This window comes from Cinclus cinclus, chromosome 1, assembly GCF_963662255.1.
Source record: "Cinclus cinclus chromosome 1, bCinCin1.1, whole genome shotgun sequence".
NCBI classification, from domain to species: domain Eukaryota; kingdom Metazoa; phylum Chordata; class Aves; order Passeriformes; family Cinclidae; genus Cinclus; species Cinclus cinclus.
In genome coordinates, this window is record NC_085046.1 from 105,123,303 (window position 1) to 105,267,481 (window position 144,179).

At 43.5% G+C, this 144,179-nt stretch overlaps 1 protein-coding gene across 1 annotated transcript; it reads left to right on the top strand.

Moving 5' to 3' along the window:
* Positions 1-23,334: 23,334 nt before the first annotated feature.
* Positions 23,335-41,720, top strand: GATA6 (GATA binding protein 6). Its single transcript, XM_062501166.1, has 6 exons — positions 23,335-24,235; positions 27,554-27,720; positions 31,078-31,203; positions 32,524-32,611; positions 32,735-32,841; positions 41,173-41,720. The coding sequence occupies exons 1-6, from the start codon at positions 23,335-23,337 to the stop codon at positions 41,338-41,340; spliced, it is 1,557 nt and encodes a 518-aa protein (XP_062357150.1). The 3' UTR covers positions 41,341-41,720.
* The last annotated feature ends 102,459 nt before the right edge of the window (positions 41,721-144,179 follow it).

Consider the following 144,179-nt stretch of genomic DNA (forward strand, 5'->3'; position numbering starts at 1 on the left):
CTAAGTAGGCCATCCTTTATTTGAAATCCGTCATTATGAGGTATAATTCAAGTTCAGGGAGGCCAGCACTTTGCTGAAAGAAGTCTCCTAGGTATTTTCCTAGAATCCCAGGGCCATGCTTAGACAGGAGCCATATCTGCCCTCTCTGCCTGCTGCAGCACATAGTGACAAAATAGTGACTCCATTCTTCAAAGGAAGATCTGCACAAGGTCCTCACCACCCAAAGCAGAGATTTGCTGGTGTCTCTGTCTTACAGATGAGGAGTGGACAACCCATCAGATCCTCTTGGTTGTTCTTCTTTCCTCTGCAAACTGCCTGTGACTCTTCACCACCCTGCTCGAGGCAGTTCCTGTGCACCACATCCCAAGATCAGCCTCTCTTGTGCCTGTGTCATGAGGCATCTTGCTCCATCGTTCTAAACCGACTCCAAAATAATTCTTGGTGTGAAAGCAAGACATTGTATGATGCTCTGCTGACTTCAGCAAGGCCATCCATTCCTGCTGTCTTATCACAGTACAGGGGCAGAAGTGCAGTGTTCTGGGATCCTGGGATCTGGCACAGCAAGTGAGAGCGTTGGGCACTTCTCCAGCAGAGGAGCATGCAGGAGGAAGGCAAGGCTCCTGCTTGTGAAATCTATACAGCTTGGAGGAGAGCTTATGAAGTGTCCATGGGCGAAGCAGGGGCTCAGGGCAAGACTTCATCCTTAAAAGGGCTCTGATTCACAGTATAATAGGCATGCTTTGGGCACCATTAAATCAGGACAGCTCCTGTAAGCTGAGGCTGAGGTGGCTCACTTGGTCTTAGATGAAGGAAGGAGCTCCCTCCCTGAGGAGCCTGGTGTCTCACAAGGTAGTGTACTGACAATGCTAAGGAAAGAAAGCTGCAGTGTATTTCCCTCTTACAGATGGGAAACTGAGGCAGGTTATGATCCTGCTCTCCAAGAGTGTGACTTGGATTTATATGAGGTCTCTGGAGCACAGCTGGGCATTAAAATCAGAAATTATGTCTTATGTCTGTGCTCAGGAGGAGGAGGAGGGTTGAGTTGACTGGCAAACATTTCCAGACAGACGGTGGAGGGGATTAGTACAAAAGAGGATGCAGATCTCGGCCGTTCAGCTGCCAGGAGAAAGGAGGGGGAGTATGGTTAGGCAGCTGGTGGAGAAACAGGTGCAGAGAAGGTTTCCTGATAGCTGTGCTGTCATCCTGCTTTGAACCCTCAGCTCCTCAGTAAATCTTCCCTCTTGGAACTCTCTCATCAAAGTTTCATTTCCTCACGTTCTTAAAATAGTTATTGATAAGCAACTTGTCATGCTGGTAAAGCCCTTTTGGTTACTTTCCTAGAAATCTATTTTCATGTTTTCTCACTGGGCTTCAGCTGCTTGCATTCCCATTCGGAAAAAAAAATATTGGAGAAAAAAAGTCCAGCCAAGGCTTAACACAACAAGAAGGTGAAGTGTTTATGTTTAGTAGCACAACAGGACCTTGTCTGTCAACTGAATTCCAAGCAGTGACATAAAATTATAGTGGTACAACTCACACCTAACCAGTGGGACAGGGGGAGGAAAATATGAAAATATAATTTTTCTAGTATGTAAAATATCTGCAGGAAATACATACTATTCACTTTCAGTGGCTTTCAGTGGGCATTTTGTCTTCATACTCCAGTCAGCAATGGAATAAAGCAGAGGTGGTCAAGCTGCAGTTTTCAAGGCCCAAGGGGAGCCCTTGAGCAAGGCAAATGCTCTTTCTGGGATAGACTGGGGCTGCACTGGCACGGGGCTCCTGGGCAGTCCCAGGTACCGGGGGAAGAAAACTGGAAGAGTGGATTTAGTCTAACATGGCTAAATGACACTGTAACCACTCCACATCCAAATCACCCCCATCTCAAAGGAAAGTCTTGGGGAATGCCTGTTATCCTCAAACAATGAACTTTTGCCAGCACTACTCCCGCAGTATTCTGATGCCCACGGCATTTTGTTGTCCCATGGCTCTCATCTGGAAAATTTTTGACACATATGAAAGCTTGCCTAGGGGAAAGTTGGCCATCCTGCTTTGTAGGGCAGGAGTTTTCAGAGACTCATAACAGTGTGGGAACTATTACAGGAATGGGGGAGCTGAAGGGAATAAAAAGATTCTGGGTGGGGAAGCACTAGGTTGTTTATGGTCTTTTCAGGTCAACTTGCTACCATTCCTTGGGGCAAGTGAAGAAGTCTCTGCATAAAAAAACTACAGTAAGAGTATGAGAGGTGATTTTATTGGCATGCCACCAAGAAAAAGGATAAAGAGTTTGATCTGGAACAACTGGGATGCATCATGGTAGAAGAGTGCATTGTCTGATGAGAGCATCCAGGGAGTCTGCTTCCTTCATTAGAGCTCAGGCAAAAGTTTTGCAGCTTTGGAGAATTAGGAAACAGGTATCAAAATTGTTGGTTTTTCTTGTGGGTGATTCTTAGCTGATTTTGGGTGTCTAACAACAAATGCAATATCTAGTGCCAAATTTGTGTCTGTCATTAGAGAATTTGTTTCCACATTATGTGCCAGGACTGTTTCAGAGGGTGAGAAAAGCAGAATGAAAATTGTGCTTAGACTGACCTGCTCACAACAGCCCTGTTTTTACATCCTCAGCAATGTGGAAAAAAGAACTGGACACCAGATGCAGGTAAGGGCTGTCTGGAGCCCTCAGAACAGTTTATCCTGCCTGTCAACTGGTCCTGGCAGCTTTTTTTTGTTTCCCCCTATGAACCTATTGGTACCCCAGATGAGTAATTCTGGCGTTGCAACCTGTCCGTGTTTGCCATTTTTTATCAGGACTCCTTTTCCTTAGACACAGAGATGTTAGGAAGAAGCTGCCACTTCCCCAAAGGATTAACATTTCCAATGATGATTCCCTAATTATTCCAGAGTCCTGCACCTTTTCTTGGAGGTGCAAGGCAAGGGTCTTTTGTGTGCACACAGGCAGCAGGTCTGGAGCAACTCAGTGTCTCCGGGAAACATAGGAGGGACTGTGCCTGGCTGTGTGGGTCTTACAGCTCACTGAGACCTCTGCTCCTACTGCAGGAAAATTCAGGACTTTTCTGAACGGAGATGTGGAAAGAAACTCACAAGTTTTAACAATATTCCTAAATAGATAGGTCGTCACAGTGTATCTACCCCACCAGCAAACAGCATATTTCTGTTTGATTTTCATGTATTTCTTCCCACTCAAGTCTGACACAAACAGAAAACACTGCCCCCAGCTTTGCCCAGAGGTGACCTCTGGGCAATACAGCCTCAGAAGTACCCAAACTGCACACACCCTAAACACAGACACACATTTTTCTAGAGTCAAGGAGTCTTTTGTGTGGGTTTGCAGCAACTTACAGGCATTTGGGAGGGAATCAACCAGGAACCAGCACAATAATTCCTCTCCTGTACATCAGATGTTAACAAAATAGGCCAGTACCTTGCTTTACCCTCTATACTCAGACAATTGCTCTGTAAGTAAAAACCTTGCTTCCCTGGGATCCAAGAGATCTACCACAGATTTTACTAGAAAATCACATTCATTTGGCCTGACTACAAACTCTGGATCAAATCACTGTCTCATGTGGGTTAATGGTAGCTTCTCATTGTTTCTCAGAGTTTCTCTTTGCGTCTCAAAGCAGCACCAGAAGGCTGCATTACAAAATGCACGTAGGAGTGATATTTATATTTTCTTAGAATTTAAACATTTCAATATGGAGTATTTTAGCATCAATCCTGTATAATTTTCCAATTTACTGAAGATGGGTTCCCTAGTGATGTGAGGGGCTCCTTTCTGGTGCTTGAATACCATTAAGAATGTTTGTTCCCACTAGTATTAACCTTAATAATTGCAGCAAATTGATTTTAAATAGTGGATCAGGAAGGCCTGTAGAAAAGAATTACTTTTTTGTGTATATTCCACATATTAAACATGCAAAATTAAGAAAATTGAGAGTCATCAAAGCACAATTTCCAAACAGACTTCATCATTAAAAAGACATTTGGCTTCGTAGTTCAAGGTTAAGTTTGTTCCCAGAAGATGAGGTAATTTAGTAAAATAATAAAGCTCCCATTAAACAAACCCTGTAATAGAACTGAGCCTTAGCGGCTGCAAAGGAAGGAAACTGTAACTTCTGTCAAAGCACAAAGATGAGATTAGCATTAATACTAGATACTAGATGGGGGAAGGCACATCCAAATAGCTCTCATTTCCACAGCTTTTCCCTCCAGATATGGGCTTTTTAATTAGCCATCGGAAAGAAAACTGAAAGTGTACTTTCTCCTTCTTGGTTTCTCCCTGACCATTAATCTCCGTGCTGAAAACAGTGCCACCGGTCCATCTTATTGTTATTAGCTAGTGGAGACGTAAAAGAGCTACATTCATAGTCCTTATCGCAGCCCAGAGGTATTTCCTTTGTGTTATGAGGAGTATTTTTGATTAGTTTTGACTCTGTCTGCAGGGAAGACACAGTTTATGTTTTCCACTGCTAAAATAATTTCTAGAAATATAAAGACTTATTCTAGCAATTGCCAATATTTACTGGTAGGGTTTAATGAATAAGATTCGTTGTTGTGCCACAGTCGTTCCTTTTTTAACTCCTCTTGTCTTCATGATTAAGTTTGAGGCAAAACATTGGTAGCTGATTGCTCCTGCAGTAGGTTGCTGATTTTTAATGAATCATTTGTTTGAGGAATGCAACTTTACTCCTCTGTGACTGTCCTGTCCACTGGCAGAGGCAGACAACAGCACATTTGAAGAGCCACAGAAGTAATCTCTTGGGAAGGATCTCAGAGGGACACCAAATCCTTTTTTTGCTATGCCTTGACTTCTCTTCAAATGTTTGACCTCCTTTTAAAAGCATAGGTGATGGCAATTCTCCAGTTTTCTCTGGTGGATCCCATACCTTCCATCTGTCAATGGAGACAAAATACTCCTTTTCTCTTTGCAGAAGACCAGTTTGTATAAAGTCCATTACCTGAAAACTCGCTTACTTTTCCCTTCATTTCATTAAATACTCAGTATTTCATTCCAGACAATGCAACAAGTGGGACCTGGGGCCACACAGCAGTTTGAGGTGGTTGCTCTCAGTCTTGCTTGGCTCTGTGCACCCCCAGAGCCAAGTCTGTTTGGAAATCATGCTTTGATGACTCTCAATTTTCTTCATTCTGCGTGTTTAATATGTGGAATATACACACACACAAAAATTATCTTCTGCAGGGGGAACCATGCACAGCACTGTGCTGAGCAGGAGCTGTTCTGCCCACCCTATTCACCACACAAAGCAGACAAGCAGTCACAGCACTTTTGCTTTCCAGGAAGAAAAGCTCCCTGACAAATCTGGTCATAGCGATCCAGGATGACACAGTTCTGTGGCTCCCTGTGGCTCCTTACCACATGGAGGGGAAAGGAAAGAGTAATGTTCTCCTTCCCCTCTGTAGAAAGGTGAGGTGGCTGGGCTGACAGCCCCCAGGCAAGAGCCATGACAGCACTCAAAAGAAAATTTGCAGCAAACACAGCCGGTCACTTGTTTCTAAAGTCTCATCAGTGGGAGACAAAAATAAAAATTACAGTGCTTCCCAGGTGTGCAGGTTTTGCTTGAGGGAACTGATGGGATGTGTAACCCACTTTTGGATATAACAGAAGTAACACACGCTTACACTTTCCCTCTTGAGGCTTCTAATTTTGCATGACTACTTCAGATGAGGAAACCAGATTTTTAAAAATCAAGTGCTGGCAAAGTTCCTGTTGACTCAAGGAAACTCAGAACTACATTCTTCTTTGGTTTATCTTTTGTTTCACTCACAAACCTGAAGCAAGCTGAAGGTATAGTAGTGCTAGTTTGGGATCATTAAAAGTCCCTAAATAATTTAATGATGATGTCTATTGTTTTGTATGTGGAAAATTTAAAAAAAGAAACCAAAAACCCACCAAACAAACAAACAAACAAACAAAACCCCTAAAAAGCCACATGGGGGTAACAATGGAAAATGGCCCCCTGATTCATGGATTCCTGTCACTTCAGACATTTCCTACTCAGACAGACTAGGAGTATAGCTCCAGATGAAGGATCAGGGTGCAGTTCACTGTGAATTTGTTTTCTGCCCCTGCTGTTAAGCCGTCCAAGTGCTTTTACTCTCCGCAGTTGATATTACCCTAAACCAGGCAGGTCAGAGTTTTTTCCTACTTTGGCTAGTGCACAGCAGACCCAGATTTACTCTCTCAGCTGAGCCATTGCAACATCTCACAAGGGGTAGTAGCTACACAGGAGCATCAGAGAAGAAACTTTCTGCACCTCAGGGCTGTGTAGGCAAATGTCAGCACCCAGAAACTCAGACACTGGGTGCCTGAAGCACCCTGCTTCTCTTTGCCTCCCTATATCTCCAGTCTCAACAGGGCAAAAACAATGTTCCTCCTGTTGGAGCACTTGGATACGGTGAGCTAACTCTGTATTTATGGAAGGTCTGGAGCAGATTACTTCCACTGTTACAGCATGTGCCTCAGAAGAGTCTTTGTCTACTGCAGAAATCTCCTTGCACCCTACAACCAAGGAAGCAATGAAAAAGGTATCTAAAAAATCTGGCAACAATACACAGTTGCAGTTCTTGACATCACAACAAGGTCTTCAGGGAGTAAATCAAGCTTCCCGCTCTGGAAATATTCCTGATCCCCAGTTTCCCAAGATGCCATGGCAAAACATAATTGTCATGGCTCTTCCTATCTCTAGCATGTATCACTGAAATGTCCTGAATTAAGTTGTTATTTGTAGTGTGTAGCTCATCCAAAGCCTCTCTCAATGAAATCACTCAATTGCCTTCTTTGGGATATTATACAATTGGCTTTTCTGTTGTAGTTTTCCTTGTCAAGGCGGTAATCTTGTGACTCACTGTCATGAGGGAGGCTTCTCTTTCCTGCCAGCCATAACCATAATCCACTCACTCCTGAGTCTGTGTTTGCTCCTCCAGATGAGAAGACACCTCCTGACTTTGTTGTTACCTTCAGGAACACATCAGAAATTATTGTGTTCAAATGAGGATAGTGAGGTAAGGCCCATAAGAGAAGGGATGGAGGTAATGGTAGATAATTTTTTTATGCAGTTCATTAATATTGAATAATATATTGGATAACTATTTGGGACGTATTTCTACCGCTTAATTTCAAGCAGAGATTTGCCTGTGGAATCATTCATAAATTCAGGTCTTCCCAGAGGCTGCCCCAGGCTTGAGCCATTCTGCCACAAAATCTAATTGAGGAGCCCTGTTCACAAGTGTGGGGTTCCATCCATCTCTCTGATTTAGTGCAAAGCAGGTGCTTCAAGATCTGTGAATGTCAAAAAGGGTGTTCCTGAATGAGGGCTGGCATGAACAAGCTCCCTTGAAATCCTGAAAATTAGTTGTTAAGCTGATTCCATTATTTAGATTCTCTGTGCAACAAAGCACTGCAAAAATGCAGGAGCTTGCTTCAAGTAGTGCTGGAGGTGTTTAGATTCCAAGTTTTTTAACATGTTGGGGATAATAACCAGTCCTTTTGCAGGAGGTTTCTGTAAGTGCCTGCTGCTGACAGCTCTCAGGGATGGGATGTGAGGTGAGGGAGGTCTTCGAGAGTGCAGTGCAACATTTCTCTTCCTATTGCAGATTTTTCAGGTCTCCCTTTCTCCATGCTCTACTCTCTTTCTCTTTTCACCTTCTTTCCTTCTGGCTCCTCTCCTCCTCACCAGGCACTGAGGCTGTGTAGCACCTCCCCCAGTCCATAAGGAGCACAGAATATCAGGTTAGAAGTATCTAGAAGAAGGTGTTCAGGCAGGCTGTCAAGCTGAAACACAGCTTTTGAAGGACATGTGCTGCTTTGGTTTGTACTGAATTTTCTGACAGATCATGAAGCCTGATCTGCCATGGGGGTGCTTCCCCATGGCCAGGCAGCTTCAGCAAGCCAAAGGGAGTGGTAGTTTTACTTGTGAAGCTACGAAAGAGCCTTCATCTCTTGCTCTATCAAAGTTTGCTGCCTTTGCCGGCTTCCAGAGCTTATTCTGCTGCATACCTACTAAAAATAAGTCCAGGGTTTTTGGTTTTTTTTATGGGGTTGACCCAAGCTGTCGGTCCAAGAACCAACTTGACAAGAAGTGCTTGATGCACACACACCTCAGTGGTGATGGAACAGAGCCCAGCAAAGCTCCGCAGGGTGCAGATGAAACATTCCCTGGCTCAGGGTGAGACAAAAAGGTGATAAACAGCAGCACCTGGAGAATATTCCCCTTCCCACCTACCGCCACCACTTTCTCTCTCTCTCAAAAACACAAATAAGCCGACTCAATTTGCATTTTCATAGCTGGGAGTGATTGCTAAATTAATGAGCACTGCTATTTATATCAAAATAATCACAGTCCTAAACAACTGCTTGGAGGCATCAGTATGGAAGGTAAGATTCTGGGCTATGATTTTGTGAGTTTCAAGCAGCACTTGTCGTGTCAACTGAAGAGGGAAAATACATCCCGACTACAAAAAAAAAAAATTGTTTACAATATTTCAGACAATCTGAGGGAAACTGTAACAAGAAAGTTATGTGAGCTGTGTATACAGACTTGGCTTGCTTGCTAGGCTATGCTGGCCTTAACATTATTCAGAGGAAATACTTTTGCTAAGCAGCTTCCTCTAACCATCTTAGTTGCCACAACCCTGCTAGGGACTTCAGCATGAAGCTGTCCTGCCCAGATGCACAGGGGCACTGGGCAGATGCACTGAACTCAGACCTGTTCCCAGAGTGTGTGAAGAGTGCAAGCCAGCTCTGTCCTCACTGCCTTTGGCTTTGTTTCTGCAAAGTGAATCTCTTGGCTTAGTGCAAAGCTTGTGAGGCCACTTAAATCTCTCTGACCCCTTAATGAAGTTTTTAAAAGGGCTTCATAAATCTTCATCACTAAGAATTGCTTAAAGCCCTGCAGGGTTTCTCTAGTGGCATTAACCACTAAAACAACTAGTCAGGCTCAGGTCTATTTATTGCATTCATCTTCATTATTCCATGGGTTTTTATAGTCTTTTACTCCTTTATAGTCTTTTACATAAGCTGCCTCTGAGAAAGGGAGCTCAGGAGTGGGAGCTCTGAGTCAACACTGCCTGTCTGGCAGCTTGTAGCCATCCACTGTAACTACATCTGATCAGTCCTCTTCTTGAGAATGTTTTCTGTGCAGGCAGCAACTGTATGTTGGTAATTTATCCTTCCTTATTTAAATCACTGTGTTGTTCCTCATTAGGGAAAGAACCACTTTTTTGCCTTTCCTGTGAAAACATACTTCAGATCACAACCTGACAGCTACAAAATGGATTAGTTACCTGCCTGCCCTTCAATTTTTTTTCTTGGAATTTTGGCTGACTTTGATAATGACTTTTTATTAGTACCATAAGTATTCTCTGCAATAACTTCCAGCTTGATGGATGTGTGACGATTGCTAGGAAGGTATGATTTTTTTTTAAAAAAAAATGCTTTTTGCATACCATATATTGTGCTCTCCACAGTGAGTGTGTGGATTCTACATGCTCTGTACAGGTTGTTTAATTCTTCACCTCTGCGAAGTGGGGACAGAAGAGTCATGATTGAGGTTCACAGACAAACATAAGAATACTCCAGTGCAGGTAGCCATTGAAAGCAGTAAGAGACTTTGAGGAAATGGTTTCAAGGCTAATTCTGGAGACAATGAAGGACTGAGGTTCTGCTGAGTTTTTGAATGCTTTGAGATCCTTGTGGTCCAACATAGTCCAGCCAAACTCAAGCTGCCCCATTCCATCACAAAATCATACTTTTGTGAGCTAGATGATTTTCAAGGTTGACTTTTCAGTTGGCATTTTTTTTATGCCATCAAGATATGGCAGAGTGCCATGGAAGGGCTACTTTTAGAGCCATTGTGATGATATTTTATTTTGTTTTAAATTTATTTGAATTACAAGAAGGTCTCAGGGACTCTGCCTCAAGGAGGACTGAAACAGTGTGCATGTAGCAGAAGACAAGCATTATGCTTGTGAACGCCAACAAGGTCTTGACATTGAAGTATTAAACCTGCCAGAAGTGCCAATTCTGTTCAGGAAAATCATCTAGGTTCCTAGTCTGGTCCAAGACTGAAAGAAAAAGTAATGTCTGATAAACATGAGGGTGGTTCAAAACTCAGATTGTGATGTGTGAAATGTGTTACTTGAGGCAATAAAGGAGAGCTCCAGACTCAGCTGAATTGGTGTTTCTTCCACTGAGGTTAGTGTGCTCTAGATGTTGTCATGATGTGATGCTTTCACATATGAGCCAGTCAGATAATTGTTTTTAGTATATAATGTGGAACAGGTTGTGTGGTGCAGTATTGTCTGCTCTAGAATGCATTGGTCAATGCTGTAGTAGGAACACTCTTTTACCATATCAGGGTTAAGATTAGATATTATCTGACTTCCTGGCTGCTTAAAGGCTATGCAAGTTCACCCAAGTGATTACTTACATAGCTGTTAACAAAAATTCAAATTAGGTCATAGCTTTCAAGTCCTCAAATGACCAAAATCGAAGGCAGGGGACAAAAGTCAAACTGGCCACCATACCCTGAGCTCTGTAAAATGTCAGGAAATTGGAGAGATAAGAAAGAAGGTTTCAGCAAGTGACTCACAGCCTGTGTTTCAAGCAAAGATGGAAGAACCCTAAATCATGGCCCAAATGACCTACCAGAAGTTCTTACTCAGTACTGAGTTCTATACATAGCTTGATCCTTTGTATGTAAGGCAAACATAAAAGGCTGTGAGCAGAGACCTGAGAGGATGGATGGGTAGGTGACCACTGTCCTACGGCCAAGTCATTGTCACTGACCATGTGCATGTTCCTAACCCTGTCCATTTAAGCCTTCCACAACCTGAAAGTTATCTATTTAAATGTGTTTAAGGATGTCAGCCTCAGGATTCAGCTGAGGCTTCACATAGACTGTATTTCTCAGCAATACATCTCACAGGACTGTAAATCTCTGATGTAAATGAGATTTACCCTACTAGGCTGGGGTAGGAAAGTGACACTGGACCAGCTCTCCTGTACTAGAGATGCTTTGTGGCTATGAAAACACTCAGGAAAGGCAAAGTTTAAGTTCATACAGTGAACTATCGCACAACAGTCCCATGATACACTGGCTTTGCCAGCTAAGCTGCTGCGGCCAGCTCCTGCCCCAGATGCTTGTTCCCACCTCTGGCCTGCAGTTTGTCACCTCCTCAGCTATGCCAAAACAACTGCCTGGAGAGCAGTCCTTAAATCAGCGCACTGAAGTGATGGAAGTTAAAAATAAACTCTTTGTGGGAGGAGCAGAGGAAGAGCTATTTTTAATTGTAATCACTTCAATGGTCTTTCTTCCAGTGTGGTCCCACAAGGAATTTCATTAATACAACTGAGAGAAGGCAGTGGATTGCTGTGCTGGCACTGGAGTGACTCCTCCAGGCAGAAGAGCCCCTCCTGGCAGGGCAAAAGGATTTCTGGAGCCAGGATTGCAGCAGGGCCAGTGCACTACAGAATTGTACCTTCCAGTATGCAGAATTATGACTTCCCTACCCGAGTCAAAATTTGACTCAGGTGTCCCAGGCTCTCCATTAGCTATTTTGCCTCCTAGATTCTCATACCATTCATTAAAAAAATACTGCATGCAAGTCAGCATTACCATTAATAAAAACAAATAAAGAAACACTGAGGTTTTTTCCCTGTTTTATAAACAAATACTCCTTGTAATCATTCTGAATACTAGCCTCCTCCACAATTTACTATGGTATGGTTCAATGTCACCCATTAAAATATATTCAAATGCAAAATGCACATTAAATTGAGAATAAAAAGAGAGATGCAAAAGCAGGTTTTATTTAATAAAGTTTCTTGTATTATCAAAAAAGGAAATATTCATACATTCCTTAAAAAGCATTAGAAGTTTAAAGAAAAGCATCGGAAAAGAGTCTGAACACTTGCTGTGCAGCTACAACTTGAAAATTCACACAATATTTCAGCAACTTACTTTTGTTTTTGGCTTAGGTAATTTCTGTGCTTAGATGAGCTTCTCTGTGAGTGAGTGACTTCTGCAAAGCCTTCACGATGTCTTGTGTTCCGGCACCTCAGAGATTCATTTCTATTTGAGCACAAAACACCTTCACGTGCATTCAAATGCTCCTGATGCATTTCTGCAGAAGCTTTGTACCAGTGAAACATGTGAAACATGAGCAGATTTCAAACTGCTGTTGCCTTTTGAAATAAATAATCATTTACACTTCCTTTTGTGTGTCATTAACATTATTAAAATTTTTTTGTAATACCGACTGAGTTCCAAAGCACTTCTCAGGAAAATGGGGCAGTAGTTTAATTTCCATCACACAGGAAAATGAAGTAGTATCCTGAGTCCCACATCAAGGTATCCTTCTTTTGGGACTCATGATCTATGTTCTGGATCATACCGGTTCCTGAATGCTTGGGTGTACAGGCAGGATTTAAATTTAAATTCCTAGACTCTGAGTATGTTTAGTATGTCCTTCAATTCTCTTCTAATAAATAGAATCAAGGACATAGTGAGTCAGTTTTGTAATTAGGTTATATAATTGTCTCATGAACTCTGTACAAATTACCTCTTCTCTGTATTGTTTTTGCAGTGTATTGTTTTTCTTGAATAATATGGCACATATCCAGTATATATTGCAGTCAATAAAGTACCCCAGTTTATAGTTCAGTGGCCCACAAATGAATAACAGACATCAACAAAAAAAATTAAGTCATTGCCCTTTTTAGTACCGTCAGTACTCTTAATTTAGACCACCAAATTTATTTTTAATTATTAACATGTTTCCTTAAAAGCATCTTTTTACATTTTTTTATTACCAAGAGGTAACCACAGATGAACCATATTGCTCATGTTTCAACAAATTTGTGATTCTAAGGTTGACATTAGCCTGCAATGATGTAAAGGAAATTGCATTTTATTGCATTTTAATTAAACAAGTCAATTTGAGCAGGCCTTTCTCCAGCAAAATTCCCATCAGAATTTAGTCCTTCATCACTAGATTTTATTTACTTCTTGAGCTTTTCAAGGTTTTTGCCTTCCAAATAGAGAACTGATAAAATAATTTAAGCCATTAAACAGTGTATTTTTGAATACACACGGAAGAAGTGCTGTTTTTGGTTCATACTTACATTTAGGATTCAGCCAAGGTCTTTCAGGTTTGTTCCTGTTCATTTGGTCCAACACCATTAAATTCAGGGGGTCTTCTTTTCCAGTGAAAAGTTTGCTTTCCAATTCTCTCCACAGGCTCAACCGAGACAGCTTCATGCTCCACAAGTCCAAATGCTTAGCAACAGTTAACTTATTTCGGTACAGAATATTTTTAATCTTCTGGTAGCTACAGCTCACAACAATTAGTTTCTCCTCTCTATGCTTATTAGAGAAACCACTTATGAAAGATATGTCACCTTCTGGATCTCAGAGGTACATGTAGTTCCAAGCAGGCACAAGCAAAACACATTTTTTCCCACTTCTTGCAAGCAGAAATGAAGGAAAATTGTTTGGAAAACTCCTGTTAAAGGAAATGTTATTCAACAATTCTGTTGAAGCTATCAAAACCAAAACTAAATTAATCCGAAAACGTAACAGATCGCAGACACAGTTTGTGATTTGAGTAGTAACTATTCTCCTAAGGAGTAGGAACAAAAATAAGAGTGTGGCATACGTTCTGGTTTCAGGCTGAATTACACTCCTCTCAGATTCCATGAGTGAAATTTCTTGGAGCATATTCACCTGAGCCCCTACCTTTAAAATAATAATAATAAAAAGTTTAAAACCTTCAACCCAGAGCACAGAGAGCAGTTTCAACCAGTTCAGGGGTTGTTGCTTTCTCTGTGCCCTCCTGATCAAGGAGAAAACAAGAGGCTTTGCTGTAGTTTCTGGTGGCCAAGGAAGGATGAGGTGCTGAGGTTTTGGCTTCTGGTCCAAGCATGACAGACTTCCTACCGCTCCAGATGTGAGCCTGTTACCAAACTGAAAGAGAAAAAAAAAATACAAAGCACATTTTCTGTCCTCTCGAGATGAACCTAGCTCATATTTGATTCCAAGTTGATTTTCTTTAAAGGATTAAATGCTTCAAAAACAGCACAAAAATCTTAATTTTGGATAAAAGGAAATGTTTTGATTGATACAAAAAATTTTGGAGGGAAAGAGTCTGGCTTAGTGTAGAAGCTGAAACACTTTGATTTAAGTATGGTATGTAAAGCTGTGTCCCTACAGCCCAGCTGGTGGTCTGTGGGGAGTGGCACTGCATAGGGTGTCACCTATGAGGCTTTTGGGGGAAAGCTGAAAATAGCGAGGGAAAAGCCCTCCAGCCAGCTAAGCACTGCTGAATTGTCATCTCCCAACACTCCTAGGCTCTGACAGCCCCACCTCTGTTGGATTTATCTGTGACGCCATGAGATGTCACTGATGTCAGTGCTCGTGGTTGTCCTTTCTGTTGGGGACACTGGCCCCCAGAATTAAGGGCACTGTAAGTTTATCAGGGTGTGTTGGCCATGGACCTGGATCTACCATCTTCAGTGTCCAATGGCATGGCATGGTATCTGTGTCATAAAGAGGTGCTGTTAAACCTGACAGAGCCTGACATAAATAACAGAGAGCACCTACATTACCTTTGTTGCTAAGTTTATTGCAGGATCTATGAGAGCTGCTGAGTTAGTGCTGATTAGGTTTGTTTGGGACCAGCAGCTTCCAAGCTGTGAAAGAGAAGACTCTGCATCAGCAGACTAAATATTCATCTGAAGTTTGTATAAGAATCTGCTTAAAGCCAGTTTAGTGAAGTTGAAACCATGATTTGAAGGTCCAAGTAGCAGTTCTTGCTGGTAACCTCAGAAGTGATTCACTGGCAAGATTAATTCTGCAAGAGGCATTTCCATGGAGATCTGTGGCACTGGCTTTTCATGTTTAAGTCATTGTGAACAAAGACAAATTTCAGCCTTAGACCTTTTTAGGATCTGGATAAATGAGCAGAGACACAGAAGCAGGGTTTCTTCGTAAGCCCTGTTTCACACACCTTATCAGAAAAAACCAGCATACAGTCACGTTACAATGAAAATGTGCTGCTGCAAAGCAAATAACCTATGTAAATTTAGACTAAAGCTGTGTTATTGGGGTTTTTTAGATTATTATTTCAGAGGTGAATATTAAAGTTTTGTGCTGTTAGACTTACATTTTATTGTCATTGGCAAATGCTAAATGCATCTTCCAGGTATCATCCTGGTTACTGATGGATGTTACCAGCAACTCTCTGAAGTTATCTTGTAACACTGTCTCCTGGTCTTTTCTTCAGAGTTTATTGAAAGTACATAGGTACCTTTTTTTTTAACCCTTAGAAATATATAATCACTCTATACTTCACTTTGATTTACTGTGAGGATTTCTTATTTCAGCTAACTCTATCCATATTAAGAATACAAAAAAAGATCTCGAACTTCAGTAACATTAGGATTCTTCTATCCCTTTGTTACTGTGTTCCATCTTCTGTCCATCAAGAAAGACAAATCACGAAGTTATTACAATGTGTGTATGTAAAAACTGTAAGAAATTACAGCAAGAAAAAACCTTATGTATACTGGACTACGCTGATTCTTGTTCATCTAATTGGAATTTTAAAAAAGTCGTTTGACTCTTTAAAGTTCAGTCATTTGTGACCTCTTAAAATCAATCAATACCAGCAGGGGAACAATGTATTATAGCCACCTAGTTTTCGGACGATCGTTTTTTTAATTGTTCTTTTTGCTGTTTGCAGATACTGGAGTCCTTTACTATTGAATTATAAATTCAACGCGAGCAGCAATAACGGATGCATAAACCCAACCTTTTCCTAAAGTAATCGAAAAGTGCAGATTATTTGCACTCCCGCTTTGGTCGTGGAGGCTTAGGCGAAATGGATAAACACTGGCAGTGATTACATGAACGAAATGGAAATTGCGGTATTCTCACGGCGAACATATATATTTATACTTCTAACTGCAAATAGAGGGCTGCGTCCGCGAAGCCATTAACACCGAGGGTAAGAAAAGAAAAAGGGAATGAAGGCGTCGCCTCCCCGGAGGTGAATTAGCAGCATCGCTTATCTTCGGGCCGCTGGGGATGGGACCCGCCCCGTCGGGACCTGCCTCCGCACCTCCGTCTGTCAAAAGGAGGGAGAAGCCCGCGTGTGCGGGGGTGACAGGCAACGCCAGGGGGGTACGCGCATTTTGCCTGTCCATGGAGCCCCACTCGTCTCGTTGGAAACCCCTCCCCATCTCTTCGGTCTCCATCCTACCCTCCCGTGGCATGCTAGCTCATACCTTCCCGAGGCAGGAGCCATCCACTTACTTTTGATAGCAGCGAGGAACAAGGCTATTAATAGGCTATCTAATTACACGGCGCTGCTAACTCTGAAATCTCTCATTCTGTGATGTGGTTGTTTTGATTTGATTTTCCAATCTAGTAGCGCTCGCGTGTACAGAACTGGTCAGACTCGCTCTGAAAGATATTATTTTAACGTTTAAAAATCTACTTTCATTCCAAGCAGGAACAAAGTCCCCAAACTTTGACATTACACACGAAAGCAGCAAGTTTAAACATTATTACTTGGGGTGGAGGGAAGCGGTTTGCTTAGCTAAGATTACGAATGTCATTGTTCAGGGGTTTATTGTGATCATTATTCGCACGTGTTCTCAGACATTTCTGTCAGGCAGGTAAATGGCGAGGAAAATTGTTTCAAAAGGGAAGGCGAGAGGTTGCCACGATGCCAAGAGAAATTGAGCGGCCCCGCTGGAGCCCAGCGTGGACACGCATGAAACGGAGCTACTCCCGAAAAACGCTTCCAAGAGAACTTATTTATTTTGATCTGCGGAAAAGATTTCACTGGAAGACTGTGACATGTTCTGGTGATTTATTTTATTTTCTGGACAGAGAAGTAAGAAGACAACTTATGTGGGAGCTTTCCGGCAGGTTTCGATGCACGCATATACCGCTATTTCCTTCACGGTATGCGGCAATGGCGACAACTGGGAATAGTTGTCCAGAATAGCCCCAGGGAATAGTCGATGATGTTTTTTGCTTGGTTGTTTTTTGTTGGTGTTTTGTTTAGTTTAGTTTTTGTTGGAGTTCTTTTGGGAGGGGTGGGTTTAAGTGAGAAAGAACTAACTCTGTGCTGCGGGCATAGGGGCGGAGGCAGGATAGCTAATTGCAGATCGGATTTGATATTGCCTAACATCCGTGATAGGGAACGGGGGAGAAGATGAGGAGAAGCCCGGCTCTAAAGCGCTGGGGGGGGGGGGGGGGGGGGGGGGGGGGGGGAAGTGCGGCTCCGCCGTGCCCGGCTCTCTCCCACAACGACCTCTCGCAGCAAGAAAATTTTTCCCCGGTTTTCCTGCCAGATCCAGCAGAAGAGAGCCTTGAAATCCTTCCCCAGCACCCAGACAGGAACGGGCAGTGATCCCCACGGCTCCGGCCAGGGAGACGCGGAGGCGGGAAGGGCTCTGGGCTCCCACACCCCCGCCTCCCTGTTCTCCTCGACGGGGCGGCGGGGAACCAGGGTGGGGGCCTTTCCTTCTGGCCTTGTTGTCTCGAAACGGGTTTTTTCATTAGGTGTGAAAGCCGAGTCGAGGTACTTGATTTATTTACAGTTGTGGGCAGAAAGGGGTACGGCAGTTAAAAATTATACAATAATATTCGTCACCCCAAGCAGTAAGTGGAACACAGCCCCACCGCTTTGGATTAAGGCCATTGGGGTCCCCATTGAAAAAAGGGTCATAATCAGGCCATTTTAGTCAACGATTCTCAAAACCTTTAGAACGGCCAAGGAGTAATGAAACTAATCCTTAACTAATTTTCAAAGTCTCTATGTGTATGTGCTGGAGAAAGAGAAAAGGTGTATGCGCCCGTCGGACGGAAGCAGCTAAATGGTGTTTTTCAGGGCGCTGCCTGGGTTCCGGCTGCCTCCAGGTCACCTCGAGAGCTGGAGGGCATCGCCTTCGCCCTGTGCGCCCCACCGGGGCTCTGCGTGGACATCGCGGAGCGCCGGCTCCGGGAGTCAGGTTACAAGACAACAGGAGCCTCCGCGCGTTTCGTTGATTTTTTTTTTTTTTTTTTTTTTTTAAGGCTGAAATCATTAACCAGCCGGACCTCAGAGACTAGAGGGAGGGCAAATAAAAATAAGCTGCAGATCATTATTAAAAAAAAAAAAAGCACAACAAAAACCCCCCAGCCAAACAGAAACCACACGCCTGGGCACATATTGCACAAATGTCCGTGTGGGCTCTCTGCTGCCTGATGCTTATTTGAGCGTCAAGTGTTGAAAGACACTGTGGAAATCACCCAAAAGCACGCGGCAGCAGGTTATCAGTGACCGGGAGGCCGGTGACTGCACTGGGGAATATCCTTCTGCCCCGCTCCCCGACCCCGGGCACGGCTTCAGCATGGGGGTGCCGAGCGGTCGGGAGGGAGCGAGCAAGGTTCCGCGAGCTGGGTCAGGGTGTCCCGCTCCACGGGGCCCTGAGCCTGCTGTCTGCAACCAGCGAGGACGGCTGGAGCCGAAGCCCGGCCTCTGAGCACCCGGCAGCCCCTTCGTTAGGAATTTCGGGGAAAGAAAAATCCCTCCTCATCCTTGATAGTTTGGAGGTCCGTCCTCAGCATGGGACACATCTGATCTATCGCTAAGGACACATTCACCGTGCCTGCCCCTGCCCGTGCTGTGGTGTGTAGAGGACCTTGCTGTTTTGTGGGTTCAGTTTGTCTGATCACTACCCTTAGCTCCCCGGGCGGTCCCACCCGGCCCGAGACGGGGGTGAGGGGTGGTGTCAAAGGCTCCTATCCCTCTGAAATGCATCCCTTCCCCGGCGGACGCGGGTTGCTCCGCCGGCTTCGGCCGCTGTTCCTGTGGCGGGGACTTGAGCGGTGCGCGGCCGGCAGCGGGAAGCTCGGAGCCAGCCGGCAGCTCGCCGCTGGGCTGAGCGCTCCCCAGAGCCGCCGGTGCCCGATCGATATGCCCGCTCCAATGTCACAGCCGCTAGGCAATGGAAACATTCCATATCGTGGGGTGGCCTTGATAAAAGTGTATTTTAAGTAGCGTGGATAAGCGAAGGGGAGAAGAGAGGGGGAGAGGTGCCGGCGAGTCGCCCGTAATAACTGCTGCGCTTATCAGCCCGGCCTAAACTCCCCAGCAGTTTCTAAAGTACATTACGTTACATAAACACGTCTCGGAAAAGAATACACTCCAGCCTGCGATAGTCACCAAAGTGACCCCTCGTACCACCTCGCACCCGAACCCGCCGGGCCCCCACGGCCGCAGCGCCACGGGAGCGTTGGGACCCGACCCGGCGGGCGATGCCCGCTGCTCCCGGGACTGTCCGGGCCGAGGCGCAGCGAGAGGGCGACCGGACCAAGCCTTCCCCTCCTCCCTAGAGCACCCCTGGTAAGGGATCACGTTTGCGGAGACCCGAAAGTGGGGGAAGGAGCAACAGCTTCGCGCTTGCACACGTCTTACCCCCAACCCTTTTTTGGGAGGTTGAAGTGCCCGCGAGGGAATTTGCCTTAATTGGATACGAAACTTTTTTTTCCCCCCAATCTGCCTTCTTCCCTCTTTGGCCACAAAGACCATGGACACCTCGCTGGCACCTCCTCCCCGGCGGTGTCTTCCCGCAACCGAGCACCCTCCTGCCCTCAAAAGTGTCCCTGCACATACACCCCCGGGTACCTAACCCAGCCATGGTGCAGGAGTAGATACCTGAGAGCCTCCCGGAGCCTCGGGGTGAAAGCTACGTCAGCAGAGCGGAATTTGGGAAAGGAGTGACGTAATGAAGAGTTAGGAGCCTACGATTTGAGCGGTGCGACAGCAAACCCGAAACGAAAAGGAGCGGAGAGGAAAGGGGTGACAAGGAATGGTTTCCCACGCTGGTTTCAATCTAAGCCGGGTTTTCTTATCGTGTTTATCGGAGGAAATAAAATGAAGCTTGTAGCCCGGCTATAACGTAAACAGGCTAATCGGCCGGGAAAAAACCCAAGGCGCCTGAGTGTAAAACACGGGTCGCTTTGGAGCCAGGGGGAGAGGCGCCTGCCAGGCCAACGCGGCCGTTCTTCCCAGCCATCCTCACCTTTCGGGCAGGCACCCTCCGGGTCCGGGCGGGTCCCCACCTCCCACCATGGGCTTACATGAGCACCGGCAAACCCCTCCCATAAAGCAAAGCCCGTCGCTTTGGGAAAAAAAAAAAATCACGTTATTTCCCGCTTTATATCCATCTTTACAGGTGTTTGAAATACCATGGTGTTTAACTGCAGAAGGGGCATACAAAAGACTGGAAGAAAACGGGGGGTTTAAAGTTCGGCGCTTTTCAGCACAGAAATTTGTAGTGGCAGCACCCAAGCTGTGCAGAAGCAGCTTGGGCGTCGACTGCCGCGGCTTCCACCGCTCTTGTCTCACACTTGCAGGCAAAAACCACGGCTAAAAATGTTTTGCGTTTCAAGTTAGAATCGGGAGGCGAGCCTGGCAGAAAAAAAAATCACTGCCCTCGCTTGCAAAAGCTTATTTTCTATTTAACATTGCACTCACTAAAATACAACTAAAAATAAAAAGGAAAAAAAAGTCACTTCAGCCTGGCAGGGTTATCGATATTATTTAACGATATTATTTAGAGACAACTGACAAGAAAGAAATATCACCTTTGATCATACAATTTAATAAAGAAACTGTTTCTCGGGAAAGTGATTGTATTCCGATCCTGCCGCACTGTAACACAAAAATCAACGCGCATAATAAACTTCCAAGTCACAATCAGTTCACTCACGCCGGCAGAGCGGATCGCTACATCCAGGGTTTTTACCATACCCCCAACACTGCAAATTCTTCACCTCCCGTTCACCTCGCCTGGAAAGACCGAAAGAAAAGTCGTGCCTACCCCAGGAGCGACAGCACCGCGCATCAGCAGGTTTGGGCTCGGTTTCTGTCGGGAGGGCTCATGCCTGCCGGCTGTCGAGAGCCCGGTTCTGCTCTAGTCCAGCCCTTTGCCGCAGATGACTTTCTGTACAAACTGATGATGACAGATATCCAGCTGATAACCTCTGGTGAACGAAGTTATTTTAATTTCCAGTCACTTTCCTGCTAAGTACCATATCAGTTTGTACACAGCTGAGATAAGAGGGTTGAGGAGCGGGGGGGGGGGGGGGGGGGGGGAAATAAGAAAGAAACGGAGGAAAAATGCCTACCGCCAGCTGTTGGGATGGACACATCCCACAGCTTGCTTTGGCTTCACCTGACGGTTGGGGCAACTCAAGGAGGAGCCGCATTTTTCATCTTGGATAGCTCGGATTTTGAAGAGGAAAAACTAAGGAGATTTGAGGGAGGGGTACGTTCGTCTGGTTGCTTAGGGCGAAAGCCAGGCAGGCACACATCCCTCCCGGGCCGCTCCCAGGGGACATTCGCTGACATGCCAGTAGGCGCGGAGGGAAAAAAAAAAAAAACAACAACAACAACAAAAAACAACAACAAAAAAAACAAACAAAGCCATACAGAAGTTGAATAATCACCATTAAAAAAATATCCGAGAAGGAGGGAAGAGTGTGTATTATTTCTGGGTTAAAATAATTTTTTTAGAAAGAGATGAAAAAAGACTGGAGTGTCTGGCAGAGACCTCTCCGCTCGCTCCTGCTCCCCGAGCAGGGGTCTGTCGCCTCTTCGCTGCGGGCGCCCCGAGGTGCCCCTCCTCCCCCGCCCCCGGGGCTGCGGCGGCCCGGCTGGCCCCGGGACTGGCACCCCTGCGGAGCCCCGTGTTTGTTTAGGGCCGGCAGAGCCCAATCAGGGCCGGCTGCCTGCAGTTTTCCGGCAGGGCTGCGAGAGGCGCCTCCTCTCTCCTTTTTATACATGAGCCGCCGGCCGCCGCCGCCGGAGTCGCCGCCGCCACTCGCCCCCGCCGCACTGGATTTACCGCCCGCCGCGGCCCCGCGCTCCGGCCCCATGCGGGACACCGGCATCAGGTTTGGCCCCTCTCTTTCCTTGCCTCGCCGCGCTTTCGCTTGTTCTTTCTCGGTCTTGTAACGCTGCCTCTCTGCCCTCGGGCTCTCCGAGGGGAGCGCGGCGCGGCGGCGGCTGCCCCTGGCTGGGGGAGCCCGAGGGAGTCTGTGTGGGCAAACATCCGATGCCGGTGCCTGGAGCTCTTATCTGCCGGAGCCTTATCTCCCAGTTATCTCGCAGGAGGGAGAGACGTATTTGGTGCCTATCTGCGAGGGGGCTCTGTGCGTGTGTGTGTGTGTGTGTCTTGTATTCTTGTGCCTGTGGTTATCTGGAGAGCCCCGAGGTGGGCTGAGAACGGAGAGCCTGTCCTTCTCTTGCTGTCACTTCTCTGTGTCCCCTTTCGCTTTCTGCCCCTTCTCTCAGGGGCTGGGCACCGGGCTCTCTGTGTCTGTCTGTCCAGCCTTCCTCGTGCTGCCAGCTCCGAATTGACACCGCTCGGCTCGGGACGGGTGTCACCCCTGCAAGGTGTGCTGGGGCTCGGGGCAGGCCCCCAGCCAGGGCTGTCCGCTGGATCCAGCTCCTACGACAGGCACATCCCGCCCGGCCTGGGGCCGTGTCCCGCCGCCGCGCACGCTTCGGGCTCGGCCCGCGCGCATCTCCCGTCTCCCGGCTGCCTTTCCCTCCTCCTTCTCCTCCTCTTTTCCGTGACCTTGGGCTGGAAATAGGCAAACAAGAGAGGCGATGCGCGGAAGAGCTAACACCGCTCTCCGGCGAAGTAACCTTAAAGGGATAGCCTTACTAATTGTTTTCTCGGTGGAACGGAGTCAAATGACTCATTCATTGAAATAATCATAACAACGACCGCAGCCAAGGAAGGGCAGAGACAGGGAAAAATGCCCTCTCGCTCCCCTCTGTCCCCACGCCCTTACGCCCACCTTTGCCCCGGCGTGCTTCTTGTTCAAATCTTCAGCCCGGGATGTGAAGGGAGAGGGGAGCAGCACGCCCGCGGTGCAGAAAGTGGGGCCAGAGCCGCAGCCCCCGGCCCCGCTGGATTGGCGTCTCCCGGCTCGTTTTGACCTGGGCTGCCTGATCCCACTCCGCCGGGACGAGGGACAGCAGCGCCGAGGCGACATGACTGATTAAGCGCTTAGAGGGGCCAGATAAGCCCTGATGAATCTCATTACGGGTGGGAGACGGGCTGTCCTGTTTGCAAACTTTGTTTTTATTATTTCTCTCTCCCCCACTTCCCTGGTCTTTTGTGTCCTCCTTCCCCGCCCTGCCGATTCCCCCCTCCACTCCTCCTCCTCCTCCTCCCCTCCTCGCCCTTCCCCATCCACACCCAGCGGCTAGAAGGGGACCTGGATGGCCGTGGCTGAAGGCGGCTGGTGCGCGGTGAAGCGGTGCGCTGCGGACGCCGGTGCTTCCTCCTGTCCCTTCGCGACCAGGGAGCCGCGCCCGTCTCCTCCTTCGCCCTCCTCCTCCTCCGGCTCCCAGGGTGAACGCTGCTCCTCCAAGACTCCTCGGCCGGAGACCGACGACAGCCACCGGCCGGCCCCTCCGCCGCCCCCCGCCGCCGAGGGCAGGTCGCTGCTCGCCCCCTACGTGCACTTCGGGACCCCGCACCCCTCCGGCCGTCCCAGCTGGGAGGACATCCTGCTCTTCGCGGACTTAGACCAAACCAACAAGCTGATCTGGTCCAGCCGCGGCCCCAAGCTGAGCGCCCTCGGCGCCGAGCAGCCTGAGGAGATGTACCAGACCCTCGCCATCTCGGCCGCCCAGGGCCCCACGCCTTACGACGGATCTCCGGGCGGCTTCATGCACTCCACGGCCAGCTCGCCCGTCTACGTGCCCACGACCCGCGTGGGCTCCATGCTGCCCACGCTGCCGTACCTGCAGGGCAGCGGGGCGGCCCAGCCCAGCCACCCGGGCGGCGGCCACGCCGTCTGGTCCCAGCCGGCCGCGGAAAGCCCTTCGTACAGCAGCGGCGGCGGCTCCCACCCCTCGGGCCGCTTTCCCTATTCCCCAAGCCCGCCGGTGGCCAACGGGGCCTCCCGGGAGCCCGGCGCCTACAGCAACAGCCTGGGCGCCAGGGACCAGTACAGCCCCCTGGCCCGGCCGCTCAATGGCTCCTACCCGGGGCCTTACACGTCCTACGTGGGGCCGCAGCTCGCCCCTGCCTGGCCCACGGCGCCCTTCGAGAACTCCATGCTGCACTGCCTCCAGGGCCGGGCCGCCCCCATCCCCGTCCGGGCACCCAGCGCAGGTAGGAGCGGGCAGGGCAGGGAAGGGCAGGGCAGGGCAGGGAGGGTGGCCGCATGCCGGGGCTGCGCGCTGGAGGGGCTGGGGGGTGCCGGGCGAGCGGCGGTAGGACAGCCCCGGCCAGGGGTGCGATGGCGAGTGGTGGCCCTGGTGTCCGTGTCAGGACGGCGGACCCGGGGCCGTGGCCGTTCTGGAGTGGAGGTAACTCCCGTCGTTTGGGTTGGATTAGGGGGAAAATACACCTCCAAAAAGCGGCGTTGTTTGCAGTATGGCAGTCAGGATTACCGGCCCAAAGATCCCAAAACGAATTGCCCGATGTAAACTTATTTTTTAATTTATCCAAATCAGTACATCCCTGCTTTCCCTAGTTGCGGTCATCCGGACGGTGACAAATTCACTGCAAATAAATCGTTCTTGTATCTTAGAGGAAAACTACAGGGGCTCACTTAACCCATTTTGGATTATTTCAACTACAAAACACTTCACTGCTTCGTTAAAAAAGAAAAACAGTGAAGCAAAACTTCGTATATGAATGAGTAAAGCTAATTTTTAAACTGCTGCTAAAATACAGCACCTCCTGATGAGGTTTTGCTTTCATTTCCGAGGTGTCCCAACCTTTTTGTTTTAATTAAGGAGATTCTTGGTGTCAGTAATTCAATTGTAGAAGTGGAGTTTGAGCTGTGATGATTTAGTCAGAGGTAGAAAGATTAACGATTATTGCAACCTCTTCAGCTTTAAAACAAATCTATGTATAAATAAATAGAGAAGTATAGAGAGGTGTGTGTGGCTGTGTATATGTATTTATATATATGTTATGTATACATGTATTATGTATATATACATATTTACATAAATGTGTAAGCACACAGATTTGATAATCATCCACTTTAAGCATAAACTACCCACCAGGTGCACATATTTTATAGATATCATGATTGTCTCTTTCTGTGCAGTGTTGCAGAAAATTACCCTATGCATTTTCGTCTTTCTGTAGGGCTGTACACATTGCTTCCCCTGTATCTCGATGATAACCTGTAGATTTAAGTATTTTAAACTCCCCACTTGGTGTTTAATGTCATGACAGAGGGAAGAAAATCTGTTGTAACGGTGATAGTAGATACATCTCAGGGTAACAAGAAAGTTGAACTTTAAACTCAACTTTCATAAGTTACAGTGTGAAACTAGGTGATGGAGGGGGAAAAAATAAGTTTTGGGGTTTTTTTTGTTGTTGCTTTTTAATTTTTTTTATTTTTTTAATTTTGTCGGGAGAGACGTGAGGTTGGAAAAATCTCACGGCAGGGAGAGGAGAGGAGAGGGGTGAGTAAGAAGGAGGAGTGAAGGAGCCGGGCGCTGGAGGAGATTGGGCAGGAGTGTCAAGGCAGCCGAGGAGCGCAGCAGCTTCCCCTGCTCCAGCGGGTCTCTCCCTCCCTTCTGCCTCCCTCCCACCATTCCTGGGAGACGGAGGGGTAGGGATGAGCTTCTCCATGAGGGAAAGGACGGGTGACAGGGCAGCCGCATCGCGGTGTAACGCGGGGCGAAGCAGCCCGGAGCTCCTGGGCCAGGCGAATTTTCTGCTCCTGCGAGGCAAAACGCGGCAGCAAAGCCGAACCTACGCGTTGTCCCGTGTTAAAACTGTAGGAAAATTGTAGTCGAAATGTACTTTTTACGGCTAAATATTAGACAGTTTGATAAAGCTTTCTTAACGGTACTCATAGAGATACAAAAACAGGATCTAAAATTAAAACTTTATTTTGTTTTATTTGGAAGTAAGTGTATTACTCACTCTCTTAGGGGAAAAAATATTTGAAAATGCCCGAGAAATATTGTCACGGCAGAATTTCTTGCTGGAGGCACGAAAGTAATGCTATAAAATGAATAGCCGAGACAAATTACTGTTTAAGCTCCAGTGTCCTTGACGTCCTAAGCATTTTTTTTTGTTGCAGTCTTCAATGGTGCTTTTAGTGCAAAGATTAATAAATCTTAGCGATGTGCTAAGAGCTAGGAGCTGACAGCGTAAGTTGAACTGTGCTCCCTGGACTCTGCCGTGTGCCTGTTCCTCTTTAGCGCCTAATAATTCGCAAACGAAGGGAGGAGAGAAATGTATTTGTGTGGGTGCGGGCCAAAAGGCCGTTTCTTTGTCAGCTCAATGCCCGCCGTGTCACCGCAGCCCAGCCTCCAAAGCTGCACGACCTTTACGAGCTCTTTTTCGCTGTCCAAGGAAACCTAAGAGAATAACCCAATGATGAATTTAGGCAGGTAGCGGAGGGAGGAAATAAAAAGTCAATGACGAAGCACTGAGTCTGAAGCATACATTCCCAGACTCGACTCGAAAGCTGCTGCAAAAATCCAAATAACTTCTTTTATTATTTCTGCACAACGTGGCATAGTCTATGTATAATCAGTATTTATTCCCTCCTGCCTGAAATATGGAGAGGTGAATCAGAACGAGGATTCGAACGGGTGAAAGTATTAGCTTTTATAGGTGGGTTGTCTCTCCATTTTTTTTCTCCTTTCCGTGCATTTAGACCTCTTTTTTCCCCTTCAGTGTTCAGTAACTATGAAAGCAGGAGGCACAATACCGCTTATTTTTCCATTTCCTCTGTTTCCTTCAAACCAGCTCTAATTTGAGCAAATAGCCGAGGCAAAGCGGCCGCTGCCCGTCGTTGCCTTGGCCCACCAGGGCCCCGAAAACTGCCTCTAAACTTGAAGCTTTACTAGTTGAGAGGGATTTACAAGAAGAGTTAGGGTAGCAAAATTCTTGCCAATCTTCGACCCTGGGGAATATTGGGCAAAACGACAGCTCCTTATATCTAGCTCCCAGGGTGGCTCTGGAAGTGGCTATCCTGATAGCCACCTCACTCGGCAAGTGCACCCCCCTTTCCGTCCTGTGGGCACCATAGAGGGGGTTTCACCCCTCGAGCGGACCCCAGCCGAATTTCCCAAGGGTCAAATCCCGCCGGGATAGCACGGCGGGCCGGGGCTGAGCTCTCCAGCGGGCCGGTGTCCGGGGAGCACCGGCTTCGCTCCGGCTTGGAGAGCAGGAGCTCCGCCGGGCCGGTAGCGGGTCTGGCACATCTAAATAAATAGGAAAAAAAACCCCAAACAAACAAATAAGGACAAGAAAAAAAAAAAAAAAGGGATTTTGTAAAAAAAAAAAAAAAAAAAAAAAAATCACCGCATGGCCGCCGTCACTGCCGGGGAATTGCTTTTCCGAGGGCCGGTTTCTCGCTCACCGGGGCCGCGCTGCACGGGGCTCCACCGGGCTCCGCTGCTGCCTGTTCCCTCTGCTCCTACCGCCTGTCCCCTCTGCTCCTGCCCCCAGAGTTGCTGGAGGACCTGTCCGAGAGCCGGGAGTGCGTCAACTGCGGCTCCATCCAGACCCCGCTGTGGAGGAGGGACGGCACCGGCAACTACCTGTGCAACGCCTGCGGGCTCTACACCAAAATGAACGGCCTCAGCCGGCCCCTCATCAAGCCCCAAAAGAGAGTGGTGAGTCGGGAGGGGAGGAGGGGGGGCGAGAGGAGCTGCGCCCTAAGGGACCCCAGTCAGCGCTAGCCACGGAGAAATTTGGGGCAAGGATGGGCGAGAGTAATCAGTGTGTTAGCCTGGTGAACCTCTTGGCTGCAAAACTGTTGGGGCTCCTGCCCAGGTTTGCAGGCCAAACTGGTCACAATGAGGGGTGACAGGGCTGACTGCCTTTTGGGAACTGTTTTGGACCCACTTCCAGCCTCTGAGCTGGAAAAATCTCTCTCTGCCCCCTTGTGAATTGCATACCAGGCATAGACTAGCGTGGCTTTTTGAGCTATGAACCCCATCTGTGAGAGGGATTCAGTGGCTTGGAAGAAAATTATGCTGGTGATGTTGAACCTTTCCAACAGAAAAAAAAAAAAAAAAAAAATCAAGGTTGGAATATGTTTGTTCAGAGGGCTAGGAATTTCTCCAGACCTGCTTTGTTTGCTGAGAGCTCGATCCTTGGGAATGTAAGCAAGTTTTGTATATAATTCAAAGAAACCAATTGTTTAAACAATGATAATAGCCTTTGTTTTGTTTTACTCCTAAGAAATGAGCAGCAATTTTTCTAAAAATATACTCCTAAAACTAGGGGGGGAAATAAATAGTACAAACCAGAACCCCTGTTTATAACTCAGGCTGGCACTGAATAGCCAAGGAGAAAATTTAACGAGAGGGAACTGCACATTATGTTTAGCAAATCTGGGTGGAGGTCAGCAGACAGAAAGAATATGCTCTTTGGTAATGACTGTTACTGAGCGAGCCACAATAAATCACATTACTATAATCCAAGCTGATGTTTGGACCCTTGTGTATGGAGACAGTGTATCAAACCCATCAGCCTTTCAAGCCCCTTTCAATCATGCCAGCTGCTTTGCTCCATGCCTGTTTTCCTTGGACTAAAATACCTACTGTTCTTTATTTCATAGCCTTTTGAATTTAGTGCCCTTATGGGAGTGAGGGGAAACAAGACCCAAACACACGATGATCGGAGCATACAATAAGCAACTGGGAAAAACCCACCTCTGCTTAAAGACCTTTCTTTAAGCCTAAGAGTTAATTTAACTTTAAGCCAGATGTTTGTTGCTGCTATGTGCCTGTTCTTTCTAGCTGGTTGTCCAGTAAATTTCATGGCACAAGGTGTTACCTCATTAGTGGGGACAGATGCAGTGGAGGGCCCAGATCTGCCAATCCATTGTCTCAAGCATCAGAGCCCGACTTGCTGTGGCACCCTGTCCCAAAGCAGATTTCAAGTAGCTGACACCCAGTTCCAGCATTTCTGTGTCTTTTTTTTTTTTTTTTTTGAGGGAGGAGTGGGGGTGAGAAGACTAAACTTGTAGTTTGAGAGTCAAACTACAGCCCGAATTCAGTCTGACACCTCAGCGAAATAACTCCAAAATAGCTCTGTGTAACAATCCCTACTGAGTACCCTGGCCATAACTGTAAATCAGCCGTGACTATGTGTTCATGCAGTTGGAAATATGTAGGTGAGAAGGGAAAATGTTTTGAAAACGCTAAACATGTTTAGATTGCCCTGAAGTTTCTGATAAAATTCCTGAATCAGAAAAGTTGTTTTAGCTTCAAAGCACGCCAAAACTCAGTGTCTGTTTAGATACGGGAATGAGCAAAAGCTATTGAAATAAAATGTATGAAGGTTTAGAACGAGGAAAGAGGAAGATTTAACAGAGTGAAACAGCTGACAGCGTTTCACTTGCAGAGAAAGAAAATGAAGCATATGTATTACCACCAGCTTTCTTTTACTCAATGTGATCACGTAAAACACGTATTGAGTTGAGGGTGCAATTTGAGTGCTGTGTGGATATGTATTTAATAGCTAGGTCAAAACTTCTGTTTTCATGATACTTGGATTTTTAAGAATAAAAATGGTGTTTTTGTACTTCAGCCTATATAGCACTTGGCTGGGTGGTTTGCTTTGCTTTGCTTTTTTTTTTTTCTTTTTCCCCTCCTGTGCTGTTAATAGTGGATTTCTGATTCAAGATTACAAAATTTGTATTTAATCTGGATCTCTCTCTGAGCTCTGGTGTAAAATGATGGTTTACTGCTGAAGACACTCAAACAGACAATATTCAAGAAACTCAGTTATTTCTCTAGTATATTCTTCATCCTCAAAACATTTTTATCGGTTTCCCCAGTGGCAGGCAGCCCTGTGGTATCAAAGGTGACCCAGTTTCATCTAACAACCCAGCAGTAAATGACTCAAGAGGAAGGGCATTGTACCCTTAAGTTAGTAATTTCAGTTATGGGCACTTTATAGTCAGAATAAGATTAATGCAATCCTCTAAAACTGACTTCTCCATGTAAACTTGTTCAGCTGCCAGACAGAGCTAGGCACAGATTTTTTTTATATTTTTTTGACAATGCGATACTTTGAAAAAGACTAGATTTATGATGTAGCTGGAATTCTTTGCTTGTGAAGAACGTAAAAGAGATCACTTGTTACAGGGACTTTTATAACCCATTCACCTTCATTTCACATGTTTATGAGGACTGCCTTCACTTATGATATACAGCCTGTAGCCATAAAGCTTTGGGTTATATGGTTATTTCTGATACAGAGTTGCTTCATCTTGGCTCCAAACTCCACGGAAGAGTGTCATAAATGGCTTGTTTGCAGTGGGAACCTTGTTGTCACCCACCAGCTTTTCTGCTGGCCAAGGGAGGCTCTGCTCTGTAAAACACACTCCCAAGGCCTATTGTTTTTTGTATGAAGATAAAATGGGTGTTGATAAAGAGATCTGTTTATGAAAGTAATGTTGTTGTATGTGTTACCCCTGGGATGACCAGGAAAGTTTTTCCCAGATGTGGTGCCACCGAGGGTGGGTGATTAAAGTGTCTGATTTTTCCAATGAATCGGGAGTATCAGTGGCAGGATCAGAGCTACCTCTTCACCCACCATACAGGGGAGAGGGCATTGAACTCTCTGGAGAGGTGTCACAGGATTGATGTGCCTTCTCTTCAGCTCGATGGAGCTGTAGTGGAGATATTTCCTGGCTGTCCTGCTGGAAAAAGAACCAATGCCTGGTGGTCTGAACAGACTTCTCCTGGTCACCAGCTCCAAGATGAGAATTTTGCCTCTGTTGTGACTGCCCAGGGTGGAAAGACATTCAGTACCTCTTCACACCATTTTTCCACTCTCTGATACGAGGATAATTCTCTTCTAATTCTGGGCTGTTGCTGACAGATACTATAAAAAAACCCAAAACAACTCCTACCATCCCTGCCATGAGTTAAAGGACTTTTTGCAAACCATAAAGACATAAATCATTCTCTCCTGCCCTCCTGTTTATACCCGTGTTTGCCTGTGCTTGCCTCCAGCCTTCATCGCGGCGGATGGGCTTGTCCTGTGCCAACTGCCACACCACGACCACCACCCTGTGGCGCAGGAACGCTGAGGGCGAGCCCGTCTGCAATGCCTGTGGCCTCTACATGAAGCTCCATGGGGTAAGTGGCTGCTTCACCAATGGGGATGCCTTGCCAGCTCTGATGCTGCTTTGGAGAAGGGGTGGTTCTCAAAAAAATGATGAGTGAAATTCATAGAACAGCAGAAAAAATGTGTGACTTGAGAAAGTGGTTGTGCCACTTTAGCTTGTTATTCTGTTGACTAGTTATGTGTTTGCCACTGTAGCTCTCTCAACAGATTTGTGTAAAGAAACCACCTCTGGATGAGCAGCAATGTTGTTTTTGCCACTGGGATTTAAACCAGCTCTTTAGTGGAAAAAAAAATCCCTAGTCCTTTAATGAGACAGTTTCTCATGAACGCACGCAGATATGCCAGCAAAACTTTTGAGTTTAATTCAAGACATAGCTATGCCAGAAAAACCTTAAATGCAATTTCAGCCTTTGTTGGGCAGTAATAGAGTAAAAAAAAAAAAAATCTCTGTCTTGAATGTGATGGAGCGTGTTTTTGGTGAGGACCCTGTGGACTGTGTTACAGTCAAGCATAGTGTTTGAAGAGCAAGGGCATTAGGAATGATTGAGATGTGGTCTAGCCTTCAATAAAATGTAAATTATGTCACAGGTTTAAATATTGTAATGATAGAAAACACATGATTGTCTTTCCTGAAACTGGTGTTAAAATATATTTTAAGCCAGTGTTTTTGTAGCATGATTATCATTGTGATGAACACAAAGATAATTTTTGAGGACATTTAAATATAAATTTATCCCTATAAATATAAATTTAGATACCATAAAGCTGTATTATGGGCAGAACTGCTTATAGGAACAGATGCTGAATCAATTCTTCTAGTCTAAAGCTTCTGTCCTAAGAGGTTTCCTCTTGATGATCTGGTTTGCATAACTTGTCTACAGGATGAGAATGACTTTTTTCTCATATACATTTTTTTTCTTTCCAGAATCAGGTACTGGAGATAATTCCTAACTGACTGGAATAATAAATCAAGGATCAGATATACCACATCCAATTTAATTCCTTATGGCTTTTTGCCAAGTGATGCTGGTTTTCCTTAATTCTGTGCTGTTATCCTGTGGATTGATTGAGGGGTTGAAAAAACTATCGAGTTTGCATAGACAAAAAACATTTCTCTACTTTTTAAATTCAGCTACAACTCCCCTTGAATCAAGCAATAATTTTGTCCCAATAAAATGCAAACATTTTTTAGAATCAGTACTGTGTGACACAGAAAAAAACTAACTTGCTATACAGACATTTGCAATGTCACATCTGGTCTTGCAGTGTATTTTGATTTTTGATATTAGAGCACATGTGCAACTCTGTGATTGGAAATTTAATTTTTTCAGGTTCCTCGTCCTCTTGCTATGAAAAAAGAAGGAATTCAGACAAGGAAGCGAAAACCTAAGAATATAAATAAATCAAAGGCATGCTCTGGTAAATATAAAAGACAAGATAATGTAGCTGCAATAGTTTGTAGTTGCTTTGTTTTTTTGTTGGGTTTTTTTTTTCCTCTGTCTGGAAAATATTTATTTTTAATACCAGTTCCCAATTTTTCAGGTAACAGTACTACTGCAGTTCCTATGACTCCGACATCCACATCTTCTACTAACTCAGATGACTGTAGCAAAACTGCTTCTCCCGGTGCACAGACTGCAGCCTCCGGGGTAAGTGTCCATATCTGCAAGCAGGCTGATCACTGGGCAGTGTTATCACAGCTTTTATCTTATCTAGCAGAACAATAATCTAAACAAACTTTCCAGTTTTGTTAGCTGATACTAGAACAAGACAGAGCGACAAGAACGACGTACTTTGCAAATCTTCTCGATTAAGATCTATATAATTTTTATGATTGCTAGCCACAACTTAGCCGCAGATACTGTGTTTTTAAATATTCAGGTTCTTTCATTTCAAAGATTTTTTTTTGGACAGAGGACAATAAAATATGCCCAACTGCTTCTTTCAAGAAACAATACTATGTATTTATAAATGTACACATATATTTGTATACATTATCCCAACGGGTAAAATCCAGAAAAACATTGTCCTACTCTACAAAATAAATCATAAAGGCTTTTGTTTTAAACTAAAATGTGCAATTAAACCAGCTAAAGCCAGGCTGGAGCACCCTGATGATTGCAGTGTGTGGGGGTTCAGCCCTCTGCCTGCAGAGCGTTCTTCAGGGACCAGATGCTCAGCATCTGGCAGCATCAAGATCCAGAGGAACACCCGAGGAGTGCTGATCATCCCGTGCTTTAGTTTTGATCCTTACTTTACATCATGTACTCCAACCATCTCAAACTTCCTTTCTTCACTCAGCATGTGTGATAAATACTAGTGCTAAAGTTGTGAAGCTTAATGTAGATTAATTCCTAACCCCTTGGCCTGTACCTATCCACATCTATGCTCACTTCGCCGCCTTCTGTATCCCTTAATCTGCTACATCATTTCTTTGAGAAAATTTCCTAATGTGGCTTTCTTTATTCCTTTATTAATGAAAAGAAGACATTGTTTATAACAGCTATTTTTCAGTATGTCTTGGTGTTCACAACATCCAAGTTCCTTTCAATAGTTTAATTTCTGATGTACAAAGTTTCATTGTACAAGTGGAAGAAAAGCCCATTTTTTAGCAAATGCGATTGTTTGTGGACTGACAGGGCCACCCATTTTCAGAGGCAGTGGGTTTTGGGTTTGGATCCTGTGAGACAAGGATGGTACTAAAAAGGCTTGTCTTTGACATGAGAAAACCCTGTCAATCCAGTAAAATAAACAGATCACATAAAAAAAAAAGAGAAATGTTAACTGAAAAGTGAACTGTTGCTGTTTCAGAATTCAGTTTCAGACTCCCCATTTTAGGCTCACCCATGATATTTGCAAAGGAAAAAACGTAGCCAAATTCTCCTTAAATTTCCCTTGCATTACCTGAAGCAGTACTAGTGATCCTGAGCAATGTGGTGAGATTTATGTAACAGATAGAAACGGAAGCACAATCCCAGCTGAGACTGAGGCAGCCCAGCCGTGTGCTGCTCAGGGAAGGAGAGGCCATATAGATGAGATCTCATTTCCACTATGCTGCTGCCTTCTTGCCTGGCTGAAACCTGGCTTCCTTTCTGTGGTATTTCTCCCTAGAAGGGCACATCAAACATGTTATTAATAAACTCTATGTTTTAATTTTAGTAGTATCATTTTTAATACGGTTGTGCCAGATGGAGTTGTGTGGGTACCAGAGGAAAGGAGTGCAGGGACATGGATTGAGGGCTAGAAGACTCCTTGAGAGCTATTAGCAACTAGGAGCAACTCCCAGGAGGGACCTTGAGGCTGCTTTTAGTTACATGATGGAATTCCTAATGACAGGACTTCAGTTCTCCCTGATTTTTCCATAGTAGATCAGACTGGGAGAACACACCTGCACAACAGCTGGGAAAATCTGTCCCCTAATATCCAGCAAGCAGCAGGGTAACATCTGCACAGCCTTTTCCCCACCATGATTTGATCAGATGTGCCTTGCATATGCAAAGCACTTGCAAATATCCCCTTGTGAAAAATTTCAATGAAAGGAAGTGATGGAGAGGGGCTGTGACATGTGCTGAAGAGAGGAATTTGCAGCGACAATCAGACGTATGGGCATCCCTCTGACTCCATCCCAAATTATATGAAGGGCTACTGATCTCCCACCCCCTGTGCCCCAGTCCCAGATGTGTGTAAATAAAAAGAGGATTTGCAGGGGAGCAGTTGTCAGGATATGTCACTGGCATGGTCGCATCCTTCACTCAGGCTCCTGGCTTTGCCCAAGATCTGTAATTCAAAGGGGTGAGGACTTGGGAGATTATAAATTTAAAGTAGAAAATGGTAGCTGTTAAGACTGGGTCCCGTTGTCCCAGACATAATTTGGGAATGTGATCACTAGCTGCAAAGGATGCAAAATAATTTCTGAAGAATGCAAATCCTACGGAAGGGTCTGAGCACTCATAAAGCCCATTTAAGCTGTTGTGAGTGAAGGGGTGTTAGTGTTTTAGGGCAAGGCAGCCTGTAACCTGATCACATGCTGAAGCAAATATGTTCTGCTAGACTTCTGTTTTCCTTGATTATTTTTGCTTTTTCCTTTTGAGTTGATCCATTGATAGATCAAAGGTTTGTAATTATTTCTAGGATAGGCAATGGCTTTGCACAAGGAGAATAAGCTTCCCCAGCTCATGTCAGCAGGGAAAAAAAATAAACCCTCAGATGGATGAATTCAAGCTCCATAATCTTTGGTCACTTTAACAAGACTGATGTTGATTCTTGACGGTGCTGGTGATGTTGCCGAAAAACAGGCACCTGCTTGAATAAAAAACCTGGCTAGTTCCCCATGTGTTACACAACGGGCATGGCAGCTTGTTTTTGTTTTACTCTGTTTTTGCTTCTCTAGCCTTTATTCTGTGAAGAAAGGGGAAAATGCCAAATTGACATTAGGCAGAGAAATCTGATGACGTTTTAGAAACTGTTGTGTGAAATTCACAGCAATGTTGTTGCTAAATGAGACAGAGAAAACTAATTCCTCTACTGGTACAAAAGCAATTTATTATGCATTTTGTGGGAGGCTGCCAAAAAAGCTTCCAATTATGTAGAAATCTAATGGAAATGAAATTCAGCAGAATTCAGTTGTGTCAGTAACATTCACATTTTTCCCTACCTTTCTTTATCTCTTCTGAAGTAAAATAAAAAGGGAGGGCAGAAAAAGAGGAGGGCAGCAATTATTCTTGGCAATGTATTTAAGACTATCCATTTCATGAAGGGAATCTTATATGATGCCAATTCTGAGACAAATTAACAAGAACCTTAAATGTTGATTTTACATTCTTGCTGAAGTTTAAACATTTGAGAGATACGATTAATGAATTGCTGTGGGGGCAAAGTTGATTTCAAACATCCCAAAATGTAGAAGTGTTTGGATCAGAGATATTTTGTTGTCCCATTGTAAAGGGGCTATTTGCCAAATTCACATCTGGATCTAGGATTTAGGCCTATTTCTGTTTTCCTAAGCAGTGTAAGTACTGGGTGTCCTGTGTTACTAATATGGAAAGGGTCCAGCTGCATGATATATGAAGTTGCCTTACGTCCCCATAAAAAGAAGATGTGAAGGTTTCAGACAGCCTGCATCTGCATCTATACCTGCTCTCTCTTTGATGCTGCTGAAACTGTACAGGAAAATGTTCCACCAAATAAATTGCCAAACGAAGTGCATGGTCTGCAGTGCAAACCCATCCGTTACCATGCAGGGGCTCCAACAACTGTGATAACCAGAAGGACTTTATTCCCTTATTAGGATAAAGGCAGTATGAAACCTGCTGTAAAATCTGCTTTTTATGGCAGGACATGGAGGCTCCTTGAGCCACAACTTATGTCAGAAAAAGCTCAGCAGCATCAGGGGAACTTTTCTTTCAGAAGACTCTCCCGTGTCCTTTACCTCCAGTTTGGAGTTTTCTCAGAAGGACCATAATCTCACACCACAGAAAAACTTAGGAGGTAAAACTAGTGCTTACTTCCCTTGGAGGTTTACCTTGAGAAGTGGTTCAGGACTGGCTCTTCAGTTCTGTAGGGTGGGAAATGAGCGAGCTGACTGAGATGGCCTTGGCATGTGGTGAGCTCGCAGGATAATGCAGTTTTAACCATCTCCAAAATGCTGGACAAATGGGGCTGGATTAGATAAATGGTTTCTCCTGCATTTGCTTTCTCTTTTTTTCTGCCAGAAGATTCGTAAGCTGTTTGGGGGTGGTGTTGTTTGCTCCTGCTTAGGCAGTAAATTGGTAGGATTTTCATGCTGGCAACGGAGAAATCAACCTCCATAGAGTATGTCCCAAAGTCTGGATGAACCAGAGACTGAACTTAAAACAATATGCTAACCACCTGGATATTGGGAAGTTAAATGTCCACGGGTCCTTTGGATTATCTGATGGTAATATGCCAGTTGTGTGGAATAATTTTGTAGGTGTTGGGACAGAGTTTCCATGAGAAAGGCTCACCAGCATGGTTGGTAGAACTTTCACCTGGAAAATGGGAACACGGTGCCTCAGTCCTGGTATGAGTAAATATTTATCTAAACCAGGTGGAATAAAATCAACAGGAGGCACGAGGTACGTGGCAACTTAAAATACCAAATTGTGCGGCAGACAAGGCAGTATGCTGGGAGATCTGATACTCTATAGACTCTAGTTTAAATCTCTCTTGGTCTCCTACTTCTTCTGCATCAGTCCTCACTTGTGGACAAAATGGGATGCTACTTTCTTCTCCCCACTCAGTTTCAAAAATTGTTTTTTTGTTTGGGTTTTTTTTTTTGTTTGTTTGTTTTTTTACACTGAGTAATTTTCTTTGCTCTGTGTATATGTATCCAAAAGAGAGCAGTTCTTTTTTATATCAAACAGAAGGAAGCAATCCAATTTTTTTGTTTCAGTGGGGAAAAGCAAGGAAAAAGTATTTTTGCTTCTATCCCAAAATTCTATGTGCATATGGACACATACCTTTTGCTTGGTTTTGTTTTATTGCCAAAGTAATAAAGCCAGTTATTCATACAGCCCTTGACAGCAGTGGGTCATCAGTTTTCCAAGCCATTCTGGAAGTTGCCTCCCTTAGGAAATTAATGAAGTATTAACCACAGATTTATGTTTCTATAATACAAAGGAGAGATCAGAAGACATGTAAACTTACACATCTGCAGTATAAACAAAAGGATCAATTGGACTAGCAAGAAATGACAACTTTGTGTACTAAGAGGGTCATTACACCAGTAAAAAAAGCTGTCATTTTGCAGTGCCAAGACTTGATCTTTGGATTCCAGGGAGTGACAGTGTTGGGAAAACATGCTCTTTTTGGGGATGGAAGGTATTGCAGAGAGGCTGAGGCTAAAAAATTAAGGACTCCACCAATTTGCCACAACACTTCATATGTGAAAGATTTTTTTGCAAGTGTATTTTAATTGACTGTAGATATCATTAAAGTGTTGCAAAAGTAAACTAGGCTAACTGAGGAGGAAGAGATTCTCAGCTGAGACTCAGCTTATTGCTGACTTAGTGTAATGTCCAAAATTCATGGAGCATTTTGAACGTGTTAAGTGGATAGGGCAAAGATCTCTCTGATTGACCAAAGGTCTAGATCAAGGACCTTCGCCACCCTCTCCAGCTGTTCTTGCCCAGCACATTTCTCTCTTGGCTGGGGTGTGTGGGGGAAGGCCAGAGGGGAAAGTGTCCATCCGCTGTCCCTGCCTTTTGTGGTGGGCAGATGGGCCAGGAAGGAGTGGGTGGAAAAAAAGCAGGAGTCTTTCAGTCGGAGCTACTGCTGCCGTTCCCTGAGTACGGTCAAACGCAGCCTGAGCAGCCTGGTTTTAGTCTGGATCAGCTTTAGTGGGGTGCAGATGGCAGATTTGGGTACCATCTACTTGTCTCTGTGGCTCTGGCACAGGTCTTCCTCTGTACATGGCAGGCAGATCCTGTACAGAAAGACCACCTCTGATGCAGACAACCTGCCTGGGGGCTGACTCATGACCAGCTCCTCTTGGTTTGGGTAAAAAGAAGAACCTTTGCAGATACAAACACAGCCTACCTATTTGTTTGGGAGGCAGGCTCTTCCCAGTGGGCTTCATTCTTTTTTTCCTCTGGAAGCTGACCTTCAGTTGATTATCTATGCTATTATCAGATTTCACCAACAAAAATAAAGGCATTGCCTTTTCATAGATAGAGCTGTGCATTAGACCTCATTGACTTCATCAGAATTGTTCAGATTATTTATTTCGGCTGAAAAAAAGTCCTCTAATAACTAAATGCACCTTCTGTCATATTTAATCTCTTAAAGCTGGAAAAGTAAGAGCAAAGGCAGTGAGGCTCAGTAACAGAACTGTGATTCCATCATGTCCTTTTCATGAATTAAAGTTTGTTTTCCATGTCTCACTTTGGGAGCTGCCCAAGCTGCCTGGATTTGTCATGACATTACCGGGGTGGGGTTTCCAGGCCCAGCAGTCCTGCCCGAGTCCTGCCTGTCCTGGCTCAACAGAGCCAGAATCTGGCCTTGGACAGGCAGGGATGGGCAGTCTTCAAACAGGACGTGCCTCCATGTCCCCCTGTCTAGGGTGCCTGAGGGAGGGGTACTTGATAACCCCGTATGGAAACTGCGGGTCCCTGCACCCCACCTTTGTAGGGCTGAATCAGGAAAATGTGAATTGCACTTTCCAAGCCTGGAAAAAACAGGTACTGATAAGATATTTGCCTACCAGAACAGCAGTGGCAAATGTGGGCAAATGGGAGCCTTTCAAAGCAGCTCCTAGTATTTTTAGCTCAGGTTGAGCAAACACTGCTCAACACTAGTTTAAACCCTTCTTCCACTGCAGGGAGACTGAAGCTGTTAAAAATTATGTATTTTGCACTAACAGAAATCTGTTTGAGGTATTAGAAAAAAAAGGAAGGCTTTGAAAAGGTTAAGCTGATGCAAGATCAGGACTGTACACAAAGGTTAGCATGGACCCTGCCTCACTGAATTCTCCACGCACAGTCACAGGGAAAGAAGATACAGAGATTTGTTGTCACTGATTGGCAACTGTATGTTCAAGGGAGTGGTGAAAGTTATTTCTTAGGTTTAGAGCTGTTTCAGCTGGTTTTGGAGGACAGATAGGTTTTTTTTCCCTTCCTTCTCTGCATTTCTGGGTAGTGACTAATGGAGTGGGATCAGGGTTGATGACTGGGTGGAAGAGTAGTGGCGGTCAATATTTTCAATAAAAGGTTAAGAAAATATTGGAGCCTAGGTTATTTCAGATAAAAATGACTGCTGGCAGTGAGTATCTCTTTCAGAAGGTGAGGTTTTCCCTGGGTTGAGCACAGCAACAAGAGCTCTGCACCAGACCATTTGGAAATTACCTTTGAATAAATGAAGCCTAGCTTTTCCTATGTCAGGACTGCTAGCTTGGCACAGCGCCAGGAGAGCCAAGAGCTCTACTCTTGTAAAATGATTAAATATGTATACTTTGTACTTAAACAGCAGGCAGGAAGCTTCTGCAGTCACAGTTTAGGATAGCATTTTTCTTTTCCTTTTTTTTTTAAGGAATTTCATCCAAAGACTATCCATTAACAAGTAAATTAAGGTTTTAAAGTTGACATATCCAAGAGTTAATTTTGCATGAAGTCAGCTCTTAAACATTTCCTTTATCAGGTGAAAATGTTGCCCCTTCTCTGTCTGGCACTGCAAATTTTTCCTCTTTAGTGGATCTGCTCAGCCTCATGGAAAAAATGATTGTTCCTTTGTCTTTTTAACTCTCCATTTCTCTGTTAAAATAAATGGACTGGTTCCAGTGTGGTTCAGAGGTTCATCTCTGTGCCTACCAGGGCTCCCCTGCATGTTGTCATGTGCAGGCAGGAAAGCAAAAAAGCTCCTGCTTTGAAGGCATAGTGTTTCTCCACTGGAGATTAAAAGAGCATCTCCTTTAGTGGCCAGTCCTACAGGAATAAAGTGGTTTTGGCTGGCGTTTTGAAGGGTCAGGAATGATTTCAAGCATTTCAAGGGCTGAAGAGCCCAAAGAAATCTGCTTTCCAGGAGGTGCCCTGTGTCTGCTCTTGGAGAGTTGCGATGTATTGGGCTTCTCCTGTGGGGAGGAAAACCTAGAGCTGCCACTACTCCCAGATCACATTTTTGATGTTGTCACCTGTGTCTCTTCAGTAGGGGGCAGTGGGATACATGCGCATTTCCTTCTTCATCATGAGTTGATTTCCAAGTTTTCTGCACATCACACGGTTTCATTTCTACCTCTCCAAACACAGACATCACTCCCATCAGCAAGGCTGGGCAACTGAGCTCATGCCGGGATGGTTTTTTGTTTCAGGATTTCAAGGCACAGGGGCAAGCAGAGGACAAACCCTTCTTTTGAACATAATCCTGCGATGATGGCTGTGCTTCAGGCCCTCTGTGCTCTCACTCACACCCCAGTGTGTGCAAAGCTCACCTGCTCATTGAATCTCTCTTTGCTCTCCCCCTCCCTACAGGCGAGCTCATCGGTGATGTCTGGCCCGGGAGAGAGCACCAGTCCTGAAAGCAGCAACCTTAAGTATTCAGCTCAAGATGGGCTGTATACAGGAGTCAGCCTGTCCTCCACGGCCGAAGTGACAGCATCTGTGAGACAGGACCCCTGGTGTGCCCTGGCTCTGGCGTGACCTGGTGTGAGGGAAGCTGGATCCCGGCAGCCCCCAGACATCCGCGCACAGTTTCCTCTGTGGAACGGTCGCAGCGGCAGCGAGAGTGCTGGCAAAGACCATTCCTCTGAAACAGTTTTTGAGCCTTGGTGGCAGAGGTGTTTTTCTACTTCCAAAAGAGGCTTTGCTGAAGCATCCAGTTCCTCATCTATGCAAGAAAAATGTAGGGAAAGCAAATGACCACCGGGGATAGCTAATGCAGCCTTGCACTCTCAAAAAAAACCCTTCAAAAACCCCAACCCCACCCCCCCCAAAAAAAAAAAGAAAAAAAAAGGAAAAAACAACAACAAAAAAAGATATAAACCCACGCCTATTGATAGATTCCAGAAATACATCCTCGACTTACCCAACAGCGCTGCCTTTCTGATTGTATAGTTGTTTTCACTCTCTCATCGTCCTTTCCCCTAAGAATTTGGTGGAAGTTGTCAGTGTCGAGGAGGGAGTAGCAAAGACTTTAATTACCAGACATAGTGAGATACTTTTAAATGAATGTCAAAAGTGCTTACAGCTTGAGTTGACGCAGACTTCTCGCACCGAACATTTGATGTCTTCACCTCATCAGACCTCTCCTTCTGTGCTCTCCGTCTTCAGCGTGCCTTGCTCTGCTCTTCAGAGCCCAGCTATGCCCCTGGAAGAAATCACAACGTTTGGTACAAGTGTCATAAGGTCCAGCTGGTTAAGGAGATTTTGGGATTGGTGTTTTTTGGTTTAAAATATTTACTCACTTCTCAAGACTGCGATATAACTTTTAAAGTACACTGTGACTGAGATTTATGAAAGTCCGTATTTCCTGGCTGAACTTTATAGAGTCAGGCAAAATTTGTAAACAGGGTAGCAATCAGATATTTTTCTTCCATGTATACAATAATTTTTTTAAAGAAGTGCAATTTGCGTTGCAGCAATCAGTGTTAAATCATTTGCAAAAGATTTAACAACGGTTTTTATACGAATGAATGAATGTAAACATTTTAACTTAATGGTACGTAAATAATTTAAAAGAAAAACTTAACTAGGCATCTTTAGGCTTTTTAGCGCAACAAAAATGCATCCACTTTCTGTATTTCCAGTTGTTAAAGCAAGAGTTTCAAAGAACAAGCCTTCTCTCAGGAAAATTGCCCTAGCCATTTGCTCCAGAGTGTTGTACAAAAATGCAAATGCATCCCCAAGGGGTTTTTTTGCTATTGAATAAGTGTGTGGTGGAAAGAAACAAATTGCAATGAAGCTGTACTACCTAACTGATACGTATGTAAATACTACAGAAGATATCTAGGCATCTTGAAAATGTAGGATGCAATCTGTATAGTGTGACTGATGCATAGTTAGGTTGGTTTTCATTGGTTTTTAAGTGGGACGTCATTTGGAAAGTTGTTTCATCAGAGCTTTACAAATAAAAGGGTATCATTTTAGGATTTTTTTCTTTTCTGTACAGCGTGCCTTTTCCTTTGTCTCCAACACAATTGTAAAGCTACATTAAAAGCTATGGAAATGTACCTGGTACAGGTAGCATGTCTGATGGCTGCAAGGAAGGTCTCCAGCTGAAGTGCCTGCTAAGTCTGCACTGTGTGCTTTTTCTGCAACTCCTTTCACTACACCTTCTTGTGATCTGTAAAACCAGGGCTTCCACCTACCAACACAGGCTCCTCATGGGCACACATGAAGTTTTTGTGATGAAAGTCTGGGGGACTGAGCCCATGCCCTGTGCGGACTATCATTGTTTTGTTTGCCCTTCACACCATAGCTAAAGGGTGTCACCCAGGTTCCCTGAGTAGGCAAATATCAGAATATTGCCCACTACAGATGCAAGTGCTGAGTGGCAGATGCTTTGAGTGCCTGCTGGCATCCTCCTGTGGCCAAAGGTAAAGGGCAGCAAAAACTGAAGGCACTGTTGCTGAAAAGTCAAGACAGTGAATTTTAGCTGCTAAGGGTAGTGGAAAACCTTTTGCTGGCTCTGAGGACTGGTTCTCTTCATTGCTCAGCTCATTGGAGCCAGACTTATTGCCAGGTGTGATTTCCAGCTATGTCAGCAGTGCTGTTGGACTGGGAAGCCAGGATGCCCAACCTCTATACCCATGGAGAGGCTGCAGTGTGCCTCTTTGTCTCTCTGTGCCAGACCTTCTTTTGGGGTCAATTGGGGTAGCTCCTAGGTCTTCAGTGAAGCTATGCTAACTTGCACCAGCCATGAATCTGCATCTTGGTTTCCCAAACCCAACAGTTGAGGCTGCTTCCTTACGCTGGAGGTGTTGTGAGAACCGTGAGATGAACGCTGCAGCACAGACCCAGGAGGAAAATTTATCCTAGCAAAAAGGGATCAGGCTGAGCCTTGCTGGGGTTTGGGTTGCTGTGGCCAGCCAGGAATGGGTATCACTTGCCCTTCTTGGTGGGGTTGTCATGCCATGCTTAGTTCTGGGCCACCTCATGTCCTGTCTGCCTGTGGGTTAATGTAGCCAGGTACCCCAGCCCTGCTAGCCCTGGGACCATGTGGGCTTGGATCTTGTGATTTGCAAAAATGAATACTTATCTAAGTGCAAACTGAGAAACACTGGGCTTAAAATAAAAGGTGAGGACAAGAGGGTGGATACCTTTCCTCTTAAAGCATCTACTGGCTAAAATGCCCTTGTTTGGGATTTCACAAGTGTTGGCACTTAAATGGATGAAAGAGCTGTTGCTGACTTGTGTTGCAGAGTGTTCAGTCTTAGTTTAGGTCAGCATCCTTTCTTGCTTCCCTTTTTCTTTTCAATTTTTCTTGCCAGGGTGATGTTTGGTGTGCCACTTCTGAAAACTTAGCACGTAACCCTTGCCTGCTGGGTGTGTCAGAGCTGCATTGCTCAGTCACCAATAAAACAGTTACCAATAGACCAGCATGTTCCAGTTTCAAGCTGCTGACCCAGCAGAAAATGTCATCTGGTTGCTGATGCTCTTGCTGGTGGCCTAGTGGAAGGCCACATTGCTTTGAAACCCTGTGGTACCTGTTTTAGAGGGCTCCTAGGAGGCCCAGCTCCCTTCTCAGCACCACCTTAGCCCAGAGTCTCTCTCAGGGTGGTTCCTGCAGATAGTGTATCTTTCAGAGGGCATATAAAGATGCCCTGTGTGAAAACCTTCCTCTTGGATCTGAGGATGAAAATGCTCTTTTAGGTGATACCAGGAGGAAAAAACCCCTAGAACCCCCAAATATTTCATAGGGAGGGTGTTTCCATTTTTTTCTTAACAGCAAAAAAATCAAGAATGGAATGTTTTGCCTCCTTGTACCAGAATCAGGGCTGTCAGGTTTTCAACTCTCTGTAAGAGTCAAAGGGGATGCAGCACTATGTTGTCTTACTGAAAAGGCACTGAGGACCTCAAAGCCAGGTTATATGTTATGATATTACATAGAAAAAGACTGTGAGAACATACCTCCATACTTACCTAAACTGCTTTTCAAATTACTGATTGCTGATCCAATTACTGATTACTGATTCCAAAATAAATGTTTCTTTTTTTTTTTTTTAAATAATTATTTTGCATTTTAGCCCTGCTGAGCCACCACAGCTCTGAGTGTGTGAGCCAGACTTTGCTCTGGCTCTTATATTGTTGATATCACTGCTCCTGATGGAAGGCCTGGCCAAAAGCTTTCCTCACTTATCACCATTTCTCTGCAGTGACTGCCCTAGGCTGGGCTGGGCTGGGCTGGGCTGTGAAAAATCAAAGAAAGAGTTTGATCACAAGCTTTGGTTACTAGTGAGGCTTAACAAGCCAGGTTGACCCCAGAGCATCTTTCTAGTGCAAAGATGAAGCTTCAGAGTTGACATTTAGAGGTGGGGGCAAAAGTATATGGCCACTTGTCACGTTAGCACCTTTTCTCTGGAAAGAGTAAAAATTAAATACCAAATGTCCCAGGACCTATCTGCTTCAGGGTCCCCCATCAAGCAATATTAGAAGGCTCAAATTTGCTTGAGTGGCCCCTCAAGATCAGACTGCTCCCATCCATGTGTGTTACCCTGGCCTCCAATCTTCCCTAGGTCCTAGATCCCCTTTTAGTAGTATTTCTGACACCCTCACCCATAATCATATTTTCTTCTGCTCAAACAGATTGAAATAAGATGAGGTTCCCACTGTGGCTCAGAGTAGTATTTTTCAGCATGGCAGTGAGGGTGGGTGCTGGTGTGGTACGAGTGGGTGTAATAGCTGCCAACCTGTAACACCAACATGTAACCCCAACAGGCTTGGGTTGGTGATCCAGAGAACCAACCCAGGCAAAGAGAACCAGCCTTGGACAGGCTGGTCAAAGGGAATAAGGGGTGCCTGACTGTTTCCAGAACTGCAGGTGGGTTTTGTTTCCTGTGAATGATCAGAGGGCAAAAACCTGGATGTGAAGTGAGGAGCCAAAGTAGCTGATTTTTGCTTTCCTGCTAAAGAGCTAGAGAAAGCCGTGTATCAGCTCTGCAACATTTGCCATATAAAACTCGGGTAATTTAGTGTCTGTTCCTGCATAAAAGTTATATAACTTCTGCTCCTTTCTAAGAGCATAAGGGATTTTGGAGCAACATCCTGTCCTTGCTATTGTGAGCCTTAGCTGAGCTGCAGAAATCCAAAATGGACTTCAACTCTTCCTGTGTGATCACAGTTCCAGATCTTCCTTTATCCAGCTGTCATGAACTTCATTCCTCACAGATCCTCCAGTTCCTAAATCTGTATACACTGGACATTCCAGGGTTTTGTCAAACACAGTGAATTCAGTATTAAAATATAGGGCAAGGGTTGTTGCAGTGGGCCAGCGAGAAGAAAAAGGAAAGCTTGAGGAGCATTTTCATGTGCCTTCTGCTCCATATGTTGCAAAAGGCTTGAGGCCTTCACTACATATTTGTATCGTGTTTTGGAAACACTTCTTAATATTTCCTCAAAGTTATCTGATGGAAGTTGGTAACATATCTAGGAGACGGGAATAGAATTTCACAGAATCACAGAATCATTTAGGTTGGAGAAGACCTTCGGGATCATCAAGTCCATCCTTTGATCCGTAAATTTAGGTGCCTGGGTGGACACCAATCAAACAGGAGTTGCCAATGTTGTAGCCCAAAGTGCTAATGTACTCATTGAACAAATAATCAGGAAAACAGTGAGTAGGAGTAAGGAGGCAATTGTACATTGGAATGATGCATCCAGATGTGGTATCCACATTTGAAAAGGGTGTTTAAAAATTGGCAAAAGTAGGGAAAGGTATCACTAAAATGATTTATGAACGGAGGAAAATATCTGGTCTTGATAAATTCAAAGGCCACAGTCTGCTTAGGGTATCTGAAGGAAGACTAAAATGGTGTAGTAAGTCTCTTCATGGAGAGAAAATGATAGATGCTAATAGGCATTTGACCTTGCAGAGAAAGACATTACAAGATGTAGTGGCTAAAAGGTGAAGCAGGATTAATTAAAAAGATAATTTAACTTCATCTTAAACAATGAGCATAATTAGTGATAGGAGCAATAGCAAGGGAAGACTAGTGCTCAATCTCTTGTTGCCTTCGCAACAAATCTGTCTGGAAGATCAGCTTTAGCTGACCAAAAGTGACTGGGTTTCAGAACTGAGCATGTTGCGTTTGCTGCATCATGATTTATAGGCTGGATTAGTTTTCATTTGGTCTGAAACCATATTTCTTTTTGGGATGAGACCCAATGCTGAGGTCTCAAATTTTTGTTGTTATTAAAAAACCCATGGCACTCTTCCTGAGAGCCGTGGTAAACACTGTGGTGTTTTGACCCAGTTTCAGCATAAGCAATTATTTTTTTACATATCTAAACCGCCCTATTTCCTCTCCAAAACTGTACTGCATCTTTACTGTTTCCTGCTAAATACATCCTGAGTCTCATAGAAGAAAAGTTTCAAAGTTGAACAAACAAGACTTGACAATCTGTCCTCTCCTACAGCACAGCACAGAGACATGGGCTGCTGAGCAGCCCCTGCTCCTGGAGAAGCAGGAAAAAAACCTTCTCTAAAAATGGCAATCTGCAGGTCTTTAGTCTGCGACCTTTTGATACTGTGAAGATCACAGCCTGAAAAAGGAACAAAGGTGTGTTGGTTGCCTCACAAATATGGCAAATAAAAAAACCCCAAATGAGAGATTTAGTTAGTGCATTGAACCCCAACTGGAACCCAAATTCTACTTGTTCTTCTCATGGGAATAAATAACACTTAAAATAGCACTGCCTTTTGTGCCTTGCTTACAGAGGACCCAGTCCTGTGGCACAGGGGGGAGGGGATGAGCTTTATGTGTTTGACTGGTCATGTATCTGATCCCTTTGTAGTAGAGAGGAGCCCAAACAATCCAGACAGGTCCTGCTGAGTATTCCCACTCAGAAGGGGTTTTGCACAAGCTTGGCAGATGTACCTCCCAGGAGTGCCTTTGCTGACAGGAGAGGATGTGTGTGTTTGGTCAAGGATCTAGGGTGGGGAGAGTGGAGGAGACCTGGTAGAGGGGAGATCCTGCCCTGCCTCAACTGCAGCATCGTGAGGAGCTGCTTGTGAGCAGCCTCTGCTCACAGTGACTCAAGGTGCGTGAGGACCAAGAACCTGAGACTGGCCTTCTCTGAGCCTGCAAGGACCTCTGGCAAGCTGTGGATCCCCATCTCCTCTCTGTGTGTGTGTGTGTGTGTGTGTGCAGTGTCTTCATTTTCTTAAAATTAGATCTTTTACTCTGTCTCTCTTTTCTGTCATAATCCACACTTGCCTGCAGTTGTTCCATTTTACCTTAATAGAAGTTTATTAAAAATGGAACAGTGGGGATGATGAGCCCCATCTAGATCAATGACAGCGGTGAAAAGTGGTGCCTGTGATGTGTGGGGAGATCCACCTGTCCCAAAATTGTACACGTTATGCCTGGGTCTTTCCATGACTCAGACAAGATATAAAGGCATACCCTCTGTTCTTCACAGAGTTAATCAAGTATGTCATGAGATTAATTTGATTCAATTTCATTTTAAACTATTAGAAACCTTTCAGTCTGAAACAGGGTCCTAAAGAAGCAGTACTCCCTTCCTTATGATTAGGAAAAAAGTTGCTCAAAATTTGACTAATGAAATGTTTATTCCTATTGCAAGCACCAAGTGATACCTTCAAGGTTTTTTAAAAAATGTGGCAACACTCAGAATAGGCTTGGAATAAGTTCATTCTGTACACTTCAAGGACTCTCAGAAAATTAAAAGGCAACTTCTCAAAAAAGAATTTATAGAATTAAATGTGCTTTAGGCAGAAGGAGGCCATCTATGTCTTTAAAGTTAGAGCTCTCACTTTTTTACCCAATCTTATGCTTTGCTCTGGGTAGTGATAAAGTTTCTGAGACTAAATTAAAGCTTTGTATAAGCAGAAAATTCAGGGAAAAGAGCTTGTCTTTCTAAGTCTCTATGATCAGTTTTTAGCAAAAGTAAGAAACTTCAAACACAGATTCCAGCAGATTTGGGCTTTGTAAAAAAGATGCTGATGTCTTAAAATTTCTGTGTGTCAGAGCTCATCAGGGAAGGTGTTGTTAGGCACTGACAGCTGTGTGCTGTCCCCCTTCTCCAGTATAAACCAGTGCTGATCCCACTGAATGCAGTTTTCCCTTCTGCAGGTAGCTAGGGATATAAACTGGAGCACTTGCTTCAGCATTGAGCAACAGGATCAAGTCTGTCACACTACAAAATACTTTCTTACATAAAGCAAAGGATTAGCACTTCTGAAGTGAGCCACATATCAAAAACTCAGGAAAACCTGAAAGAAACTCATATTTCACACCAGTTATGTACAGAGGCACTGTGATATTAGTGTACAATCTATTTTTCCTGTTTCTGTTAGGCAACCTAAAAGGTGGCCAGGATGCTCTTCTTGTGTTTCAATGTGCTCCACTGATGGGGAAACCTGCAGGAATGACATGTTAACCCTGAGACTTCAGCCATACACAATTCTGAGAAATCTTACTCTTTCCTCTCTGTTCCCACAGATTTACACTGAGATCACCCATATCCCTCCCAGCCCTAGGTCTGCTTCTGAGATAGATTGCACTTCGGGCCCAGAAATTCAGTTCTGAGCAAAATTGTCCCCTTGAAAGGAGACCAGATACTCCCTGTGGTTAAAATAAAAAAAATGTGTGTGTTACCTAACCAGCATGGGTGGGTGGGAGGGAAGTGAGGTAGCAAGGGTCAGGTGGAGCTCTACTGATAAAAGGCATGGCAGTGGAAGGCAGTGCGAATACACCTTTTCAGGGAGAAGGCTCAGCATTAGGGACAGCTGTAGCACTGTCTCTAATGTCCCTAAGAGAAAAGAACCAGAAGCTGTAGTGTGATCAGAAGATCAAGTCTTTTCAACAGAAGCATTGGAAGATATTTAAATTACTGTTCTAAATTAATGAGTTGAAATATCTGGTTTTCAAAAAAAAAATTAATTTGCATTGCAGCCAGGCTTCTTTGACAGGAGTGCAAACATTTTGCAGAGCATCTCTGGTTGAGAAAATGAGTCTTTGATTTTATCTTCTACTGTAGATTTTTCTTATTGGAGCTAAGGGAAATTTACAGTTTGTCAAACTGTTTTGCTGCAGTAATTTTGGTATAGTCTGCTGTTGCCATGCTTGCATCAGAGAATGCTTATAGACACCCATAGGCATCGTGGCTACATGCTGTCCTGAAGACAACTGCCCCCAAAAGAGAGTCCTCCAGAAGGGCATATCCTGGCCCATAAAATCTACATGAGTTTGGGCTTGTGCAGGGGGAATGTATCCCAGATCAAATGGATCATTTAGGTAAAACCCCTCTAAACAGAGAGGGGTCTTAGCTCTGGAAGCAGACAAGGTAGAAGCACTGATGAGATACAACAGTGAGCTGAGCTCACTTAATCTGAGCTCTTAATCACCTAAACTCATTAGCCACGCTGTCTTCAGCCTCATCAGCAGGTGAATGGGGGAAAGGGGAAGCCACCAACAGTTGTCCTGGGGTACAGGCTGCACCCACAGCTGCAGGGTGGCCCCTGACAAGTGAGCAGAGAGGCTGTGTCTCAGCCAGCAGGCTTGGACAGTGTGCATCCGGAGAGGGTTTCCCCAGCCCTAGGGAGAAGGGAGGTTCATTTTCCAGCCATAGATAAGATTAGATTCACTCCTCTGTTCTGCTTCTGTGAATTAAACATGCAGCAGGACAGCATCCTTCTATCAATAAATACAGAGCAGGTAATTGAAAGAATGAATGTGAGAATTTCCTCATTTGAAAAGTTAAGCAGCGGGTTTGAGGCATGCAGTATGCTTTTAATTAGCATTATTTACAGTGAGCGATACTGGACAGGCTCCTTGAGTTCTCTGATAGCATATTCATTAGCTAATCAACAGAGCTATTATTTTCCTTGAATTATGCCCTACTTTGTGGTACTAAAGTGCACACACTGATTTACTGGTAAGGGTAATTAAAGGGTATATCATAAACACCACTGACGTCATGGAATGCTGCTCTTTAACCGTCTCTCCAGCTGACCCTTCCACATGGAAAAAACAGATATTTCGCAGCTGACCCTCACCTGGTGTCAAGCGTTCATTCTTCCTCAAATAACATCTCTGCAGTTTTGTGAACCTGTGGCAGCAGAGCACATAGTTTTGCATTTATGATTTCCCACACCCATGGAGTATATGAGTTTGAAAGTCTTTCATACACCTGCTTTTGCAAAAGTCTCAAAATGCTACTCAGAAGCTTTGTCACAGAACAGCCTTGTGCACAAGTTTCAAAGGAGAGCCTACACATATCTAATCTGTGTTACTCAGAGGTAAAGCCTTGATGGGACTGGGGAACTCCTCAGAAAATAAGAGCTTTCCACCACACATCCTTTGACTTAGATCTTCCCCAAAGGTGGAAATACAGCCCCTGGTGGTATATTCCTTTCAGTTTCTAAATTGAAATTCAATGTATAAGGGGAAGGCCAGGCAGGTTGGAAGAACAGTAGCTAAACTATACATTCCAAACATACGTCTCTAAGTAGCTCTACACATGTGCTGCAAAATTTGGAGTATCTTCAGCACTGAAGTCTGAAAATCAGGGGTGCTTTGCATCCAGCTGAGCTGCTGGCTTCTAAATGCTGTAGAGGAAGGCGGGTGCATGAGTGAGCAAGGGAACGTCAGCCCAGGTGGTTCCTTCTTCTCACCTGCTTTCCCTCCTTCATTCTTCCTCTCCCTCCCTCCCTCTTTTTCTCCCTCTATGCTTCTGCTTTGTCCCATGCATTTTGGTTTGTTTCTTCCCTGCCACAGGTCTGTCACCCATGTATTTCTGGACAATTGAGAGATCAGGAAATCTTTAGATCCACAGCACTGAATAAAACAATTTCCTGAGTTGCTCCACCTCATTTATTAGATCCTTCAATATAAGAAATCTGTGTCTGTCTTTACTGAAGTTCATTTAGTGATATCATTCCTGATAGCAGTAATAAGTAGGTCATAAAAATAGAACGGATAATCATATTTCACTCTCACAAATGAAAGAAGCAAGAAAGATATATGCCAGTAAGAAGCAAAATGCAAAACACTTAATTTCAGAATATGGCAAAATATTTTTATATTTCAAAGGTATATATTCCTGTTTATCTTAAAAATGCCTGTTTCCAGTTCAGACAACTGGCTTCATTTGTAATTTAAAGCAAAGGCCAAAGTTCTGTTCTGATTATGAATTACTCACTTAAATGAGTGCTCTCTGTTCAAATGAAAATTACCAAACACAATGGGATAACCCCACTTGTCCAGCCAGGGTGCTGTAATGCTTTGCTATTACTTTTGAGCTGGAAAATGTTCTGTCCTCCCTCCACAGCTCGGACATATAGTGGGGTATATTATCCCCATTTTATGGATCAACAGGTGTTTAGAAAGCCTCTGTAGTTTTCCTAAAATCTCACAGGAATCATTCACAGACAAGACATTTACTGAGTGTCTTCCAGATCCTGGGTTATGTCCCAGCTGAGGACTCTCACCTGTGCCTCCCCAGTGCCAGGACACTGGCAGTGGTGTGTGACAGCTCCTATTAGTGACTACACAGCATGGCATGGATTTGCTTGGGATCACCTAGCGTTTTCCCAGCTGTTGCCCCTGGTTAGGGAAAAGCAGCTGGGCAAGGTACTGCTCCTGGTTTGGATTGCTGCCCTCCTGCTTTGGAGAGTGAGAGCTTAGCCGGAGGGACATAGGATGCACTTTGCAGTAATCCTCCTTTAACTGTCCCCTGGCCCATTTTATTTCCCAGCATAGGTACAGCCACTTGGCATGCATTTGTGGCTTGTGTTTGTCTGCTGGCATGGAAATGACATATTTCAAGACTGGTTGGTGAAGAAAGAAGAGGAAACATGATATGAAATGTGGATGAGTCTTATGTGAGCCTGAGCCAAGCCCTGCCTCAAGACAGGGGATATGTTTTCATGAAGGAACGTGATTCTCTGCCCATGCAGTGTCAGCACAAAGCAGAGATAGGCCCCAACACGTGACTCTTTAGTGACTGGTTTGAATGGAAATGTGTGATTTCTGAACAGATTTATTGTGCAAGCAAAAATGTATTTGCTAAAGATTACAGCGGTGTGTTTGCTCTGAATGCTGAGCCTAGGAAAAAAAAGACTGCCCTGTGTGACTTTTTATAACACAGTGAAATAAGGTCTGTGGTGACAAATACCTGCTTAAACTTTGTTAGACCTGTCTCATAGTCTGCAGCCCTGCAATCAGCCAGTGAAAGCAGGGTAGAGCTGGGGATGCAGAGACCACTCTGGCTCAGCCCTCCAGCTCCTGCACCCCCTGTGGATGTGGCTGATAAACTTATTTACCACTTACATGCCTTCAAGGTCTATGCCAGCAGTGCAACCTACATGCCCATTGCTTTCTGACCTTGCCAAAACTCTTCTCTGCCCATGTGTGGGGGGATATCAAGGAGATGTTTGGTCCACTGGGGTCCCTGGAGCCCTTCCCTAACCTTCCTCCAGCTTCTTTCTGACAGCTCCTTGTCAGGGTGTCAGGAACCCTGGAGCCTCTGCTGCTGAGAACCAGGACTCAGCCTTGGACCTCTAATTAGTCATTACTGCTTCAGATAGCCAATATTATTACCTTTATGTTAGTGGTATCACGTTGTATGATTGCATAGCTGGAAGGTTTGAGGAGTTGGAACTATGATTCTGCTGCTGTGACCATTACCCCTGAAACGCAGCAGCTGAGGACCTGGGTCCCTTCCCCTTCAGAGCTATTTTTCGGAGTGGGTTCATGAACGTTTCCACTGAAGATAATTCATAGGCCACATAGTTTAGCTATGGTCTGAGACCATATGTGTTCTGGGATTGCTAACCACATGGGTGGGGGGCAGGGGTGTCTCAGGCTTTTTGATGAAGGAAAGTGGATGCAGAGTGCCATCTGGGGAATTCCACAAGTGTAAATCTGCCCTTTTTCTTTTGTCTTTAAAAAAAAAACTTTTTAAGCACTGGAGTGACTGATCTGCAATATGTAGACCTCAGTTTGGTTTGGAACTGAGATTCAGATGCACTTGTAGACAAAAATTTAAACGTGTGATCTTACAGGCGTACTCAGGGTCAGCTGATAAAAATAATTATTTTGCCAGTCTGTTGAATCTAGTTACCAGTTCTATCACTCAGTTTCCCTGTTAGAAACATTTCTGGGACTTTCTTTTTGCTGATATTCTACTGCCCTGTTTGGAAATAGAAATGGAGCCAACTGGCAAGTTATCTTGTCCTTGTACAAGGGAAAATGGGGCTTGATTTGGTCTGGAGGTCTGCTAACATTTGCTGCCATGGCATTTTTGCCAGTCTTCATGACGCCAGCGTACGGAGGAATGCTGCAGCACATGTATTTGAGTGGGTTTGTTTAGTGTAAGGGTGTCTGCAGGAGGAGTAGTTTCCTGAAAGGAACAAGTGGAGTGGCTGACCTTGCACTGATTCTGCTGACAGTTCCTGCTTGAAATAAGGTTGCCCCGGTCTAGTGCAACATCACTCACCTCCAGTCAGGGAGTTTCTAACTTTCAGGAGACATGAAAGAGCTATATAAGGACTAACACATCCACAGGCATCCTTCTGCACCAAACACGGGATCTGAACACATGAAGGCTCTGAAGGAACTCAGCTTCAGACTGAAGGCTGCGGGTGGTTTATAAAAAAAGTCTCTCAGCTCTGCACATCTTCACTTATCAGGATTCAAATTGAGTTCTGGACCCCAAGTCATGTTAAAGGCAAGAAAACATAAAAAATCCTGAAACAGGAATCAAAATGATCTCTAAAGTACTTGTTTTGCAAGGCCAGCAGGAACAGCATCTGCATAGCTGTTACTTAGAAACATGAAAATCAAAAAGCATTGTTGAAAACTGATTTAAGGGGCTGGGTAGATTGAGGTGCAAGGCAGGAGATTGAATGTTTTTCCTCTTTGCCCTCCTCATGCTTTATGCCTTGGAAACCTACCTATGTCCTGCCTGTTAATGAACATCTGCTTTTGATTGTCACAAACCCATATATTTCAGTAAAATAAACATACCTGATCTCCACTTGGGAAAGAGCCTATTGTTTCTGCTGTGCCAGGTTCAAATATTGCTTTTAAATCAGAGATGGACATTTTTTTCTCACTTGCCTAATAGTTACCTTTAAGTGCTAAATTACTCCATCAGGAATTATGCTTCTGTGTTTGGACTAGCTGCAGGACATGGGCTGAAATATTGCCTTTTCTTAGGTGTCTGTTGGGTCCTCTGTTGAAGGACTATCTCCTGGCTATAGTGGCTGTTGGTGTTAGAAAGTAAGTACATCTTTCCAAAGATAATTCTGTGTTAGTCCAGCTGGAGACTGATTAAATGCAAGTGACAACAATAAAACATGGCCTTTCCAAGTCTGCTCATCTTTCCTGGTAACTCTGAGCTACTGTCTTTTTTGAAGCCAAGATAGTTGTTACCATTGTGTCTGTCTATCTGTCTGTGTGAATTCATGCCTGTCGAGGGCTCCAGAAACCTGCATGATAAACAAATAGGGTAAAAAAAAAAATATGTGCAGTCACCATGAAAGCTGTACAGGGCTGGAGCTTGACATGTCATGACACAGTGTTTTCTGTTTGGTGACCTGTAAATCTTTTCCTACAGTATGAAAATCACTGCTTCTACACATGGGAGAAATCAACATTTATTGGTTTCATGTTGACTATTGGGCTGTATGATCATGACCATTTTTATAATGATTTTGGTCTTGCCTTAAAACAGCACTGCAAGCAGTTGAGATTCCCCACCTTCACATTTTCAGTCTTGGTTTCAACTAGACTGCAATTAATTGTGAAGTAATGGGGGTGGGAGGGATTTTCTACTTAAACAAGTCAAAGGTTCAAGATTTAATCCTGCTTATTTATATATTTACTATGTCGTACTTGGATGGCAAAAAAAAGCATTTGGCAGTTTAGTCGTAGGGAAAACTGTGCAAATGTACTGGTTGAAACCAAATACCCTTCTAGTCCAATGCTCTGTTTATAAAACTGCTTACAAAAAAACTGGCTACATGCTTGGGAAGCGTGAAAACAGGAAGATATTTATATTTTCCTTTAAGTCTCTTGCAAATAAACCATTTTCATCTCAGAATGTTCTGGACTTTCCTAGACATCACATTTTATCTAATAGCTTGAAATGGATCTTTTGTTCAGAGCTTGTCCTGTTCCTGCTGCACACGTAGCTGCACCTCCTGCAAGAACCAACATTCCCTTTGGATTGCTATGAATCCTGTTCTTGTTTGCTTTATTTGATGGCTCCTAGGCCATCTTTTGCAGATGCTTTGGACAGCCGATCCCTCTCAAGTCACTTCTGATAGATGACTGACTTTAATGTCTCAAAACCTGGATCCTACAAGAGCATGTGGTCCACATGAACCTGACACTGCTTATTGCTAGTTGAGAGGAGTGTGGTTGCCCACATGCATTGTTTTGCCATCAAGGGCCACGATCATTTTGGGAGAGTTAGTTGAGAGAAAATGGGTAGAAGTGGTTTAGTCCATAAGGAAGCCTGTGCTGCAGAACTGGCCTGTTTGTGCACAGCAGGTCTCTCAGTGACACCCAAAATCTTCAAGCCAAGAGCACAAGCACAATGAGACTGTACTACGCCCTGAACCTGCCCAAAGGCACAGGACTTGCTGCTGAGGGGAGCAGTTGGCCAAGGGCATGCCACAGCTCATAAGGAACATGTTCAACCTGTGCCTGGACACAGGGCCAGCTGAAAAAAAGAGGATTTCTCTAGGATTCCAGTGTATCTCCTGATATGTCTGGTTGGGAAGAAATATATTTTGGGAGTTGCTTTCAGCCCTCCCTGTTGTACACTTCCTTCTTGGCTTGCTGCTCACCAGTCCGTCCTCACGGGAAGTTTCTGCTTTGCTAAAATTAATGCATGGCTGCCTCCAGGCAAATATCTCCAGTTTCCTAGATATTGGAGGGTTCTTCACTCACCTCTAGGCCAAATTAATGCCAGATCTGTGCTCAGATGGGTATCCTTCACCCCTTTGAGTTTCCACTCAAAGACAGCTCATTGAACATAATTTATTTTTTCTTTATCTTTTGCCCTTCTCAAGCATCCACCAAAAATAGATCATGATTTGTGCATAATGATCATGCAGCTGCAAGAATACAGGGACTGTGGAGTGGGCAGTGAGGGAATACTGTGCCATTACTTATTACTTATTCTCAGCAACTGAGAATACTTCACAGAATGACTCATTGAACTATTACCTCGCATTTCTCATGTGAGCAGCATCAGGGAAAGGCTAGAACAGCAGCAGCCCTTACCTTCCCCTGCCCCCAAAGGCAAATGAACCATTAATGGTGCAGTAAAGCAGCAGAGCAAAGGTGTGTTTGCTGCACAAGGCTGGTGTCATAAAACTGAACTTTGCCCAAGACTGAATCAAATTGTAAGAAAGTCACAGTCAACAATTAAGGCCATGTTTTTTGTAAGGAAAAGTTATTTATGACCTTCATCTGGCGTTTTATAAAGTTTTAATTTTGTTACACAACATCCATTCCTTTCAAGCTTTGGCAGGAGAGATGTCAGGGCATTAGGATAGACGCAATAACCACATTTTTTTAATGCTTACTTCTTACTGAACTCCCTTCTCCTCTTTAAACTGTTTTATGGTCGAGTTCTCTATTTGCATAATTACTGCCACATCACCAGTCAATCAATTTTATGTGTTTCTCCCCTAAACCAATCTAAAATATGATACGTATATAAAAACATCACCCATGATTATACAGACTTCACATTTATTATTGCTTCAGGTCAAAGATATGTGATAAAATTACCCTCTGTTATTTCCCCCTCCCTTCCTGCTTCTTTAATGCACAACTCTGAACACTTCCTTTAGTATTGTTTATCAGCAATTTTATTTTTCTCTGAATGGGAGACAAAAGAAAATAAGTAATGGAGCTAGTCAAAACAAAACAAGTAACTACCACAGACAGCTATTAGGATTGCTCATTTTTACAAGCATGTGGAATCACAAGCAACTGTACACATTGATAGACTTGTCACAATGATATCAGAAGAAAGGACAAAAGTATTCCCGCTTTCTGGATAAATTCCAGGCTTGAAAATAGGTGGTTCAAAAGGAACCTGGGGTCCTGTGACAGCTGAAGCTTGATGGTTCTATTTCACATCTTGGTGAAATATAAAAAACAAGAGAACCCAAACTCAAGTTAGGTGATGTGACTGATGTAAGTGCCATCAGAAGCCAAGATGAACAAATTCTTTTCTCCATTTTACCTACCAGTTACATAGGGTTACACAATTCATTGCTGTTATGAGTTACACCGGGTGAATCTTGCTACCAGTCCCCGTGCAGGGAAAAAAATGTAGAGATACTAGAAATCATTTATAATGAGGAGAAGTACTTGATTTCTTCATGGCACAAGTTAGCTTCCAGTTATGAATTATCATAGAATAAACAATCTAATATGTTCTTCAAAACTTTTTTGCTGATCCTTACTAATCTTCCATCCAAGGTACACCACAACAAATTTGACTTTTCATCCTTCTTACTGAAGACTTTACTGAGTGCAAAAATCACTTCTAAACATTTGAAGGAAAAATGAAAAAAATTGCTTGTTTCCTGCAAAGAGTAAAATATAAGAGTAAGCGTACTTATGAAAATTCTCGGCTCCAGAAGATCCCAAACAGAGCCAAAAAATATGTAATATCGCACTTCTGCTGACGACTAATTTATCTTGATCTCCTTGGTGTCCAAAGTATCTGTGCTGTGTTTTTGTGTTTAGATTCAAATTCTAATGGATCAGAGCATAGGGGTTTGAAGTAAATGGCAAAACTCCCACTTATTTTAATGAAACAAGAATTTACATCTGCTTCGATAAAAGGCTTTTTGATTCTCACTACCCTGGTCTGGGTGGTGTAATCCTCTGTTTCTATGTGCTCTGCTATAGCTCATTGTTGATTCAAACTCTGCTATTTGCATGCTGCTAGGAAATAATCCAGTGTGCTTTGAATTGGAGAACTCTAGAAGCGACTGGAAGGTGAGCTGATTGCTATTTGTGGTTTTAAAGTAAGTTCTTCATTGCCAACGAAATTTTTATAGGCAAATAGCGGTTTCTTTCAAGCAGCTTTCATGGCAGCCGTTGACAGCTTCCTTCAGAAAAGCCAAGCCTTACCACTGTACAAATAATGTGTTCAGTCTTATCCTGACAGGGACAACGTTATCAACAAGCTCCTGTCTTCTGCATGATAAAAAAGGCTTAATAAATCAGTCTTTGTAAAAAACATACTGTGACAAAAACAGCATGCAAGCAGAAACAAGGTAGATCATTTGACTAACTCGTATTGCTCGAAAACTTGGGGTAGATGTGTGTAAGTAAATGCTGATCTAGGGATGGTTCTGCTTGAGCTGAGGGATTGGACCAGGTGACCTCCAAAGGTACTGCTGTGGTTTTGCCCCAGACAGCAGCTGAGCACCACACAGGTGCTCACTCATTTTCCACTCCTCAGGATAAGTGGGAGTAGAATTGGAACGGTAAAAGTGAGAAAACTTGTGGGTTGAGATAAAAGCTACTTAACAATAATAATATTACTACTAATAATAATATAACAACAACATACAATGAAAAGGAAGATAAACTAAAAAGAAAAAAAAAGGAGCGAGAGCAAAACAAGCCACAAAAAAGACAAATCATGCAAATGAAAAGTAAATGCTCACCATCGACCAACTGGCCAGCCAGTCTCTGAACAGCCCCTGGTCAACTTTCCCCCCAGCTCTATAAGTTAAGCATGACACCATAGGGTCTGTGATACCCCTCTGGTCATCTGAGGTCAGCTGTCTGGGCTGTGTGCCCTCCCAGCTTCTTGTGCACCCCCAGTCTCCTCACTGGTGGGCTGGGGTGAGGAGGAGAAAAGGATCTGGGGCTGTGTAAGTGCTGCTCAGCAATAACAGAAAGAAACATCCCTGAATTATCAAAGTCATTTCCAGCACAAATCCAAACTGCAGTTCCCTATCAGCTACTCTGAAGAGAATGAACTCCATCCCAAACTCTTGGTTGCTTCCAACCTCTGCCATTCTGTGATTCTGCAAGTACTTCATCCACAAGAAACCACAACCTTCCCAGTAGAGCCATGTGTTTTTTCCTCTTCTCCAAGCAATGCTTCCTACCACCTAACAAACCTGCAACGGTTCCAAATGGTTTCACAGCTCTTCCTTGATCCTGACAACGTGCTCATGTGGTTTTCCTTTAAAGGCTGGGTTATCATTCACCTCTAGCAATGTTCTAACATAACAAATGTGTAGTTCAAAGACTAATCCGTCTTGCCAGTCTTTTCCAAGCATAACACAAGTTCCCCTGCTCTGCTGAGCCAGATTCTCTGGGGCTCCATGGTGCTTTTTTGGAGTACTCTTTCTGGAGGGCTAAGCAAAAAACTGCATTAAGAGGCTGTAACTCTGTACTTCTCAGAGCTGTGGGCTTGGTCTCCTCAGGAGAGAATCCTTGATTCAGGAATTCACTTCCCCCTTCCTGTGAGAAACCCTGGGTTTGTTGACTTTCCCAACACATTGCACAGGCTATCTATTTACTCAGGCTTTTTCTGTACGGGTGGGTTTCATGTGGAGGATCTTTGACGTTTCCTTGTACTTGCATTTCTTTGAAAGACATCCCTTTAAATGCTTACAAGTTTCCAGACTTAACTACTTGTCCCTTATGACTCCTAAAAACTTGTAGATGGACTACAATTAAAAAAAAAAAAATTCCTCCCCACATAAGCCTCTGTACCAGTTCTTTAGCAATTAAGGGAGGAAACCAGACTTCCTCTTTCTCAGTGATGCCAGACGTTGCTGTCCCAGTCCTTGGCAGTGCCGGTGCAGGAAGCATCCCCCATCATCAGGCACTCACATCCTTACAGTCTGAGGAGAAGCGGGCAGATGAGTACTGCAGGGCCAGCCCTACCAACAGGAACAATCTCCTGTGGAGCACTTTGGAGATCAAAAAGGATGTGCTGTTATTAGCGGGGCTCTCCAGCAGCTGCAGCAGGACAACAGGGGCTGAGGCAGCACCAATCCTCCTGCCCAGAGAGGGGAGGGAGGAAGGATGGAGGGAGCAGGGAAAGGGAGAGTTCTGGACTGAGTTGATAGCAGAATAAAATTTTTTTTGAGTTGTAAATCTATTAGATAAACTAATCTCAGGCTTTATGAGATTCCAGATGAAATGCAGGAATATGCCAAGCTTCTCATTTTTATTTCCAAATACTGAGTTAATTTGGATCCAATCTGAGACAAATTTCGCCTTAGTGTAAGCAGGTGCAGCTCCACTGGGTTGAGCAGAGTTACACCCATTTACAACAGGGATGGATTTGTCCTGAAGTGATTTAAATAGGGCAGAAAAGAGCACACATGTTTCTAGTGTTTCATCTTTCAACCATGAGATACGTGAACTGAAAAAAAAGTGTTCTCTGTCTCTCTCACACAAATTTGTGGCTTAATGAAAGGCTCCATTTAAACATAAGAGCTTAATATCTTTCCTTCTTTTGTTCATTTTTTGCCACTTTTACCCACTTTCTTTTCTTCCTCACCCTTGATTTTAATCCTGTAATTAATCTGGCATACTTTTTTTGCAAAAGACATACCAAAATTGAGAGTGAGAATTTTATTTTTGCAATCACATTACTTCAATGTTATCTTATCTCCTTCAAATTTCAGTCTAATTAGGTACTAAAATAATACGTAATTTCTAATTTTCACCGCAATTTTTGTGGACACAGTGTTTATTTCCTGTTCTATGTATTATTTAAAATAGAAAGCAAATTATAATATTGGGAAATATTAAAACCAGTGACTGTTACTTGCTTCCCTGCTCATTTAATAGTAAGGCTGAACATAGAAAACAATCTTATGTGTGGAAGGTAACAAATGATACGTTCACTTGACACTACTACTTCTTTTTAAGACAGATAATAGGTATACAATCATAGATAAAGTGAAAAGCAGTGTAGATACAACTGTTTCCCTTGAAGGGATTGGGGAGGGAGGAGAGTGTCTGTTGACTAACTATCTCCATTTTAAAGTTGTTTTTTATCTGTCTACTGCTCGAGATTTTCTCACCCACAACACACTGGCCACTCACTGAATGGTCTGGCCCTTGCCTTTGCCTCAGGTGAGAGGCAGGATGGCAGGATGGTTGGATGGCAGGATGGCTGGATAGCAGGACAACAAGTGTTGCCCCAGGTGTGCAGGAGGGTTTGGCTCCTGTGTGGTTCTCACAGATCCAGCAGCAGTTCTGGGGAGCAGCTCTGGTAGCTTCAGTAGATTGGTACCACCTGGCTTTTATTCTCGAACCCAGATATTCACATCTCACAACCTCTGACTCTTGTCCCTGCCCCATGGGTGCGTGCAGGATGGCTGTGTGTTATCCACTTCCTTCCTCCATTGCCCCCTGCCACAACACAGCCAAGGGAGCCCCACAGTCCCATTAAGGAAGGAAACCACTAACCCGCTGCCCTCTGCCTTTGTGGGAAACATTCTCTGAGCCTTAAATGGCTTCTTTCATGCAAGGGGGTAGTGAAAACAAAAGTCCATGTTTGCCTATTTGTGCCCAGTAGCATGTTCTGACTAGAAGGTCAGCATTATTTGCATGAGTAACCATTTTCCCCATTTCAGCATGTCTCTGAGGAGCCCAGAAATGTTCAGCATCACAGTCAGGGTGCCAGCAGATCCCTCCTTGCCAGTGATGGGTGTACCCTGGGACAAACACCCTAATACTTCAACACCAGGACAGTTACACCAGACAGGTCTTCAGCCATTCCTTGGCTCAACAGTTCAACAACACTGATGAAGATGCAGCTGGGCCTGACCAAAAGTTCTGAGTTTACCCAGATGAAAAAGAAAGATGCACGTTCTTCCTTCCATGGAAATGGAGGGCTGTGAAGGCTGAAGACACTTTCTCAGCTCTGAGGTCTCCTGTGGCTCAGCTGACCTAGGCACTGCAAGCCTGGCCACTGGCACCAAGGATGGCCTCTTCAGTCCTTCCCACGCCTCTAGACAGCACAGCTATCTGATGATCTGGCTGGGTGAGAGTCAGACATCTTCAGAGCCTTCAGAGGACACTCACTGCTAAGCAGCAAAGTCTTAACATCTAGGAAAATACGAACCTTCATAAAGATGCATATGAGAACATCTTCTGGACATTCCCATATGACAAGATACCCTGTTCACACTGTAAACCAGTAATTTATTCTCCTTAAATTTCAAGTGATACAGACAAAGCAATATAGATAAAGGTTCCAGTGTCCCTGAATCCACAGCAGCCTTTTTAGCAACAATAGCAGCTTTGGCTGCAGAAAGTACTTTAGGTTCAGGCCCGGAGGATGTTAAGCCTCATCTTGCACTTCCCCTTCAGCCATCCCTTTTGTTACTCAGGTTAATATTCTTGGCTAGAGCAGCTCATGCTGAAGGAAAAGGAACAAACATTTAGTCTTTTAAAGATCAGCCCTATAGTTGCTTTTTCTCTACTGCTGCAAATATTTTACCTAGTCCATGTTCAGCATAGGACTTAAAAGGATTCCTGTCCAGGCACAAATGGATCATTACAGTCTTGGATTTCAGTAAAACAAATCTCTGCATATCAAAACAGTGGTTAAAATTATAGAAAGACAGAAATAAACCCCAATAGTTGTACATTTTCTAGGTTTTTTGCCACAAATTTAGTATATTTGAAATAATAAAAACTTACAAGGGGCTGGGCAGGTATTCAGAATATTATATTTATCTGTTACCAAGCTCCTTCAAGATAAGTTTTCTTTAGAGGTTTGGTTGTTGTTTTGGTTTTTTTTTTTTTGTTTGATTGGCTGGTTTTTTTTCTGCTGAATTGTACATAGAGACCTCAGCTACATCATTGTTTGAAGGATAATATAAGTGATTGTAAGTCCTTCCCACTTGGAATGCTAAAATGAATTTGACAGGCAATGGTCCAGTCTCACTTCCGTCTGTGACACTCTTTCAAATGATTCATCATCTTGAACATGAAAGTAACTTGATGATGTTATGACTTACCCCTAGATAAGAGAGCCAGTTCATCTGAAAGCAATTGCTCCAACTGACTGTCATGCAGATGCCCCAACGGTGACACTGGGCATTTGCTCACACATTTTAATATTTTTATGTGTTTTTACAGAGTGTGGGATCTCAGACTTGGGCAGGATGCTGGTGTGGAGGAGCACAGAGTGTCTGCAACACTACCACATAACATCCTTGATTAAGTAACTAGCCTTACTGCTCCATTTATTTTTCAGCCTAATAAAGCTCAGTAATTCTCAACTTTCATTGATTTTGGATAAGTTAAGTAATATGATTTCTTATCAAGTTGTAGTTTCTATTTCTGTTAATTTCTCTAGGAAGCTCAGTAGAATAAACTAATAGTCTGACTAACCTTGATTCCTACCTACAACTCAATGCTTCAGCAACCCTGCTTTGGGCAGGAGGCTGGGCCAGGTATCCTCCAGGGCTCCCTTCCAGCTGGTATGACTCTGTGAGTCTAAAATGTGGTTCTCTTAAAACAAACATATGCTTCTGGCACTATGCAGATCTTTTCTGAAACCTGTGTGGGTTTGGCTTTGCACAGCTATCAATATTTTTCCAAGTCACTCACATTAGCTCTCCCTTTCAAAATTTAATCCTGTCACCCAATTTGGCTCTTGCAAAGAAATACTTCACACCTTCTAAATGGTTCATGCTTTTACTTCAGTCACTGTTTCCCCTGTAACTTGGATGTAAAAGTCTGTCAGCCCTGAAGTTAATATGTATTTGTTCTTGTTTTTGTTTTTCACATCAAGAATGCTCGATTCACTCAGAGACCTGCGGGCTTTGGGGTCTCTGTGGTTCTTAATCTGCCTCTACCTAGTGTCTAGTCACTGGGAAGAGACTTATAGAGTCTCGAAGACTCAAAGAGGCAGCCAAGGGGCACAGAAGGTCTCTAGAATATCCAAAAGTCTGCCCTGATACCCAGCACTCTACACACATGCTGCCTTCTCCTTCATTCAGACCATGCTTTATAGGCAGAGCAATGCCGTCCATTTCCTGTGAACATGTGCAAAGCCTGTGGCTGGATTTTCTTCCCTTCAAGCTCAGCCAAAAAGAGCAGTTTTCACTTTGCAAGTGTTGTCCAGCTGATGGGCACAGGCAGAACAAGGAACACCTCCCAAAGCAAAGTGTTTGCTGCAGGCTCTGGGGCGTGTGCTGAGAGAGTGATGAACTCCCATTTCCTTTGAGAGAGAACAAGGCAAACTCTGCTTTTAAAAGTACTCAGATCTGTTAAATATGTGCACAGATATTCCATTTCTTCATAAATAGATACTGATAAATCAGTAGTACACAGGCACCAATTCTAATACTCCAATCGAGCTGCCACAAGTTAAAGAGGAATTTAATCTCATATTTTCATAGATTTAATCTATCTCATTCCTCTAGTTGCTTTGAAATATCCAATTACATCTGACTTGATAAAATTGGAAGACGTTTATTACCATCATTAGTGGCATGGGTTGAAATCAGCTGTGAAATTGTGTGCACATTAACTTCCAGAGAACTGAGCAAGCCAGAAACCCATGGAATTGATTTTCTAAATGGCTGCAGAGCTCTCTTACTGGATACAGAGCTGCTGACATGTATGGCTGACGTGGGCTGTGGGGCAAGGAAAGGCACAAGAGAAATGCTCAGTCCTCTTTCCCAGGCCTTTTCTTGTTCCTCTGCCCTGAGCTGAGCCATCTCCCATCTTCCATTGGAGAGAGGGAGATTGAAGCTCTTAGGGAGGGATCAACCTTTATTACTTAAAACTGGGTTATTAATTCTGCAAGCAAGAAGGTAAATATAAAAGACAGACTAAGTTGCTATTTTATTGTACATACAAGTTTATGAAGGAAAACTCTGAAAAGGGAGCATGAAAAGATCTCATTTTCCCACACATTGCAAGACAGCCAATGAGACTGAAAAGTATGTTATTCCACAGCAGTACTCAGCTATCAGGTATCGTACTTACTCATTATCAATTGCTAAAAATTCCAGAGCACAGTCTTATTGTGGTTGTGCTTCCATCAATTTCATCAATTTACCCATTATGCTGCAGTGTCAGGTATTTGCCACAGGGAATTTTCCCATCGTGATGCCACAGACAACTTCATGTGAAAGGACTAAAGACGTGCCCTGACATCCCCAGTTATAGACAGCTGCAGGGGTAGATACATGAATTTTTAGTTTTTACTAATTGTTGCAACACTTAGCAATAAGTAATTATCAGGAGTTGCTTTGAGTATTGCCTCTGGGGGGAAAAACTAGTTAGATACCTGGGGGTTTTGCTGCAAGAAGTGTTTTCCAGAATGTTTTCCTGTTAATCTATATTAATGCCTGCAGCACTTCACAAATCAGTCCATGCACACGCCATGTCCTCTCCTATTTATTCCATGTCTCAGATGTCCATCTGTTGAAAGAAAAAAAAGTCCTTTCACTCTCTCACAAAGGTGTTGGGAGGAAAATATATTAAAGATTAGGAGACAGTGTAAATACTGCAGTTACTGGTCCATGCAAATCCCTCAGGTATAGAGGACATTATCATACCTTAGCGGGCTTTTTTTAAAAAAGAAGCTTCTCTTTTTGAAATACAAGGCTCAATGAGCCACAGGCAGAATTTTCTAAGGTCTCACATTTTTGTTTCACCTTACTGTTGGTAGTTTGGCAGTGTCATTAAACAATGTAGATAGTTAATTATTTTTAGTCAAGCAATGTAACACGGCAATAAAATTTTCAAAAAGAGACCTGTTTTAAAGGTCGATGACCTCATATAAATTGTTAAGTGTCAATAAATATCTTTCAACACGGGTGGAACAATATTTGTACGCTTATGGACAGAGTTATAGAGGTTAGCTTGCTCAAGACCATTAAAGATCTTATGCTTATAGCTGCACAATAAATGTCACCAATGCAACCCATAAAACTATGCCCATTCAGACTCGATTTTTTCTGAAAAAGTGTTGCTGGTTTTGAAAATTGAAAGTTCTTGTGAAAACAGAAATATTTTAATATAAAGAAAAAACCTGGCAATTGTCTTAGTAAATTTTGATTTTCTTTTGATTTCCCTGAAACATAAATCCTGAATCATTGAGCTTTACACTTTCCCAAACAGAGGCAACACCGTAATAAGCATCTTTTGGTTTTCAACTCCTGGAAGTAAGGGTTTATGTGACTGTTTACTAAACTAAAAACAAAGAGGGAAATTCTAAGTCAAGTTTTCTCATGTACAAATATAATCTCTTGTACAGGAATTACCTTTCTGTAGGATGCATCTACAGCTTCTATTTTTTGTGCCACCAACAGAACTGTGAGAGGAAATACATCAAATCCTCTTTCTCAAGGACTTTCCAGCTTCGTACTCTGGATGCACACCTGCTAGGTGATGAGCCTGCCAGGTCTTTATGAATGGAGGAGAACATATGCAGAATTATCTCATTGGTATTCCACATGCAATTTCAAAGCTAAACAATGTGTGTCTTTTATATATGATTCATCTCCTAGGAATTCATGCCTTCATGGCACCTTTTCTAAAACAGGAAATCAATATGTGTTGCTAAGTTACTTTCATGCTTTGAAAAATCCCACTGCCTTTTCTATCGTCCAGTTTGTGTTCTGAAGGCTGTGCTCCATCACAGGGTTTTTGTTTTTTTCTTCCTTCCATAATGAATACTTGCTCTTTTTACCTTTGTCTTATTTTCTGATGAAGGAAAAGTCACACAGATTCCCTGCATGTTTTGCCTCTTAGAACTGTACCAAATGTGCCTCACATTGTACCACTTTTCTGGGAAGTGCCTAGAAGACGCAGACAAAATTTCTCCGAGCACAGACAAAACTCCTCTGGGCAGTGAGGCACCAAGCCAGTGCTGGTGACCTTATACTACTTGCTGGAGCACTCTCTCAAGAACATGTTGATGTCTGGGCTGGGACACTTGATGCTCCAGCCAAGGCCAGTGCTTTTGCCTAGCAGCTGAAGTAATCTGCATCTCAAGGATCTACTCCCCCATCTTTCCATCTTCAACTTGATTGCACATAAACTTTATACAGTATGCAGTTTATACAGAATTACTTCCCATCTGTACCTCTTAAGAGCAGCTGTATTAAGGTTAACTAGCTTAGGAGTCATAAATAGGAATGGCTAATATGATTGTACAAGCTTCCCCCCAGATCCTGGTCAATATTGTAACTCTGACCTGTAATGCTCTCTCCCTGCAATTCCAGTACTGGGCGTCTCTTAAGTAAATACAACTAATCACTTCAACAGGTTGCTGACTTTTATGAATTGAATTGCATAGCAAATAGCTGTGACAGTGTGTACAACATTGCCAGACAAGAAAACAACATCATTATGTAGGGAAGAATGTTCCTCAACTCAAGAGAAGAGAGAAAAAATGTTTTATACTACTTCTTATAAAAGAAGGGTGTTACTTGGGGTTGCTGCCTGGGGGAAACGGTGTGAGGGTGTGGGAGAGAGGTTTTTGTTGAGGGTTTTTTGATGTGTATCTGGGAAGATGGTACTGAAATGGTGGGTCAGATACACAGAGTGTACACACATAGATTCTGTCTCTCCATTTTCCAAGATGGGGACTTGATGCTGAACAATGTGTGATGGTGTGATCAAGTGAAGGCAGATAAGAAGCAAATCATGCAAGATATTCAGCCACCTCTGCAGGGACAGACACGAGACAACTCTGAACAAACCAAATGCATGCTGAGACAGTGACTTCCTCCCAGGACCCACTTGGGTTTGAGCTGCCTCCCCCTCGTGTTAGCTTCTTCCACTTCTGCCCGAGCCTCACAGGCTCAGGGTGCCTCTGGCCCTGGTACCCCAGACAGGCTTTAACAGACAAGCTAATTACCCCAGTAAATGAAACATCTTATTTCATTTGTTCTATCTTTGGTCATCTTCTGCCACTTCCACTTTCTACCTTTTGCCCCAATTAATTTCAATGACTTCAGTTTTGTCACACCTGAAATACATTTGGCTGCATATTTCTTGCAAGATGCAGACTGAATTTACATTATAGTAATTTAATTTTCTGAAGGCTTTGACATAATTAGCCAGCCAAGCCAACTAAGCTGTTGATTGCTTTGTGATTCTTAAAATACTCTGAAAATAATTTCCCTGCAATTCTCAGCAATCTAACACAAATTCTTGGTGAGATGGTACATTAGTCACATATTACACAACATGTCTCTCTAATAACTTATAGCAAATTTTAGCTGTACTAAAAATAGTAGTTACAGCCCTCATTAATTATAAGGATGTTGGATAGTAAATTGTTACAAAAAGCTTTCATGCCAGGAACTGCAGCTCCCATGTTTGTATTTGATGTGTGTATTATGACACAAGTAATGTTTCCTCTTCCAAAACCACAGGTCCTGGCCAGAATATCTGGCAAAACTCTACTGAAAAAAAATAAGAGACAGACCTTGGGGACAAACAAGCTCCAGGGCTTGCCCCTGTTTTTGTGTCACTGGCTTTAGCAAGCTCATGTAGCTGGATGTGTGTGGTGCTGGTGGCCTTTGCAAGAAAGATCCTGATAATGCTGTAGAGAGCATGACTCTGCAGAGAATCCATTGCTTTCAGGAGGTTATTTTCAGCATGTGGGACAAAGGTCCTTATAATTGGCAGCACTGCAGTGAGATTAAACCAGCAATCTTCAGGAGAATTGTGTTTGGAAATCTGTTTGCATCCAGTGGGAACACAGACAAGTGTTGAGAGACACTAGTTTACAGAAAAGGGGCTGGTGTGAAAAAAGTGAAATGAGAATGACTATCACATTCCTAGTATTGAAGTTACACATCCAGAGCAGCCTAAATTGACATAAGACAGACCTTGGCCACCTAGTCTTCTCACAGGTTGGAAAACAAATCAGGGCTATTGGGTTGGTCTAGCTCCACGCAGCAGCTTGGCAGAGAGCTGGATGAGCACCTCCTGAGCTTGTGTGAGGCCAAGGCTGGGGCCAGGCAGAAGGGCAGCATATTGCAGTCCTGGTGCCCTCCCTGGAGCTGGTGAGGACTGCCCACCCTTCCACAGAAGTGGAACCTCCTGGGCAGATGGCAGCACAAATCCCTCAAAAATACAAATACAAATACAAATACATGCAAGGTAAAGTCCAGTAGCAGACAAACAGAATGGGATCCTTTTTCTCCTCTAGAAACGCTGAATGAAGTGGTGGTACTTGATCCCCTCAGGATGTAATGAAGGGATGAATTCTACAGGTCTGGGGAGGTGTTAGAGAAATTCTATGCTGTTCCCTGTGCACCAGCCCTTTTGGTGACAGGCCAGGGTATTTCTGGGGGGATAGCCCAGACACTGCCCTGCTCATTGACACCTCCTTATTCATTCTGATGGCTCAGTCAATTCAATTGCACACAAAAATTCTTTGGCTCCTTTTCCTGCTTAATTCAGCTTCTTCCTATATCTCATGACACAGGGGTCTTTGGGGATGAGTAGGGTTCCCCTGCAGCAGTAATATACCAATTAACCAAAAAACCCTAACCCAATATCATTACATACAATTTCCTTGCTAAAATACTATAGTATAAACTGGTATAATAAGGTATCCTACGCTTTATTGTGGTTCAGGACCAAAAACTCTCCCAAAAACTCTCTTGCTGCATTCTTCTTTGGCTCAGATTTAATGGATTTTCTCAGTGTATTGGGGATTTTGTTTTTGTTTGGTTTTGTCACCTAAGTAAAGTAATTACAAAATGTAGAATTTATTTCCATTATTTCCTTTCTTTTTTTTAATTTCCTCTGAGAAGCTCAGTAAAATCAAAACTCTTCCCAGGAAACCTATCATTTTGTCTTCAAAACCCAGAGGTCCCCTATTTTAAAACAGGCTAAGCATTTGCAAAACAAGACCTCAGATATTTTCTTCATTGAAAATAGTCAGAAAGCACAGCTCTGTCTCAACGTGTGGTGCAGAAAAGACTACATCACATAAACCTACATCAAACTACATCCAAAGCCTACATCACATAAACCTCTCAGTTAATTGCCAATATCTGCTGGGACATTGGAACAACAGGACACATTTATGGGACATCCAAAGCTGCTTCATCAGTTTTGAACTCTCCCATCCCTCAGCTCTTTAAAATGCCAGGAGCCAGCTGAGAGTTGTGCACTGTAAAGTTTTCCAGCAGCAAGTGTTCAGCTGAGCTCCTCCTGCTCCTTACCTGGGCGCAGGGAACATTCCCAGACTCACTCCAGTGGCGGCGACTGTGAGTAGAGTAGCTTTGAGGAGAATTCCTCAAAAAAACACTCACTCAAGGACCACTTTGGCTCCTTGGTCTGTTGCTGCATCAGCGACTGGGGAGCATTGCAAAACCACTGCTACATGAAGGCAAAGGCTCTGGTGAAATCTGTCAGATCTGAGCCTTGCAAATAGGCAGAGAACTGTAGCCAGCAGGAGGGCCAGGTCCTGTCCTCCTGCAGCATCACACTCCATTAGGTGGGTGCTACCAGCATTAAAAGAAGGGAGTATATGATGAAGGAACTTCCAGGCTTCTTGAAAAACACTCCCCAGAGGAAACTGAGTGCTCCTGAGGGCCAACAAACAGGTGTTTGCTTTCTCTTTTCTGCAGCCTGGTGCCAGGGTCCTGGGTAGCACATGGGAAGCTACTTCCCAGATTTCTTCCACAATTGACCAGATTAGTCTCTTCATCCAACATGCTGAACAAAAGTCATTTGTGTAACAATTTTTGGTGCCAGCATTTGCTCATCCCTAAGCTGTTAAACCTGACTTTACTGGATCTGTATCCTGATCTGAGGATCCTGCACAGGTGGGTAACAATTGCAAATCAGGTTGTCAGAACTTCTTCACAATTACAGCTATTTTCATGCTTTCTGTACTTTCTGTTGCTGTACCTGTCAATGGACTTAAGTGCACCCTTTCCTGGCTCCACCTGGACACAAGGTGCCTTAAAGTTATAAACACAGGAATCAAGCTGTAATCTGAAAAAGGAATGTAAGGGCTCCCCCTTTCACCAAGGGAAGATAGCTTGGTGATCCTTGGTGAAATTGTGCTTTCTGATGTAGCCCTACCCATTTTTGTGCAGCAATGAGCCCTTTTTCTCCCTAGATGAACAGAGCGGGGAGGGTACTAAAGAGGCAAGTCACCAGAAGAATGCAGGGAAGTCCCCAAAGAGCTGTGGCCTGGAAATTAGGCAGAAGATATCTTGCAGCATTGTTTGTATGGCTGCTTGTATGGGTTTCCCTTCGCTGCAGGGCTTGTGGAGGCTTTTCATTTTGCAAAAATCAGCATGGAGCATCTGGGGTAGTGGCCATACCAATTAATAGTCCCTGAAATAAAAAAGCTCCATAGAACCTATTTATGTTGAGTCTTTACCTAACAGAAATCATGAATTATGATTTAGTCACAATTTTTTTTATTTTATACCCCTGTCATAAGATGACCACTGCCTGTTCCCAGGCAGCAAGTTATAAAAGAGTCATTCAGCAATTCTTTGGCATTTAGCAGAGCAAAGTAAGTCAGTTCCAAGTTGATGATGCTAAACTATCATTGAAACAAGATCAAAATTGTTATGGGCGAGACACTGCCAAGTCATGTTTTTATGCTGAAGTGGCATCTCCAAAATGAACAAAGAGATCTCAAGCTTTCCAGCCCAAAATTGTGAGATGAAAAACATGTACTCAGCTGCTAGAGACCCATAACTGAAGGGCTGCAGGCACTCAGCTTTAACAGGTCCCTGTGGGGGTAACGGCACATTATCACTGACCCTAAGGCAGAAATCTAAATTCCCTGGGTGGCAGGGAGGTGGTGGATTAAATTTTGGATCCACCTTGTGCAAGCACTTTCTGCCTACAGTCATCTTCCAGCCCAGCATGGAAGGATTTCTGGACTGCTCTTTGGAAGTACTTATCATCTGTCCCTCATGATATGTTCAGTTTTAACCCCTAATTCTGGGTTCTATCACTACTACTCATTATATGTACTTGCGGGCACACAGGTCTGGGTGCTTGCCAAGGTTTCCTAATTGCATTGATTGAACACTATTCCATTAATGCATGTTTTTAAAATACTTAATTTGGTGAGTTTTGTATCTCTCTTTTATTGACTTTGTGTAAATGATCTCCTGGCAGGCAAAACAACACTTTGTAAGCCCATATTGCAGTTCATTCATACCACAGTTCACATATTATCCCAATGAGTCCTTGGGGGGAATGGAAATCCACTGGAGTAGTATGCTGGTAAAGTGTCCTTTATTCACGATTAAATTCAGTCAGAGCGAAGCAGTTGGAAAGGCTGGAGACAAGACAAGTCCTGTGACGTGCAGAACATTCCCTGCTGCTTGCTGGAAGAAATCTGCACTTACTAGAAGGAGTAAGGGATTCCTGACTGATGGAAGAACATGACTCTGCTCTCTGCTGAACTTTCAGCATTGCAACTGGTCTGCTTCTGAGTCAAAAATAATTGTTTTAGAAATGCTCTGAGACATAAACTTCACATTACCACCTTATGCTATATCAGGAACTGAGGACTAACTTTCTCCCTTACTTTGTCCGCTCCAATCCTGATTTCTCTGAGAAACTAGGGGACTTATGATGCCTGTTTCCATTTGCCCCATCTATCAGACTTTTATCAGTCAAAACCATTTAAAGCTATTAATGTTTCTGCTTTTGCCACAACAAACAGCTTACTCCATGAGCTCATTCATGGAAACTAAATTAATTTTAGAGGCTAATAATGACAGATAGAGTGTGTGTTATTTTTACTGGAGGAAAGATGTCAAATTCTAGGCTTACTGGTGGTGCTTACATCTGAGCTGAGCTTTGGCCACAGCCACTGTGTGCTGGTGAGGTTCCTCTGATACCATGCCAGTTTTTCCCCAAGGGAAATTGGTTCCTCTTTTTAGGTAGGAGCATCTGCCTAATGTGCTATTTATATTTCTTTCACAGAGTGTCACTTAGAGCTACAACTGTATTCAGAAATGCAATGAATGAAATTATTCTATTTCTGAAAATACTTTAAATGCTTTGGAAATGATAAAAACGTGAATAAAGGGATCCTTGAATACATTAATGAAATTAAACTGACATCAATAAGACCATATAAAAACTCACTGGTTTCAGTGGCATTCTGGTTTCAGTGGCATTTAGACTTTGATATTCATATTGGTTTAAGCACGGGCACAAAGAGTTTTCCAAAGTTTGTATGGACACCATGCATAAAACTTAAAGCTTTTCAGACATTGTAGTTACATATACTTGCCTGAATTCTTCTCTTATAATGGCCAAGCCATTAAAAGGAGACCTTTCCTACCCCTCAAGCATGTAGCAGCATTAATAAATCAAGTGATTTCTTGCTGGCCAAAGTAACTTGGCCTGAAAAAAATGTATGTACTATGCAGGTTATATAGCTGTGATCTTCTTTACACTAATAATATGCTTCTTTATACTGCATATGTATTAGTTGTTTAAAGACAACATTAAATTAATATTCTCTTAGAAGACCACTTATGGTTGAAAAAATGTAGCAATAGCCATGCATGTAATATGGTTTAACAATCTTAAATATTCCAGACAGGAAAAGTTTTTTGTCAAAGTCTCTGACAGTTTAAACTTTAAAGCTTCAGCAAAACTTTTAAACTTTTAAACTTTGAACCTGTTTGAACTTCATTTGATTTATGAATTATTAAATGTACCACTGAAATTCACCGTCTTTATTTTCATCTAGTAAAGATTTTTTGTTTAAAAGCTACAGATGAAGAGTGGGAACTAAGGAAATGCAGCCTGAGGAGATTATAGCCCTGTTTTATCAGAACTGCATTCCTCTCAGCTGTATAAAACAAAACCCCAGTAAAATATTTAGAAGTGGAAGAGATAAAGGGCTGAAACTGGTATATACAAAAGGGTGGGGAAAATGAATGCTAAACTGGAAAGCTGGATTAGGCAAGATTTGGAAAACGAGATACCTCCAAATTAATTATTTAACTCTTCCTTCACGTCCTGATCCATTTTTCTATGTCAGGATTAAGAGAAGGGCAGCACCAGGTTAACAGTGTCTTTAACATGAAGTCGGGGGCAGTGGGAAGGAGGAAGGCATTACTTCAGCAAGTTGCTCTAGAGGAAACAAATCTCTGGAAAGGGAAATGCCCTGAATGGCTCCCAGAGTCCTGCACCGGAGTGCTGGCTGTAATTTATGTCCCAGCTGTCAGGGAAACTCCCTAAATCACAGCCCTGACACCATATAGGTACAAAGGGAGAAGGTAAGTGTCGGTGTCTCTGCCATAGCAGCATTCACACACTGCTAGCCACAGCTCTCAGGTCTCCTCCCAGCATGGTCCAGGCACCGCATGAGGACCTTTCCAAAAACCTCTTGGAAAGGCTGCCCTGGAAGAGGCACCCAGGGAACGTGGCGGCAGCCTGTGCACAGGCAGTGGGTATTTATAGCCTGTGTCTGAATGAGCCTGTACAGATGCAGTTTATCTGGGAGTGTTAGATACTGTCTGCATGCTGATGGTCCCTCGCTAGCAGGATAAAAGGAGAAATAAATAGAAGGCAAACCTGCCCGTTTGAGAAACTCTGTGTTTTTTGCGCTGCTTTGGGGAATCCTTAACAGGGCCAGTTGAGTTCCCCAAGGAAGACACACATCTCCCTGCCAGGAGCAGAGCTGAGCTGGACAACTGTGTGGGAAGGGGGCAGGAAAGCAGCATGGGCTGTCCTGCTCTCTCCTGCTGGGGTACAGTACCGATGCCTTTGGGAAGGCAGCGTTCCTTCGGCAGCCGCCGGCAAACACAGGTTGCTCCAGCCCTCCTGTACGTCTTCCAGCAAGTGTTGTCACAGAGCAATCACATTAATAGGGCCAAAGATAAAAGGGATAAAGCACACGGGGGAAACTGAATGAAACTGGAGCTGCGCGAGTGCTGTAATACCCAAACTTGGCAAACATGTAATGTCAACAACATTAGTTACAACCGAGCTTCTGAACCTGCAGTGAAAGAAATAGAAGACAAAGGTGAAAATGGGGAAAAACTGGGGAAAAGGGAGGGCAGAAACAAGGTATCCCTCAGCCTTGCATGCAGTCATTACAATAATCCAACCAGCATCCAGCATCATGTTACACACTGAAAACAAGGTCTTAAATGGGAGAGAAACTTGGTACGTGAGTATTTTTCTCAAATAAGGAGCTTTTTGTCTGTTTGTTTCCTTATACCTCATTCAGGATGATGTCTTCTTACATGAGAAAAACAACAGTGATTTCACCTGCTTTCAAGTGGAGTACAAAATCAAGGCTATTCACCAGTGAGGTGAACAACACTGGGACACTACACGTGGACAGATGCGCTATGATATGTCTAAGGAAGGGAGAATCAGGAGCCTTGGGATCTGATTTAAATCAAAGCACTTCAGTCTATCTCATTTTAAGTGTGTTTTACTGAGGGGTTGCCTTTAAAATAGGACTACTTGACATTTTTTTTACTCTGGAGTGTATTTACTTAGAAAATCTGAAAAACTGAAAAGCTTATGGATGAGGAGAACTGTAGAGAAATGCAGAGCCCAGCAATGGGGCACTAAATCACAGAGAGACAACTGGACCAGTAACTGCATTATTTCTGTAAGGGCATTCATGAGTTTAATAGTTACAAGCACAGAATTAGGCATTAGGCACACATTTGCTGACATTTCCTAAGGAGAAAAATAATAGTGCCATTTTTTTGCAGTGCCAGATGAGTTTGCTCTTTTGTCCCAAGCCAGAGTCTAGAGGCTTTTCCTTAGCAAATATGTGCAGAGGCACTGTCTCAGGTAAATCAGAAGGTACTGGACAGCCTACAAGAGGTGCTGTGTTTGTATCCCCTACACAATCAAAACTCAGCACTCAGTTACTCTGTGGAGTTTCAGAACTGAGCCACCCTATGTGGTTACCAGCCTGCAGCAATATTGTTTTAAAAACATAATCCAGGTTTGAATGCTGAGGACAGTTTCTTCACTTCAGAGAAAATAAAACCATTCAGCCATGTGCTGAGACCCAGGTGAGTTGGGCAATACTTGTTTCCCTCAAGAGCTATTTTCACAGCCTCCTGCACCTGGCCATGCCAGAGGACTGACTGGATACACTATGGCAAGATCCTCTGTGGCCATTTGTTCCAGCACATTTCTCTTGTCTTGTCTTAAGGGATACACCAAAACCATAGTAACTCAAGATAGAGGCTGGGTTAAAAATCTGTGTTTTCCATAGAAGCTGAGAAAGAGAAAAAATTAAATAACGTCTGGTTCCAAAGCTCAGGAGATTGGCAAGCTTTTCACCTCTCAGTGTGGAAAAGCATCTATCTCACATGCAAAATGCATTTGCAAAACCAATACAACACTACAATGTATTCTGTGAGCAGGTTCAGACAAGGCTTGTGTATAAACATATACCCTCCAATCCCCAGGTGCTCTAGATCAATTTCTCTACCAGCAGTGGGCCTGTGAACCAGCATCAGAGGCTTACAGACTGATCAATGCTGCCTTAGGTGTGTAGGGTTTGGCAGTTCCATTGCCAAAGAGCTACTCCACACAGCTACTGTGTGGAGTAATGGTAAATTACTTTACCCATCGTGCTGTTTAAAAAAATATAATATTTGTCACTTAGGCTTCCCTGCAGCCTCTCTCTGTTTTGTGCACAGTATGAAATTTCCATTGGTGCTCTGACCCTGCCAGGGGCTTTGAATCAGCTCTGAGGGAAATAAGTCAATCCAGAGCAACCTGGTCTGTTGCTAAAAGCAAGCCTGTACTTCAGGAAACAACCGGACTGGAAAATTAAAACAAAAAAACCGTAAAAAAAAACCTAAACCAAAACAAAACAAAAACCACCAAAACCAAACCAAAACAAAGAAAACAAAAAAAAAAAAGGAAAGAAAGAAAAGAAGGGCAAGAAAGGAGGAAAGGAGCAAAAGAGGAAAGGAAGAAAGGAGGAAAGGGAGAAAAGAAGAAAAAGAGAAAAAAAGGAAAAAAAGGAGAAAAGGAGGAAAGGAGAAAAGGCAGAAATAGAGGAAAAAGAGAGAAAAAAAAGAAAGAGAGAAAGAAAAAAGAAAAAAGAAAAAGAGAAAAGAAGAGAAAGAGAAAGAGAAAGAAAAAGAAAGAAAGAAAAAGAAAAAGAAAGAGAAAGAAAGAAAGAAAGAAAGAAAGAAAGAAAGAAAGAAAGAAAGAAAGAGAGAAAGAAAGAAAGAAAGAAAAGGAAGAAAGAAAAGAAAGAGGCTTTTCTCTGAAGATTATCTGTGAAATCTGTGGCAAAACCCAAGGAAACTGTGTACATCACAGGCATTTAAAAGAAATATTAAACAGTGGAATTTATGACTCAGAGAAATGCATTTTAATAGTTCTTCACCAGCACAAAGACAGAGGAAAACACACAGTTGGGCAGGTAGAGAATGGCTGCCGCTGGACTCATCCACTCTGGCTTCCCCTTTAAGCTTCAGCAGAAACATGGATAGCAGGGATCAGACAACACTGCAACAACTTGGAACTAGCAAGGCTGAAAGACTGACACTGTGAAAATTTGACTCATAAAGTCCTTTTTTTTTTTTTTTTAACTCGGAGACCTTTCACCTTCTGTTTCCTTCGCCTTTTTTAACTGCATAAGGTCTTCTAGGGATCCCTTCCCGTGTTTCTTGCTCAAGGAAGCTGGTACCCACTGGGATGTGCCCCCAGCAGAGGTGGTCTAATGCATCCATGGGTGTGCAGAGGGATGAAAGGATGGGGTAGGAAAGTAAAGGGACCAGTGGCACCCAGGGGTCCCTATTCCCCGGGTGCTCCAGGCACCCCACCCAAATAAGCGTGAGTTTGGACTTCAAAAATGCTGGGAGGGACTGAAGGGGCCGGGAGGGGGCAGGCTGTCTCTCCTCCCCCAAATTTTGGCCGGGCAGCCTCTCCCCCATCTCCATCCCAGGAAGCATTTGAAATATTTCCACCCTGAAGTGGACCCAGCTTCCCCGCCACTTGTAGTGCTTGGCAAACAGCGGAGGCGGGCCGGCACATCCCGGCCCGTCCCGGCGGAGAGAGGGAGGGAGGGAGGGAAGGAGGGCAGGAAGGAGGGAGGAAGGTGGGTGCCGGCCCCCCGCGTCCCCCGGCGGCCCCGGAGCCCCCCCGAAGCTTGGCGTGGGCGTGCGCCTCCCCCAAGTGTGTGTTTTGGATGAGGCGGCGCATCAGCTGCCTGGTATCAGCGCTGCGGCTCCGGCGGGGCGGGATGGAGCCTGAGCAGAGCCAGGCTCGGGAGGGTCAAGTACAGGTTGCTGTGCAGGAAAGAGCCGGGGGAGGGGAGCCTGGGTCACTCAGCTCGCCGCTGTCTCTCCCTTTCTCCTTTTCCTTTTTTTTTCCCCCCCTTCTTCCCACCTCCCCACCCCACTCATTTTTTTTTACCCCTACACCCCCCCACCCCGCCCCCCAGAAGGGGATGTTGGGACTATTCCATCAGTGTGGTATGTCTGTGTAAACATCATTAGGTCCTATGAGCTGACACGCTGGAGATTTTCATTTCTTCTTACAAATCGCTCCCTTCCACAATAAAAATACCATGCATATTAGGCTGGATATGTTCGGAGGGAAGATGGAGATGTTTATTCTCCTTTGATCTCTCAAAGCAAAACGCCTTGGCAGAAGAATAGCACTGGAGACGGGAGAGGGTGCGGGTCTCCCAGAGAGCCCTGGGCAGCCTCGGGACTGCGGAGTGAGGGCAGTTCCGATGGGCTCGCCACGGGCACGCTGGGATGAGCCAAAGCTGTGAGGCTCAGCACTGCCTGGAAGCACCATCCCAAACTCCTGCCGGCCCAGGGCTCTCCAGAGAAGCTCTGATGCTCTTACTGAGGCAAGGCTGTTCGCAAAAAAACTCATGTCCAGAGTACATCTGGAGAAAAATCGCCTTTTTTTATTTTTCTTTTTTTTTTTTCTTTTTTTTCTGCCTTAAACTCTCTGGGGTGTCCAGCTGCCAGTGGGGTTACTCCACACAGGGAGCTCTGCACGCGCTGGGCTTGGCTGGGCTCCGCACAGCAGAGCAGAGCCCCGTAGAGCCCAGCAGAGCCGAGCCAAGCGTGCTATCTCCCTTGATCCACTCCTTATCTCTGGGAGCAGTTGTAGCAAGCAGGGAGCTCCAGCAGAGAAGCTTCCCTCATCCACTTCCCCCTTCTGTCTGTTTGCCCTGGCAGAAAAGCAGCACTTTAGTAACCAACAGATGTGCACACCCTTCTTCTTCCGAAGCCCTCCTCATTTTCCTTGCCTTGATGCCTTGGTAGGTATCACTTCCCTCTCCTTAGTCATATTGGGGTGGGAGGAAGCAAACTTGGTGGGGTAGTCTCTGTGTGGCAGCAATAGAATACACGATGTACATGAAGCTGATTTCAGTATTACAGGTTTGTAGGCAGTTATTTTTTTACACAAAACATGAAAATCGGCAATGTTAAGGGCATGGAAGTCTGAGAGAACCAGGCCTTTCAAATCAAGACTGAGATGTGCTGGGCTCGTTTCTCCAGCTGTGCTTTGCCCGGCTCACCAGGAGAAGGCAGCAATCTCCGCACAGCATGCAGGAGTCCTCACAAGCCTTTGTGGTGAGACTTCAGCCAGTTTTGCTGAATCCTACATCCCAAAGGCAGTTTTGGTCCGGAGATACACCCAGATCCCAGACTTCACACGCTTTCTTTTTTTGCTTTTGGTAATGTTTGTTTTTGCATCTTTCTAGTGGTGTGTGTGTGTACTGAGCCACACAAACAGCCATAGCCTGAATTGCAAAGTAGAAGTTATCATAGTTAAGGCCAAGAGTATGGAATCTGATCTGATCTGAAGTGGGCTCTGCTGTTCCCACCTGACATCCCTGTGTGAGCGGGCAGCCCTGCTGCTGGGCTGCTGCACAGAGTGGTGCTGGCTCATTTGCTAACACAAAGCTGGCAAACTCCAAATGTCATCCTCTTCCCCTCCACTCGGCTGATCCCCTTCCAAGAGCATGGATCTCGAGTGCTACACTGCAAATCCATTAGTCAGACTGCACTGGGTAATCTTTCCTATTTGTCCTCTGGCGTTTTCCTTTCGTACCTCAAACCTCCACTTGATAAATCTCTGGGATGAGGATGTGGGCAGAAACCCCCTTGTACCCTTGTTCCCTGTCCAGTCCCTTCAGTTCATCGGCTCAGTAGCTGGGTAGTGTTGTGTCAGAGCATTCAGCTCCTTCCTCCCACACACTTACAGTGATTAATCACTGAGGGCTCAGTGAGGGAGCTTTGTTCAGATGCTGTCTTTTCCCAGACAAACTGAAGTAATTTGTATCAAGAGCAACTCGTGAGAGGTTTTTCACAGGTCTCAACACATACATGGTTGTGTGAAGTGGAAAATCTATGACTGCTTCAAGATATCAGGCTGCTACTGCAGAGGAGTTTTTCTTTCAACTCTACCTATGTACCTGGAGTTATTTCATGGCCTTCAAGACCTCAATTTTAGAGTCAGCTGGCTAACCAAGCATTAATTATTAAGCATTTTGCTTAATAAGTGTCAAAAGTCAGAGGTGAAATGGAGTTATCACTCTTCCAGTGTCTGAGAATCTGGCCCTCATTCTTTGAATATATTTATGTGCCATGTGATTGCAGTCGCAGGAACGATAGGCCTGGAGCCCAAATCATGACCAAATAGTGAAGGAGTTAGGAATCCACATTTCTCAGCAGGACATGGAAAGCTGGAGCCTTTCAATCTGCATAGAAAAATAAATGGTGAAAAAATTCATCAATTAGGCAGAACAAAGTCATGAATTCAAAAGCCTGGTTGAATTCATGTTATTCCTTTTATCCAAATAAGAGCAAATGGAGATCTCAAAATTTAGTTCTCTAACTACCCAGGAGAAAAATGCCCATTTCCAAGTTTGGAAAACCTGTTCTCATGTGGCCAAACTCGTGATTCCTTTGAAGATTTTCCTGGAGAATAAGTGTAATCTTTCCAGCATCCCTAATATATTAATTGGGTAGATAATGCTAAAATTTCCAGGCTGTATGATTTTAAGACATCTGTTTTGTAAAACCAGATGGTTTCCTTCCATGGTAGGGCATGGGCTGTGACTTTACTAACCTGGCTCTTGTGCATCCCACTGCTGGTGTCAGACTGCTCAGACCACTGAGTGATCCCATGGGTTAAATGCCTTTGCAGCAGTGATGTCAGTTTTTCAGTGCTGGGCATCCATGAATGACACCGTGAAGAAACAATATATCTTCATTTTTATCACCAGACATGCCTGAATATCTAAAAATTATCTCAAGTAAATAAGATGTGTTCACTTTCTTTATTTTTTTTTTTGCTTCTGCATTCAGTGTTAATAGCTTAGCAAATAGTTTATTAGAAGTCTGAAACAGTAAAATCTTTAACATAGTATTGATGGAAAAGCAATTTTAAATTCACTTATCCTGGCAATCACAGAAAAATATGACAAAATTTAGTTTTTCCCAACTTGGGCTTACTGAAAGGAGCTGCAAACCTTTAGGCAGACTAATGAGATCAAATCTTGGATCTGCAGTAGAATCACATTTGTTAATATTTGTACAGACCAAAATTTCTTAAAAGCATTAAGAAAATGGTGTTGAATAAAGGCTCTTAAAAATCTCATAACTCACAAACAGAATTAGCCAGGCCCTCTAGAAAAATTATTTCAGTGAATTCTTTGCCTGGACATAATCCCTCTTCTCCTCCTCCTCCTCCTCTTCCTCCTCCTCTCCTTCCAGCAGTATTTTTAAAGTGAACAACCACAGATTTCTTGGGTTTTCATCTCCAGAGGTTTGAAAAAGAAATTCACAGAAATAAGTGCTTTTTTCTGCTCCTAATTCTGTACATTACTATGAATTCCAATATAATAAATTGTGGTCGAAGTGGGCTCATTAGGCAGAGCATCTGTTCCCTAGATTAGGAACCACTGGCTGCTTCTCCTGAAAGGGTCACTAACGTGAACTTTTCAGGCAGGGGAAAGTCTTGTGGGTAGACACACTGTGCTGGCCACAAAGCAAATTGAAAAGGCCTAAGAAGGCTTTTCCCAAGGCTAGCTATCAGCAAAGCTCTTATGGAACACAAACTAAAAAACTAAAATGGAACATTTTAAATGTGATTTTTAACCCAAATTATAAAAATGTATGTCAAATATGAAATCTAATAAACTTTGCAATGCATATGTGAATGGCTACCAGCTCCCATTTAGAGAATTGCCTTCCTGTGATGCCTTTCTTCAAATCAATGTAGATGCAGAGATGCTGTTGTACCATTTCCCCTTTATATTCTTTGAAAACCTTTGGTTTGGATACCATGTGTAGAATTCCAGAAATCATGTAACATGACAATCATAGGCTATGTGATATGCAACATCATCATATGCAATCAGCACTGTGATAATGGCCTTTTATATTGCTGAAATAGTGTCACAGCTTTGTGTTTACTGAGCAGGTATCAAAAGCAAATCTTAGAAATACGGTGCAGCATTTCCCATTTGTAAGGTAAAACCCCACAAATCATAGGGAGAGAAAAACTTCACTTTTCCCCATCTGCCTACCAACATCTCAGGGCAGCAGCTGATACAAAGCAAGCAGGAGAAAACCATATCCATAATACCAGGGTGTGCTTTGCAGGTCTGGGTGAGAGAGACTTTCCCCGTGTTTCATCCTGCAGATGCACAGCCAGTCGGAGTGCTCAGCTGGAAGTGAGAAAGCTCTCTGTTGCAAGCAGATCCCTTGAAATGACCCCCACATTGTCCATGCTTGGGAGCTCTCTGCTAAGATCTTACCCCACAAATGCTGTTTTCCCCAAGAATATACACACTTACTTCCTCCTGCTTGCAAAAGATGCTGAGAAACATGCTCAGGCATTAACACCAGTTTGACTTTTTGAGTAATGGATGAATTCACTTATTTGCTGTAATTGTTAAATGCAGTTTTCTTCGTACCATTTACACTTTGACTCTGGTCTGGCATCAGATTCATCAGGCTCAGAACGGAAATATAAGGTGGTGGTAGCATAGTTGGTGATGACAAAACTTCTGTGCACTTTGAAGGTGGCAAACCGGTTGCTTTTTTTTTCATTAGAAACATTTGTCAGAGCAATCATTATTCGGGATTGCTGACAACATTGTCTGAAGTCAGTCCTTTGGGCCCCAGTCTGGGTCTTCTACTTTGCAATGTCTGGCAAGACCTAATCACTGGTGCAACAGTTTTTAGACACCCCAGATTTCCCTGTTAAAGGGGGATAATTGACTTTTCAGGGCAGGCAGCGCTCAAGCACCTAGGAAACAGCTGCTGGTTGATACCCTCCGTGTATGCAGTGATTTGCATGCCCACAACAGCCCCAGGCAGCACCGGACAGGGGCTACTCCAGTCTGAGCGACAGCACTGCTTGAAGAAGTGTGACTTTTGATTTAGCTGCCCAGATAGAAATGGTAAGTTACTCACTGAAACTGCTCCTACCCACATTCCCCTCCAAGTTGTTATCTGGACTGCTGACTACAAACACCAGCACACAAAGCATGGCTTGGTGATCATCCTTCTTCTCCCAAGTTCATAAATTTTTTTCCCCTGTAAAATTTTGCTCGCATCTAAGGCTGCTTTGACATTTTAACTGTTTCAACATTTTTCACTCCTTCATGGAAATCAGGCAAATGTCATATGCCAGCTATACTCAGAGGTGATATCTCCTCCTATGGAACTTCCCTGTCATGGCAAGCTCTGGGCAGCAGGATGAACTCACAGCCATGGGAGACAGCAAAATGCCCCAAAAAAGTCCCTGGGGCCATTTCTTACTAAACTGAAAGCTCCTCTTGCTGTTTCACATCATGGCTCTCCAGGTGCAAACAAATTAGCACGTTGAAGCATGCTGGCAAAACATGAGGATTGATGCAAGCATGACACATCGCTGCTGTGGTGTGCCAGAGCAGTCAGGTGGGAATTTAGACTTAATTAACTCAGCTTTTCCCAGTTTTCAGTGACTTATGGAGATTTTAATGACAGTTTGTTTGATTTGAGCTTACAATTTCCTGGGTTTTCGAGAAGCGTGAGAATTACTCTTTTGAGGAGTAATGTGTATTGTTATAAATGGCACTTGAGGATGGCACATGGCAGCCACTTTTCCTCCCTCCTGCATCAGCTTCCCTCTGTGGTCTCAGTGATGGCAACTTAATGCTTGTTAAAATATTATTTCCTGGATCATTCCAAATGTTTTCTCCCGAGGGAAGAAATACTAAAATAAATATAAAATACTTCTTTAAAAAAACAAACAACATTTTCAGGCAAACAAACACTAAAATCTGCCACATTTGATTATGCAGACAGTGGAAAAGGGAACTGATACAAAAGATTAGATTTCATTTTAAGCAAAAACAGTAGTCCCCTAGAATAGCTGTAAGGTGTAAAACAACAAGGTATCTCACACTGTAGTAACTTCAGGTACAAGTGGAATTACTTGCAAAGGGTATGAAATGCCTCTGCAGTTAGAATGAGGGTTTTTTTACAGCAGAATCAAGGCAATAGTCCTCCATCATTAAGTTTTTCTAAATTCTCACAAACAATTTCACTGCGAGTACAACACAACCTTGAGAGCAGTCCTGGAAGAACTCCGAATGTCCAGTTCTCAAAACAAGATTTCAACATGCGTCACTTCCCTCCTTGGATTATTTTGGCCAAGGGTGACAGGATCAACCAGAATTCCAGGTTACAGTTCATTAGTCCATGACAGCTAGATTATCACTGTCTGCAAGTGGGACAGTTCTAGCCATACACATTAGGATCTTTTAAACATTTCCAAGGGTACTTATCTTGACACAGCTTTTTGTGCCTCTGATCAGGAATAGACAAAATTAGACCTGAGCTATAGGTGTAATCAACTAGTTAAGAAACTGAAAATTTATAAATGATAAATTCTGCCTCCAATACAAAATTTCAGATGTGAAGAAGAAGATTCTTTCAAGTCAGGCCTCAGAAATACAGTTTCTGGGTGTATAGAGCTGGGTTATTTCATACAATTTGGGTTTGTGCCAGGCTGGGGAATCAGAAAAAAAAAAGGTGCTTTAAAATCATCCAGAGTTTGTGAAGCAATTATCAAGAGCATGGGTGACTAGTCACAGGGTATGCTTTACTCTGAGAAATGGTGAGTACTCCATTGATGTCATCAGATCAAGGCTGGACATCTTTCAGGAAGGTTTTGTGTCAGATGAGAAGTTATTGAGCTCAGCTTGTGATTATTTCTACATTGAATATGGAATGCCTGACAAGGAATGTGAAAAAGTGATGACAAAATATGAAAGCAGGTTAGTGGGGTTCATTTTTTCATCTCTCAGTGTAATAAAATGATTCTGGGCCCAAGAATGAATTGAGTGTTGCCTGAAGTGTGGCTGAGTCGGTACAGCTCTCCACTTGCTCTCAGTGCTGCATTGACTCAGTAGTGCTGACAGCAGTAAAAAACTTGTTTATTGATTGTCAAAGAAGTATCATTTGAAAATGCAGTCTTCAAACAGAAGAGTAAAAAGATGATTTTATATCATCATCAGCCTGGCTATCACCATGCGTAGCTGCGCTAAGCTGATCTAATTGTCTCTTCTGTTGTTAAAGATGTTTTATTTTTAAGGAAAACTGTTCCCATCTTAGAATAATTAAATAGCATCCTGGAAAAGAAAATGTTGACTCAGATAAAGAGAAGACTGCTGGAATCATCACAGAAATTAAATTCTGTCTTTTTTAACTCTTTCACCCATATTCCCATGGGAAACGTGTAAAGATGAGAAACAAAAATATGAAAAATATACAGAAAATTACAAAAAAAAAAGTGAAAAGAGTAACAGAAGTGATTTCTGTAATTGAAAAGTACCTTAAAATGTAGGAAGAAACAAAATTTTTACCCCCCATTATCCCCAGGCACTACTCTGCAAAAACAATACAAAAACATTTCAGCCTGTTCTAGCAATGACTTTTCAGGGCTTAGCCCTATACTGAAAGCCAAAGCACTGTCTGGGGCTCAGAGAAGAGACCACAAGCCCTGTTTTGAAGGCCTTTTGCAAAGGATGAACCCTACTGTTCAAATAGACTCAGGTGTCCCTATCTTAGATGAGACACACACTGTTATGTCATCTCAGCATCAGTGTTATGTCTGAAGATGCTTTTTTCCTAGTTTGGGGTGCTTATCACCCTGGTATGTATCACCAGGTTGGTTGTGGGGTCCACTGGGCTACATACAATGCAAACTATACCAAAAAGGCAAAGCTTTGCTCGCAGAGTTTTAATGGCCTTTACATTTACACAGTTTAAAATATGCAGACAGCATGGAAGAATGGCATTTGCTCTTAGTGTCATTTTCTGCAACAGCAGGGCAAGTCAGTGTTCAATGACAGAATAAAAAGCTGCAGAGTTAGACAATAGGCGACACATGGACTTTGTTTTAATTGGTACAACTCCAAGACTGTTTCCAGAAGTTTCTGAATTCTTCCAGTCTTAGTGTTTCATGCTGACAAATGTGCTTGGCACACGGTTAAGAGTTGTGATTTAGAGTCACACCTCTGTTACCAGGTCTCCAAGCACATCATCTCTCAAGGGTGAGATTTCATCTCTCATTTCTTCATTTCCCTGATGCAGACAGGCTATAAAAGCAAGATAGAACCCTGAGTTCAGTTCCACTGATAGAAATGGACCAGATCTTTGTGGTCAAAGGCACAGAAGCTGCATGGGCTGACATCTAGCAGAGGAACTCACCACATGAACCAGAAGCATTCAGAGAAATACACAACTATCACAATAGGCCAGGTTTCCAGGGGTGTGTGATACACATTCCCACTTTCAGGGGAAATTCAATATATCTGTTAATTCTAAGGAGGTCTCAGCCTAGTCCTTCACTGCTTTGTAGCACATTGTGAAAGCCCACAAGACTGCCCATCCTTCTTAAATTGTATGTTTTGTCCATGGTCTTTGCAAATACTACCATCACCCCTGCCCAGAAAAGCATTACCAGTTAGGTGATTGCCTAAAGCCAACAGCAGGGTTTGTCTTATCTTCCATTTATTGCCACAGATGATTCTACACAGTCAAGGCATTTGTAGATGAACTGGACTTGCACAGAACATGTTAATTCATGGGGATTGGGAGAGTTTGTATGTCTGAATGGAGTTAGAAAACTCAAAATCGGGGGTCCAGTTGTCATTTTATGGATGGAAAATAAATTTTATATTTCAGATTTAGATTTTAGATTAGGTGTAACCTAATACTCTAATGTAGCTTTCGGAACTACGTTAACATAAAGCCCAGGGTTTTATTGCCAGGGTAACATTCTTTACACAGCATTTATGACTGCATCTATATCTTAAAGCGTGATAGGAAATGATTTACTTCCTCTGGTTCTCATTCCCATTGTTGGAAATATGTGTGGAGATCCCAACGCATTCAAAGGACATTGCATGAAATCCCAACAGACTCAATGGATGTTGCACAAGAGCTACACAGTGGAACCAGCTCACAGAAGGTTGCATGAAACAAGGCCAGGGTGCTGCTTGATCTTAGTCCTCTCCTGAACTAATTTTTCTCTTTTTTTTTTTTAATGTTTCTCCTCCCACAGCTTTGCCCTCTTTGCTTTCAGAGCTCTCACAGATACTTAAATATTGCCTTTGGTACTGAAACTGGGCTTTGATCTTGTGTAAAAAAAAAGAGAGGGAACCCTCTGAAGGAATTGCCTAATTGTAGTATCAGATAAATTAGAAATGCTCTCTGCTGTCATTCAGCAAAGCCATGTGCAGACAGCAAATTTTCACAGCTATTAAAAAAAATTGTGCTATTCAGTGCAACCTTGCCATCTGGATCCTAGTGCTGGACTACACTACAGTGTGTTTCTTGAGATTACACTCATTTGCCAGCCTCCTAAAGCACTTAGGCAAATTCTTCTGGGAACAGAAAGTGAATTATTTTATTCCAATCACCATGCAGCTAACTATACATGATAATTAAACGAGGAGACATTCTCTTTCTGCCATTGGAGGCAAAGGTTTTCTTGCTAGTCATAAATAATGAGTGCTCATTGGGAAAATGAGGCTGAATAAATTGGGAAAATATACTGAATAAACTGGTATATGTTATCATGCTGATGACCAGGCACGGATAATCAGGTATTAAAACAGAAAACAAGGATAAAATACTCAGAGCTGAGGCTTCTTACAACATCTTTATTGGATGCAGTTGTTCCAGATGATCACAAGCATCTTCAAGCACAGGAGAGGGAGCATTTACCTCTGATTTAAACAATGAAGCCAGCACATTGCACTGGGATTGATTGTGGTTTTCTGGGAGACCTCATCTCCTACAGACAAAGGAGTAGCTTTAATAATCCCAATGACCTCAGCAAACTTCAGAAAAAAAACTTGCAGGATGAAGCCCGAAGAAGTGGCAAGGTGTGGAGCTTTCCTGTGCAGTTCCCGTGGTGTGTCTGGGAAATACCAACACTCAGGCAGAGGAAAGAGCTCTTGCTTGTACCAAGCACCGCTGACTTCAGCTGTGGGAGACCTGCAGAATGCAAACCTCCCCAGGGGCACCCACTCACTTGGCAGCTGCCCCCTCCTGTCTGCAGTCCCAGATGACTCATGCTCTCCTCACGCCCTCTCTGCTGCCTCCTCGATACTCCCTCCAAGCTCCAGACAGTTTGCTGAGCTAGAAATTCCCAACAACACACCACGGTTCATGCAGTTCTGACCCCAAAACTGAAATTCCCAGATGGCTCAAGCTCTTTTTTTTTTTTTTTTTTTTTTTTTTCTGATCTGAAGGTTTAGCTCCCTGATGACTCAAATGCACTCAGGTTTTTTTTTAGCATGCATTTAAAAAACTTTGATAATTTTCATTCACCTGCAGCTCCTGTCTCAATGTCAGGACTGCCAGCTGTAAATGACAAAAAAACAATCATAATACAAATGCTCCTAGCTCTGTTCAGCTGTGTAGTCGTGATGTTTACTTGAAGAATACAATGAACTTTAAATTTAGTGTTTTGGAGCCTTAGAATAAACCTATGCTTCCAGGAGCTTAAAAACTCAAACAAGCCCCAAACCAAAGATTCTGAAAAATTCCAAGTACTCCTGGATCTTAGCATTTGGTTAACCATTCAATTAACAGGAAATTGGAAATTTCTCCTTAGTTCAGCTGCTTCCCATTCAAGCTAAAACTACATCATAATTTGGGTTCCCAACATGACTCTAAAATTTGATTACTCCCCCTAGCTTTCTTGGTGACCTTCCAACGTTTTCTGGACCTAAAATTTCTTATGTATAGCTCCTAATGGAGGAATTCCTCACTGAGTCCTAAATTCTTGCTTGGATTCTCTGTTGTCTCCAGTTTTTGCTCCCGAGACTGAATTTATCTTGTTTCACAAACAGAGCTTTCTACTGGCTCCTGCTCATTGGTTGATTTTCTTCAATAGCTGACACTTCCCCATGGTTTTGTACTCTACTTCCCAATCTGCCAAGTAATATATACCATGTTTTTCATAACTCCATAAATGTGTTTTAATAGACCAGTTCATTGAATATCTTTGTTCCTGCTGATGCCACAGATCTGTTAGTTTGTCAGGCAGTCTTCCACTGGCCAAGACTTCAAAGTTTAATGATTAAACACATTAGGAGAGCTATATATCCTTGAATTATTTTTACATGCTCCTTTTCTGAAAGATACAAAATTTTATGAATTTACACCAGCTGTAATTTTGGCCTCTGGTGAGATGAACTGCCCTAGTGTGTCTATCGTGTTAGCTTGGTGTGTTTCTAAGCTCATTTTCAACACCAGACTCAATCACTCTTAACATTCTGAGTCTTCAAGATTATGCGAAGGAACCACCAACTTTCAAAGTCTGCAGAAGAGAAACCCCAAGTCTGCTTGATGTATTAGGGCTGAAATTGTCCCTCTTTCAAACAATTTAGCTCTGCCAGTCTTTACGGCTTCATCCTCCAGCCCATGGCCTGGCCTCAACCACTACCAAGCCCGGCAAAATGCAGTGACATGGAGTGGACCCAGGCTACAGGCAGCAACAAGAACAAAAAGCAAGGGTTATGACAAGCTCTGGCTCCTGCTGAAATGTACCCACACCACTTGTACAGCTGACACTTTTCAGTGTCCCTCAGCTTGCCGCCAGCATTGCTCTTTCTGTGATATCCCTGCCTACATGACAGTTCTGGGGTAGAGCACAAGCTAAGAGCAGAGGCTAGACTGCTGATAGTCCAAACCTGGCCCTAGTCTGGTGCCCTATGATTCACTCACACACTATTGTTGCCTATTAATAATATGCTTTTTCCAAGGCACAGAAAATGAATTATTCATAGATAAGACACTGAAAATGAAGTCTTGTCAGCACTGTATATTTAGAAAGGGGCTGTGGGACAAATCCAGGTCAGTCCTTCATTCAATATAGGGTAAACACCTGAAAGGATTTGCTTGCTGCAGGAGACGGTATCCAGGAGTACGCATCACCTTTCCCTCTTGCCATACGTGCTATCTGGACCCATGGCTGCATCTTCATATAAAACATAGAGAACAAAGCAGAGAGGTGAGATACCAACACTTTTGATGTTCTCATTCTGGCCATGGGCAGTGATTTTCCTGCAGTAAGCCAGGAGTTTCAGAAGTTTACTGATGCTTTCTTGGACTTCTGCTCATCTCTCTCCCTTCCTCCATTCTTTCATGTTCCTTCTCTCCTCCTCCAGGAGGACAGAGAGGGAAACAGGAGTTCTGTATCTTCAGCACCAGACATCTACTGAACTGATTTTCCTCAAAGTTTATGTATGGGTTGAATTTCAAAAGCAGCATCTAAGAGGTTGCTTTGTCTTCTCAGAGGACTCTAGAATTTCTATCAGAACCCTTGTCAGGGATCACAAGTCTGTTTTCATCTCAAGGTGGAGAATTTTTCAAATTCACCTCTTCTTTACTAACTTTTGAACCATGCCAAGCTGCATCCAGCATTAAACTAAATTTCTGAAGAGTCTCAGATCTGCATAAATTCTGTGCATCAAGGCAAAAAGTATGTGAGCAAATGTAGTGCCCATACTGGTAGATCTTCTGGGCTGATGGTGCATTGAGATTATGCTGGAGATGTGAAAATATCAGCTGGCCCTCTAGATTGCAACTGGGGATAAATTTCAAGTTAATAGATTAAAATATTAATGGTATTGAACAAGGTATTTATAGGACTTCAATGAAAAGTACTTTCTAAGTGTTTTGCCTCTCCTGGGCCAGAAAGATGAACTCAAAATAAAAAAGGTAAAGGAAGGCAAAGTGGACAATCAGAGAATAAAGAGCACTTCTTCTGAGGGAAGACTTAAAGAGACTACTTAGATAAGCAGGAGAACTCTGAGAAAGGGAACGTTTAAATATAAATGCAGAAGTTAAGTACCATGAAAGGGGAACATCTATTTAGAACAAGTGGTAATGCACTCATTTTGGTAGTAGTGCCAGATCCCGAGTAGCTCAGACTAGGACAACGTGGTAGGATCAACTTCAGTGTAATTTTTAAGTCCAGATGTGTTGAGTGCTTGAGCCTCAGCTGAACCTCCAGGTATAGAGTGTGTCCTGCTTCTCCTCACTTCCCAGCCTGCCCATCCATGTCTGTGTATGGTAGATTTTGCCCACCAGCAACAACCAACAGCTCTCTGCTCCTGACCCTTCAGCATCCCATTTCTTGCCTTTAACATGAGTGATGGTGACTGATCATGACCTCACTAAGTCTTTATATCCTGTATAAACATACATCTTCCAGACTAGACAGAGCAGCCTGTTGTCTGGTGGCACTGGGGACAACTGATCATTCTGCTGCTTCAGCCCCAGGTGTAAATCCTGCTGACCCATCACATGCTGCAAAACCTAATGTTAAAAGGCTTTTTTTCAAACGTCCCTTCACAAGCAGTCAAGGTAGATGGTGTTCCGCTTAGCAAATAGCTTTACATCCATCCCATTGCATAGTTTCTCTTTGTATATGACAAAAGATTGACAGTGTTTTGACATTATGGATTGTTATTGTGACAACACCTAAAAATGACAGCTTGGTTTGTATTCCAGACAATTTATAAACACTAATTGCAGGATCATACAAGAATCATGTGCTGTATTTACCAGAAAATGTGAAGAATCCTTCTAAGATCAACATGCTGTGAGTAACAGATTCCTGCAGAAACAACCACAGAATGTAATAAGAGGAGTGTTTCTGACAGAAATGCAATCCTTGGCAATTGTGTCCATAGAAAGTAATGAAGCGAGGCTGAGAAACTGTCTATTTATGAGTAAAGTGTCTTGCCAGTGATAGTGGGAGCACTGCAACTTAAAAATAAAAACTACATACCTTAAAAATAAGAACTACATACAGAAACACCTTACTGGAATGTATTTTAATTTAACTTAAACTAAGCTTGGAATTCATTCCTGCTACTTTTTTGATGTGGCAATAGACAAGTGAAAGAATGTTCACAGTTTATGCATTTATCTCTGGGAGAGGCAGCCCTGAATTCCTTATGAAAATAGTCTATTTTTGAAGTGGGAAATCCTTTTTCACTAAATTTTTCTTTGCCTGGATTTTCTGTCCTTCTCATGCTCAGAATGATCTTACATTCATATAAACTTTCACGCACCCATGGCCAGTTATATGTATGCATATGCAAAGCCAGCTCCAGACTTGGAGCCTGGGTGCTTTGGAAAGAAAGGAGATGTAAACCTAGTGCTTGTGAACTGACAGGGAATGGACAGTCAAGGCAATACCAAGAAGTAAGCAATAAGAGGCACATGGACTTGTCCTAAGCAAACATGAGCTGCATCTATGACAGAATTATTACTGGAGTCCTTACTTGAGAAATTAAAACCTTGAGCTGCAAAAGTATTGTCACAGCCATGTGCCTCTTCAATACCATGGGTAGTATCTTGACACCTCAACAGACTGCTGCACTCAAGCTGCTGTCAAATGCTGCAGGTCTCTGGGTCCTTTAGATGCTTTGATGGTCCTTATGTCCCTCACCTTGCTCCATTTCAGGTGACACAAGAGCACCTTCATGCAAAAGCTGTCCTAGAAGAAGCTCCAAGAAAATGATGGTGATTTCTGTATCCCCAGCCAGTGCATCCAGTCATGTTACCATAATTCCCCTTTCATTTCTGCTAACAGGGTGGAAAGATGGGATGTCCTATGCAAGCAGCTGACCAGGCTTAGAATACAGAGGTTTTCTGCCTTGGGAATTCAAGACGGGGGAGGAAGCATCTTTGACTAAGTAAACCACATCATACATTCCCATCCTGCTTCTTGCTTCATTTTACTCTTTGCTTGGGCAAACAGTCAAGACTGTTCCAAAAACTCTTTATTGCATGTGTGTGTGTCCCCATTTTTACACAGGGACACCAAGCACTGATTCATGACTCAAATGTAAACAGGATAGACACTGTAGTGTCCCTGAATCTCCACCAATTTTGTTTTCATGTCATCCAAGGCACACATCTTATTTTTTACACCTGACATGACTTTAAATAGTGGTGATTGGCTTTTCCATATCCAGAGGCAGGGATTTTCCATGGTTACCTGGCCAGACCTCCACCCCACAAACAGTGCAATAGCCTGACCATATTTGTATATGCAACATATTTTGGAGACACTGACCTTACCATGAGCACATGGCTCTGAGGAGCCCCCAAGCAAAGGTAGTATAAACAAGATGCTCCTGTCTTTCTCAATTCTCCTGGGGAGCGGAGTGAGAAACCAGCATGTGTGAACAGTCTGTGCTCACTCAGAAAGCCTTTATTACCATGCCCAGGTATGACTGGTACTCACATATTCTATATGATGTGGTCCCTTCACAGCAATGACCCAAATGTTCTGCCTACAGTAGCCCACCTGAGCCCATGGAGCAGCAGGCACAAGAACCAGTTTTAGCTCTTGTTCTCAGCGGTCAGCACTTCTTCAAATTACCCACATTACTTCAGATTGTGGTTTAGGCAGGTCTTGGACTTTTGTTCTGAGACAGAAAGAAAGGTAATTTCAGATTTTACAGCACACAATCGATTTTAACCTGTATTCTGAGAGAGGCAAGGAGACACTTTGTTGAATGTCTTCCTTTTCCATGTAAGCCCCTCTCTTCATCCCAGCTGCTCCAATACTCTTTTTGTCTGAAAATTTCATACAAAGGGAATTTCAGGTTTCTGCTCACTGGATTCTCAGTGACCTCCAGCTACTCCCTGGTGTTTTTGATGAGAGGTCCGTGGTTTTATCAGTGCTGCTAAACTGGAGCTTTGTGCCATGCTTCTGCAGGGGAGCTCTCAGGCTGTGGTACAGCCCGGGGGACAGAGTGGCAGGGGATGGCAGTGATAAACCTCTAGTTTCATTCATCAGCGGTAGAACAGAAAAACACCCCAAAACCAAACGGCGGGTTAAAAAAAATCTAACCCTCCCTCTTCAAGTTCTCGCTGCCACCAATAAATTATTAACCCCGGTGATTAAATTAGCATCTAAAAGAGTGCACTAAAACAGTAAAGACGGGCTAGCCGCAGGCGCTCAGTTTCCTCATTGCGCATCCCCTCCTTCCCGCGGGTTTCCTCATTGCACATGCCCTCCTTGCCGCGGTGCCAGCCCCGCACGGAGCTCCCGGCGGGCGAGGAAGCCGCGGTGGGGCTGAGGCTGCTCCGAGCGCCCTCGTGTGCCGGCCGAGCCCCTCCGCACCGCTCCGCTCCGCTCCGCTCCCCTCCGCTCCCCGTCCCTCCGCTCCCCGTCCCTCCGCTCCCCTCCGCTCCCCGTGCCTCCGCTCCCCTCCCCTCCGCTCCCCGTGCCTCCGCTCCCCTCCCCTCCGCTCCCCGTCCCTCCGCTCCCCTCCCTTCCCCTCCGCTCCCCGTGCCTCCGCTCCCCGTCCCTCCGCTCCCCTCCCCTCCGCTCCGCTCCCCGTCCCTCCGCTCCGCTCCGCTCCCCTTCCCCGGCCCTTTCGGTTGCCCTCCTGAAAAGCGAGTCCCAGTCAGGTCTCCCGCTGGGCGAGATTGGCATCAAAGTCCTTTTCACCTGCCAGAAGTGGCATTAGCAGCTCGCCCACCCCATCTCGGTTGCTTTGTGTCTGGGAAAGGAAAGTAGAATTAATAAAGGATAAAGGCAAAAAAAAACAGTAATAAAGCCAGCCTTCCTTTCAGGATGAAGGAAGAAATGAAAGACCGTCTCTCTCTCCTTGCAAACTCCTCTCCTGGTGCAGTGAAGCTGGCCTTAAACAATTAATTTACTTAGAATAAAATTCAGTTTCATTCACACCTCCACTCCAGTCTTCTCTGTGCCAGTGGATTTATTCGCAGAATAAAGAGCACAGGTTGTGATTATTTTTCTTAGGTTTGTTTGAATTATTTCACCTTGAAGAAGGTTTCTTCCAATGATCATAGACCTGCCAACACACCCGTCTAGCAGAGAAAGATACAAATTTTTGCTCTTATTAGCAGCCTTCATATTAAAATCACAGCAAGGCAAACACAAACCCCAGATATGAAATATAAATAACAAACAATGCCCAGATTGGAAACTTTCTAGAGATTACATTAGACCCTGGCAGGGCCCCTGACTCTGTCAAAGAAGTGTTATCTTGAGATTGTCAATGCATGCTTCAGGGTAAGAGTGACTTTGTCCCCAGAGACCCAAGGGAACATAACAAGTGACATCAGTCATATTTTGGAGACTGCAGAGCCTAGTGTCACTAAATGTCAACTAAATCTCTGTACATGGCTCTCCTCAAAGAGTCATTCCTGAAGTGCTGAAAGGTGAGAGGGGCTAACTAAGCCAATTAAAGAAACATTTACTAAGTATGAGAAGGACACTATAATGTACAGGCCAGGTACATAGCTATTTTGTTTTCCTTCAGTTTCCATCAAGACCAAAGTGGGTGGGAAAAAAAAATGTCCCTTTTGCCAGAGGCATGACATTAGCTGACAAAAGGCAGGAGGCTCATGCAAAAGCAATGGCCATTTCTTTTTCCCCTAGAGTTGATGCTCTGTCTGTTCCACCTCAGCATTCCTCATGAATCAGAGACAGCACACCAGAGACAACACACCAGTCTGCCCAAACACAAAAATAAAGCACTAGAGAGTCTTCTTTGGTAAAAGCAATATTGCATGCAGAGGAGGCATTGCAACTGGAATTTACAGGAATGCTAGCAGTCATGTCATCAGGTCACATCCTGATCCTACTCGCTTAATTGTAAATAAAGAGCAGTCCTGGGGATACGCCAGCTATGGCAGCTACTTATTAGGGCCTTTATTCATAAATCTGATCTCTTCAGAAATTATTAAGTGGGGGCAACATTTTATGGTATTGAAAACAAACTTTTGTATTTTCTTGGTAAAACCAGTATTTTTCCTTTTGCAGAAACTGACTCACATAAAAAGTATCCACAAAGAAACCATGCGAATATACTCAGGGATACAAATAGACTGGGCTTTGTCAATCATTCTCCTGCCACTTTACAGACCAGACAAAATTCTGCTTTAGAGCAAAGCAATTGCATAGTTTTGAGCACCGTGGAGGGATGAAGACAGATGTGTTCTTGAAGGTCTAGCTGAAGCAGCTAATGAAACAAGCCTTTATCCTCTGCCCCTGCACTGTGGGTTACCATTTCCACATCAGGGTCTGGTTGGGCAAAGGGGCAGCACATCCGGAAAAAAACACCAATTCAGCTCAATTAAATTTGAGTGACTTTGCTGACTTTGTACTGATTAGCACCGAGTCTGTTCATTTGACTCAGCTGAGGGCATGGCAACCTCCCACCCAAAGGCACTTCCAAAAAGGAGATAGGCAGTAATATCTAAGTTTAGGAAAGCCTCTTTTTGAAAAAATCAGCTTTAAGCTCAAATATGGCATCCTTATCTGGGATCTGAGTTCAAGGCTGTTTTTTCTCGGGTGTTGGTTCAGTTGGGTGTGGAGATAAGTCCAAGCTGTGAAGTTTGAATCTGGACCAAATTTCTCCATGATTTGAAAGTGCTTGGTTGCATCATTTTGGACAGGGCCTGTGACTAGGTCTTTTAAGCTTAGCAGCAGATACAGACATACCAAAAACAGAAATAAACATTAGGAAGTCACTGTAGCTGCATCCGGCTTGGGGATGCGGCTGCATCCCCCAACATTTTACAGAGCCACTAATTTATAAAGAAAGAAGGAATAATAAAGCATAAACAATAACTGAAACACATCCAACATTTTAATCATCACAGTGCACTTATTGCATGGCTGCTATAAATACATTCTGCTAATGCAGGAAGTTTGGAACACAAAACAAAAAGCATAGGCAAATAGCTATACTTGTTGCAACTACAAGACATTTTGAGAAAATACTGCTTGATATTTGAAAGCTTATGATTAAAGAAGAAGACCTCTATCAGAACTATTTGTTTAGTATAATGAATGTGACTATCTATCTATCTATCTATCTATCTATCTATCTATCTATCCCAGTGGCAGCAATACATCATTAAGGTATAAACTGTAGATTATAGGCAACATGAGGCAACCCAAGAGACAACAAAACTGGGGTAGGAAGCAGAAAGTATGGAGAGAGATGAAAGCCAGAGGCAGCCCTGTTTAGTCTGTACACACTGTAAAAATGAAAGACAAGTCTGGTGGCACTTGGAGTCACCATTTCAAAGGGCCCTTCCTACTTGTGCCTGTGTAGCAGGAACCCTTTGCGTCAGCAACATGGATAATCTTTGGGAACATTCATAGAAAATTTGGCTTCTTGTCATAAACACCTGAGAAGTTTGGCCTCAAACCTGCAAATGTTAAGCAAAGGGAAAAAAAAAATTCAACATAGAGTTTGTTCCTGAGCCTGCTGAATTCCATGAAAGAGTTTATCAACATTGTCTGGCTTTTGTTCAGGTTTAGAATCATTATTACAGTTACTGACAAGAATGTAATACCACAAAGCAATGTTTTGCAGGTGAGCAAGTGCTACTAATGTTTTTGCTGCATCTCAGCCTTGATTCTTCTTCTAGGGATAACTTTGCTATGCAGTCACCTTGTTTCTCTTGGTTGACGAAAAAGTCAACTATTGGACATACTCCATATTACACTTTTTATTATGTTCATTTTACACATATACTGGCATCATCCAGACTCAGTAAGCAAGCCTTTGGCTGCATTTTAAGAAATGTTAAAATGCAGATGAAACTGAAAGTATCTAGACTGTTTATTTATTGACACTTTGACAATGGGTAAAAACCATGAATGTGAATTGTAGCAAAATAGCAAAATGGAAATCTTAGAAGAGGAATACAGTAGCAAACTCAGCTAATCTCCAATACTACAATCCTCCCAGGACTCCGATATTTCAGGATCTCATGAGCTTTAAACCATTTATCCTACATTCCTAGGAGCTAGGTGAATAAAAGATCTGTAGGTGTCAGGCATTGCCCAGGATGTTTGCGGTTGAACCTTGGTCTCCAAAGCCCTCAAGTAAGGCTCTCATTCTAGACTGCACAGTGAGGATCTTGGAGGAACTGAAAGCTGCATCTCACTGCTTATTTTTAATTTAGGTTAAAGCCAGGGAAAGGGGAGCTTGCAGGATAAGACATGACCAAGGCCAGTAGGGCAGGAATTATGGAAAAAGAATTATTGGAAAACTTAGAGAAAACCTAGCACAAGTATGCAATATTTTTTCTTTCTGTTCTCTTTGACTGCATTTGTAGGAGAGTTGATGTTTAGTTTCTCTGTGTGTGGAGCTCTCCCCATGCTGTACTTTCCTCTACAATGATTTACAAACTGCTGTCCTCTACTTCATTCTCCTTCTTGGGGAGATTGCCAGTCCTGTCAGCATTATCCTCAGACACTTTGGTCCAGAAATATTTCAGGATCAGACATGTTTTCCCTGCTTTTGCTGCTTATATTTCTGGAAGGCCCATCAACCAGACAATGCTTTGCACTTGATGGTCTGATGCCAGTGCCAGGACAGGGATGAGTTAACAGCCACTTAGTCTGCAGAGTATAGTACCAACCAAACTCTACAAACAGTAGCAAATCTGAAAATCCAGGGAAACAGGAAGCCTCTTGAAGTGCAAACCGTTCCCTTATTCAGACCTTCTGGCTGTAGCTGCTGATGGAAAGGAATTTGCAGCGGGAATTGCAGATCAACCTAAATCTCCAACTAAATATAGTCTTGCACTAGTTAGGGGGAAGGAGGGGAAATATGGCAGGGAGGAGGAGAGCCAGGAGTATTCCTAATACACAAAACCCATGTTGAGAGCAGCTAGGCATAACTAATTAATGATGATATTTAATAGCAGAGTTTATGCGTTTAGATTGTCTCTAAGTAAAGTTGAAACAAGTGAGATTCTGTATCCAAAAGACATGTTACATAGCTGTGCATGTTACAAAAAGAAAACACGTGTAAGTACCAAATATTACTCATTGAACAAAAATAAAGTGAATGAGTCATACAAAATAACTCTATAAACAAAAGTTGCAAAATGCCTGGGAAAACTTAACTAATTCAATCTCTAGGCATTATGTTCCACTCACGTGATATTCTTCTAGCAGGTCTAAAAAACCTATGGGATGCCAAAGGGAGCTTAGTGTGAACTGCAGAGGAAGAGCATGAAGTCTAAGAGCTAAGTGTGCATGGTAGTGTCATCTTTTCCCCACAGAACATGAAATAGCTGAATAATGTGGTGCCAGCTCGCTCATCTCTTAGACAAACTTGCTTTGCAAGGAGACATACAAAATCATGGATTTCCTGCAGATCTTCGGCAGGAACAGGCTCAGAGGAAGACTGGAAAGCATGGGATTTTTCATTTGAGCTTGTGTCAAAAGAATCAGGAACATAAAACCTGATTTCATTTCGGCAGAACAACAGAGTACCACCAGAAATCCTTTTGCAAAGATGCGATTTATGACTGATGTTCCTCTTGACAGGACTCAGCTCTGTCTAAACCTATGCATTATTTGAAACAACTTCCAGTCTGGAGAGTGCTCAGGGGCTAGTGAAGGTCTCAATCAAACTTGAACCTGGAATGGCAGAGTTTCAGGATTGGAAGACCTCCAGATTCTCAAAGTTTTTCACTATCTCTCTTCATGTATCTTCTCCCCTCTGGTGTGGCCTCACCAACCCTCCTGGACTGTGGCAGACTCATTCTGTGAGGTTTTACTGGGGCTGCTGGGTAGAACACTCAAGTTCAAAGAGTTTCCGAAATGTATACCTGCCTTGACATGTACATAAGAACTAAAAGGTACTTCCATCTCTACCATTTCTATGTCCATTTAGAAGAAAGGAAAGCTCCCTCAGAATCCTTGTGAAGTCTCAGAGATTTGAAGAGTGAATTTTGAACATTTGAGCTGGTAGGGTTGGGTTGAACTCAGAACTAGTCTAACTTGTGCATCACTTCAGAGTTTCAGCTTGTGTTCTGCATGTCACACAAATATAAACCCTCACACCAGTAAGATGTGTGGTTGGAATTACACTGGAATTGTGACTGTCTGAATTTGAAGTGTCAGAAGCTGCAAGTCTAAAGTTCTACCTTACACAATTTTGCTGTCAATGTGATGCTCATTATCTGCTACTGCAGACTACTTAATGTGAGGCTCAGCTTGACACAGTGGTATGAAATATAGCAAAGGTGACAATGTTATCTTTGCCCTTGTTTATTGCCTGAATTCAGTTCCAGTGTTTATAAGACAAAGAACAATATTCCAAAAGCAGAGGGGAAAAAAGATACTTAATTCAGTAGTGCATATGAATAATACTTGAAAAGACAAATAGTGTTTGGTTTAGTTAATATATTGCTCATTAGTGAACCACAATACAGACATTTTTTAAAAGACTGCAATCACCATGACAACCTGATAACATTTAGTCACATCATTTCCGAATATGATTATCCTCCTTAAAAACTTTTCTTTTTTATGAAAACAGAGGGCAGATTTCAAGTCTGTGGTCTGTTCTTAAGATAACCTGTAAGTTCCCCCTTTAGAAAGTATTGCAATTCAGTGGGAAAATGCAAGGAGAACTAAAAGAAAGATATAACTAGAAGAGAGGGGTCTATGTCCCAAAATTGTAATTCTAAGTTCAAGGAAAACCATGCTGTCCCACCCTGTAAAATCCATGTTCAGAGGGTGATTTTAACAAATAATTTAGACTTTATGTGTTAACTTTAACAGGATCTTCATCATGGTGTCATGATCCCACGATGGAATGAGGGATCAGCACCAGCTAGACAGATGACACTGCAGAACAAAAGGAGATGGAGACCAAGACTTTTGGGGATACTCATCATTGCAGTGCTTCAGTAGCACAGCAGGGAAACCAGTTCCTAGTTCAGACCTGAGGGATCTTCTGGGCAGAACTGTCTGGTATTCAGACTGACTTATCCCTGAAATTCTGAAAGACTTGAAATGCCTCAGGATGTTGGGCAACAGATCATGTTGGGGGTGCAAAATGTGTTGTTACAATGGAAAGAGTGGGGAGCGTGTTTGCTCTTTCTGCTGTGGGCTGTGTCTGCTCCTGGCAATGGTCTCACTGGTACACAAGGCAGTGCAGCTGGGGTCAATGTGTGTGATGCTAACACAACAGAGACAGGCCAGACCCCTGGGATGAAGGGAGACCATGCTTCCCTGTTTTCCTGAGAACATTACCTACTTCACTTTCTGAAGTAATCTAGATTAAGGGCACAGTAGCCCACATCTGCTTGCAGCTAACGCAGCAAAATGACGTGGCTTGATTAATAAGTTGAATTTTATCAGTAACCTCTGCTGTCGTACACTGATTTACTATCATCATCTCAAGCACTGCCAAATTATTATTTTATTGGGAAGGAAAATAGAGGTACCACAAAGTGACACTTATTCCTGAGACGAATTTGGCAGGCAGTCGTGATAAGAAGGACTCAGTGGCCTGAGTGTGATCCTCCCAGTGGGACTGCTGCAGTGTGAGGATTCCCTTACTAGGATACAGCGGGAGCAGAGCCTGAAGCCCCCTTTGGCAGGCATCCATGGCATCTCGTTAGGTTAATGCTTTTTGAAGAAAATGTTTGCAAGCTTCAAATGTGTGCAAACTTGCAATCGGACATGTAATCAATTGTGATTTCCTGACAGAAATTGCTACAATTACTTGGCTAAACACTTCTGCTTCTGGTCCAGGCAAGATGACTGCCGGCAAAGTCACTGGTCAGGAATTTACAGACAGCCAAGGAGAAAGCATGCAAAGGCTGTGAAAATAAATTTGGTCTGGGAGTCTGAATTAATTGAATCAATATTCAGAGAGGAGATAATGTATTTTTATTATCCAGATGAATATAGATAGAGGACCCAAACCCATTACTAGAATTCAGAAAGCTTTGGTTTTAGGGATTTGTCATGATTTATGAAGACATTGGACCAGTCATCTTAAATGTATTTGATACTGACATTTTGCATTGTTATTTCTGACTTCTCCTATACCTCACTGGGCAAAAAATACCCCCAGACCTTTTCTTCATGGGAACCCTGGGTGTGATTCCCCCTTGAAGTCAGTTGACAGTGGTGCAGGGCTGAGCAGCTGCTCCAAACTGCTAGCCTGCTTCATTGCTTTCCCTGGTTCCTGGTTTTACAAAAGAATGGGTAGGATGAGAAGACTTCATAAGGACTATTAACAATGGAGGTGATATATAGGACCTTCACCACTATTAAACTGACCAGTCAAGAGTCTGAACATTAAAGGAAAGCAGGCAAATGGTCTTGAGCATTATTGCCAGGGTTCAGGCTGAGAAGGGTCTTTGTGGAACCCAGCCTGAAAAACACAGCTCTCCAGCAGTTTTGGTGGGTGTTCTGCAGAACTGCACATGTGCTGGCCATTGCTCCCAGACTGATCATTGCTGTCAAGGCTGTTTAGCAGATGTCCAGCCTGCCAGCTTTCTGTGATAGGAAGAAAACACCTGCAGATGATCTTCTTAACTGCTGTATATGCTTTGTGGAGGAAGCATGGCTCTGCTCCGATGGCTGTTGCTAAAAAACAGGAGCACTTTTGGCACAGGGAGCATTTACAGACCCCCTTGCCTTCAGGTTAGGTGTGGAGCCACCATAAAAGGCTACAGACCTCCAGGTTTGAGGGGCTTTGGTGTGCTCACAGGTATTCTCAGTGGGATCATGCTGCAGTATGAGCGCAATTAAACCACAGCATTGATGGTGCCTGTCAGAGATGGTGGCAGAAGGCAAACAGCAAACGAGGTGCTGTTTCCATACCAGCTTCCTGGCGGGCTGCTGAAGCACATTTCCTGCCTGGCACTGCTGGCTGTGGGATGGTATTTTGGAGTGTGTGATTAAGGCAATGCAGCGCTGCACCAGGCACCAGCCTCCTACCTTTCAAAGAGATGCTGAGCTCCTCTTGGCCCTTGGCACGGTGGGAGTGGGAAAAAGGGCTGAGCTTTCTTATCTCTTATTTCATAATTTTATTGAAATATTGTGGCTGATTAAGTACTTGAGAATGACTCTTCATGCAATTTAGGTTTTGCAAGCTCCTTAGGGGCAGGTCCTTGTAAGTCTCTGTTCTCCATTTCAGTATGAATAAAAGGAGGCTATTTTAAATTGGCCTTTAGGAATTACAACTATGAAAACCCAATAAAATTATTCAGAATTCCCCTCCATACACTCTTAATGCTGTCACACTAACCTTCTTCTGTTTTTAAATGATAAAAGTCTTTGTTCCTCTGCTAAGGACAAGGATCCAGCCCAGAACCACACATTTCATAGGAGTTATAAACTCCTCAAGATAAGTGGCTCTAATAGAAACAAAAACAACTCTGTAATGGTAGCAGGTGCAAAATGAAACAGTACATTAAAAATAGCCTGGCTGCATTCCCCAGTGGCATGAGTTCTACATGCATATCACTCCAAAATAATCCATTTATCCTTTCTCCCCATGGTTGCAAGAAGCCAGTCCATGCTGTGTATCCTGAGGCTCTGCAGGCACGGCTGTGAGGACTGAAGCAAAACCACAGCCCGCCAGCCAGGCGCTCCCCTCTGCCTTCCTTTTAGCATCAGAACATTTTCCCTGACTTCTTCCTGCTGCAGGTGGGGAAAACACTCTGACAAGCCAATGTGTTTCTTCAGCCTCTGATAAGTGCTGACTTTATTCCTAGGAGTATGAGGTTACGGTAATTTGCATTTTGCTAAGCATGAATCTGGCTCTGGAAACAGAATGTTTAGTGATCACAAGCCACCCTGGAGTTTTGAGAGCTGAGCAGTTTCTTTGGAAAAAGAAGCAGATATCTCCTTTATATTGCCAGCATTTCAGGAGCAGAACTCAGCTTTTACAGGCTCCACCCAGCCTTTCTGGAACTTCTGCTTGCCATTTCTTCTCCAGAACCAAACCTTCACTGCATGCTAGGCTTTCTTTCTTTTCATTAGGACTGATTTTTGGTGTCATATGGTGACCTCACAGGATATATTTTAAGAATTCCTCTCCATGTTTGCATTTGCCAGTCAGATATTTTAGCCAGCTGACTCAAAAGCAACAATGAATATAAATGCTGCCATGGTGCTAAAATCATGGAAAACAGTCTTGGAACCTATGGATGCATTTTGTGGGCAATCATCCAGTTTCATCCAAGTGAAGCTTTTGTTTGCCCTTATTGCTGAGGGTTCTTCTAGGTCTTGCTTGACTGAAAGTATATTAATTTTGCAGAGAAGTGAAAACATCTGAATCAAAAACTTCCAGACAAATAAAAACTTCCAAGTAGTTCATCCTCATGCTAGTTGTTAGGCAATGGAAAGAGCTAAAAAATACCATTTTAATGTTGTTAATAAAAGTGGCCTTTGGAAGTTGAGTTGTTGATCACTCATATTAATCCTTTTTCTCCTGGGTTGGTTCTCATGCCAGATTTGTTGATCTCAGCAGACAAGGTTGTAATACCAGAGAAGACCCAGAGTAGATGAATTGATCCACAGCCCCAGTAATTTTAGGGGGGAAGGGTTTGCCCGTAGACTTTTGTCTATGATCCAACTTGTGTCTCTGCTGCTCAATATAAGGTCTGTCAGGACATGTATTCAGAGGATGTCAATGAAGTTCATCTGCTGACGGCTGAACTTTATTTTATCTAGATAAATGTTTCACAGGGAATTTTCCAACAGCTTCTGAGCTGCAGTCAGTGAGCCCAGAGATATGAGGCCCTTATTGCAGTTGGTTTATATCCCCCATCATAAATCAACTCTTCTAGCATAAATCAGTTTGTCACAGCTTAGTGCGGTCATGTTATGCAGACCTGGGTGACTTGCTGTCACAGGGACTCACCCATAAGAATGCAGATGTCCTGGGTGCTTGGGACCTGCTCCTGCCCCTGTCCCAAGGGTGCACACAGCAGAGATGATGTCCTGGTCAGCGTGAGCAGGTCACTTGTGGAGCTCCATGCGGAGACACTTTCACCTGCTGAGGTTTACCCATAAGGAGCAATAATAGCTAATTCGCCTAAAATAATATCTGCCTTTCAAAGCAAACATGCCAGGGTCCACAGGAAGGCTTGTTGGACTCTCCAGTAATTGACTCTCTTCTGTGTGGGGCTGTTCTCCTCTGACAGCTCCTCATTTGCTCAGTGAATTGGATGTTTACAGTAGCCTACAGTGGAGAGGAGAAAAGGTTTTGCCTGACCAGCTGCTATGGTCAGCCAAGCTCACCTGCAATGCATGTTTTTCAAATGTTCAGGAACTACACAGTCTAGACTGCGAATTACACTGGTAGAGCCAGTCAGCAGTTGCAGCCTTCTGGAGGCACCAGCAAAGTGATTGGGGACACGGGCCAGCACTTTGTTAGCCAGGCTTTATTGGCAGATGGGTAACATGACATAGCCCTTCCCCATGGCTGAAGAGTTCTGTAAGCTTGGAGGCCTTGCTCATATTCCAAATCCATGCTCTGTTTATATTTTCCTTGTCCTGAACAAAAATTGGCCCCATTGTGTGGGAGCAACACTGGAAAAGAAAAACAAGAAACATCCACTGAGGGAAAATGGATATTGTGGGAGCTGAGGAAATGCACATACTTTGCTGATTCCATTTTCTGATGATGTCAGAGTCAAAGAATATCTCTTAAAAAAAACCTTTGGCAACTTGGAATCAAAAGCTCTGTTCATCACAGTCTCTTGTTAAAAGAAGAAATGTAAACACTCTCCCTTGCCACCCCCCTCTTCCCCCCAGCCTCCAAGAAATTAAATCTGGCTCCATTTGGATGGGCCCTCAGATGGAATCAAGAGTATGTCTCCAGGGAGGGAGGCGTTAATGTACCGGGGGAGGGATGGGGGGGGGGGGGGGGGGGGACAGGAAAATTTGATTGTGCTATGTGAAATGCAGGGATTCAAGCTGCTGCTTCTCATGGAGGCTGAAGAAGGGCAGCCTGACACTTTACAGATTGGGTGTAATACACAGGAAATTTGTCCTTTCTGCCAGAGCAGTCTAGGGATAGGGCTACCCACACCCCTCCCCAGCCACTTTGCTTGGCTGGTAAAAGCTCAGGAGAAAAGGGTTAAATAAATGTTTGTGATATGATAAGGTGCTTGTTTATTCAAGGGATGACAGATTATTGGCTCCCAAGGCAGGGTTGAAAAATAGTACAAAGGAACTGGCGTTCCCTTCACTGATGTGATTTCCTCCTAAGGTTTTGCTCTTTGGTAGGAACAATATGCTCTGGGAATTAAGAGGGATGACTTTATTTCAGACTGGAACAGACAGACTAAGAGCTGTTTTTTGGAGTCACTGACTCTGTTTTTGTTTTCATGGGTTGTTTTTTTTTTTTCCAGCTTTTTTTCCTTTCAGCTGAATGACTTCTCCCAAACTCTTTGGAAATGGGGTTATCTCTGATCCGGGAGGAACACCCAGCATGGCAAGCTGACTAGAACACTTCAGATTAGGGGTTTGACCCTTTTACTTTGTACATAATTTTCTATTTTATCACCATGTCTCTAAAGCTAGCTCCTGCTTCACTGCCCTTGGATAAGAGCTCAGGTCCTTGCCGAGGGCTGTACATAAGTCAGTAAAATTTGGGCATTACAGCAGGGCTGTTGGCTGCCAGAGGACTACATGAACGTCTTGCAGACCAGGTTCTCCCTTTACAAAAATGCTGGTGAAATCCAGAGCAGCTTTCTTTTATTTGAGTGCATTGGACAGACACCAAGCTGCAGGGTGCACCCAGCCAGGTTCCTCTGTGACTGTACCTCTGGGAGTGATGCTGCACTGGGAATGTGGGGCCAGGCCCCTGCAGTTAACCCTGAAGACTGGAGCTTTGAGCAGATCCTGGACACATCTTTAATAGATGAAGATAGAAAAGGTGCCACTTCGTCCCCCAGATTTAGATGCCCTAAAATTGTCTTTTATTGCCTCTCAGGTATGAGTTGGGGTAAACTAACCCCCCCCCCCCCCCCCCCCCCCCCCCCCCCACTCCACCACAGAATGTGTTATTCCAAGGGGCTGGGGAGGATGTCAGTGAGAGGGCACTGTGCGGGGTTGGGGTCTTCTTTCCTGACCGTGTCTGTGCCTGGGGCCACTGGTGATGGCAGTAAAGGCACGACCACTGTGAGAGCTTCTGCACACCAGGAGGAGATGGGGATTTGGGTGACATCAAGTGTTTCCCATCATTTGTGTCATCCTGAAAGCAATTCGGCAGCCAAATGCCCACAGCAGCAGGATGACGCTCCATCAGCGCCATCGGCCAGGAGAGCTCTTCACACTGAAACTTCGCATGGTTAGGACAAATACACGTTGTATGGTCACAGCACATCAAAAGGCGAGGGGAGGGTTTCTCAGCAGCTCGGGACGTGTGTGACAGCTCGTCGGCAGGGACGGCAGCAGCGGAGATGTGGCTCTGCTGACATCAGCGCCCGGGCTGTCACCCGGAGGCGCAGCAGTGATGCTCAAGCTGCACCGAGCCGGCGGAGTCAGCGCTCCTCGGGTACCGCGGGACAGCCCGACAGCGGCTGCTCGTCTGGAAAACCAGGCAGCAGTTCCCATGATCCTGGAGTAAATGACAGTTAAGCCACACATTTGTTTTCAATGCTTGGATCTGGCACTGGATTCCTTTTTGAATGAAAACTATGCCAAACATCTTTTATAATTCTTTTTCCTCAAGCAAATATGTGAGCAATCCAGCAGCGAAGTGCCAGAAACATTTGCTTTCCTTCCTAAGAAGTGGGGTAAAGGAAAAAAAAAAAAAAAAACAAAACACCAACCACACACGCACACAACAGATTTTATTTAAAGGCTTAAAAGAAGCCAAGTAATTTTAAACACTGGTAGGACTGAGCTATTGAACTCTGCTCCTGTGTATGTGTGCATGTGCAAGGGGAGAGTAAAAATGCATGTATTGGGGTATGCATGGGAAGACTTTAATGCTGCCTAGTACTTTCAGGTACTGCACTGACTTGCAAATAACTATACATGCATACAATTAATGAAAAAATTTTAGAAGGGTCTGAATCAAAGCTTGAGGTCAGAATTTGGCTCTTGGAATGCGAACTCTGACTCACTTAGTGGGTAAACCCAGGAGTAAACCATGGAGCTAGCAGATCCACAAATGTCTTCAGTGCTGCAACAGCTTGAGCCCAAGCAGCAAAAACACCACTCCTAAAATCCTTGGAGCTGTACACAATCATGGCAAACAAAGATCAAGCAGGGGTGCAGGCTGCACTAGAAGGTGGATTAGTGTTCAAAGGCTGAGTCAAAGGAGAAAGGAGATAAGGTGAAGGGTGTCATACCAAAGACAGCTATTAAATGTAGTGGTAATCTGCTGAGCCACAGCCAAACAGAGCCTTTTTGCCTTGTTGGACATGAATAATTCAGGGACAGATGGGAGCTGGGGGGGAGGGGTGGGTAGGGTATGGAGGGGTGAAGGTCTGTATGAAGGCTTGATCCTCAGCATTTCTAGGCACACAAAGTCCCCTCTCCTCTAGACTGGCCCTGCTGGAGCTACTGTGGTACCTAAGTCCCCCCCACCCCCACCCCTTTGCAGGAGGCTTAACTGAGCATTTAATTTGGAAAGCACTCACCACTTCCTGGTCACTCATGTATGGTGTGTGGGCATCTTCCCAACCCAGAACCCCAGGGAAAAGGGGCCTGTAAGTCTTGTTTCCCCTACATCTCCTCACTGTAGCCTCGGCAAAGGCAACTTTTCTGTTCCTAACAGCATTTAATAATAAATGGTTAAATAATTTGTACTGGCTTAAATCTCATTTGGCCCTCCTATTAAGATATTTTTTCTTAACTAGTATTCAGTCTTTAATATCTTTAGAGAAACTTCGTCAGGTTTCTACTACAATATTTCATTAGCCTCTGTTTCGATCTTGTTTCTTTGTGCAACCTTAATAGCTTTTATGGTCCTGTTACATATTTGAATAGCATTTTGCTTCCAGCCTCTCACTGTCTCTATACCTTCTCCTATGCTGCTACAATATTTATTAGGACTAGGAGACCAGATCATCCTAAACCCTAATCCAATGCTTATTCCCATGCCAATAGAAAGGCATCAGTATTATTTTTTTCTATACAAGAGTGTCACACGGCCTTTGAAATGCCACTTGCCCCCCTTCACTCTATGACCATGTTTCCACAGCCAGTTTACTCTCCGGTGTGCTGTGGGTCAAGTGCTTAGAAAGTAACATTGCCTACATATCCCAGAGGATTGTGTTTAGCAGTTAGAGCAGGTATTTCTAAGGTATTTTAGAGAGTTATCCCTAGTGTTCTAAAACTGAGTGGTGGTAATGTTTCCCAAGTTGTGGTGCAGTACTGTCCCTGTCTATGGAGTAGAGTCAGTTCACACCAGGGGCTGAACTGGCTTGAAAAAACATTGTAAAATATCCAGCTCTGCAATGTGTCAGTAATCTCTGCCAATAGAAATATTCTTACATACATCCTTCAGTCCTTCATCTGCCATTTTGTTTATCCACAAAAAAAAAAAAAAAAAAAAGAAAGGGTGGGAGGGATTGGAATTTTATTATGTGCACATGCTCCTTTCCCAACCTATATGAACAAATTATCCCAGCCCAGAAAGCAACAGCTCAGGATGCACATAATTTCTCCTGTACATGGAGAAAAATAACGTATCAATGGGATTGCATATTTTTAGTTCCAGCTTTTGTTTGCAGGATGCTCTTTCAATTTGTGGGTCAGGTTAAGTCAAATATTTCCATTCAGTGCTTCACAGAGAACAGACACCCCTCTGGCTGCTGAACCATTTCTCTTTTTGGACATGAAGTTGGTCTTCAACCAAGCCTGGGTAACAGGTTAACAGAAAGTCAGAGAAAGGTCTTGTAGGATGCAATAATTCTTTGCTAAGAGACTATGTGGAACCAGAGGAGAAGGAGGTTATGTCCTGAGGCTGTGTCTTTGCACTGTCCTCAGTCCCTGCTGGCGGGAGGACCATTGGCCAAGGCTGAGCATTAAACCCTTCACCCAGACTGCTGCCATTCAGTGCTGGCTGGATTCTGAACCAAAACCTTGCTTGCTAGGTTTGCTCAGGTCAACGAATGTGCTGGGCTATAAACCCCAACACTCAGCCACATCCAGGGCTGTTTCATTCCATGGGGGAAGGAGTCAAAGGAGCTCTTGACCCAGTCAGTCACCACGTCTCCAACTCTTGCCAATTTTTGCAGCCCCAAGCCCAGTTTCACCACCATCCTGCACCAAAACAGTGCCATTGAGTGTGGCATGTGCCCTGTTTGCCCCTGCCCAACATGTCACACAGCCAGTACATTCCTTCTTTGTTTCTATCACTGTCATGACTGATAGACCTTCCTCCTCCCTTATACTCCCCACCCAAGGCATCACACATTGAAAGCAATGGTAATTTGGTTGCTGATGCAGTTCTGTGATGATAGGGATCACAGCCAGTGAGATTTTAATTACAGCATTTTTAAGATGAGGTGAAGGCTGCTGTTTACCTCATCCCCCAGCTGCTGACAGCCACACAGCATCCTGGCACTGTCTCTGGGGTGATGCACAGCCTCCAGTTCCTCAGCACGGGTTCTTCCCCTGAGAAGTGTCATTTTGCCCAGCACAGGGGCAATTCCTTCAGTTACAGGGAAGCAATCAATCACATAGGCATACTGTCTCTATCTTGGTGGCAGTAGCCTTTCTGAGAGCACCCCCCAGCTCCTCCTCCCTGCACCCTGCCAGATATAGACAATGATGCAGGAGAACTAATGATGTTGCAGCAGCCCCAGCTTCTGGAATTTCCTGGCTTTTCACAATCTTAACATCTCATTAACGTTTATTTGCAGATGCATATCCTTGTTCTCTTCTCACACAAGCTGCTGTAAATCACTGCTGACTCTGCTGCAATCACTGCCATCACCTCAGAAAGAAAAGGCTGGTTCTCAGAGGCAGAGGGACTGCTTCACAAGCAGTGTCTTCATCACCACAGCCTGAGCCTCCAAGCTAACTGTGCCATCTCCAGAGGCCAAAATCAAAGCCAGCTCCTCATTTGAACTTTCCTTTCATCACCTTGTCAAACACTGGAACAGGCTGTTTAGGGAGGTGGTGGAGTCATCCTTCCTGGATGTATTTAAATGATTGCGTAGATGTGACACTTGGGGACAGGGTTTAGTGAACTTGGCAGTACTGGGTAAACAAGTGGACTTCATCACTTTATAGGTATTTTCCAACCTAGAGGATTTTATGATTCTGTGATCTCTTCAAACCAAATTCACATAATTTCATGGACTTTCCCTTTGCCAGCTTCTACTTGGAAGTAGGGACATCATGTCACCTTTTATTGGAGCAATGGACTCAGTCAGGCTTTTGGTAAATGGAAGACGTTTGGGCAAGCATGCTTTGAGCAAGCAAATACTTTATCTGAATGCAGAAAGAAATAATTAATATTATATACACTAGAAAGGTGTGTAGCTTTATTTTTGGCTGAGTAGGAAATACTGAGGTTAGCATGGTTATTCCAAAGTTGAAGAGCAAGTGGCAAAATGGTTAAAGTGTAAACAGGACTGGAGAGAGATGAAATAGGGAGCATCTGTCTTCTCCTTATTTGTTCATGGTGATCACTTATAGTCAATATTTTTGCTATGATGATAAAGCTGCATTTTAAATAGAGATTTGTGTTTGATGAATTGGTCTCCAGTTATTGTTATATAAGAGTACAACATTGTTCAGTCATAGCACACAATGTCAATTATTGCATCAAATGTAGATTATCAAAATGACAGAAAAATCTCTTCTGCTGGAGAAAACCCTAACCAAACTTTTTATAGGATTTAATCTCCTCTTCAGTGGGAGGCTCAAATACCCAAAAGTGGAGCAGAGAGGTAGAGGCAGAAGAGATCTCATTAATTACAGCCTTGAGCCACAGGTGGTCATCATTGTCCAGCTCCACATTCAAACTTTCCTAAGGATCAGACTTTTCAAAAGATCCAAGAAGACTAAAGCCTGTTGGCCTGTTGGCCAAGCTACATCCTCTTCCCCATGCTGCTGCTGAAGCTTCCCAAGATTTTGCCAACCCATCCCCTCAAGTTCCTCTTAGAGGGTGGCCCGGGTACCTGGTGACCACCTTGCAACCATCCCATTATTCTTTCCCATGATGTGGCCAAAGCTGCCCTCAAAGAGGCACCAGCACTGAGAGATGCATCAGCCATCCTCCCCCTCCAGCATTTGCTCAGGGATTCAGATCCTCACATTGCAGCCAAGCACATTACAGCTGCTGAAAACTGAAGCTCCAGAGGAGCCTTTTCTATCCTACAGAATGGATGCCTGGTGCAGTGTCCCAGCTGCTGCACCCAGCCTGTCCAGGCAGAGAAGGATATTTGCCTCTTGTGCTCCTTGGAAAACATTCCTCAGATAAAACTGAGTTCATAACTCATCAAAATATACTAAATTACAGGAAAGCTGTAAAAAAAGAAACCTATAAACTGTATGCGGATACAAGATACACTGAAAAATGCCACCATAAATCAATATACACCTCATAAGAAATCTTCCTATACTTAATGTGTACAAAATATGAAGCAAATAAATACATATCATTGTATCTTACTGCAGGCTGTTTTGGTTTGGGTCTGTTCTTTTTTTCTTGGTTTTTTTTTGTTTGTTTTGTTTTGTTTTGTGGGGTTTTTTTGTTTGTTTGTTTTTTGTTTTTTTGTTTGTTTGTTTTTTGTGTTTTTTTTTCTCTCAGCCTGAGATTAAAGCTAGCATCACAGATTTATTCTAGTGGAGTGGAAATGCTGATGTTTGTGTGAAGTAAACTCTTTCTTTGTTTATGTAACCCCAGGTTTTCAGCTACTTTATCAAGTAACTACCTCTTTGCATTTGCTGGCTGGCAGAAAACATTAACTTTGTTCCACAGCTCTAGTTACAGTCAAGATGATACAACAAGCATGTGGGGAAGGGGATATTAAAGCAGCAAAACTGTCCTGTGAGGGTTCCTGTCTCTAAAGGTGGCAAACTGCTGTTGGTTTATGGGATACATGTTCCACAAAGGAGGAAGAGGGAAAGTGGGAGTTAAAGACTCTTATTTGCACAATGCTTTCTCTCTGAAAAGACAGTGCCTTTACTAATATGTTTTAATTTTTTGTTGGCCCTGGAGTGGTCAGGCACTAAAGGTTGTAGGTCCCTTCTAACTGAGTCATTCTACTCTATTCACTTTCTTCTCTCTACCTTATGTTGTAGCACAACACAACCTCGTGAAGCAGGAAAAGAGTTTTTACTTTTGTGTCTTTGCAGTGGCTGAAGTGGAGACTTTGCTTTTCTTTGCCACCACATCACTGAGGCACTGGAAAAGAGGATGTGTGAGTGCAAGTAGAATACCTGTGCTGCTGAAGGTGACCCAAAACACTGGCCATCCTCCCACATGCATCTTGCCACACTCTGTTCACAACCTGACTGGATTCAGCCCAGTGTGGACCTGTAATTAAGGGTGGGGGAGTGCTATCCATGGGCCAAAAACAACAGAAGAGATGTTCTGAGTGCAGTGAGCATTCCTGGTTCACGCTGCCCACCAAGATAATGCACATGTCCTTTCCATTCAGGTTAGAAGGGAAAACATTATAATTCTTCTATGCAACAAGTACAATTCCTGCAGAACTCTGCAGCCTATTTTAAACAAAGGATTAGCAAGCACTATCCGGCCAATCTCACACCATTTTAATCAACAGTTAGTTAAAATCACCTTTCATGTGTATATTTATCCAATCACCACTTACTTCCCCACTTACTCAAAAATACTTCTTTCTGTTTCTAACATAATTTTCCCATTTTCTTTTTCTCCCTCTAAAACAAGAGGTTTCTTTTTTTCTTTTTTAGCAGATTGCCTACTAAAAAAATATGAAATAATTTTTCCACACCTTGCCAAATGTTGTCCAAAATGACACAGTGACAGGGTCATGTAAATCCAGATATGTCATGGCTGTAAGGGCAGTGGGGAAAGAAGCCTGTCAGTAAGTGGGGGTTATGATTCATTTGGATAACAATAGAGTCCACTGCCCTTTTCTACCAAATGTTTTTAGTTTGCCTCAAATAAGTCATTGTCTCACTTGTATAAATCTTTCCATCCTTTCTTGAATTATTGTTGGATATTCGGGAAAAATACTTTTGGGTTTTTATATTGCAAAAAGAAAAGAAAAAAATAAAAAGCTGATTGCAATCACTTCCAAATAACACTTAATTCCTTGACACGAGGTCAGCAAGAGGGTTTGGAGTGTCCATGCATATTTGTGTGTGTGTGTGTTTTCTTTCTAATCTTTGAGCTGTTCCCTGAGAGACACATTGAGAACTGGGGCTTGTCTGCTGACATGTTTTACACAGCTGATCCATTAGGATCCTGCTCTTCCTAGCCTCCCTGGCACCGCTTTGATCAGTGACATGTTTTTTAAAAAAAGGGAAAAAAAAAAAAGCAAAAGGCACTTCTCTGATCAGGAATCCCTCCCCTCCACTAAATCATCCCGGGCACTTTAAAGCCTGAGGAACCACTGAGGGACCCTTCAGTTCTGGGAGGCTTCACGACAGCTCTATGCTAAAACATCCAGACATGAGCCAGCAATATCTTTTGCCCGATGGCCTATTCTGCCTGGCTCTTTGTGTGATTAACCTCTTCCCAGCCCATTGAGAAGCCCTCTGCCATGTCTGCCTTCCCAACAGGATGCATTCCAGAGGGTCTTGGTGCCCATCACACATCTGGCATGAAGAACAAATGCCAGCACATCTTCAGTTCCCTGCCTGCTTGCAAAGCCTTGCCAGACCTGGAAAAATTTGGCTGCTGCAAGATATTGTTTTTGCCTTTTCATTTGGGGGAGGGGGGTTTAATTTAATTTTGCTGAGCACCTTTACAAAAGTTGGTCAGAAAACTGTAAGGCTGTGGGAGGTCATGGTGAGAGGAAAAGAGGAGAGAGGACACTATGAACAGGAAAGGGCTCAGATGCGTGTGCTTAGCCTGCCACTCTTCTCCAGGACAGATATGTATGAAAATGAAGCTGTAGAGACAACCTCACAATGGATCTCAGCCAGGCTAACATCTGACAGGAGGCACCATGGGCACAGAGATTATGGATAGGCTGTGGATGGTACAAAGAGGGTGAGCGATGCTCTATCCACGTGGAAGCACCCTCTGACAACACACGGGGTAGAAACAGCCAGGCTGTGGCCATGTCTGCACTGCAACCCCTCACAGCAAGACCAAGGCCAAGCAAGACCTCCCTCACTCACCAAGGGGGTGAGTGAACCCTTGTTGGTTAATCCCACTGCCCAAACTGGGACTATCCTTGTCCAGATCAGCATTCTCTGGGACAGCTGCTCTGACTGTACCAGGAGGCACCAGGTGCAGCAGTGACTGTCGCAGAGACTGCTGACAGATGTCTCCACTTTGCTTTGTGGCAAGCCCTGTATGATAGACACCACTTCTTCACCTGTTAGGTACCACTTTGGAGTGTTAAAATCTCAACATCTTCTTTGGAAAGAGGAAAGGGTGAGGGAGGTGAGGGCTGTCAGCTGGTGCTGCTGTGACCATCCAGACCAGCTTCCTTCTCATCCCTCCTTTTTAATATCTGTGAGCCTAGTGAGGTCTTCTTTTGATTACTTGCTGGGCAACCACTGATAAACATCTCATGGTAGGGAGGAAGGAGACTAACTAACAAAATATTCACTGCTGCCTTCCAGGACAGAATGAAAAGTCTTCACTGTGCTTGTTCTTTGCCACACTTAAGTGAGATGGTGAGCAAATGAACCCAAGAAAATGTGGCAGTTTGAACCCTGAGTAAGTGCTCTGTGATGCTCAGCAGCAACAGGTATACTGCCATGGTGGTACTAGCACATGGTGGTACTGATTGCTTCCCCTTTTTCAGGTCTTCAGAGTCACTGCAGTTTGCAGGAGATGGAGCACACATCAGACACTGCAAAGGTCCAGATGAATTGTCCACTGCTCAAGGAAATCCCCTAAACGACATTTCTAGCAGCTTCTCTTCTCTTCATCCATCTCACCCCCACCCCACATTAATTCCTTGCCTTTTCTGAGCATTTCTCACTGACTTGAGTGATGAGAGGAACTTTATGCTCTGAATGCCCAGTGTGCCCTCTTTATTTTGTTTACAGAACAAATAGGGATAGTGTGATGGAAGATGTGCTCTTGACAGCCTTCTTGAAATTGGTATTTTGGCAGCACAGAAGTTGAGGAATCACTGAAATGTACTTTCTTTTTTTCCATACTCCTGCTGCTGGCTCATACATAGCTCTGTGATTCTCACATCCAACTCTGCAAAACACCTGGGTATAGCAGCTTGTCTTTAAGGCAGATTTGACAGCATAAATGATTTTACCTTTGGCTTGAGGCATTTGCAAGAGTTTAAAGGTGCTGTTATTTGCCTTGTTTTGGGGAGGCTTTACTACATCAGACATTGGTAGTGAAATTTCCCCTGTTTTTCACATTTCAACTTGAAGTCCCTGCAGCATGGTGGGCACCCCTGTGGGCATCTGTGTCCCCACCACCCCATTTTTATCCTACAGGTCCTCTCTGACATGGAACTTGTGTGCTTTGTTAAGAATGCCAGGCTTAGCAGAGAATTTTTTAAAAAAGCATAAATCCAGTCTCAATTCACTCACACTTTAGTTCAGACTGTGGCTAGAGGAGGATCTCTTCAGCTCTAGGTTTTCCTCACAGTATAAATCCCTGTGACTGGATCCCATAAAACAGTCTCATAAGCTCCCTAAGAATTTGTCGGGATGCCAGGTCTGGCATGCCTAGCCCTCACAAAATGGGGTAGCTAAAAGCAGCAGAGTGAAAAGAAGCCAAACACCTTAGTAAAAAGCACGGATTAAGGGGAAGAAAAAAGCCACATTATAAAAACATCCATTTTTTTTTTTTAGGCCATTTGCAGATAAATGACCTCCGTTCTTCTAATTAAAGAAAATGTGCAATTAGCTTAATCAGATCTGTGGGAAGAGAAGCAGTCGCTGAGTCTCAAAAGGCAGGTTCTGAGAAACTGCAGCCAACTTTTCCTGGGGCCGACTGGAGACACTACATCAGAAACAGCATGAGCCCTGCCAAAGACTTCTTCCTGTGAAAAATGATGTTTCAATTTAGGCTCCTGTATATTGTTTTCCTTAATCTCCCTCTCACTTGCTTACTCACTTGATCTCTCTTGCTCTTTGACACTCTAAATAGAGGCATGAAGAGGTATTGCCTTGTACTGATAGGGGTAATGCATCCCAATTTCGCAATGAAACAAGATTGAGTTTATCATCTCGGCTCCCCATCAGCCTTCATGTTCTTTGTGATACTCAAATGGCACACAAGATTCAAAAGCATTCAGGGGCTAGAAGTTAGGACTTTCCTTTGGGAAAGGAAAATCAGACTTGTGCACTGGGGAAAGGTCTTGAAACCCTTAGTGCTTGTGGGGGTGAAGGTCCTGAAAGGCTGTTGGAAATCCTTGTGAGGAAGCTGGGCTTGGAGATCAGTCCCTCCTCTCTAAAGACAGAGTGGGAAATTGTGCAAACTGCAGGGCCAGTGCCCTTAACCCTTTGCCAGTAACCTCCTCTGGCTTAGTCCACAGGCATTCAAAGAATAAAAAACAGGGAAGGAAGAAACACACACAATATAAGAAAAAAAAAAGGTGGTTTTAAAGCATTATCTATTCAAGTAGTTTTAAAGTCCAGGGCTCCTCCTAAAAGCGGGGAAAATCCCTTTTAGTCAGGCAGAGCAGAGCCAGCCCTACAACAATCTTGCCAAACCCACAAATTGGACTGCAGCTGGGCAAATGGGGACACAACTAATTATCAGAACAAATAGTCCTTATTCTGTCCATTCCTAACCATGCATTTCCAAAGGGCATTTTCAAGCTTGTTTTCAGCCATCTCCACAGCCATGCAGGCATTTTATATTTCTCTGAATGTTGCTCCTAAGAAGTGAGAGAGGGGTACAAATCCATCTGTCCTTCCCCCCCACCGCAGTCCCTGACACTCCTATTTACCTGCAGAGTGTGGTGTTTGGATCAGGGTTTGCTGAAGACCACATCAGTGGCTAGGGCTCCTGTTTCATTCTCTTCTTCTTCCAGGACAATTCCTCAGTGTCTGGCCAGTAACCACCACTTGTTCACAAGTGCTCTCTCCTCTTCATGCCTACCTGCAGTTCAGCTTGTTGTTACATGCCTCACAAGACCTGGGTTGATATTTCATAGGGGAATTTTTCTTGTCACAGCAGTTGATAATGTCCTGGTTTGCCAAGTTCAGACATCCCTTTTCTGTCCTACGGGAGTGACCTCAACTCTTCAGAAAGTGACTGGGTTTTGTGGGGAACACAATTCCATCCTTATACCTGTATCTGCAGGTGCAGGCATGAGCTGAAAATGTGCCTGAAGTGCCTCTGTGACTTCCATGTACTGGTGAAACTCTGGTTGCTCATATGCAGGCAGTAAATACCCCAGACCCAGACTTTTTTTCTGATTCTCAGGGTATCTTTGTTTCTAAACCCTTCTGTCCCAAAGGTTTTCAGTCTTTCTTACAGATATTTTATAGAAAAAAAATTTGATTTCAAAATGTTCTTGTGATCTTTGTTTGAGAATCTTTTCTTTAACAAGTAAATGCTTGGTTTTTAATCTATGGCTTGAGTTTTGTTTTTTGCTCATTTGTTTACAATTTTCCACCTAGAGAGAAGTGCAATTCAAAAAACCAGAAGTTTCCTTGCTCTTGCTAGTGTTTTTTGTTGACTCCTAATCTTTTTCCATTGCTGGGTAAGGGGAAAAAAGTCAGGGTTAAAAATAAAGATGGGGCCCTAAAATATCCTCAAACCAACAATAGGAAGTGGATGTATTTAGTTTTTGGTTGGTTTCCAAAAATCCAAAGGAGGTAATACTTTATGTTAAAAATATTTATTAGCTCGGGTAATGAACACATTCAGATAAAAAGCCAGTTGCCTGAAGTGTGAGGCAACAAATAAGCTAAACCTTGACTATTCTACATCATGTAATGAATGCTTTGGTGCAAAACTAGAACCTCTTGACCAGTCAGGAGGGAAAAATGTGAAAGTCTGTGTCACACAGCTCCAGATGCTGTGGATGGAATGGATTCAGTTTTGCTTTCACCCCTGGGTTCTCTTTAGGGAGTTATGGTATACATAGCAGGGGCTGCACCCAGTGCTGGCCACCAATTTTTGGCAGTCACCAGCCTGTGAGGTGGCTTGAGATAGCAGGGTTTTTGCCTGCATCCTCTGGTCCCAGAGGACCCCTGGGTATGTGCCTGGTGTGACAGTTCCAGCGGGCTCCCTGCCAGAAGCTCCAAAATGTTGAGAGCTGGAGGCTGGCCCGAGTTTCTGAAAAACCCCATCACTAACATTTCTGACAAGATAAACTGCATTTTGAATGTGGAGATGACCTTGGTAATCAGAAATAAATCAGCAGGATAATCAAAGTTGATGGGTAAGTCAAATCTAGAAAATTTATATACTGGAGCCCTATAGAATAGCTTGGAAATCCCCATAAGTAGGATCCTGGCTAAAATTTTGGTCCCTTTGCTGCAGTAATTTAAACTTTTCTATTTACTTTGGCACTCTTCAGCTCAATGACTTGGCCTGATCAAAATGCTTTGATATGTCCAGCAAAAATAAAAATTATAAAAGTCCAAGGGTAGTATCTTAGTTTCGGACAACTGTGAACATGAAATTTAATCCTGGGCTTTGCAAGAGGGATGCTCTAGAATGTACTGAAGGGGAAAGCAATTAATACTGCATTAAAAAAAAAAAATTTATTCCTTTTCACTTTGCTTTTCAATGTCCTCTAATTTGGGCCAAAGCAAACAGTGCTTACGCCACTACTGATGTTCGAAGTTCATGTACTGCTGCTGAGATTATGTACATTAACACAGAAGCCCCTGGAAAGGAAAAGTAAGTGTAATTTGTCCAGAGCGTGGACAAAAGGGGAGTACAGAATGAAGCTGGTCCTCCCATTACTTTATTTTGTTCCCTGCTGTTAATTGCTTTCTTGGTACACCCTCGCTTTTGTCCTTTGGACATACAGGCTACCATCACACTGCACAGCTACCAGAGCCAAAATTGCTCCAAGACTCATTACCCTTTAAACAATCTCAGCTCTGGAGGCGCTGCTCCGAGACTCTTCTAAAACCTGTTTACTGGCTACAGGGAAATTAGTCCTGCTTCATATCAGTTCAGGGAAAGTAGAGTCAGGCCAGCTCCCTGAACTATTCCATCCTGACTTGTGGCTTACTCTGCTTTTATATCAATCAAGAATTTGGTCTTGAGACCTCCACACTCTTGGTTTGACCTAGAGTTAAAAAAAACTCAACCACTTCCAAATCTGTACCTCTCCTCTCTGCCTTTCCTTCATCCTACCCAGAGCGTACTGCATACACTTCATGCCTGCAAAGGGAACCAAAGTCCTGGACCACTTACAGGCTATTTGCTGCTTTCTATTATACTTGGTTCTTGGGTTTGCTTGTATCTGTCCTAAAAACGTTTTTGGAGAAAAGCAACAATTTTTTGCAGCACTGGTAAATATTTTTCCCCTAAATTGCTCTGAAGTAAAGTTTATTTTAGCTAACAAGAAAAGATGTTCTTCATGAAGCCTGCCAGGGATTAATTTCTGGTTTTCATTGGCAAAAGAGGCCTGAGAAATGTGCATTGAGATTTCAGTGTCTGTAGTCATCATTTTGATGCCCAACATGTCTGTTTTCTTCTAAGGGGCTGTTCAATTCTTGGGTCGTATCTTCAACACCATAGCCCCACAATCTTCTTTCAAAAGCACTTTATGACAATTTACCACCATGTCTTCCGAGCAACGAATTTGATATTCCATAACATGGCAATTCCAGGAGTTCTGTGACTGAGTTTCCATCTCTACCTTCCTTGCCTGGGACAAAATACTTGAACATAATAAAAAACATGGGGCAGGGTTGTTATTTTCTGGCCAGTCTACTTGCAAATTTTTAAGTCCTTAGAGATTTAAAGGTAACAGTGCTTAACCATGTCAGCTAACTAGCAAACAATACCACCAGTACTAACCAGCCAGAAGAGAAGATAATGATGGGCAGGATTAGGAGAAAGATATCAAAATAATTACAAACTATATTTTTAGTATGTGTGTTGAAGATGGAAGATTACTGAAGATCAATTTGGAGGAGTCACATAGGGGCTCACAAGTGAAATATTAAAGGAAAGTAACTCAGTTCACTGACAAGTGTGGAAGATGGAAGTTTACTGGTTAACAGACAAGCTGGAAAACAGCTCGGGAAGACATTAAGGAGGTATGGAGGCACATCAGATAAAAAAAGTCTTCGCTTCCACACCACAAATTGCCTCTATTCCCTGATTTCCTAACCAGAAAAGAGCCCATAAAACAAGTTGTGCTAGTGGGGAATGATACAGCTAGTCCATATGAGCATGCTGTATCTAAGTCTGAGCCATCTAACCATCCTTCTTTGAGCATGGGGAAAGAATTTTTGGATGGTGCTCTGGGGAGATGACAACCTCAGCAGGAGGTCTAGCTTAGGTATCATGGACAGGAAGAAGGTAATGCTGCATCTGCCTGTGCTGAAGGAGGGACAGGCTTTTGGAAGTGTGACAGGAGAGTCAGAAGTACAAGACTTCTGCTGCTCAGTGTGGAGGATCTGATGATGATGATGATGAAGATGATTATTGCTATGATTATTTTTGCAGGAGGACCCCTGCAGAGGGGCCTTCTTGTACAGAAACCAGATATGGGATCAGATGCTGGGCATGCAAAGGTTTGGAATCATCTCAGTCTGCTGTCTCCAGAAAAAAATGCTGCCTTCAAGCAGCCAATTAAAGGACTCTGCTTGAGATCTACTCATTTGTGCTTTAACCATTTCAAATCATTGATTAAGTGTGACATTAAGCGTGACATTGTGTGACATTAAGTGTGACATTAAGTGTCACCATCTTCTTATTGTTTCCTTCTCTTTTGTTACCCGTCACCATGTGGACTACATTCTGATGTCATATTTTTCTGCACTGAAAAAATATCAATGCATTTTAGGTTGCTTTTTTTTTTTTTAATCTTCCAGATACTTATCAGTTTAGAGAAAAAAAAATAAAAGTAATTTGATGGCTCAGGACTTCAAGCAAACCCATTCCTCACTGCAGTACCCACAACTACAAATACAGCTTATTTGGAAATGGAGTGTAGAGCAACGCACACATATTAAGCAGTTCAAATTCTGGTCATGCTCAGACAGCAGTTACTGCCATAATTTTCTGGCTTTGCATTAATTCATTGAGCAGCAGCCTTGGCTTGGTTGTAGCATTTTTTCTTGTCTGAAAGATGATCTGGTTAATAGAGAACGAACACTGGAGCTCCTCTGTTCTTTCCTCTTCCCTCTTCCACATACATACACATTTGTAAGTCTGTTATATACAGATGCCAAACACACATATATACAGAACACTCACATATACACATAGAATACACGTCTGTAGGCACACAAATGAATCCTCACACGCTTTTTTAGACCCAATGTGTGTGAAGACTTGAAGGGGCAGTTTGCTTCTCTGTTGTACTCTTTTGTGTTTTCATTTCCAGTAATCCAGCAGATGCCCCTAGATCATGTGGAGGGGAAATAGCTGCATCAGCTGCTTCTAGGCAAACAAAATAGGCTTTTGTGGCTATAATGTAATGTTTTCCTTGGAATATATAGTATTCTAGGCTCTTGAAGGCTCATACTCTTTCTTGGAGTTCAGGTAAAGTATTACTATCAAAAACTAAAATGATCACCAGCAAAAGCAAGGAAAATAGGCACACACAAATAAAACCAGTCAGAAACCTGGCTCTTATCCAGAAGACAAATGATTCCTGCTTTTCTTTAGGAGTTATGTACACTGACAGTGACACTGTCAGTTCACACGTGGTAGCACAGCTCCAGCCCTAAGTGGCTTTCCAAACTATGGTAGGTCTTGAGGGTTTGGCTGTAGGTATGTTGGGCTGGAAGGATATCGAGCCAGCCCTGGTGCAAGAAGCTGCACACAAAACAAACCTCTTGTCCCCATGTGCAAATTGCCAGAGGACCCAGAGAGAGGGAAGAGGTGCCAGCCTTATCTGTCCCCACAGCACGATGGGGTTTATCATGCCATTAGAGCCAGCCCATGAGCACAGCACCATGTATGTAACAGCTAGTGCTTGCCTGACACACTCCAGCAGCTTCTTTTCTGCCAAGTTACACTAGATAGATGGAAAAGGCAAACTATTTGAACATTGTTCCAACTGTGCCACGCACGAGTATCTTGTACACCAAATTTGGGCTGAAAATAAATGAACCTGGGGTACAGGATTTTCTGAACTCTAAAAGTCCAGGAATGGCCTAAAACTCTTCATGCCATCACAAGAAATCACAGAAATCAGAGCTTTCTCATCACCTCATGTAGAAGTTCACACTGCTGTGGAACAGGTGGAAACAAATGTAAAACACCTGACAGAATTGTAAAATGACTACACTAGCTGTGAGGCAACTGAAGGGTAGTACCTGGGGGTGCTGGCCAAGGTCGAGCTGGTCACACATTTGCAAGAGCAGTTGGGGAATGCAGAGAGCTGATTTTAAACACAGAAAATCAGAGGGGCTGTCACTACTCCAGCTTTCTAGGGGTGGCAAGAAGGCTTCATAGTTCTTGCACATTGCTACTCTGGGAGTCTGTCTTTGGTATGATACAGAAATTATCCTAAAGGAAGAAAGAAAATCTGCCCAGAAAACTGGAGCATCCCTGCATGAGAAGGCAAGGAAAGCTTGGAACAGTAAAATCTTGTTTGCTAATGACAGTTCTAAGAATTAAAAAAAAAAAAAAAGTGGAAAAAATACCAGAACCCCACCATGAAACACTGACTAGATGCCAGTTCACATAGCTCTCCTTGGCTACTATGTATTATTATTATTTATTTTAAAGACTAATAGATCCCGTTCTTGACAGGCGCAAAGCCAGGAGGTGGGATCTTATCCAGTATTTTCATTTTTTAGGACACAAGAGGCAATGATTGTATCAGAATATTATTTGTCTGCCCAAATCACATTCCCTCTGTGAACCTCTGCAGTGGACTTCCATTCTCAGGAAAAACTGTTTTGTCAGACAAGAATGCAAAAGAAACTCTCCTACTCATTCTGGCTAAGCCAGCTCAGTTAGGACAGAATCCCTTCTCCTGGGCTAAATGTCTAGAGCTAACCTTCAAACTTTCACTTACAGTTTTTTACCTGAAAACCCCTACCCACAGAACAGTTTGGACCTAGGATATGAGAAATATCTGAGTGCTGGAGCAGCTGAGTTATGTATGAAGAGGTTGATCTAGAGAAGGTGGATGGAGCAGAAGTGTGGTTGAGTACATCTGATTTTCCTTCACCACATGGGAAGCATGGCTGTCCCTGAATGGGCTCTTGAGCAAACAAATGTCAATTCCTATGTAGAGAAGATTAAGCATGGAGGTGTTTCAAGAAACAGGGAGAAGATCTGCTGGGTAGATTGGGTTCAAAGATTCCATACCAGTCATCCTATAATGCCCTAGGGACTTTCAGACCAGTAATAGGAGCCTACAGAGATCTTTATGTTCTTGACTTTGTCTTTTGGGTAACATTAAAGCATAGGCAGTCCCAGAAGGCAGGCACTATCCTTAGCCTTGCGCTTATCTGTTTGTGCACATTTTCCCCAGCACTTAGCGTTACTAGATCCTGACTCATAAGACTGCCTTTGCTTTTTTTATGGATCTACCAAAGGGTCCTGGCACTAGCATGTGTGTGAGTGTCCTGATAAGGGTATGACAGCATGTGGGAGGCCAGAGGCGGGTAATGCCACTGGTATGTTGAGTGGGGAATTAGTCTGTGTGTATGGAATGACATCTTCTTACAAAACCTCTCCAAGACAGGGGCCGAGGAGAAAAAGTAGCAATGACAGTTCAGGATTCAGTCCACCCTACCAAAACTTTCCATCCTCATGAATGGAGCCATTCACTGGATTCTGCTTCTCGTTTTGCTTCTGTATCTTCTTCATCTTAAAATAGAGAACTTCCTCTCAGAGGAATTACTTCTGCCGTAGCACAGTCCTGGTGATGTCAGTGGAGTTACATCAAGGCTGATGCTGAATCTCATGTCTCATTGCCAGAAGGTTTTCTGCAGTTAGACACTGGGTATAACTCTGGGAAGCATTTGCACTGCTTTGGTCTCAGCCTGCTTCCTCTGAGAGCACAGAAAAAGGATTGAAAAATAAGGAGATGAACCCATGAAAATGTTGCAGTGGTTTCTGCACAGAAGACTTTAAAATGGAAACACATTTTATGGAATTTTTCACACACATCCTCCCTCTCCCTCAAATTTCAATGTTCCCTTTTCTTCTCTTCTCCCTGATTTTGACATATTTCCACTGAGTGAAATGAAATGAGAAATAGCCGGGGGCTTGATCTGACATTTTCTTCCCCACCCCATCCTTCTGTCCACCCAGTCTCTTCTCAGTTTTAATTTTTTAATAGTATGGAATGGGAATGGGAGCTGTAGGCTGTGTGCACTCATTTGCTGTAACCCACCCATCCTGCTGTTCTGCTGCTCCTTGCCACCTTTCTTATCATTCTTTCATCATTTTTTGGACCATCTGAAGCTGAAAAAATTATAAATCCCTTGCCTGCAGATTCACTCTAAATTGACAGGAAGGGGAAAATCTGGCCCCAACATCTGACATCAAGAGCTTTATGGCCTAGTCCTGACTAATTTTAAGGGATTTTATATAGCAGAATTGGAAAGAACCAAGAGACACTTAGAGTAAATGTTCTGAAATACCAAGAATAACAAAGCACAGGCTTAATGAGTTCCAATGTGTATGTCTGCTGTGAGTAATGATGCTTAATCCTGCTTCAAAATAATTCCTTTATATGTTCTTCTGTTTTTTAAAAAATGCATCACTGCTGCACTGGGGTCATAAAAATTACGAATATGTTTTCCCATGGCATGAAGCCATAGCATACTGTAAGGCATTGTGCTGGGCCATTATACACAGCCTGTAATCAGAAACAAATGTATTAAGTGAGATGATGTGATGTTACATGAGAAAAGTGAAAATAGAGCAGGGAAATGTGATAGACAGTGACTTGGACCACAACATCGCCTCTGAACAGCCCCCTTTCTCTTCAGAAATCAGAGGCTATGCCAAAAGAAGCTGTTTCTAGATACTGGTCTAGAAAACAGAGACATACTTCTTGCAAGAGAGTGGAAATAAAACTTGTCTGAGAGCTGGGGTAGGCAAAAAATATACTGAATTTCCTGTTCAGAAAGAGACATACTGCCATGGTGCTGAGGATGGTTTTCCATGCTTTAGCACAGGCTTGGTAGTGGTCTCAGAAAAGCAAAGAAGCCCCTCTCTCAAATCCTTCAAACTGCAAGCTTCTTGCAGGGGTACAAGTGTTGTCTGTGACATGGTGAGAACTACTGCTGAAGAAAGTGCTCTGATTTCTTTGGAGTTTATATTTCTGAGACTTTGCAGCAACATTACTATTATCAGCTTAAAAATTAAATGTGACTCAGATTAGGAGAAACAGAGCAACTCATTTGTCTCTTTGTCAATGTTTATTTCCTAAAAGAAAAAACAAATCTGTTTGTGACAGCTGCTTTCCTTTTCAGGAGTATACTACAACTCTTGGACATCAAAGTTGGATTTTAATTTATTGACTAAACTTTTAAGAGTGCAGAGCAAAAGGTCAAGTAAAATGAGACTCCTTTAGAAAAATGATAATTGCTATGAAGAAGTGTATGGGTTATTTGAACACTCTGAAAGTCCATTTCCAAGCCCCTTAGAATGGGCCCTTCAAAACTCCTGAGGCTCACTCAATCCTATCCTTTGGGAGATATGAAGACTGGGTCCTACATGCAAAGTACCTGTGGGAGCAGTCTCCATCCCAGCAGCAAAGCAAGTTATGCTCCTATTTCCCAGGTGTGGGAGAAACAGTGGTCCCTTAGATGAGAGATGTACCCAGAATGACCTTTTCTATCCACTGACATTTTGCTTTGCTAGCTCTCCATGAGCTGGGATCCCCAACACACAGGGGTTTTCATCTGGTTCAGGCAAGTGTTTTGTCAGACACAGATTCCCTGCAAGCCAACCACCATCAAAACATGGCATTGGAACAGGCTGTCCAGGGAGGTGGTGGAGTCACCATCCCTACAGTTATTTATAGGTCGCATAGGAGTAGTGCTTGGGGGCATGGTGTAATGGTGGGCTTGGGAATGCTGGACTTGATGATTTTAGATGTGTTCTCCAACCTAAACAATTATATGATTCTATTGTGCTGTGAGGACAGTAGTTCATAAATTATCTAGAGAGCAGATTGCTTGATAGTACTCCTTTCTTCAGTTTTCCCTTAAAACTGTCTGGTTTTATCAATGGAGTAGAGCACAGTAAAGAGTACCAAAGGACCTGGATAAATAAATCCTGACTAATTATTTACAACCATCTCAGGAATTGTCTCAGCAGTAATCTTAGAAAAGGTTTGGATTCACTGAAATCTACAAGACAAGTGGTTGCTGCTTCTATGCCTTCTACAGAAAACAACTGCTTAGCAACAGAGGATTTGCTCTGGAATGTACAAATAATTGATAAAATCATGAGAATAACACCCTGAGCATTGTAAAGCAGGGATTTTCCTTTCTAATTTCTGGATCTTGGATGAGAGTTAATAATTAAGTTAATATTTTTGCACTGAAAGAGAAGCTTCCCAATATTTGAAACTTAAGAATGTGCCATTCAAATGTGTATTTATGAACCACATATATGAGCTAGGTGACGGTGTTGCAAATCCTTATGTGGCAGCATTTGCTTCTTTTCTATCCCTGTTTCTCCTTTATGAAACAGTAGGGTTACTTTAGTCCATAAATAGATACTGCTAGGAATTTACCATAAAGGAAATTTGAAGGACGCTCTTTGCTATTTCCAGTTAACTTCCCCTTAACATGAACAAATCCCCTTAGGGGATGACCCTTTCGTGCATGTAGAGCTCTTGAGATTCCCAAACACCGGAGAAAAACCACATACATCTTGTTTGTTTTCCTTAATGAAATGATTGATTTATCGGTCCCAAATCCCTCAAAAACATTTGTTTTTATCCCCTGGATTCCTATCGGAGAGCTCCCAACATCAGTCAAAATCACAGCTGTCATTCGCTACAGTGAAATGCAACTCAAAGGTCCTACCAGTGCTCCCTGTTAGTGGGGAGACTTCCCCTGCCCTCCAAGCCTGTCCCCTGCCCTTCAAGCCTGTCCCTTGCCCTCCAAGCATGTCACCTGCCAGGGCAATGATACAACTTCATCCTACAGTTGTTTGCTTCCCATAATAGCTAGATTTGAGGATGAGAGCCTTCCTAATGGAGATGGAGTGCATTTGTGGCACAATAGGTCATTTCTGGCTCACTTTGTCTCCTTTCAGCTTACAGGACAAAAAGGGACATGCTTGCACCATTTGCTTACATTGGTAGGTAAAGAAAACCTTAAATGTTGCATGAGTCACTTGCACTCAATTTCAGCTTGTGTTATTTATTCACGTTTAAGATATGACTTTTATTCTATATGTGACCTTCAGCAATGGAACTGATAACAAGAACATTACTTTGGAAAAGTGAAAGGTTAAACATTAACCAGAAAAATAGTTCTAAGACAAACATTTTGAATGTTTTTTCCTTTATATTTGGAAGTAACTTGTCACTTCCCCTCTTAGCACCATCCCTCCCCTCATATTACTGTTGTGCTGCTGTTCCTGATACTTGGTAGATGCAGTAAGTGCTGTACCACCAGGTACCACCTCATCTTTGCTTAAAACAAATCACATGGGTCTTTGAGCTGGCTCTTGCCTGACTAGTTTTTCATTAGCAATTTCTGGGCTTTCTCATCTCCCAAGAAGAGCACTGCAGAGAAGCCCATCAGCTCAGTGCTCCCTCTTCTACTCCTTGTTGCACATGGGGCATAGAAAAAAAAAATAAAAAAATGGATGAAGAAAGGAACAAGCTGAGGGGTTGCCTAAGTTTCAAATATACCATAGGAATTTGAAGTGCTGATTTTAGCAGACATCTTTTTCCTCCATGACCCACAAACTTCACTCAGGAACAATTAACATGTTGAAATTCATGCTACAGTGAGAGGGAAAGATCTTGTGCAGCTTTGGTAGTTCAGAAGTCTTCATATCAGTTAAGAAATTAGTAAAAAATGAAAAATGGTCTTTGCTTTCAAAGCTGACTATTTTACCTGTGTATCAATTTATTTTTGTTATGTGGAGACACACTTATGAGCTGCAACTCTGCTCTGAAATTACTTCAGCTTTTCTGCTTTAAGGCAGTTGCCTGCCTCAGTCACAACAGCATCAATTGTTAGAAAAAAATCTGTAAATCAATAATATTACTTCTGCTCCCACCCATTTTTGGAAGCCCAGTACATGGACATGCATATTTTTTACTCAGCAGAATAGCTTAATTGCCTGTTGTTTGGTTAATTTGGGTAGCAAAAATAAACCACCAAAAGTAAAGAAGAATGAAACAGCTAAGATAAAACCAAGGCCAAACAAACATTGACAACAACAAACTAGGTGTCTGGAAAAGGGTAACTCCTGCTCTGGGAGACATTCTGGGTGGTCGAGGCTCTGTCTCAGCCCCAGCAAGGCATGGGTCCCAGGGCATGGGGCTGCTGGACTGCAGGATAGCAGAGGCCATCACCAGCCCCCTTTCCTACTGCCTCTCCTCTGCCCTTCATGCTCAACTTATGCCCCCCACCATGTCTTAGGTTTGCTCAATCTGCCTTTCTCAGTTCAAATGTTGGTCTACTGACAATATTTTGATCCACCCAGAAGGGAAAAAAAGCAGCAAAAACTATATGAAACTGTCAGGAAATCTCATCCCCCTTATTGACCTTTATACAATGGATAGGTAAAATTCTGCTTCTTGTCCATATATCTCACTCTCTGTTCAGCCCCTCAGGACTTGTAGACAAAGTAGTGTCTTGTACCAAAGAATGACACCAGGTTAGACTATGCTGTATCTATGAGGATTTCCTTTCATCAGTTCTTATTTTGCCATATATAAGTATTTTATTAAATGTCCTCTTATCCTTTGCCATGGAACAAGGTGAATAGAAACCTTCTGGTCTTCTTCTTTGGGACCATTTATTATTTCATAAGATTTTGTCATGTCTCCCCTTATTTATGTCTCCCACAAGGTAATCTGTCCTGGAATAACAGGCTGCTCCACCAGTGTTGCTGATGCAGCCATTGCCAGAGAGCACCAGAAGCCTCCTGTCATAATTCCTCTGTGCAAGATTTGCAGCCAGGGTCACAGACCCATAAGGCAGGCTTGGCTTAAGGCAACTGGGGTCTGAGCCTACCACAGTGATCCTTCCCCCAGCCCTCCCAGTCTGGCTCAAGCCCTTCCCCCTCTCATTCCCCTCACTCAGCTCATTCCCCATGGAGCCCTTCATCCCCAGACAGATGATCCCTTCCTGTTGCCTCCCTGGGATGGACTTCTTCATTTTTCCTCAGCCAGCTCCCCTGGACAGACTCTTGGTTTCTCACTAACTTGTGCTGTTGAGGTTTCTTGGCCTGGGTCCCAGGGTTCCTGCCTTAATCCGTCGCTTCAAAGAGATTTGGGTAAATCTGGATAAGCTTCCAAGACTCTGGATGCTTATTCAAAGTGCTAGGCTGGGGGAAAGGGGGAGCATCCCTGAAGGAAGCCAGAGACCATCTATGTACAGTCAAACAACTTACTTTTTTTCTGAATCAGAGATACCTTCCCAAATCCCTCAGCACCAGTGTGTCAAAATCTGCATTTATCTTAGTGGAAAAATAAACTCTGCATCCTGAAGCAAAATGCTTGGGCATTTAGGCACACGGATGGGCCAGCATCTCATCAGGGTGTCTGTTGCAGCATTAAAAGCTGGGATTCCTTCTTTCAGGAGAGCTTGGGCATGTTTACATACCACTGGGTATTTTAGGGGTGATTCACTACACAAGTCCCATTTCAAAACAAGAAAGAACAGAATTTTGAAATAAAGTGCACTGAAAAGGTATGATCACAGCAACAGATCACCAAAAAATGTGAGGCTGGATTCTCCAGCCCACAAGAGTCCTGCTGGGCTGCAGTATGGGGGGGATGGTCCTGACTGAACACAGGAGAAAGGGTGAAGCAGCTGTAGGAGCTTGGCCCAAAAGGAAACCTCTTCTGTACTATCTGTCCTCCTCCTTGTTTCTGACACTGTGGATGGAAAGTGACATTTGGAGCTATTTCTGGGTGTGTTTTGCCTGGCTATGATCTTGGTTTGAAGTAACTATCACCTGCCATGGATCTAGGCATGTTCCCCCAAATTAGAAACAGATTTTAGCCCCTCTGGAATCAAAACCAGCATTTGCTTGAACCACAATTGTGCCAGTCCTTCCCATTAGCCCCTCAGCATTCAAGATACATTCATTCATAGTTTAGTTTCCTGCTCCAAACATGTTCGCTTTGGGAAAACTGATTTTTATTTTCCATTTAAATGAAGTCCAGTTGTGTCATGTCCACCAAAAGAACAATCTGGCTTAAAACAGCTTTAAGAAAACCACTATCTGATGTCAGTAAATCTCTGTCTATGCCATAACTGCTTTAAGTCAGGAAGCAGTGGGTGTGCTCAAAACAACACATAAAGATAAAAAATTTCCAGTGCCAGGAACGTGGATGTATTTTAGAAGAAAACACGGGGGGCATTCTGTGCAGGAAGAGATGAAAACATGCATCAGGCTGTGGAGCCTGCCAGTGGCACAGCTCGCACACGCCGGCTCTCCGGGGAAGCCACGTCTTCAGACAGAGCGATGGAGGCACTGGAGGGTCCTGTCCTTGGCACACACACAGAGGGAATGGCTGCTGCTTTATTCATTTCTTTGTCTTGCAGCAGAGCAGTCTGTATTCTTCTGCTCTCTAGGACCTGAAGGAGCACATCAGAGAACAGACCCCAGCCCCTTCTCTTTCCCAGGCATGGATGTTCAACAGTTCCTGGAGGTGGGAGAGGATTTGGACATCTGGCCATGTTGCACTCCCAGACTCCCATGGAGATCTACCCTCATCCTCTCCTGGGCAGAAAGGGTGTTGCCACAACCAAACCCTTACACGCTGGTCATGCTTTGACCCTGTAACAACCCTAGAAAAGCCATTACAACAGGTGATGCTGGAATCATTCCATCAAGGTCAAGGATATTTCCATCCCTCGCCCAGCATGTGTAAGTTGGAAGGGAAGATAGGCGATTGCTCTCTGTTAAATGTATACCTGGTTATCAACCTACTTCTATATCTTATTGCTAGACATTCTTTTATTTACAGTGCATGAAAAAATTAAAATACACACAAAAATAACCCAGGAAGAAAATTAAACAAGACCAAAATAATAACAATACTAATACTAATAATAATACCACAACCAAACCCAAACAAAAAAAAATAGTATACAAGTATACATCCACTGGAGCAGTGTTTTTTCCCAGGAGATATAATGAAGTACTGCACCTACAGGAAGGAGAATCAACCCTCTGACTGGTTCCTTGATTAAAACTCATTAACTTTTTTCAAGCCATAATGATATGCAGGGCAGTAAGTAACCAGTTTAGAGGGTATTTTCCCTCAGAATGGGAGACACATCACCTCTGTCTTTTACCATCCATGCTACTTTCATCCCAGAGTATCCCAAAGCAAGTCATATTATAAAGTGCTTGCAACTTGAGTTCTACAGTCCATGTATTTGGTTTACCACTAGCCTTCCTCAGACTTTTGTTGTCCTCATAGTTCTTTTGGGAGGGAAGCAGAAGACACACAGAGGGCGGCAGCTCTCCTGTCACCCCTTGCCAGAAGGGAAAAGGCAATGGCAGAGGGCCCTAACAAAGGGCATTGCTTTAGCTTGGAGGCTCTGTGTCCCATGCTGTGTCACTGAGAGGCTGTATGGGTGTTAGCAAGCTGGGGTGGCAGAGTGGGAGAGGCTGCTTTGGGGAAATGCATGTCCCAGCAATGTTCTCAGGTCACCCCTTAGGACACAGCCATGATTATGCACAGACTTTGCCTTTCAAAAAGTGGATGGGAATGGTGGTGCTTATGAGAAACCACTGGAAATCCTGTCTTCAGTAAATATATTTTTTTTTTAAAAATCAGAAAAGCAGTGGTTTTGTGTGATCTTTGTACATACTTGTTGTCTCTAACACAAGTTATAAAGTCTTTGGGCAAGAGACTCCTGTGCTTGCTCTCTCCAACTCCACGTCCAGATATGCCTGTGAAACCAGCTGCATAAAACCATAATGGATTCAGACAGGCTGGTCCAGGAGCATCACACTGTACTCAGCATCTCTGGGCGAAAACTGAAAAGCAAAAAGGTCTTTGTGGGCACAGCACCTGCTCTCTGACCTCCCTAAAGTTAAGCATTCCTTGCTGCTATGCAATTGCCTTTGCAAAGCCAGAGAAAATAAGTTATACATTTAGGGATCCTTACACAGCCTAAACAATCCAGAATGATTCTAGTGAGCACAGCCACGGTAGTGTCTGCTGCCAGGTGTCCAGGCAGAGTAATTAACAAACACAAGAGAGCAGAGCTCATGGAAGCGAGGGCAGGCAGTATGTTAAAGACAGAAACAAGCTCGACTAAGCCTGGCTCTTCCCTAAGAGTGAGAGCAAAGCGCTGTCCCCCGGAGCTTTCTAAAGCTGAAGTTTACAATAATAATGAAATCTCCATGGGCCCAAATGAGCCTCCCACACACATCTCGGGTAGGAACTTACCACACAAGGAGTCCTGCTGAAATTAATGTGCTGTGTATGGATTACAAGTCGCAATTTGGAATAACTGAGCATGACCTCACAGACATTTTCCCATTGTTGTTCCCATTGTCCATTCAGTATACCTGGCTTTTAGTTTAACTGTGTCCCTTTGTGAAGGAAATGTAACACAGGGAAGGAGAGAGAGGGAAACATGCTTTTGTGGAGAAGCGTGATGCAATGGCTGAAGCAGAAGACTCGGTGCCGAACCTTGCCCCCCCCCCCACTGACACCCGATGTCTGGATGCAGCTACTCTATTTCGGCTCTGCCATCCCCCTGCCAAGCAGAGCCTTGAGCGATTTCATGTCACAATGGTGACACGGGGCTGGATGTCCCAGGGTCCCACCGCCCATGCATCGCCCCGTGCGGGTGCAGCCCCTGAAAAGGGTGATGTGGCTGTAGCTGGGAAGGAGGCAACAGCAGCGGCCTTTTCCTGTTTGCTTTATTCCCATGGGCTATTTCTGGGCTGGAGGGAGGCTGCACTGTGATGTCAGTGTGTAAACAGAGAGGTGAGTGTCGTCAGGGCTCGGGGGGTGGAGATGAAGGCGCGTCTGGCTCCCCGGAGAGGGCAGGAAAAAAAAAAAAAAACAGCTCCGATAAAGGAACATAAGGGAAATGGCAGTGGAGCCACAGAGGAGGCGGCGGAGGGGGAAAAAGGCTGCGGTCCGCATGCAAATCGTTTGGGAAAACAGTGCACCGCCCTCCGTTAATCCCCCTGATTAAAACCGCATCAGTTTGTAGGTGTCAGGGACAAGCAGCTGTTTTGAAGGAAGCCCTGGCTCCAGCAGGTCCTTCCTCACCGGGCAGCGGCGGCTCTATCTGGAGGTAAATGTCAGCGAGGCGCGGAGCTCGCCGGCGCTTGTCCTCCTCCTGACAGGCCCTGGCCAATGTCCTGCTGCTGAGGGTCGTGGTAATTTACGTCCCTTCTGTGTACATTAACTTATCTGCAGCAGAGCTGGCGGGGCTCTTTCAGCCAGGCTGTCTCCTCCTCAGGCTGGGAGACTTTTCCTGCCTGTGGGACCCGAAGCGGGGACCGGCTGCGCGCCCTTGCCAAGCTCCTGCACTGCACCAACAACAACGAGAGCGCCGCGGAGCCGGCGGAGCTCGCCCAGGATCCCTCTGGCATCGCCCAGGATCCCCCGGCATCGCCCCACGGTCCTGCGGCCCCGGGAACCCCGGACGGGGAGCCAGGCGGCCTCAGAAATCCAGGCACTTGCTTGTAAAAGCCCCCTCCTCCGCCCCGACTGTCCTCCCTGGTTCTATCCCACTGTTGCTGCAACAGCTGAAATGGTTATTTATTATTTGCGGCTCCCCCGTGGCTCCTTTCCCACCCCTCCTCCCCTGCCCCTGTGGAAGCAAGCAAGCAGCCTTCTTATGCAGGAGGCAGATCCTTCCCGCTGGGCTGCAAATCTTGGTGGCCTGGCTGGGGTGACTATATCCTTTTGCTCTGTCCGGGAGGGATGTTAACACGCAGGTACGCTGCTCTCAGCAGCAAGATCACTCTTTGCCTGAGGAGACGAGCGCCAGGCATGAAGGCACCACCTCGGTTTTCCTCTGGGCATTGCTTTTTCCCATACAGCAGGGCACTCCCTCACATCCATGTAGTTTCTCTGTCATCCCAGTGCACACAACTGAGCACATTTAATCATCCAGCAGCTCCGAGGAGGTCTCCCTGATCGGGAAGTTTTGGCGGCCATTGCATTCAGAATCGCTTTTTGTGTGATTATTCCTTTGTGTATCACTGAGGTCTTATTGGAAGCCAGAAAGGATGAAGCAATTCCGCCTGTCTTTGACTAGGTTAGGCAAGGCTGTCCATTATCATTATGGAACTCATAAAAATATTGGGAGCAGAAAACAGCAGTGGGAAATACGACATTGTCCAGGAGCCTGAACCCATACCAGTTCACCCAGAAAGCGTTGATCTGCCAACCTAATTGCTAGTAGGAAAGAGGGGAAAAAATAGTTTATATTTTTAACAATGTCAGAAAATGTGTCCCTTGCAGTCTTTCAAGGTCTCCTGAATGGCCTCCATAAGGTGGCTTGCTTTACAAGATGCAAAGGGCTGCTCTATCAGGTTATATCAGAAAACCACCTATACACTTTTGAAGTGCCATAATAATGTAGATAACCACTAATTACCTTTCTTCTTCACAAGGACTGAAAATTGTGTCTAATTAGGAGCTATTGGCTTTATCCTCCCACCATGTGCTTTACATGTACATCTCAGCCTAGTGATGTCTTGCTGTACAGCTGGTAGATACAATAATGACTGTGAAGAAGATGGTGGGTAATAAATAGTCTTATGTTCCCAAAGCTCTTGGTGAGGATCAAACTACTAAAAGTAATAGAATTTTTAAAAACTTATCAGGATTATGGCTACAGGCTCTATATCCTTTTCCTAGTTCTCCTCAGAAGCTGCAGGTCACCCTTTACCAAGGGTGTAGCTGTGATGAGATAAACAACCTCAAATCAAGGGACAACAGGACCCACAACAGTAAGTGTGAAATACAAAACATGTATTTATTTCTAAATGGTCAAATGCTGTGATTATAAGACCCTTGCTGGGAGACATTGAAAGGGTGGCTTGTGGCTTAGCTGGTGGCTAAGAATTCACTGAGTATTTTTAAGTATATCTATAGTCCAAAGTTGGGCACCTATAGCATTTGCATGAGGCATGCAGACCATTAAACAGCTCAGTTCTGGCTACATCCCCTAGTCAGGAAAAATACCCAGGAGAGGACTTTGATTTAAGCTCTGCACATTTCGAGCTTAAGCCATGGTTTCAAAGGGAAGATCCTAAGTTAATCTAAAAGAAGAGGGCCATTTTCTAAAGGAAGTCCTTTTTTAGATAACTTTTGGGCAATGACAACAGCAGTAGAACCATGTTTGGAGTTATCACTGGATATTTAGGCATTTTTATGTTGAGGATTTCTTGTATCAAGCACTAGACCCTGTTTCTGCTTCCTCAGGCCAGCTCCATAACCTCTGGGCCAGCACCCCTGGTTATAAAAATAAAAGTATCAAAATATTCCTAGGGCTTAATGTGATATTTGTGAAGTTCACTGTGATGAAGACTGTGCTGTTTGCCCCATTTTGACTGAAAGATCACCAATCTTTTAAAAATTCAGACTTTGCTTATAAACTTTTTAAAAATATGGCACAGCAACACACTGAGGTGAAGCCTCCACTGGGTTTTCTACATTTTGTTGTAAAGGTGATAACACAAGAGATTAGGTTTTTCTGTGGAAAAGCTGACAGCTTTTTTCCATGTGTAGGACTCTCATTGTCAGAGTTTTCTGCTGAGGTGACACAAACACTTGAATCATGAAGCACATCCCTTCAAGTACTTCCAAGTCATTGCTGGCCTGTGTACACTACTGTGTTTAAATCTGGCCTTATGAGTTTTACAGATGGACAGGAACAAGGAGTGGAGGATGATGGAGACCCAGAGCCAGAACAGGAATAGAAGGAAATGACCAGCTTGGAGTCTAAGCAGAATGGTTATGTGTTTCTCTCTGGAAACCACTAGAACATGTCGAAGACCAGATTTAATCACGTACAGCTGATTGTGAGCAAGTAGTTCTTGAGTGCTCCTCTCCTGAAACTCCAGAAAATATTTCAAAATAGGCTTTTTTTTTCCCAATGAGCACCACACAGTCCTTCTGCCTATCTTAAGACAAAAATCAGTGCCTAGACATTGGTACAACATTATGCATAGGGTACAACTTTACAGCCACTTGATGCAAATATTTTTTGTTAAGGAAGAGGAAATGAGCTAACAACTTTGCCTGTTTGACACAGATGTTTCCATGTGTTTAAGTTTTTCAATGAGCTTTAGAATAAGAGCGACTAGGGTAAGTTAGAAATGCATAGAAATGTATAGATCTAGATATCTCTCTGTTCAAGACATAGTAAATATAAACGTTACTGCAAGTATGCAGTGCCAACGCTGTCTATTCTTCCAGTTAAATCAAAACTCCTATTAGATTCTGGTTTTAGTTCTTACAGCTGTGCCTCCCAGAATCATGTGGTTTTATGACAATCTCAGCTTTTCCATCTTCATGTTTGCAATGGAAATCTTGACTATATGTTCCTGCGGGCTGCTGCATCAGGATGCAGGGGAACAGGCCCAATTTCTAACAATGCTTAAAAATATCCTGATGCTTAAGAGAATGTCACAATTTGAGGTTAGAAATATCATGATCCTTAGCACTATTTTCTGTTAAATCATCAGTGTCCATTCAAGTTCATCTTCTGCCTACAGGCAGCAGCAAGGGAATAAACTGAGCATCCCACACTTTCCCTTCTCACCCTATCTATGATGCTGGGAGTCATGAATATCCCTTGATCAAGTCACACACAGGATGAGATACTAGAGGACTGATTCCTACCCTTTGATTCCTTGTTTTCATTTTACTATAAAAGACCCTTATCTTTATGAGGCAAGAATGAGAGTTCTTCCATTGGCAAACGCACGCAGCTGAGATCTCTTTGGCTCTGACAGGGTCTTGCAAGCTTTTCCCACTTGTCAATCTTGACCCAGATGTATTTATACAGACCTGTTGATTTTGCACACAGTACCAGTTGAAATTTGAAACTTTCCAAAAATCATACAAAGAAAAGAACATTTCTGTCTGTAGTACTTTTATGGCAAGTTTCACAAACCCTTTCAACAGTGCTTGTAATTGAAACACTGGCAGCTGGTTGTTTTTTCTTTTTTTTTTTTTTTTTTTGTAGTTTTCTTTTCTCTCTCTCTTTCTTCTAGTGACATTGCCAAGCTGTGTTCTAATCTGGTGGGCACTGGGAAAATGAAACAAAAAATAGTTGAAGGGCTTCTGGTCAGCTTGAATCTTTCTGAGTCAAGGACGTGTGCTGGGAAGCAGTCAGAACTCCAAGAGCTCTCTCCCAGTGCATGCACTTTGCCATTGAGGGGGCTATGTAATTTCTTTGAAGCAGGCTCTATTTTGATGGGCAAGACACCAGAGGATGACGTAAACCTCTAAGGATGATTACTTGGGTCCTGTGTCCGGCTTAGTCTGAAAAAAAACGCTTTGAGAAATCTTTGGAGCTGCTACTCTTTTGTCTGTCAGCAAAGAAAACAGGGGAGATGGTACTGGTCACAGAGCAATTGGGTCAAATGACAGGCATTGTGCTAGGTAAGCATTCCCTATGATATTTGCTTGTCCTCAGTACAGTTATCCCTCTATTTGTGCTGTGAAAGTCTTCAGATAGAAATGCCAGCTTGGGGGATGCTACACCAGATCTTGACCACATCAAGCAGTTTGTCTTGATCTGACACTGAGTTCAGGGCTCTCCTCAGGCTGCTGGTGGTCCTCAGGGCAGTCACCCACATGGGGCTGGCTGGCCAGGCCTCTGGCTGGACTTTGTAGCTGCTAATGCACATTTGGGAATGTCAGTGATGCTAAGTGTCTTCCCTCAGCATCTTGGGCAGCTGGATCCACACGGGCATAGAAGCCAGTGAGGGTCTGCAGTCACCTTCTGCAGCAAGCCCTGTTGCAATGGTCTGAAGATTTTGACAGTCACTTAGTGAGCCTCTTGGTGCTCTTGTCCTTTTGATAATGACAAAAAGAAAGATAGAGAAATTGAAACGTTGCTGAGATCTGTCATGTATCATGAACCTCTAATCTTAATCTCTGTGTTTTCAACCAATAAGCTTGATTCCTCATGTTATCCTCCTACGCCTGCCCACCATTCCCATTCCCAGAACAAATTCCCCCAAATTCTCATCAGTCTTGTGGCAAAGTACCAAGATCAAACTAATAATCTGAGAATTTTTCCACTTTCCCAAAATTGTTCACAATGTGACAATAGCTCTACATAACAAAACAAAGTCATAATCATGCTAAAATGCTGGCATTAAGGTTTATTTATCCTATTTAATTCTGTACACACTCCAATATTACATTTGTCATGGGAGTATCTGAGCCTCTTGCAGTGATGCATTCTGAAATGTCTCCCTCTTCCAACAGCAGAAAAAGTGCAGGGACATGTAATAAAGAAATAGACACAAAAGACAGATGCAATACAGAAAGTGTCACTGGTACCAACAGCATAGAGCTGTAAGATCAGCTTTTGGAGAGGTCATTTAATTCTCTGCCACTAGTCAAGACCTGAAAAGTCCAGGCTTTTTGTACAGTTTTCCCTTTCTTATCAAGGATTATGTTAAAGGATCTTTGACCACAACTTTTGTTGCAGCTTAACTGCAAGCCTTTTTAGATTCCCCACTCAGGCCAAGAGGACATAGAGATAGTTAATAAAACCATAAACTTGATTCAAATCCTGATTGGACACCATTCAAAGGAGTAGAGGACAAATATGACAAATCTGGAATCGCCTCAGTTGTTGAGAAAATGCAGGACCGGTTTCTGCACACGTTGATTCACTGAAGGCTTTCTGCACTGCTGTAGCCTGGCCAGGAAGTGGCACAGGCATGAATAACTGGAGCCAGACCAATAACTGTCAGAGTGGGAGAATATATCTTGAGCAGCTCCAGATAGAACTGATCATTACTCTTGCTAAACATCTTCAATAACCCTCCCTACAAGAATAAAAAAGAAAGTAAAATACTGGGCACATTACTCAGGATAGCTGTAAGGAGCATCACTTGCCACAGAGAGAAAATCAGAAATTTTAAGGAAAGGCACAACTCCCAAGGGATTCAAAGTAAAAATGGAGTATTACTCTGCAACTGTATTGATCCAAATTGGTTCTTTTTATTTTTGTCTTCATTAACAGAATTAACTGTGAACAAGTGCTGACTGCAGTTAACTCCAGTAGCATAAAACTCATTTGTCAAAAGTTTTTAGTACACCATTCATCAGGGGTGAAGAAGAAAATGCCAGACTGTTACCTCTTACAGAGTTAGATACTGTCAAATGGGTTTCACTTGGTTAAATTCAGTACAACAAATTTGTATTCAATATCAGCGATCCAAAAAGTCCAGAAAAATGGAAGAAGTTGCAGAGCACCAGAAAAGAGCAAATATAGCACTTTATTTTGTTTTTTTTTTTTTAAATGAGGACAATTCCATGAACCATGGCCTGTCTTCCTTACTTTAATTCCAGAGAAATACTAGAGCATAGTGCTCCACATGTATAGTATAGTATAGTATAGTATAGTATAGTAATAGTATAGTATAGTATAGTATAGTATAGTATAGTATAGTATAGTATAGTATAGTATAGTATAGTATAGTATAGCAAAGCAATATATATAGCTGGAAGATCAGATGACAATCAAACTACTTGGGAGATAATAGCTGCACAGGAGCATGGTTTTGTCACACAAACAATAGGTCTCTTAAGCCTAACTCAATTTTCCTCTCTAGCAGGGTATGGGTCTTTGTGAGCTGATGTCACATATCTGGATGCTAGCAAGGCTTTTGACACTATCTCATGTGACAGTTTCCTAAGGAAATTATGAGAAAACATGAGCTCAAAACTATTGTAAAGCGGGTGCTCATCCACTTGGAAAGCTTTCCTTAGCAAGTAGCTGGGAGCAGGTCACTGCCAGACTGCAGGTTTTTTGTACTTCCACAGGGGTTCCATCTTGGGTCAACATTTTTATTAAAAACTTGGAAAATACCAGAAAGGATTTCTCACTTCTTGGAAGACGCTGGAAACATTTGGGAGGTTAGATTAGAATTCAAGAGATTTTTACACATTGAAGGAACAGTGTTTAAAATAACTTTATCAGTAAGGACTAGAGCAAAATACTATAGCTAGAAAGACATTTTCAGCCAAAATGCAAGTGCAGGGAAGAACTGATAGACAACAGTTCATCCAAAACGGAACTAGAGATTGTGGGGGACCACACATTAAGGGTGAGTCAATTTATGACATTAATGTAAAAAACTCATCTAAATTATAGGAATTTTTAGAAGGGAATATTTTATTTAAGGCTTAAAGAAATCCCTCCACTCTGCTCAGCATCTAGAAGGCATCTGTAAAGAACTGTGCCCATATTGAACAGACATTTCATAAAAGACTTGGACAAACTGAGAAAAACCATGAATAATCAGAGGTTTAGACAACATGACTTATAGAGAAAGAATGACAAAAATATGGGCTTGTTTAGTCCAGAGGCAAGATGTGATAATACACTTGAAATACATAAAATGCAGAGAAAGAGTAAAAATGAAAGTTCTTTCTGTCTATTAGATGGACAAAATGAGAAAGTGTTAGCTGAAATTGCAGTGTGGGATGTTTTTCAATGATAAAATTTTCAAATGTCGAGGGCAGTTAAACACTGACACAGAAAGCTAAAACTACTGTGGGCTAGTGATGATCAAGAATATTGTGTGTTCCTCTCTGGTAGTCCAATCACAAGACTTCTTTCAGTTCAGTGGTGCCTAGGGTTCTAAGAACAATGAGGAGCACAAGAGCACCCTTAGAGCATGGGGGTAACTGTCCTGCTCTGGTTCATGCCTCCCACCAAGAGAAGCAAATCTCACTCCAGATCTTCAAAAAGCTTTCTTCTGTCACTATTTTATGGATCATGATAGGCTTTAGCTTTCAGCCAATAGCTCTAATCTATGTATTGCCCTCATCCAGATAAAGTCACCTTGGTCACATTAACTAAGCGACATTAACAAGAAGGTGGATCAGAACTATCTGGGTGTTCCAATAGTTGGCACATCATCCAACTGGCAGGAAGATATTGAATAGCAGAAGAGAGAGAATTGATCCTTGGGGGACTTGGTAAATGCTGCTGTCTTCCAACAGCAGAAACATGCCTTTCTACATCTAGCTGTCACTGGCATCCCTTCAAGAGGGACCTGACCATTTATTGCATTATCATGTCCCACTGTTAACACTCTGTAGTGAAACAGGAGTATCTTCAGGTCAAGAGTGTAAAATGTTGAAGAAAGATCCAGGAGGATGAAAATGGATGACTGTTTTCTATCTATTGACAGGGAGAGATCATCTGTCAATGCCACTAAAGTGGCTTCAGTGTCCTGGCCTCAATCCAAAATGAGCCACCTCTCACATTTATTAATATCCCTAACAGATATAAATGTACAGGCCATATTTCATTTTCAGGCCAGATGATTACTGGCCTGAACAAAAGTACATCTATTCTGATATCTATATCTATATCTATATAGATATAGATATCGATATATATGTC

Coding starts and splice junctions, on each gene's coding strand:
- GATA6 (XM_062501166.1), top strand. CDS start 23,335: ATGGCCGTGGCTGAAGGCGGCTGGTGCGCGGTGAAGCGGTGCGCTGCG. Junction 31,204..32,523: donor TCTACATGAAGCTCCATGGG/GTAAGTGGCTGC, acceptor TAATTTTTTCAG/GTTCCTCGTCCTCTTGCTAT. Junction 32,612..32,734: donor TAAATCAAAGGCATGCTCTG/GTAAATATAAAA, acceptor CCAATTTTTCAG/GTAACAGTACTACTGCAGTT.